The sequence below is a fragment of the Cervus elaphus genome, chromosome 5, assembly GCF_910594005.1.
Source record: "Cervus elaphus chromosome 5, mCerEla1.1, whole genome shotgun sequence".
Taxonomy (NCBI): Eukaryota; Metazoa; Chordata; class Mammalia; order Artiodactyla; family Cervidae; genus Cervus; species Cervus elaphus.
The window spans coordinates 115,474,961-115,615,593 of record NC_057819.1 but is presented as its reverse complement, the minus strand read 5'-3'; the positions used below and the strand labels follow the sequence as shown (position 1 = coordinate 115,615,593).

General features: G+C 49.1%; 3 protein-coding genes, 1 long non-coding RNA gene, 16 other non-coding genes and 4 pseudogenes across 20 annotated transcripts; 10 read left to right on the top strand and 14 right to left on the bottom strand.

Annotated features, from left to right (window-relative positions):
• Positions 1-12,239: 12,239 nt before the first annotated feature.
• On the bottom strand, positions 12,240-12,312 carry TRNAE-UUC. Its single transcript has one exon. It is a non-coding gene; the product is annotated as a tRNA-Glu (tRNA).
• A 24,303-nt stretch (positions 12,313-36,615) lies between these two features.
• On the bottom strand, positions 36,616-38,620 carry ARL4D (ADP ribosylation factor like GTPase 4D). Its single transcript, XM_043904745.1, has 2 exons — positions 38,501-38,620; positions 36,616-37,901 (listed from the first exon to the last, which is right to left on the bottom strand). Exon 2 carries the CDS (start codon positions 37,804-37,806, stop codon positions 37,204-37,206), a length of 603 nt encoding a protein of 200 aa, XP_043760680.1. The 5' UTR covers positions 37,807-37,901; positions 38,501-38,620; the 3' UTR covers positions 36,616-37,203.
• A 6,650-nt stretch (positions 38,621-45,270) lies between these two features.
• Positions 45,271-45,377, bottom strand: LOC122695767. Its single transcript, XR_006341522.1, has one exon. It is a non-coding gene; the product is annotated as a U6 spliceosomal RNA (small nuclear RNA).
• Positions 45,378-47,631: 2,254 nt separating this feature from the next.
• Positions 47,632-47,738, bottom strand: LOC122695771. The gene has a single exon (XR_006341525.1). It is a non-coding gene; the product is annotated as a U6 spliceosomal RNA (small nuclear RNA).
• A 1,129-nt stretch (positions 47,739-48,867) lies between these two features.
• On the top strand, positions 48,868-49,058 carry LOC122695964. Its single transcript, XR_006341687.1, has one exon. It is a non-coding gene; the product is annotated as a U2 spliceosomal RNA (small nuclear RNA).
• A 557-nt stretch (positions 49,059-49,615) lies between these two features.
• On the top strand, positions 49,616-51,295 carry LOC122695179. Its single transcript, XR_006341319.1, has 2 exons — positions 49,616-49,735; positions 50,391-51,295. It is a non-coding gene; the product is annotated as an uncharacterized LOC122695179 (long non-coding RNA).
• LOC122695963 lies at positions 51,111-51,301 on the top strand. Its single transcript, XR_006341686.1, has one exon. It is a non-coding gene; the product is annotated as a U2 spliceosomal RNA (small nuclear RNA).
• Positions 51,302-58,113: 6,812 nt separating this feature from the next.
• LOC122695178 (PRELI domain-containing protein 1, mitochondrial-like) lies at positions 58,114-59,218 on the top strand. The gene has a single exon (XM_043904744.1). It carries the CDS (start codon positions 58,274-58,276, stop codon positions 58,931-58,933), a length of 660 nt encoding a protein of 219 aa, XP_043760679.1. The 5' UTR covers positions 58,114-58,273; the 3' UTR covers positions 58,934-59,218.
• Positions 59,219-59,657: 439 nt separating this feature from the next.
• LOC122695858 lies at positions 59,658-59,750 on the bottom strand. Its single transcript, XR_006341600.1, has one exon. It is a non-coding gene; the product is annotated as a small nucleolar RNA SNORD116 (small nucleolar RNA).
• Positions 59,751-63,277: 3,527 nt separating this feature from the next.
• On the top strand, positions 63,278-63,468 carry LOC122695960. Its single transcript, XR_006341683.1, has one exon. It is a non-coding gene; the product is annotated as a U2 spliceosomal RNA (small nuclear RNA).
• A 12,494-nt stretch (positions 63,469-75,962) lies between these two features.
• Positions 75,963-76,153, top strand: LOC122695959. The gene has a single exon (XR_006341682.1). It is a non-coding gene; the product is annotated as a U2 spliceosomal RNA (small nuclear RNA).
• A 4,256-nt stretch (positions 76,154-80,409) lies between these two features.
• On the top strand, positions 80,410-80,582 carry LOC122695695 (annotated as a pseudogene).
• Positions 80,583-88,924: 8,342 nt separating this feature from the next.
• LOC122695962 lies at positions 88,925-89,115 on the top strand. Its single transcript, XR_006341685.1, has one exon. It is a non-coding gene; the product is annotated as a U2 spliceosomal RNA (small nuclear RNA).
• A 1,646-nt stretch (positions 89,116-90,761) lies between these two features.
• Positions 90,762-90,952, bottom strand: LOC122695955. The gene has a single exon (XR_006341679.1). It is a non-coding gene; the product is annotated as a U2 spliceosomal RNA (small nuclear RNA).
• A 4,359-nt stretch (positions 90,953-95,311) lies between these two features.
• LOC122695904 lies at positions 95,312-95,447 on the bottom strand. The gene has a single exon (XR_006341640.1). It is a non-coding gene; the product is annotated as a small nucleolar RNA SNORA51 (small nucleolar RNA).
• Positions 95,448-97,680: 2,233 nt separating this feature from the next.
• Positions 97,681-100,027, top strand: LOC122693245 (annotated as a pseudogene).
• Positions 100,028-103,718: 3,691 nt separating this feature from the next.
• Positions 103,719-103,909, top strand: LOC122695954. The gene has a single exon (XR_006341678.1). It is a non-coding gene; the product is annotated as a U2 spliceosomal RNA (small nuclear RNA).
• A 1,639-nt stretch (positions 103,910-105,548) lies between these two features.
• Positions 105,549-105,739, bottom strand: LOC122695961. The gene has a single exon (XR_006341684.1). It is a non-coding gene; the product is annotated as a U2 spliceosomal RNA (small nuclear RNA).
• Positions 105,740-114,081: 8,342 nt separating this feature from the next.
• Positions 114,082-114,254, bottom strand: LOC122695693 (annotated as a pseudogene).
• A 4,098-nt stretch (positions 114,255-118,352) lies between these two features.
• On the bottom strand, positions 118,353-123,732 carry LOC122693243 (translation initiation factor IF-2-like). Its single transcript, XM_043900788.1, has 4 exons — positions 123,691-123,732; positions 122,015-122,077; positions 120,336-120,421; positions 118,353-119,482 (listed from the first exon to the last, which is right to left on the bottom strand). The coding sequence occupies exons 1-4, from the start codon at positions 123,730-123,732 to the stop codon at positions 118,825-118,827; spliced, it is 849 nt and encodes a 282-aa protein (XP_043756723.1). The 3' UTR covers positions 118,353-118,824.
• Positions 118,523-118,713, bottom strand: LOC122695953. Its single transcript, XR_006341677.1, has one exon. It is a non-coding gene; the product is annotated as a U2 spliceosomal RNA (small nuclear RNA).
• On the bottom strand, positions 123,498-123,688 carry LOC122695958. Its single transcript, XR_006341681.1, has one exon. It is a non-coding gene; the product is annotated as a U2 spliceosomal RNA (small nuclear RNA).
• A 10,616-nt stretch (positions 123,733-134,348) lies between the features above and the next one.
• On the bottom strand, positions 134,349-134,539 carry LOC122695957. The gene has a single exon (XR_006341680.1). It is a non-coding gene; the product is annotated as a U2 spliceosomal RNA (small nuclear RNA).
• A 5,487-nt stretch (positions 134,540-140,026) lies between these two features.
• On the bottom strand, positions 140,027-140,207 carry LOC122695970 (annotated as a pseudogene).
• Positions 140,208-140,633: the final 426 nt, after the last annotated feature.

Here is a 140,633-nt window from a genome sequence, read left to right as displayed (position 1 = left end):
GTACATGAAAAACTGTTGAATATCATTAGTCATTAGGGAAATGCAAATTTAACCTCTGATGAGATATTACTACACAGGTATTAGAGTGACTAAAATTTAAACTGCTGACAGTCCCAAAATCTGGCCACAATGTAAAACAACTAGAACTCTCATACATTGCTGGTGAGGATGCAAAATGGAACAGTCACTCTGGAAAATATTTCAGCAGTTTCTTAACAAAGCTAAGTATATATACATTTACCCCATGACCCAGTAGTCCCACTCCTGGGCATGTATTCTGGAGAAATGAATATTTATGTCCACACAAAAACCTGCACATATATAACATCTCTGTTCATAATTGCCAAAAACTAGAAATAGCCCCAAATGTCTTTGAATGGATCAAGAAACCAAGTCCATCCAGACAATGAAATATAACTCAGTGATAAAAAGGAACAAACTTTTGGCACAGAAAACCTGGAAGGAGCTCAAAGGGATTTATCCTGAGTGAAAGAAACCAGTCTCTAAAAGTTCCATGCTGTGTGATGCCATTTGTGTGACATTCTCAAATAACAGAACTATAGGGAACAGATAAGTGGTTGCCAAGGTTTAGGTATGGACAAGTGTGGAATAAAGGGATAGCACAGGGAGTTTTTTGGGATGATGGAGCAATCCTGTATCCTGATTATGCGAATGGTGATATAAATCTATACATGTGTCAAAATTCCTATAACTACTCACTAGAATGGCTACAAACAAAAAGACAGGACTTCCCTGGTGGTCCAGTGGTTAAGAATACGCCTGCCAATGCAGGGGACATGGGTTTGATCCCTGGCTGGGGAAGATTCCACATGCCGAGGGGTAACAAGGCCTGAGAGCCACAAAACTGAAGCCCGTGCCTCTAGGGCCCATGCTACGCAACAAGAGATGCTTAACGCAATGAGAAGTCCTCACACCACAACTAGAGTTGCCCCTGCTCACCACAACTAGAGAAAGCCCACGCACCGCAACAAAGACCCATCACAGCCAAAAATTAATTAATTAAGTAAGTAGTTTTAAAAAGACAAATAATAAAAAGTGTTGGTGAGGAGGTGGAGAAACTGGAACCATCATACATTGCTAGTGGGAATGTAAAAGGGGGCAGCCACCCTTGAGAATAGTTTAGCAGTTCCTCAAAAAGTTAAACATCCAATGGGCTTTTAGATATAAGCCCAAGAGAATAAAAGCATATTTCCATAGAAAAATCTGTACACAAATGTTCATAGCAGCATTATTCTTTTTTTTCCCCCCTTTTAGGCAAGCAGCCTGTGGGATCTTTGTTCCCCAATCAGGGATCAAACTCACACCCCCTGCAGTGGAATACCAGAGTCTTAATTACTGGACCTCCAGAGAAGTCCCCCAGCATTATTCTTAATAGCCAAAAACTAGAAGCAACCCAAATGCCCATCAACTGATGAATGGATAATCAAAATGTAGTACATGCAGACAGTGTAATATTATTCAGTGTTAAAAAATGAATAAAGTAGTGATACATTCTACAATATGGATGAATCCTGAAAACATTATGTAAGTAAAATAGGCCTGACACAAAAGGCCATATATTGTATAATTCCATTTATATGAAATGTCAAGAATTATACAAATAGGGATTTCCCTTGATGGTCTAGCTAAGACTCCACACTCCCAATGCAGGGAGTCCAGGTTCAATCCCTGGTCAAGGAACTAGATGCCACATGCTGCAACTAAAGATCCAGCATGCTGCAACAAAGATCAAAGATTCCAAGTGCCACAAGCAAGACCCGGCACAGCCAAATAACTGAATAAATATTAAGGGGGAAATAGACAAATACACAGAGACAGAGAGTAAATCCATGTTTGGCAGGGCTTTGGGGAAGGAATAAATGAGAAATAACTACTAATGGATATGGAGTTTCTTTGGGGAATGATGAAAATTTTCTGAAATTAGTGGTGATGTTGAACAGCTTTGTAGATATACTAAAGGCCACTTAATTATGCACTTTAAAGGGTGAATTTTATGGCATAAGAATTATACTGACAAAAAATTCATAGAACTCTACACCCGCAGGAAAAAAAATAAATTGAAAAAGTCAAATTTAATACAGTTAAGTATTATGCCTAGAGGGTAGGCATAATACTACTTACCTACTGTGTAAAGGTGCCTCACACACTAACCATTTTGGACAGGAGTTCCCAAATTCGACTACACCTTGGAACTTCCTGATGTGGGGGTGGTATTTAAAAATTGTGATGCTTGGCAACCACCCCTAGACATTCTGATTTAATTGGTCTGGGGTGAAATCTGGGTACTGAGCATTTTTAAAGCTTCCCAAGTAATTCTAAAATGCAGCGAAATTTGAGAACCACTGGCTTAGGAAATAATTGATGAACAACCATTCCGGAGAGCCAAAAGCCAGCCCTCCTCCCCTCCTCCATTTCAGAGCGGTCAGATCAGATTTGTCCTTGGCAAACAGAACAGCTCCCATCATTCCTGCTGTTCACTGTGCCAGACAGAAACAAATCTGAACATTCTTTCCAGTTCCTTAAGGGCCACTGCTCTCTCTGGCATGGTTGATGAGACCACCAGCAGTTCTGAAGGAGGGTTTGCTCTGTCATGCTCTGCCCTTCCATCCTCCTCAGACTCTCTCTCTGGCTGCCTGGGTTAGCAGCTGGGGCTGGTGAAGTGGAGGAGTCCACTTAATGAAAGCATGCTCAGCAGGGTGTAGCAGGCTTTCTGAATGACCTTTCCCAGGAACATTCATGTTTTCAAAGCTGACTCCCTGCAAAACACAGGCCTGGAACGCTAAGGATGGAATTTCAGATGCTAGTGGGCATGATTTTATGGCAGAGGGGTCTCTTCCCGGGACTTTTCTGGCACATGTCTAGACAGGTGAAGCAATCACTTGACCTGTCAGTTTTCTTTTCTTATTGATTGGATTGATTCATTGAATGATGTATTTATTTTTGACTGGACTGGGTCTTTGATGCTGTGCACAGGCTTTCTCTAGGTGCAGAGTGTAGGAGCTACTCTCAAGTGGCGGTGAGTTGGCTTCTTATTGCAGTGGCTTCTCCTGTTGTGGAGCACTGGCTTTGTTACCCCACAGCATGTGGAATCCTCCCCAGACCAGGGATCGAACATGTGTCCCCTGCACTGGGAGGTGGATTCTTTTTTTTTTTTTCCATTTATTTTTATTAGTTGGAGGCTAATTACTTCACAATATTGTAGTGGTTTTTGTCATACAATGACATGAATCAGCCATGGATTTACATGTATTCCCCATCCCGATCCCCCCTCCCACCTCCCTCTCCACCGGATTCCTCTGGGTCTTCCCAGTGCCCCAGGCCCGAGCACTTATCTCATGCATCCAGCCTGGGCTGGTGATCTGTTTCACCCTAGATAATATACATGTTTCGGTGCTGTTCTCTCGAAACATCCCACCCTCTCCTGCTCCCACAGAGTCCAAAATTCTGTTCTGTACATCTGTGTCTCTTTTTCTGTTTTACATATAGGGTTATCGTTACCATCTTTCTAAATTCCATATATATGCGTTAGCATACTGTATTGGTGTTTATCTTTCTGGCTTACTTTGTATAATGGGCTCCAGTTTCATCCATCTCATTAGAACTGATTCAAATGTATTCTTTTTAATGGCTGAGTAATATTCCATGGTGTATATGTACCACAGCTTCCTTATCCATTCGTCTGCTGATGGGCATCTAGGTTGCTTCCATGTCCTGGCTATTATAAATAGTGCTGTGATGAACATTGGGGTGCACGTGTCTCACACAGGCAGAAACACACATCTGTGAGTATCTGTGTGTGTGTGTGTGTGTGTGTGTGTGTGAGGTGGATTCTTAACCACTTGGACCACCAGGGAAGTCCCCTGGCCTCTTTTCCTAGAGAGTGAGATCCTAGCTAGCAGCATTCCATTCGCTTCACGACAGTAGTCTGAATTACAATTTCACTCAGCTATGATTAGGTATCATCTGTGGCATCTACAGATGTTCTAAGCCTGTTGATCTCATACTTCATTGAGAGCCCTTTAGTATTATCTGTACTTTGTGTTATTATAATGTTGCTTCACGCAGGCGAGTCTTTTCTCACAGTTTAAGTTGCAGATTACAAAAACCAACTCAGGCAAGCTCAAGCAACAGGGGAGTTTACAATAGAATTACAGGTGGGACCAGGAAAAGGTAAGCCTCAGAGAAAACAGGAATCTGGGCATCTATGGTCGAGATCAGGGAGTAGAACCTGGGCCTCCATCCTAGTGGATAGGGAAGTTAGATCTCAAAGAGTAATAATAATCCAACATTAATTGAATATTTACCACGTGCCAGGCACTGTTCTAAATTCTACATATATTAACTCATTCAATCCTAAGAATAACCCTATGAGGACATTCTTGTTGTAGTAGTTGTTGAGTTGCTAAGTCGTGCCATACTCTTTTGCAACCCAATGGACTGTAGCCCACCAGGCCCCTCTGTCCATGGGATTTCCCAGGCAAGAATACTGGATTGGGTTGCCATTTCCTTCTCCAGGGGATCTTCCTGACCCAGGGATTGAACCCACATCTCCTGCATTGGCAGGCAGATTCTTTACCACTGACCCACCAGGAAAGCCTCTGGAAGAGTATTATCCTCAGATGAGAACCACTGGGATAAACAGACACCCGCAAAGTCGTCTACTTCTCTATTTTGCGAACTTCTTAAAGCTAATACCCATGTGCTTTCTTCTTCTCCTTCTTCAGGATCTGGCCTAAAGGTACCCAGAGCTCTTACTCCAGTTCTTCGTCCCCAGCATTTAGCTGGGCATCCAATCTTACCAACCTGGGATGATAGGAATGAAAATACAAGTCATACATGGTAATTTCCCTTCCAACGAGCTTTCACAAATGTACAACAATCTTCACAGTTTAGGAACTAGTAATTCTTATTATGAAAAAAAAGGTGCCATAGTTAATATTTTTTTAAGTTTACAAGAGAAAAGTACCTATAATCCTAACACCCTGCATAAGTACTCTCAATTTTGCATTTTACTTCCATTCCCTGTTTATACCTGCTCTTACAGTGTACACAGATACAGGCAAAGTGTCTACCATCTGGGTTCTGCTATTTTCACTTAACACTTAGGAATGTTTTCCATGTTGTTATATGGTTTTCATAATGAATGATCTTTTCAAAGTCTACACAGTGTTCCATTGCTCAGATCTACTTTAATTTTAAATGCTCTCCCAAGTGTTAAATGTTTAGCTAATTTCCATGTTTATTGATTTTGGGTTTCTTGCTTTATCAGGAATGCTGCAATACATATGTTTATATACATAACTCTGATTCTGCTTTAATTATTCAAATAATTTCCAGAAACTATTGAGTCAATGAGTGTGGATATCTTCATGGCTCTTGGCACACAGTTCCATATCACTCTCCCAGAGATAGGTACCAATTTACAATGTTTCCTGGCAGTCTATACATGCCCCAATTTTACTACAACTTCACCAGCATTGAGGATTTCATTAAATTAAAAAAAAATCCATCCATATATATATAAAGTGGCTTAAATTTGCAAGTCTGTCATGTCATGCATTTTCCTAGTACTATTTATTATTTGGATTCCTCCTTACATTAATAAATAATACATAGTGTCTAGAAAGGAAATTATTATCATCATTTTACACATCAAAATCCCATCCCAGGACTTCCCAGTGTTTAAGAATCTGCCTGCCAATGCAGGGGACATGGGTTTGATCTCTGGCCCAAGGAAGATTCCACTCGCCACCGGGCAACTAAGCCCACACACCACAACTACTGAAGCCACACACATGCTCTGCAGCAAGAGAAGCCCCCACAATGAGAAGCCCTCATACCGCAGCTAGAGAAAGCCCATGTGCAGCAAGGAAGACCCAGCATGACCAAAAATTAAGTAATTAATTAAAAAAAACCCACCCAGAGAAGTTAGGGAAAGTTGTCCGAGTTCACAGAGTCGGTCAAATTAGAAGGAACATTTTTGATCTACCTAGCCCAGTGCTCTCTGTGCCCCACCCCATAGCTCAGCCTGCCTTAGGCTCAGGGCCGAGATGAGGAGCAAAGGAGGGGCTGGTTCAAAAGACCTCTCTCTGAGGTCTGTAGTTAACTCCCCTCCGACTCCAAGGTTTCAGCCCAGGTCTTAAGAGGTACATGGAAGCAGTCCCCAGAAAGGATGCCTGCTACTGGGTCTCCTGCCTTGCCTCTTCTGTTCTAGGTCCTATGGTATTTCTTTTTCTTCTTCACTTTAAAAAAAAATTTTTTTTTTGGCTCTGCGGGGTCTTTGTTGCCGCACGTGGACTTTTTCTATTTGCGGCAAACGGGGGTACTCTCGTTGCAGTACGTGGGCTTCTCATTTCAGTGGCCTCTCTTGTTGCAGAGCACAGGCTCTAGGGCACTCAGGCTTCCATGAGGGCTCTAGAGTCTGGGCTCAGTAGTTCTGCTGCACAGGCTGAGTTGCCTTGTGGAATGTGGAATCTTCTTCCTGGACCAGGGATCCGGCCTGTGTCCCCTGCAGGCAGGGAATCTGCAGGCAGATTCTCAGCCACTGGACCACCAGGGAAGTCCCAGGTCCTGCAGTATTTCACCTCTGATACATTCCTGAGGGTAGTGAATCCCAGACCTGGCTGCTTCCCGGGATCCCTTGGGAAAACCCTTTCCACTTCCCACGCACATATAGCTGATCTGTGGAGTCAGAATCTTCAGGGTCTGAGGTCTGAGGATCTACAGTTTTTTAACCCCCTCTAGATAATTATGAGGCTTACCTAGGTTTAGAACCCATTGTGTCAGGGCCCATAATCCCAGGAGTGCTTGTTAAAAACTCAGAATCCTGGCTTGCCTTGGGCCTGCTGTAGGGCCATGGATTTTGCATTCCAACAAGCATGCTGTCCACAGACCATACAAAGGGGACCTCTGGGGACTGGGAAAGGGCCTCTGCAGCCACCACTTTCCAATTTAATCAAAATGTAGACGAACCTCAATTCCTTCTTCCCAGAGGAACCAGCTAGTTTTCCTATAAATCCAGTTTGCTCATCTAGCTCCAAAGTGTTAGCATAAAAGCACTGGAGAGTGAAGGAAAAGGAGAACAGCAATCCTGCCCAAGAGAAAAACCTCTCTTCCAAGCAAAGGGGCGGGGGGGGGTGCTTCAGTGGACAGCGTGGCAGGTGGTGTTTATCTGCAATCATGAGCTATTCACCAAACTCCCAAACCGCCTGTAAGATGCAAATTGTCCAACCGGAAACATCCCTTAGCCATTCATCTTGTGAACTGATGGCAGTCACCTTCTTTTTCCCTTTCCCAAATCAAACTCCTAAGAAGCCAGCAAAGCCTGGAAGCCACACAAAGGCAATGCTTCCTGTGTCACAGAGCAGGACATCACCCCAGCCCCTGGAGTTGGGTTTATTTCCTTAGACAAAAATCACAAAGATGTTCTCCTTTTATTGGAGGTGGGGAGAGATGATATTTAACTTCAGACTTGTAGCAGTCTTCCTGTCTCACTCTCCACCAAACACTTACTGAGAGCAGGAATCTGGGGTCCCAACCCAGACCAAGTCATTTGTTTTTCAAAGAGTTTTTACTACAGTTCATCACTTACCAAAAACCAACAGCTTTGGATTTCCCTGGTGGTCCAGTGGTTAAGAATCTGCCTGCCAATGCAGGGGGCATGGGTTTGATCACTGCTCAGGGACGATCCCACATGCCGTGGCGCAACTAAGCTCGTTCGCCACAACCACTGAAGCCTGTGCCCTAGAGCCCATGCTCCGCAACAAGAGAAGTCAAAGCAATGAGAAGCCCACACACCGCAGCTAGAGAATAGTCCCCCTCGCCAAAAGTAGAGAAAGCCTGCATGCAGCAATGGAGACCCAGCATAGCCAAAAATATAAGTAGATAAATAATTTTTTTTAAATACTTACAGCCTTGAACACAAAGGACAGGTAAAAACCCCAATGAATCTGCAAATTTTGGTTTTGAAGTAGCAAAAAAAAAAAAAAAAAAAGAATGAAAAGAAAATTAAATGAAACCCCTTGGGATTATGATCATGGCCAAAAAAAAAAAAAACACAAAACTTTAAAACATCTGTCAAATTGACAAAGATTTAAGAGAAGTTTAATACCCAATTGTGCAAGAAGTGAGTAGCATTCTCTTCTACTGTACTTCCTAGAAGGCAACTGGGCAAAAATTAGGCAAATCCCATGCCCCAACAATCACAGTTCTAGGAATTTATCCCAAGGAAGAAATCCAGGGTACACAGATATTACTTACAGTGATATCTGTAATATTGAAATATTGAAATGATTTAATGTTCAAGGGTAAGAGAATAAAAATTGTAGACATACAGTGGGAACCTAGTAAGCTCTTTAAAAATAATGCTATATAGAACAGGAGTCAGAAAACCACACCCACAGGCCAAAGGGACCTCTCTCTTGCTTTTGTAAATAAAGTTTTATTGGAACACAGCCATGCTCATTGTCTTTGTGCCCTCAACAATTGCTTTCATGCTATATGACGGCAGTAGTTCCAACAGACCTTATTACTTACAGAGGGTGAAATATTTACCATTTTAATCCTTGTGGAGAAACTTTGCCAACCTCTGCTATAGAAGAATATTTACAATGTTTTTGATATATTGCTAAATGAAAATTTAAAAATCAGGCTACCACATGATACCATTTTTGTTATGCATAGGTATAAGATTGAAATAAATTCAAATAATAATGATTCTGTCTAGGTAGTGGGATCATAGGTGGTCAGATATGTCTATATATTTCTGAGAGGCTCTCTTTGTGTTTTTCAGGTCCATACTGAATATGTATTATTTCTATAATTAGTAAGAGGGAAGAGGAAAAAATAAAAGTGGGACTTGCCATCTTCTACTCTCTGCTCTTAACCTCCATCCCAACCCCCAGCTTCATCCCAACCTTCCTCCAAGGCACCTCCTTGCCCCCATCCCTCACCCTAATCTTGTCTTCCTTTGCAAAATCTCTGCTCAGTTGAAAAAAGGAGAAGATACTTTTTGTTCCAGGCAAGGCCCACATCATCATATGCACCTGGGGACAAGGAGGGGCAGGAAGGAGAAGAAACAGAGTTTTGTTTTGTTTTGTTTTTTTAAGCTGGTTTTGCCTCTGACCTAAAAATACAAGCCTTAGTAACATCAGGGCTCTAACTTATTAACATAGTAACATTTAGTAACCTTCAGGGCTCTAGCTTATTCTCCAAACCAAGAATTCCTCAGTGCTGCCATAGTCTAGGACATGGGTAAGGGCTTGTGCTGAGGCTGAAGGCCTGAGTACTGACCAACATTACGACATCAAAAGAGACCTTCATGTACCCACTCAACAAACTGCCCCCAAACACTCATTGGCATGAAACATAGCCCTACCTTAAAAACTGCAAAGACAAGTTTGAAACTTTAAAATAGTCATAATAAATCTTTTTTTTTTTTCTTATGCCATCGTGCACAGTATGCAGAATCTTAGTTCCCCAACCAGAGATGGAACCTGGGTCCACTGCACTGAAAGCACTGAGTCCTAATTACTGGAAACCAAGGATTTTTTTTTTAATAAAGCATCTCCTCATTATATTTGTTTTTATTTTATTCATTTTTGGTTCCACCAGGTTTCCGTAGCCGCGCACAGGCTTTCTCTAGTTGCAGTGTGTGGCTTCTGACTGTAGTTGATGAACACGAGCTCTAGAGTGTGGCTCAGTAGTTGTGGTACCCCAGCTTAATTGCCCTGAGGCATGTGGGCTCTTCCCGGACCAGGGACCTGTGTCCCCTGCATTGGCCAGCAGATTCTTAACCACTGGACCACCAGGGAAGTCCCTCAATAACCTCTTAATTATAAACTCTTACACTTGCACAGAACATTATATTTGTTGGATCTCTTTTACATACTTAGGTCATTTTATTTCTCCATACTCAATGTATCAACAGTCAGATGTTATTAAGCACCACCTCTGCACATGGCCCCTTGGGAAATATGAAACAATATAAGCGTACTACAGAGGTCCTCAATCACGTTGCAAATCAAAATCACCTGGGGAGCTTAAAAAAAAAACAACAGATGTCAGAACTTCCAGGGGTGCAGCCTGGGAATCTGATTTTTAAAGCTCCCCCAGGGAGCTCTCCCACATGCAAGACAATAAGGTCAAATGATTTCAATGGGTGGTTCTGGAATTTAGCTGCACACTCAAATCACCTGGAGGATCTAAAACTCCCAGTGCCCAGTCTGGCACCCAGACCGATTCAATCAGAATGCCCCTGGGCGGACTCCGCCATGAGTATTTTCTAAAATTCACCAGGAAACCCAAGGTGCAGCCAAGTTTGAGAACCACTGAACTGAAGGAATTCAGAGGTGATAAGAGGGCAGGATAGAGTGACCAAAGAATGTTTCTGCGGGAGATGGGAACCAAGCCATGGCTTTGAGAACGAGCAGAAAAGAAAGGAATTTGAGGGTGGAGGACAGCATAAGCAAATATTTGGCTCAGACCAAAGATTCATGATGAGAAATAAGGCCAGTATCTTAGGGTGGGGACAGGTCTTGAGGGGCCAAGAAGGCCAAGTAAGGGGTTTGATTTATACCTAAGAGAGAGTCATAGAAGATCTTAAGCAAGGAAGTGACTGATCTAAGATTTGGGGGAAGATAAATCTGGGAGTAAGTACATAGAGATCAGCTGGAGTCAGGGGGACTGGATAAGAGATTATGAAAGATTTTCTGAAGCCATAATACCTAGCAAGGGAGAGGGTAACAGAGACACACATTCTCTCCTACTGCTGGAATGTGCATAAATTGTCACAACTTTTCTGGAAGGCAGGGCAGCCCCAGCCTTTAGGGTACCTTTGTGAGGATTGGGACGAGATACCCCTACCTCCAAGGAGACACAACCCCCTGCCACAGTGCATGGCGGAGCTGAAGCTGGATTTTTGGTCCTGGCTTGCTCCCCTTGACACAGACCCTCATGTGCAACAAACAACCCTCACAACTGTCTACAGCAGCTCTGCTAGAGGACACGTTCACAAAGCTGCAAGACTGTACATAAACACCTCAGCTATGGGTCACCAAATGTGGAGCCTTTAGGGATTGTTCCTGCGTCAGGGCAGCAAGTTCACCATAGAACCACATGTATGCTAGAAGTGCCCAAGACAGCAGTGAGGGTTCTGGCAGAACTTGGACCAGGGAAGAACACATCAGTGACAAGCATAGAGTATCTATGATCCAGTAGATATTTCCTCTTCTGCCTTGATTCAGAACGCTGCTTTTGTCACACAACGATGTACCCAGCATTAAGGATGACTCAGGATTCATCTAAGTCATTCCTGGTCATTGCTATTCCTTTTGACAGCAACTGTTCCAAGGAAGCATCTAACAGTCCTGTCTACCAACAATAAGAGGATTTGCCTTCCTCCAAAAGAGAGAGGTACATGAAGTGAAAGTTTTTGGCCTTGTTTCCTGTTTGGAAGGCGGTTGTATGAGGATGTGATGTTGGAGTTGTGACAGTTATCTTGCAACCATGAAGAATGTCAGAGATTCTCAGAGCTTCTGAGCCAAGAGAATCTCAGAGATTCTGATTCAGTGCCAGATTCGACAAGTTCCCAGTTCGAATCAGACCTTGCTGAGCTGCTTAACTAATTCTCAAAACTTCATGTTTTGTGAAATAACTAAATGCCTTTACAATTTAAGTCACAATTCTTTAGGTATTGTATTACTTGCAACTGAACACATCTGAACATTTACAAATTAACTTATCCAACAAAAATTTAATGATCTCCTACTTGATTGTTGCTAAGTCATGTCTGACCCTTTTTTAACCCCACAGATTGTAGCCTGCCAGGCTCTTCTGTTCAAGGGATTTCCCAGGCAAGAATACTTGAGTGGGTTGCCATTTCCTTATCCGGGAGATCTTCCTGACCCAGGAATCGAACCGTCTCCTGCATTGACAGGCGGATCTTTTACCACTAAGCCACCAGGGAAGCCTGCTCCTACTTGATACTAGAGATTTAAAGATAGTTAAAACTCCAGCCCTCTGGGATTATACATTGTAGAGAAGACAGAGGGTTAAAACAAATAAACCCATGTGACAAGTGCTCTAGTAGAGGTGTGAATAAACTATTGCAGGATGACAGGAGGCAAAATGACTTCCTCTGAGAATAAGAGGGTACTTATTTATTTTTATTTATTTTTGAATGTGTTTTTGGCCAGGCCGCAGGGCTCGTGGGATCTTAGTTCCCCAGCCAGGGATCAAACCTGGGCTCTCAGCAGTGAAAGTGCAGAGTCCTAACCACTGGACCATCAGGGAATTCCCTGAGAGGATATTTGGATGGGATTTTGTTTTAGACATGAGGTTTGAGGGATATCTAGATGAAGATGTCTATAATGCCGCAGGCAGGTCTGAATTAAATATATATATTTGGGAGGCATTAGCAGAGGGCTGGTAGTTAAAGTCATGGGAGATGTTAGAATCTCCCTACCTGTGGATCAGTGATAATATCAGCAGTTTAAAAATGAGAATAGCAGGCCCAGGCTAAGACTCATGCATTCGCTGGTTTAACTATATCAAAGCTCCAGGGCAGCATCTTATGATTGAACCTGTTGGTCTTCTCCCCAGGCTCACAAGATAGATGCCAGGGCTTCAGGCATCATATTCTCACATTCTGTTTAAAGGCACCAAAGTCTGCTTGTACAACTGTCCCCTGAAGTGCCTCCCACCTAAACTTCTGCTAGTGCCCCACTGACCAGGGCTATGTCATATGTCCACCCTTAAACAAATCACAGGCAAAGATGAATTATTTATTGTGACTTCTTGGACCAATCATGATTTGTCCCTGGCATAGAGGAGAGGTCACCTTCCCTGAACAAGAAGGAAAAAGAATAATTGTTGCATGGGCGACCAGCAGTATCTGCTACTCACTGAGGGAGCCAAGAGATTAGACAAAGGCCTAAGACAGAGAATTGGGAACTTGTCAACATTTTCAGGACAGAAAAGGAAGGTGGAGATGAAAAAGAAATGATCAGAAAAGGAGGAGCAGGAAGTCCCAGGAGAAAAGAAAAGAGAGTTTCCAGAAGGAAGACGAAGCCAACCGCTTCAAACATTATAGGGAAGTCAAATAGAGAAAAACAGTCCTGGAGGCCATTCGTCTTGGTTACTAGGAGTTTACTGTTGACTTTGATAAGAATGTTGCCAAGAACATAAAAACATATTAAAAGGGGTGAGTGGGAGGGGAAGAAGTAAAGTGTTCAGGAAAAGGGAAGAAGCAAAACATGCAGCCACTGGGAGAGGACTTGGAGGGAAAATTGTATTGAACACAGAATCTGCCAGAATCCTCAACTACAGTTAGACTGGATTGGAAAAGCAGGAAGACTGACCAGCTTCCTCTATTGCATATTCATCAGGGACCTTCTTGCCAGCTTGAGAGAGGATGAGACAGAAGAGCCCCTCCCACCCTGGCTCCATGATTAATTTCATCTCTCATGGGGCTGGGCATAAAAGAGGGACTAATCATGCTCTCCCACCATCTGGGCAATTATGGTCTCCCATCAGCTGGTACAAAATGAGGCGTTTGTGACACTTAATGGCAACCCTGCCCCCATCACATCTGGGCCTTAATCTCTTGAATTAGCCGAATCAAGGGAAATTTGGAGTTGTATTGTGATTCAAGTGATGGAATAAATAACCCCTTGGCCAGGCTGCACTCCAAGTCTCCCCGCCTTGGTGATGCTTAATTGGCACAACTGGCAGACACCTTACAGGGGATGCAGGAGTCTGGGCAATAGCGTTGTGGTAGGAATATGCCCAGCTTGGATTCCTCCTGCATGGAGCCTTCCCAGACCTTCCCCATCTGCTGTCCACCCCGGACCCAAGAGCTAGAGCAAAGGGATGTCACAAAGTTGGCTGGGGGATCCCCTGCTAGGCAAGCATCCACCGCTCCACAATTCGAGGCTACTGTGATTCTAGGGTCCCTGTGTGTCCCCTTATCCTGGTGCCTGTATCACACAGCATCAGAATCCTCTGGGACCCTATCCCATTGATGGCTGCTTGAGGGCAAGGGCCAGATCTGCCTTGCTGAGTTTCTTCTATGCCCAGAGCCCAGAATAGGCACTGGCATAGAGCAGAACTCAAGAAGTGTTGGCCACGTGAGCAAGCAAAGAAATAAATGAAAGAATGAGGGGCCGCAGAGAATATATTCTGACCACAAAACACTCCTCAAAGGGCATTTCTTCAAGAACCATCATGTGTTCATAAGGAGACCCTGTGTCCCTGGGCCATGGTTTCTGATAGGAAGGTAATGCTTAGGCTCCTCTTCTGGTTCCCTTTTGATTATGAAGCATCTTCCCATCTAGTATCTCATGACATTCTCAATCACATTGATAGGTTGGAAAAGGAGAGGAAATAACCAAATGAAATTCCAAAACAGATTCAGCAGGGACCTTCTTGCTCCTATCAAGGGTGTGATTAGGGCAGAATCCCCTTCCTATTTGTGATTCATTATTGCTGACAAAGGTCTGTATAGTCAACGCTATGGTTTTTCCAGTAGTCATGTACAGATGTGTGAGTTGGACCATAAAGAAGGCTGAGCGACGAAGAACTGAAGCTCCTCCAGGACCCTGAAGGACACAAGGCCACCTTGACAGTTAACAATAGCTACAAAAAATGTCTCAAAGTTCACCTTTGATCTCAGTATATAACCAAAATTTGCTATTCTGCTTTGACTTCATCCTTTGGAAAACTGAGTTGTTAAGTGTGTTCTTCAATGACATTTCTGAACTTGTATGTGATGGGTAATCATGTGGCCACATATTTTGCCATCATATCTTGTCAGTTATAACATCAGTTACACAAACAAGGCATGTCATACCAATTTATTAGTATATGTGAATATTGTTTTTCCGTGAAGATAAACATTCCCAATGTACCTTGGAGTAAAATTTTCCTGTATGCTCTATGTGTTGAAATTATTGTGTCAAGGTTAAATTTTTCTAAGAATGAATGATGAATGTGAAAACCAATAGTTCTATGTACAAAAATAGTGTACAACTTTCAAATGGTGATACAAAGAAATAGGTGAGCAACTATGTAAATATCAAAGAGTGTGTTGACTAAATCAGTGCTTCTCAAACTATCTAGAAAGTTGGGGCGAGGAGAACTTATTCTCCAGACATCTGATTGGATAGGTCTCTGCACCAGCCCAAGAATTTTCCTTTAGAACAAGTTCCAAGGTGACAATGATGCTGCTGGTCTGAGGACCTACACTGAGTAGCACCAAGTGAGAAAACTTTGCAGAAAATATCATAGTCTTTTTGAACTGTGAAACAATTATGAAAATATAAATGATAATATAAAGCAAAATGATAGTTGTGCTGTGCTTAATCACTCAGTCATGTCCGACTCTTTGTGACCCCATGGACTGCAGCCCACCAGGCTCCTCTGTCCATGGGCATTCTCCAGGCAAGAATACTTGAGTGGCTTGCCATGCCCTCCTCCAGGGGATCTTCCCAACCCAGGGATCAAACCCAGGTCTCCTGCATTGCAGTGGATTCTTTACTGTCTGAGTCTCCAGAGAAGCCCAAGAATACTGGAGTGAGTAGCCTACCCCTTCTCCAGGGGATCTTCCCAACCCAGGAATCAAACCAGGGTCTCCTGCATTACAGGGGTATTCTTTACTGTCTAAGTCACCAGGGAAGCCCAAAACTGAGATATGGAGAGATAAAATAAATTTTCTAATGTCATACAGTAGGTAAGTAGCAGATCTGGAATTGACCCTAAGGCCCCACTCCCTTTTCTACACACACACCTGCAGGGCTATTGGGAAAAAAAGAAGGAAGATGAAAGGAAGGAAAAAAAGGATTTTACAATAGATATTGTCCCAATTTTTCAGCCCATTGTAATATCTCTTTTGGGAGTGCTTCTGGGTAAGATGGAACAGTTCATAGCAAGCCAACACTTTCTCCAGGAAGAGCTAGAAAAGTCAGATAAACTGCAGAACTAACATTTATAAAAGCATTAGATGTGGACAAAATTGTAATTCTAGAAGACACATGCACCTCTACGTTCATAGCATAATTCACAATAGCCAAGACAGGGAAACAACCTAAATGGCATCCACAGATGAATGGATAAAGAAGATGTGGTATATACACATACAATGGAATATTACTCATCCATAAAAAAGAATGAAATAATGCTGTACACTGCAACATAGATGTAGCTAGAGATTATCATACTAAGTGAAGTCAGAAAAAGAAATACCATATGATATAACTTATATGTCAAATCTAAAATACGAAAAAAATAAATAAATAAATAAATAAAAAATAAAATAAAATAAAATAAAATACGACACAAACGAGAACACACTTGTGGTTGCCATGGGGGAGGAGGGTGGGATAAGGAAGTACTGGGAGTTGGGAATTAGCAGAAGCAAACTGTTATATATAAAATGGACGAACAACAAGGTCCTACTCTATAGCACAAGGAACTGCGTTATGGCTTAATTCTTTCAGTATCATGAATTAAACCATAATGGAAAAGAATATAAAAAAAGAATAGTTACATGTTAACACAACACTATAAATTAACTAGACTTCCAAAAGAAAAGCATTAGAGAGCTGCAGAAGTTCTCTAGACAGACTAATGTTCTGGGGGCTAGAGGGGGATTTTATAGAAATGACTGAAAGTCTATAGCTCCTTTTCCCCTGGGAGCATTCATGAATTCTGAGCAGGACCAAACACTGATAATCTGGGCTCATCCTAAACAGAGGGCTTTGTTGCCAAGCAGAAAAACCGTTAGAGCTTCCAACAGTCACATAAGAACCAGAAAATCAAAATGAGAGACTTTAGGGACCTCCCATATGCAGCCAGTTTCTCCTCCAAACCCATGCTGAATTCCAAAGGTATGCAGGGAGGAAAGCTAAAAAGAGACACTGACAAACCTCTGAAAAGCAAAGCAGAAATTCTTATATTTCTCTTGGTGTTGAGGACACAATCTGCCAGGCCTCAGCTGGAAGCTGAGGATGGTCACATTTAAAAATAGGGCAAATCCAAGGTGCGCTGAATCTCATCAAATCTGTAATACAGCCTCACCCCCACAAGACCCGCATTGGATTAATGGGACTGGCCACACTTTGTGTCTTACAGAGCTAGAATAAACTGTCTCTGGTGGAAAACAACCATTTTGTGGAGACTTTACAGTGCCTAGATACATAATTTCTAACACACAATAAAAAATTACTACCTATGTGAAAAGACAGAAATATATGACTGATAATCAAATGAAAAAAATACACAATAGTAAATTCGCAGTAGCATCTACTATGAATTCACAGTAGAAGACAAAGGTTTTTAAATAATTATTTTAACAGGTTTAGAAAATATAAAATATACAAAATAGACGAAAAATGGAGAATTTTAACAGGGAATAGAAAATTTTAAATTAAGTGGTTATTTGATAACAAAAAAATCAAATGGACACTGAAAATAAGAAATCGATGGATGGGTTTACTAGCTATAACAGAGACAGGGTAAATGCACTGACATACAAGTCAATATCTCTTTTGAGAGGAACAAAGGAATTGGAAAAGAATATTCCTAAATACCTCCCTACTTCTCCTCCCAACCCCCACAAACTCATTCCGTTTCCTGCCTTATATATATGTTAGTCACTCAGTCGTGTCCAACTCTTTGCAACCATGTGGACTATAGCCCACCAGGCTCCTCTGTCCATGGAATTCTCCAGGCAAGAATCCTGGAGTGGGTTGCCATTTCCTTCTCCAGGGGATCTTCCCAACCCAGGGATCAAACCTGAGTCTCCCACATTGCAAGCAGCTTCTTTACCATCTGAGTCACCAGGGAAGTTTCAGCTTTATAATTTTAGGTGATATTTTTTAGGAGTAACTGCAACAGATATTGTTGTTGCTGTTACTATTATTTTTATTTTGAAATAATTTTAGATTTACCAAAGAATTGTAAAGATAATAGAAAGAGTCCCTGCAAATCTTCACCCAGTTTCCTCTAGGATATATATATATTTTTTAGCAAGTACTAAACCTTTGGGCAAGTAAAATGATCCTCGGTTTTTATTTCCTCTTATGTCAAATTAAAAGGTTGGACCATATTCTTTAAGATCTCTTCCAACTCTAATAACCTATGATCTAAATTGAAGATATATTTTAAATTCTGCCTAGTGGCCACTAAAAGATAATGAAGATGATGATTAATATTTTATATGCATGAGCTATTATTACTATGTGCCTACACTCTCCATGCATTATCCATCATTTAATCCTCACAAAACTGAACCTATGGGCTAGGTTCTATTATGATGTCCATTTAAGAGATGGAGAAACTATTCACACAGACATTATGAATTGGTGGAAGTCCTACAGCTCTCTATGCTGTGATAAAGGCACTAGATTAACTCAACCAACCCAATTGTAATGAGTATTTACCTGGAGAGGGTGAGGGGAGAAATGAAAGAGTGGAAATAGAAGAAGGAATTGGGATAGTCGTGGTATAAGAGAAATGGTCCTTGGGACTTCCCTGGTGGTCCAGCACTTAAGAATTTGCCTGCCAATGCAAGGAACAGAGGTTCAATCCCTGGTCTGGGAAGATACCACACGACACGGAGCAACTAAGCGCACATGCCACACCTACCTAGCTCGTGCGCCCGGGAGACCACGCTCTCCAACAAGGGAAGCCACCACAACGAGAAGCCCACGCACCGCAACTAGAGAAACCAACAAAGACAGCACAGCCAAAAAACAAATGCAATTAATTAATTTAAATAAAAATTAAAATGAAGGGCTGCATAGTTATGCAAGATATGGACCCTGAGGGAGGCTAAGTGACCTCCCTGATATTTTTAAAAAAGACAGAGAGAAATGGCCTTTGATTTAGAATAAGCAGTCCCATTTTAAGCTCCAGCTCTACCATGTTTTGGCTTTGGGACTTGAAGCAATTCATGTCAAGTGCTCTAAACTTCAGTTTCTACATCCCCCAAATAAGGGAAATTCTATAATAGTAGCTGCTATAGACTAGATGTTTCTATCTGCCCCCCACCAACACACACTCAAAATTTATGTTGAAACCCTAATCCCCAGTGTGATGGTATTTAGAGGTGGGGCCGTTGGGAGGTAATTAAGGCTAATTAGGTCATGAGGGTGGGGCCCCATGATGGGATTAATGCCCTCATTAAAGGGAAGAGACACAAAATCTCTGTCTTGGCCACGTGGGGATGCACAAGAAGGCATCTCTTTGCAACTCACGAAGAACCAAATCAGCCAGCACCTTGATCTTGGACTTGCCAGCCTTCAGATCTGTGAAGAATAATGTTGTGTGTCTAAGCCACCCAGTCTACAGCATCTTTTTTGTAGTACCCTAAGGTGGCTCAGTGGTGGAGAATCCACCTGCCACTGCAGGAGACCTGGGTTCGATCCCTGGGTCGGGAAGATCTCCTGGAGGAGGGCATGGCAACCCACTCCAGTATTCTTGCCTGGAGAATCCCATGGACAGAGGAGCCTGGCAGGCTACAGTCCATGGAGTTGAAAAAGAGTCAGTCCTGATTGAGCAACTGAGCATACGCACAGCCCAAACTGACTATGGGGGCTAACACCTACAGGACATACTGTGCGCCTGGCTTGCTCCAGGTTTCTTCATTCATTGCACAAGTATTTTTTGCAAACTTCTCTGTGTCAGGCACTGTTCTAAATGCTCCAGACACTCAGCAAACAAAACCAGATCCCTCCTTTCTATAGCTTATGGTTTAATTTGGAGAGATGAGCAATAAACAAGTAAACCATTAGTCCTTACAAAAACTATACAGAGTAGGTACTATTATTAGCCTCCTTATTTAAACAAGGAAACGGGCAGAGCAGGTAAGGGGATTTGCTCACTCCCACAGCTGGGAAGTAATAAAAACAGATTCAAATGCAGACTGTTTGGCTCCAGAGGCCACACACTCCACGTCTACACTGTTCTGCCTGTGTGGTAGTGGTTTCACAAGAATCTTGTGAGAATCTAGTGAGAGAAATGTACTAAAACTCTTTGCAGGACTTCCCTGGTGACCCAGTGGCTAAGACTCCACATCCCCAATGCATGGGGCCCAAGTTTGATCCCTAGTCGGGGAACTAGATCCTGCATGCTGCAACTAAGACCCAAGCACAGCCAAATAAATAAAAACAGTTTTTTAAAAAGTCTCCTTGTAAACTGTAAAGCACTGTACACACACTGGAGCCGGCTGGCCAGGACCTGCAGAGGCAATGACTGTGGTGGGAAAGTACCTCCAGTGTACTGCTCACTATGAGGCCCCTTCAATTCCAGAATTCTCTGGGATGCTCCTGACGTGAGTGGTGAGGGGCTGGCAGGCATGCAAAATAATGAATTTGGCTGCCTTCCTGGTGGTTCAGATGCCCCACAGAGACACAGCCTGAAACACTACCTTGATCTTCACTCATCTTATTTTGGGTCACCATCCTGTCAGAAGAGAAGTCCCGTAGGCAGAGTGACTAAGGCTGGTGAGTCATGCACCCTGCCAACCTCCTCCATATACCAGCATCCCTCAGGCGAGGGAAAGAGAGGAGAGCTTGTGCCCACCTGCACCCAGTGTCAAGAGCTGGGGCTAGGGAAGCGAGGACTTCCCTTCAGGCAAGACAGAAGGCTCTCTATAGTCACTCACAGACCCTCACCCACACACAACACACACACACACACACGCATGAAACAGTCTCCTGCCACAAGGAGGTACTTGTCAATCCTTCCTTAGAAAAGGGCCCTCGGACTTCCCTGGTGGTCCCTTGGTTAAGACTCTGTACTTCCACTGTAGAGGGCACAGGTTCGATCCCTTGTTGGGAAAGTTCCACAGGCCACATGATGCAGCCAAAAAAATAAGAAGTCCCAGTAGCTACTGGCTGGCTGAGTGAGTGCATAAGTGGAAGGACAATTAACAGATCACATTTGCAAAGCGATTAACAGCTTACAAACAGATGTCCCATATACTAGTTCATGTAATCTTGAAAAAAGAATGAGGTGGGTATCACCTGAATCCCAAATATATAAATAAAAATACTGATGCTCAGAGAATTACCGTCAACTCTTCAAAGTCTCACAGCTGATTAAGGGCATTTACTGAATGAATGAATGAGTTGGTGAATCAGGATCTGAAACCACGTTGTCTTCTCTGAATTCAGTTACTCTCTTTACCATATATGATGGCACTCTCCTCATGAAGAATTAAACACAGTCTCAGGTGGCTCAGATGGTAAAGAATATGCCTGAAATGTGGGAGACATGGGTTCAATCCCTGGGTCGGGAAGATCCCCTAGAGAAAGGAATGGCAACCCAGTCCAGTATTCTCACCTGGAATTCCATGGACAGAAGAACCTGGCGGGATACCATCCACCAGGGGTCTATAAGAGTCAGACACGACTGAGAGACGAACACTTTTCCTTTTTCCTCTGAGGGAGGGAAGTTGGAGGCAGTAGTGATAATCAGGCAGTTCAGGAAGATGTCCTGCAAACCAGTGTCACCTTCTCAGCTGATGCCTTTCCACAGAGAGAATGACCCACCCTCTGAGTCCACCAAGTTCGTGCTCTGGCAGCCACCCCAGACCATACTGTCATAACATTTTCACTTACAGACTCACCCCATTTAGGCTGTGAGCCCTGAGCTTTGTGCATCTCTGGGTCCCCAGCATCTCTGGCATCAGCCAGGTAATGAATAAATGAATGAAGTATGTGGCAGAACTCCTTATATTCTCCAAAACAGCAGTAATCTGACCCCCAAGATTCCATACAATAGTTTGGTAGCAAGAAGATGTACAGGGCCAGTTCTGAAAATCCAAAATCTGCCTCTTCTCCTTGCCCCCACCCACCTCCCTCTGTCTCCCTTAGAAAGCCCACTAATATTTAGGAGGCTAATATCAACAGAGCAATCTCCACTTTCAGAGAACAAAAGAGGACAAGGACATCCCAACTGCTCCACCCCAGACATCCCAGAGAGCTAAATTCTCTTTCTCCCTCAAAAGGGCCCACATAGCATGCTTCCACCCACGACTTGGCTCTCCCACATACACACATACCCTTTTCTACCTCCCTGCAGACAGCCTGCTGCTGCCACCTTCCCACCCAGTCCTCAGCTATCAGAACTCTGAACACCCAAAAAGGGAAAAGCAATTTGTGCTGAGAGAAGATAGAGCCAGGGAGGAAGGGAAGGGCTGTTTGCTGCCAGCTGACGTCCTGCAGACTGAGCTGCCTGCGTCTGTGCCAAGGGTGTGGCCACCGGCAAAATCTGATCAAGACGGAGACGGAGAGAGAGAAATGTATACTGACTCCTACAGCACTTTCTGAGTTCTAGCTTAAACTGTCCTGAATTGGCCTCACCGAGAGAGAGGGTGATATCAAAGGCTGGGGACTTTCCTGGTGGTCCAGCGGTTAAGAGTGTGTTTCCATTGCAGGGGACGTGGGTTCGATCCCTGGTCGGGGAACTAAGCTCCTGCATGCCACCTGGTGAGGTCAAAAACAAACCAACAAACCAAAGGCTCACTCATGATGAAGGATGGTCGGTCATACATTCATTCAACAAACATTTACTGGGCATACTACATGCCAAGCAGCACAATCAGCACAGGGATGCAGCTGTGAAAGACAGCACACCTGTCCTGGGAAAACTCACACTGGAGCGGGAGAGATAGACAAGTAAACAGGCAACTGTTCTGCAGAGAGATCAGAGGAAAGGAAGAGACACTGGGCACAGTAAGAGGTCAGAGGAGGGGCACCTCACCCAGACTCAGGAGCGAAGAGGTAGTCAGGGAGTCTGCCTGGAGGAGGCCACACCCAACACACTGAGTCAAGAGGAACGAGGAGGAATCAGATCAGTGATCACGGGAGGAGAGGCATTTCTGGGCAGCAGGAACAGCCTGTGCAAAGACCTGGGGCTGACACAGAGAGAACCCTGCTGGCATGGGCCATGATCTGGAGCAGCCCAGTGAGGGGCTAAGCAGAGGAAAGGTCAAAAGAGGAGTGCCTTTGTCGCAGATGTTAAGGAGTTTGGATGTTGTTTTCCAAGACAGCTGGGCTTTCATCAAAAGGCTTAACAGGAAGAGGTGACTGACCCAATCTGCATTTTGGAAAAATGAGTCTGGCAACCAAGTGGGGAAGAGAGTCCCAGGGTTCAATAGGGGGAAGTAAGGGACTTTTCTGGGGGTTCAGTGGTTAAGACTTCACCTTCCAATGCAGGGGGTGCAGGTTCAATCCCTGGTTGGGGAGCTAAGATCCCATGTTTCAGGGCCAAAAATAAAAAAATAAAACAGAAGCAGTATTGTAACAAATTCAATAAAGACTTTTTTAAATGGTCCACATTAAAAAAAAAAAAAAAGATGGGCAAATAAGAGAACACCAAGGAAGCTAGGGTTGTAACCCAGTGAGAAATGATGAGAACTTGAATTTAGGATGATTCTGAGGGCAGGAGGAGGAAGACACAGATCTGAACAGGATCTAAGAATTAGACTTCCTGGACATGGTGACCAGCAAGGGAATTTGGGGGTCAGGGGAGGGAGAGGAAGATGATGCCCAGGTCCTGTTTTTGGTGTTGAGTGAATCAGATGAGCATGCCTTAAATAGAGTTGGGGAATCTGAGCAGAGGAGAAATTTTGGGCTGGAAACAGACAAGTTCAACATGGAGACTCTTGAGTTTAGCAAGATCTCTCTTGCAGACATCCAGATGCAGCATGGGGTGGAGGTAAGGTGTGGGGCTAGAGATGAACACAAGAGCTGATGCATACCTGCTGTGGTTAAAATTCTGGGTGTGGATGAGATCGTTGGAGAAGAATTTGCACATCTGAGAGTGTATAGACTCTGTCTTCCTGCCCCCAGGCAAGATGGGCTGAGATAATGTAAGTGAAAGTGCTTGGCCTGACACATGGGTCAGAATGGATGCTCAGTAAATTGCAGTTGAATGAACAGCAGGTCCAGAATCATGAAGAATCATTTAGTCTAATGTTTTGCTTCCCAGGTGGCGCTAGTGGTAAGGAACCTGCCTGCCAATGCAGGAGACATAAGAGACGAGGGTTCAATCCCTGGCTCAGGAAGATCCCCTGGAGGAGGGCATGGCAATCCACTCCAGAGAATCCCATGGACGTAGGGACCTGGTGGGCTACAATCCATAGGATCACAAAGAGTCGGACACAATTGAAGCAACTTAACTACAATGTTTTGCTTCAGAATACAATCAACATCATTCCCCTCTTTCTTTCAAAACTTTCAGTCCTGTTATCTCTCCTTTTTTTAAAAAATCCTATCATCTCTTGATCCTAATTGAAAAGTTCCACACCTCATACACATTCTTCCTATCAGATTCCAGTCTTTGAGTCCTGATCATCTTGCTCGCTATATTCACCAACTGCTCACCCTCTCTCCCTGCCTCCTACACTCTCCCTTTGCTGATATTTTTAAACTGTTTATTTTCAGATACTCTTCATCACTGCCATCAGCTGCCTATTTGAGATATTTTCATCAAATATTGTATTTGTGTAGTTAAATCGTAACTTTTTGTACAGGAAAGCAATGACACAAGTAATCCAAAAAAAAATGATCAGTTTAAATGACTCTTAATTGGGTTGGGCTTCAGTCGTTGCATCTGAATATGGGTTTATTAGATAATCCAAAAGTCAAATTCGGACAAAATGGCCATATTAGGGAAACTGATCCAAGAGGAACTTGCTTAGAACTTGCCCAATTGTTCCATTCCAAAGCCTTCAACATGGCACCCAGACTTCTACCTATCCATCTTTCTATCCACCTATCCATTCCATCTAACAATCTTCCCATCCATCTATCCTCCAAATCCATCTGTCTGTCCGTCCATCCATCCATCTATCTAAAAACACCTTCTGAATGCCTGCTCTAGTCCAGACACTTCACCAGGCGCTGTTGTTCAGTCGCTGTCATTTCTGACTGCAGCATGCCAGGCTTCCCTGTCCTTCACCATCTCCCAGAATTTGTTCAAATTCATGTCCATTGAGTCTGTGATGCCATCCAACCATTTCATCCCCTGTTATCCCCTGCCTTCAATCTTTCCCAGCATCAAGGTCTTTTCCAAAGAGTCCAGCTTTCCATCAGGTGGAAAGTATTGCACTAGGTGCTGAGGGCTATGAAAATAAATGTAACATGGAACTGAGAGTCTCCCAATCCAAGTGGGAGACTCAAGATTAAATGCTCTAAAAGAAGAATTAGAAGAGAAGGCATAATAACTCTTTCCAGAAGAATCGGGGAAGGCTTCACAAGAAAGGCTCTGATGGAGGAGAAAATTTTGGAAGGGGATAATTGTACCTCTCACAGGGATACAGGACAGAGGGGCAAGATTTACACCCTAGTATACAGGCCACACCTGGGCATGGGGAGTCTAACCACAGGACTTCAAACCATGTCCCCTCTCTTCGCCTCTGTATATTCATCATTATGTCAAAGGGTTTGTAATGCCCTTTTCTAACTATGCTCCACTGAAGGCAGAGTAACCAGCTGTCTCTGTTTGCCCTGGTTTGGGAGATTCCTTGGGATTTGGGAGTTTTGATGCTAAAACAGAACAGATCCAGGATGCTGGTCACTGTAACTGAAGGGTGATCCTCACAGATACCATCGGGAGCTCATAGAGGCAGGAAGCAGAGGAGGCAGGACTCAGGGTGGAGGACGGTCCAGGGTACTCAGATCTCCCACTTCTCCTCTCACCGGATCAGTCATGATGCTTTTTACACATGGAGTTTCTTTGTTAGATTTTGTTGGAAGAAACATTGCTGTTAGTTTTTTAAACAGTTTGAAAACCATTGGACTGAATGGTCTCTAGTGTCCCTACCAGTCTTTTGAAATTAAAATTATGTATCTATGGGAAGTTGATTTTTATCTCTCCTTTCCATCATCCTACCTTGTATTTTTTTCCCCCTTTGTCTAATGAGAGGCACAGTGGCCTATAAGACAGATATAAGTATTTTGGCTCAAAAGTCTTCCTTCCTATAGGACTTTTAGAAGCTCTAAAATAAATGAGAAAATACTAAGCTAAATTAAAATTGAGGGGATTTTGCGTCAAGGTTTCTTTTTTGATATGGACTATTTTTTAAAGTCCTTATCGAATTTGTTACAATATTGCTTCTGTTTTATGTTTTGTTTTGTTTTGTTTTTTTGGCTGTGAGACATGCAGGATCTTAGCTCCCTGACCAGGAGTCAAACCCATACCTCCTACATCAGAAGGAGAAGTCTTAATCACTGGACCACCATGCAAATCCCAAAATTGAGTTTTAAAATCCATACCATTCCAGCCTAAAGGAAGGTATCTTTCGTTTTATATCTTTCTCTCTCTCCACCTAGCACCACTTGTTCTGAAATTATATCTCTGGGGATAAGTTTGGTGATTGGGGGACAATTGTTCAATTGTGTCCAACTCTGCAACCCCATGGACTATAGCATACCAGTTTCCTCTGTCCTCCACTATCTCCCAGAGGAGAGTTTCCATGTCACATTTATTTTCAAATCTCTCAGCACCTGGTGCAATACTTTCCACCTGATGCGAAGAGCCAACTCTTTGGAAAAAACCCTGATGCTGGGAAAGATTGAAGGCAGAGAATGACAGAGGATGAGATGGTTGGATGGCATCACCAACTCAATGGACATGAGTTTGCTCAAATTCATGTCCATTGAGTCGGTGATGCTATCTAACCATCTCATCTCTGCCACTCTGTTCTTTTGCCTTCAATCTTCCCCAGCATCAGGGTCTTTTTCAATGAGTGTGCTCTCCACATTAGGTGGGCAAAGTACTGGAACTTCAGCCTCAGCATCAGTCCTACCAATGAATATGCAGGGTTGATTTCCTTCAGGATTAACTGGCTTCATCTTCTTGCAGTCCAAGGGACTCCCAACAGTCTTCCCCAACACCACAGTTCAAAAGCATCAGAATTCAGTGTTCACCCTTCTTTATGGTCCAGCTCTCACATCCATACAAGACTGCTGGAAAAACCATAGCTTTGACTATACAGACCTTTTTCAGCAAAGTGATGTCTCTGCTTTTTAATACGTAGAGACAAGGGGACAATGAATCACCCTAAAGAATCTCTTCTTTTTCAAACAAACAAACAAAAAAACCCCTCTTGTTTCAGGGTGGGACCACGAGCTGAGAGGGGACCATGAGAAGCAGTTGGAAACAACATCCCAGCTCTCCCTCCCATTTCACCTCCCTCTGGCAGCTCTAATTGAGGCCTGTCACAGGGAGAGAAGCCAGCTGCAAATTGCATTCATCAACGAATTACCGCAATTACAGCCCCAGCCCCAGCCTAATGGGGGTGACACGTCCGGTCAGGCAGTCCCTTCCTCTGATTCAGAGATGCCAAATGCTTTGGACTGCCAGGGTCACTTTCCCCAATCCAGACCCAATGCTTTATCCTGGCCCCACACCCTGCCTTCTGTCAATACAGTAGGAAGGATGAATGCTCCCCCAAACTCCTCCCAGGTGCTTCCATCTATCAACTTTCACTGAAATTCACCCAGCAATCTAGGGCCTAATCCCCTGCTGTTTTTTTTTTTTTTTTTCTTTTTGGCCTTGCCTCACAACATGCAGGATCTTAGCTCCCATGCCCCCTGCAGTGAAAGCTCAGAGTCTTAACCACTGGACCTCCAGGGAAGTCCCTCTGCTGCTGTTTTTTAAGCTGAGTTTCCTCCAGATTTGGTCCTTGGAAGAATTGATTTGCTGACAGTTCAAGGGCCTTTTAAGAATGTTTTCCTTGTTGGCAGAGGGCCAGCCCACCTTCTCCATTCCTCCTGCCCACCCTGACACACAGGGCCAGGTCTAGGGTGAGGCTCAGATGAAACCTGTGGAGGTGTAGTGGAAGTGTCACCTCCCAGAGGGAGAAGTATGTGGCCACCCACATCTGTCCGCAGCTGCTTCCTCACTCCCTTCCCTGGAACCAGCAGTCCTGGTTTCAACAAGAGGGGTGTGTGTGTGTGTGTGTGTGTGTGTGTGACAAACCACAGGAAATCCACATGCTAGAGACAGGAGGGTTATGGAGCGCCTGATACTGCATCCCTCTGTGTGATTTGGGGTATGAAAACACAACCAAATGCCCTCAGAGAATTCTTTCTTTTTCTCTCCCTTGCTTTTTTGATGAGAATTCTGGCATCTCTACAAACAGGGCTGTGCCAGAGAAAAGCGAGGTTCAGAGGTCAGTCCATCCATCCCCCAGCCTCTGACCAGAAACAATCATCTCTTCCTTTCTCCCAGTCTCTGTTTGAATTTGAGAGGGGACAAGGAAAGGAGGTGTCTTTCCAGTGCTGAAGTTTTTAAGGAAGCCAGCCCAGATTCCACCCTTTCCTTCCAGAGAATGTATCCTGTGATGTTTAAGTAGGAGTCAAGCCTTGAGAATGAATTTCTCCTGAAGTGTCCTTGTTCCAAGAAAGGAGGTGGGGATGGGTACACCTAGTAAAGGAAGCATGCAACAGAAGGGATTTGAGTCAAATGTCCCCTGGGACCCCAAAGTTTTCTCTCTAGGGGAACAGTGGGGTTCAACTGACCCATTGACAAGGAAAGAGGTCAACATGGGCAACCCAGTACCCCAACTTCCTGGAGGCTTTCAAAGAAACTCAGCATTTCATTCTGAGTTTCAGAAGAGAAAGGGCAGCTCAGAGGCAGGAACCAAGGATGCTGGGGGTAGGGAGGGACCAAGGAACAGAGAGAGAAACAAGGCGGGACGAAGGCAGATAAGGGCTGAGGTTGAGACCCAGAGGGAGAGTAGAAAGAGGATGGGATTGCCAAACACAGGCAGCAATCAGGGCTCTGGCGTGCCCAGGTCAGCGACTTCTTCTCCTCTCGGTCTACACCCTGAGTGGATGCCTTGATGCCCCGCCCAGGCCCCTCTACTGGCTGTGAGTGCTGGTTCCAATGACTCCAACCATTTGTGGTGGCCTCTTCTCTGGAGACCTGAGCAACCAGCAGCCTATTAACTGACTGATGGGATGGGGGAAGGGTACCAAAGACCAGCTTCCCTCCCTCAGGGGGCTCCTCTCTGTGGTTTCAGGCTCCATCCAGAGCTTCCCTACTGGGTGAAGTCCAAATCAGACTCCAGCTGTGAGAGGGGGCTTTTGCTGAGCCCCTCTCCTGCCCCATCCTGCTTCCCTCTCTCCTCTTCTCCTGAGACTTTGCCCTCAATAAACCTTGTGCCTCTGAATCCCTGTCTCAGGCTCTGAAGCGAGTATCTAGAATCTGTCTCTGAGTACAGATTATACCTTTAGCTCCAGTGCCAAGGAAGGTGTATCTGTGCACAATAAAACTAAACCTTAAGATATTATAGGCGATTTTTTTGAAAGAATGAGTGATTGGATTGATGCTCTGGGTGGGAGACAAGAGGGTGGAGGGTTTTATTGTAGAACTGACCTCTCCCACTACAAATACACACACATTCAGGCCACCTGCTAATGTTTGTGCAAACTCAGGAGCAGATAATCCAGATCCCCCAGCTGGCATCTTCCCCTTCAGTAGCTCCTGCCTGAGCTCTCTTTCTGCTCCAGGGGTTGGGAGAGGGCTGGGCTGAGGAAGGCAGCAAGTGATGGGAAGATGATGAAACTTCAGTCTATCAACACTGTTGCTACTATCTCAGCAGTATGATGAAAGGTCAAAAGCTATTGAGTAAAATCAGGTTAGGAATTTTCTGTGGATTCTAGTTAAGTGGGCCCCATCAGCAAACAGACAGTTAAAGAGATGGTTTATAGCATGAACACACCCTGATTGAAGCTATAAAATCACCTGCAAAGTAATCGGGTTTGAATCAATGAGAATCATAATTTGATAAGGTGTTTTCAATTAAATTGAGGGAATTCCCTGATGGTCCAGTGGTTAGGACTCAGAACGTCCACTGCAGGGGGCACAGGTTCAATTCTTGGTCATGGAACTAGATCCCACATGCCACAACTAAGAAATTTGAATGCTGCAACTAAGACCCAACACTGAATAAATACATAACTTTTAAATAGTAACAATATTTTTAAAAGAAATTGAATATGAACAACATATGTAATTTAAGAATTTCTGGGAGCCACATTTTTTAAAGGTAAAATGAAGCAGATGAAACTAATTTTAATGAAGCATTTTAACTCACTATATTCAAAAACTCAACATATCTATATAAAAAAGTATTTATGAGATGTATACATTCTTTTTTCATACTGAGTCTTCAAAATCTGTTGTATATTTCACACTTACAGGTCTCAGAGCAGTTACATTTCCCCTGCTCAGTGGCCATGTATGGCTGGTGGCTGCCATGTTGGATATCACAAGCCTAGAACTTGGGAGTCCCTTTCCTATCCCCTGCCCTACACTGGGCTCCTCTGGAGTGCCGAGGCAGATAACGGGATCTAGATACAGTTTGACTATCCTGGGGTGACCTTGGGAGGAGCTGGGGGAGGGGAGTGGTGAACAGACTCTAGGCAGCATCCCAGACCAGGTAACCAATTTCTGGAAAGGGAGGAACGAAACTGTCTGTTAAACCTCAACCTCAGGTCTTGCCTCCTGAACAGTAGATAGGACCAAGAAAGTACTTCCAATCCCATGGTCCTCCAAGCCCCTACTTAATCAGAATACTTAATTCCAGTTCTAAATCTGCTTCTTTTCCTCACCTCCTCCAGGAAACCCTCCCAGATAAACTCCCTAACCTTATCTGATAGTGTCTTTCCTGAATGCTATTAGCATTTATAGACTAAAACAGATTCTTCACTGAGGTGACACCCCAACCCTCCAACTCTTGGGTGGGCACCCCGCATTCCACAGATACAAGGTGATCACCTACTACACTTATGAGTGTGCCTGCCACTGTCCTGGGGATACAGTGGTGTGCAAAATGGAGGAAGGCTTTCCTGTTCAGCCTGGAGATGAAGGCAGACAGTAAACAAACTTAAAAACAAAACAAGGTCATTTCAACAAGAGATAAGAGGAAGACAAAGATCATTAAGGAGTTCCCCATGCCCACCTCCTACTCAGGACCAGAGAAAGAAAACCAGAAAAGATAATTATGTATTCAACCCCCTCCCTTTACAGATGGGTAAACTGAGGTCAGGGGACAAGAAATGACTTGGTCAAGGTCACAGAAGTCTTGCTTCGTGGGTTACTTTCTGAGGTGCTGCCTGGTCCAACCGGTGGCTCTGTTCCTCCCCCATTACACTGGGAGAGTTCCAGGGAATGAGCAAGCACTTCTGCCTCCTTCTCTTTCCTGAGGGATAAGAGTCAGCATCTGGAATGGAAAGCAGGGCATGATCTTATAAAAACAAACACAGTCAGAAGCACAAAACCTCACTTTCAGCAATCTTTAAAACCAGCTGTCAGCCCCACCCTACTCCACCAATCTTTTCACCAGATTTATTACAGGGAGATGGGAGGTGCTAAAGAGATAAACCCTCCTTCCTCTCCCTCTTCACCATCACACCACTCTATCCAGGAGGGGCAGAGACCCGGATTAGTGCAGAGACCTGAATGAACTAAATAGAGATGCAGTCCCAAACAGCCCAGGGTAGCTGAGAGATCTGACACTTCACACTTTGGCTTCCGGGTTCTGATTCCGGGAACCCCTGAGTTATAGCGGCTGGTGGGGGGCCCTATAAGATAGTGGGGGGAGGTCCCAGGCCCCAGCTGCCCTCCTTCAAGCTCAAATCTGTTCACATTCCCTTCAGAGCATGTGCTCCTATCTCAGCCTCACTCCCTCCCTGGGCCAAGTCCCAGGGATTTATTTCAGGAACTGTTTCGCCCACTCTGCCTGCCGCCTGTGAGGAGCTGGGTGCTTAGGGTGTCCTCACCATCTGCCCACCTCCATCATCAGCCAAGCACCCCTGGGTGTAGCTCAATCCTCAGGCCTGCAAATCCTCTACCTTCGCTGGTGATTGTATTTCTTACCACCCATAAAGCAAGAGCACTGTGAAGTCTATCCACTTCCACCCTTCCCACTCCTCAACCCCCCAACCCCCACCCCTAATCCCCCACCCCCATCCCTCCACCCCTCCCACCTGCTCAGGCACAGACACACCCTTCAGCTTAAAGAGGCCTTAAAATCTGAGGTTGGAGGACCAGGAGGCTGGTTTAAATTCTCCACCAACACATACACTCAAACACTCTCTAAAGGCACACACACATACTTGGTCACTATCTAGAAAAATTTGAAATAAGTGTACCCTTTGACACAGCAGTTCTAGGAATCATCTTACAGGAAATCTCCAAGTGTACAAAGAAATATATACAAGGAAGTTCATTGCTGGAGACACACTGTGGATTTAATTCATAAATGAAGGTCCATTCATACGATGGAATCTCATGTAGTCATCAAAAAGAATGAGAAAAATCCATATGTCCTGACATTGAATTATGCCCAAGATATAACCTGAACAACAATATGCCTGAGATAATCCCATATGTGTCATATATACATGTGAAAGATTATCTATAAAAATCTGTTCAAAATGTTAAGCTAGCTCTGAAGTTTAGATGATGGCGTGTTCCATTTTCTAAGTTTCCTTCATAACAAAAACCTATAACTTTGGTAATCAAGTGAGGCAGGGAAGAGCAGCAAAAAAAACAACAAACACATTTTTTAAAGGAAGGAGGGATGAACAAACACCCTCCTCTGTCTTAGCTTGGGGAAGAGGTTCCATGACACCCATCTGCAAACTCCCCAGCCAGGTCCTGCAGATGGCCTTGGAAATGATGGGTGGCTACATACAGACTGCCCATCCCTTATAGCCCATTGCTGGCCTGGGCCTTCCTTACTGCCTTTACTCCCTCCCCTTCCCTGGCCTCCATTCAGAAAAGGTCCGTGTTAGAGAACAGGCTGTCCTGTGTACTCCTAGTTCTTCAGTGGAACTCAGTGCTTCCCAGGCCATGGTGGAGGTGTCCATCTCCAGAAAAACTTGGCATGATGCATGGTCAATGTGAAAGGAGGATGGGGACTTCTGGCCAGATTTGAGGCCAGAGCTCTGCTGGGCTTTGAAGATAAAGTCCCCGCTCTTCAGGAAGGGGAGTGGGGGAGCGGAAAGCTGGCCCCTAATCTAATCAAGGCAGGGAGGGAGGGAAAGAGCTCTGAGGTCCTGGACTTGCTCCCTGTCTCCTATCTCCTGCTGTCTGCTGAGAGAATCCAAAAAGACAGTCTGAGAGGAAGGATCTGGACACACCACTAAGTAGCTTTATCCTCTGGCAAGTCACTGCCTGCTTAAGGAATTCTTTCCTCCCTTTTTGCTACTTTTTTCCTTTCCTTGTTTTGGTCTCGCCAAGCAGCATTCAGGGTCTTTCTTAGTTCCCTGACCAGGGATCGAACCCATGTCCTCTGCAGTGGAAGCACAGAGTCCTAACCCCTGGGCCACCAGGGAAGCCCCTCTTTTTGCTACTTTTTCTTTGCCTTGAGCACACGCAGCATGAGGGGACAGGCGGGGGAATGGAAAGGTGAGAGACCACTGCCATCTTTGCCCTCATGAGGGCTTTGGGGAAGCACAGGGCACCCAGGGAAAACGCCCTCCACCTGGATTTTACCATCCAAACTGTGTGAGACGAGGTGGCTGGGGGAGGGGCTTGCAGCTCCGAAGGGAGCCCCAATGCTGGGTCCGCTGATTTCCTTTAATTTCACCTCACATGCAGTCAGTCCCTGACCTCCACTCCTGACCCCTGGACATCCTCGGCCCTGAGGGATCCTCTCCCTCAGTACCTATTCAGGGACTCAAAGAAATTCTCCTGGGCTTCCCTCGTGCTCCAGTGGTTGGGAATCCGCCTGCCAAGGCAGGGGACTCGGGTTCCATCCCTAGTTGGGGAAGATTCCACATGCCTCGGGGCAACTGAGCCCATGCGCCACAATTACTGAAGCCCGCACACCCTAGAGCCCATGCTCCATGACAAGAGACGCCACCGCAATGAGAAGCCTGCATACTGCAACTAGAGAGCAGCCCCTGCTTGCTGTGATGAGAGAAAGCCCGAGCACAGCAAGAAAGGCCCAGCACAGCCAAAAATAATAAATAATTTTTTTAAGGAAGCTTAATAAAGAAGCTAAGACAAATACCGTCAATCCTGATCCCACTCCCATCCCAAGCCAGCTGGCCCAGAGTTCAACACACAGAATCCCTGAGGGGATCACCTCCCTCCCACCTCTCTGTCCCTTTGATGGACTAAGGCAGGAGGATTATTTCAAAGCTCTGGATCCCCACCCAGCCAGAATGTAGCTTTCTAATCAGAATACCCCAGTGCTGCCTTCTCCCTACAACCCCTTCAGGGCCACTGGCTTCTCCACTTCACTGTCACTTGTCGCCAGTATCCTCTCCCTCCACCCCCCAGGTGGTCAGGGCACAGGGCTGTGGGGAAGAGCTGGGACATTCACAGGTCTGGGAACCATGACCCTTCCCCAGGTCTGGAGCATGGTGGGGCAGTGGGGGGAGCAGAAGACAATCTAATAAGATGGGGAGGGAGGATGGTTGGCAGAGCCGTAGAGCTGGCACTGCAGAGGCCTCTCTGCTAGAGATGGGGGAGCACCTCCGAGTTATGTTGCATGCATGCTAAGTCACTCAGTCGTGTCCGGTTCTTTGCAACCCTGTAGACTGTAGCCTGCCAGGTTCCTCTGCCCCTGGGATTCTCCAGGCAAGAATACTGGAGTGGGTTGCCATGCCTTCCTCCAGGACATCTTCCCGACCGAGGGACAGAACCCTTGTCTCTTATGTCTCCTGCATTGGCAAGCGGGTTCTTTAACATAGTCCCCCAAATCCAGAGACCTCAGTCCCCCAGGCGACCAAAAATGGAGAGAGCAGGTCCTTGGAGATTTTAAGACAGAAGAGAGAATTGGGGTGGAATGGGGAAGAAAGATCTCCCAGCAAGAGCTTAGGGTTCTTCCAGCCAGGGCCTCCCCAGCCTGCTCTCGGGCTGCAGGAGAGGACTCTGCCCTGAGGACTGGGACAGATGAATCACAGGTGTGTGTGGACGGGGGCCAGGTAGCACGTGTCCCCAGCAGAACCAGTCCAGCAGCTCTGCCCAGCAGGCCCCAGTGCTGACGCAGACTTGGGCACCCTTCCGGATGGATGCACACCCACCCCCATCCTACCAGGCACCTTGAGGGCTGGGGGAGGGACGGTGCACAAGTTTAGCAAATCTGAACTGGCCCCAACTCAGCGAAATTCCGCTCCTGCCAACTGGCTAGGAAGAAAGGAGTTCCTTAGGAAGGCTCCCCCAGGATGGGGTTGCCAGCACCCCCCCTCTGTCCCCAGATCCTTTCATCTGATTCTGGAGCCAGGACTCTGAAGTGGCTCTTAGGAGCCCTTGTTGGCACAAAGGGTGGCAGCAAGACTGAGGGATTGGAAAGAATTGATGGTGTTTGGCTTTTACTTACAACTCCCACTCAGATTAGGAGGATCTAATTGTCCTCAGACACAGCTGGCCCTCCTGCTGGTGAGGAGGGGGTGGCCTTAAGAGTCTGAGCAGGCCCTCACGACATCAACATTTTATTCTTTCCATCATTGCTAACACTGGTGGCCTACACCAATATCCAGCAGTCCTCACTCCCACCTGGCTCAAACAGCTACTAGATTTCCCCTCTCGTGGGAATAGCTACCATTCCCAGAGCTGGACGACTCAGGGCTTAGTCACAGGTGCCAGGCTGGCTCAATCCAGCACAGGCCTCCCCAGCACCAGTCACTGCCATTGCTGCCAGTGAGCTGCAGTCAGCAGGATTGAGCACATAGAGGTGGCTTCAGACCAGGAGGAAATTACTTTCCATTCTCAGCACATCCCCCAAGGTGTGTGCTGGGTTGGGGGAAGAAATCAGACTAACCACTTGAGTGCTGGGGGTGGGACAGAAGGCCCTTTGAGGACTTACCTATACAGACCTAAGAGGTGGACCCAAGGGCAAGAACATAGGAACACCTGCAAAACTTGAAGTTAAATCTGCAAGGGGACTTTCCTGACAGTCCAGTGGTAAAGAACCTATCTGCCAATGCAGGAGACACAGGTTGGATAGCTGGTCCGGGAAGATTCCACATGCCTTGGGGGAACTAAGCTCATGTACCACAACTACTGTGCCCACACACCCTAGAGCCAGTGCTCCACAAGAGAAACCACAGCAATAAGAAGCCTGTGCACTTCAATGACGAGTAGCCCCCACTCACTGTAACTAGAGAAAGCCCACACACAGCAACAAAGACCCGGCACAGCCAAAAATGATAAGTTTTTTTTTTAATGTCTGCAAGGGGCCAGTTAGTATCAAGTAAGAGCCAGAGGATGAGGGAAGAAAGGGAGAAAGAAGGGACCCCAAAAAGCCCGGCAGAGATCAAGCAATGTGATGTGATGTGTGTGTGTGTGTGTGTGTGTGTGTGTGTGTGTGTATGCGCAACCCCACGAACTGTAGCACACCAGGCTCTTCTATCCACAGATTAGGCAATAACATGGAGTTACTTCAACTCTCTCTAATCCCCACCAGCTGCCCCATGAACACACAATCTAATTTTTTAGAAAAGGGCTTGCTTTGCAAATCCAGCTTCAAGATAAGTCCCTCCTCCCAACCCCTGCCTGCCCATCTGGAAATCTTGGACTATCCCTGAGGCAAGGTAAGGAAAGGAAAATGCCAAAACAAGGTTAGAGCTACAGCATCATCAGTCTTTAATAACTTATAGGCAAACGCTAAAAAATAGTTAATAATTATACAGAGGACATACATGGCTTATAAAAATGGTCGTAAGTCTACAAAGGGGGGATTCTTGGCACTTTCATACAAACACAAAAATATAAACAATTATGACTGGCACCCCTAGAAGAGCAACCTAGGGACACCCCTCAGTTGGGGGTGGAGGGGAGCCAAGAGCTAGTTCTCATTTATTCCAAATGCATCCTCCAAGCAACTTTCCTTTGCCCCTAAACACATCTAATCAAAAAGCCAGAGAAGAAAAACAGGAAACAGGGTCGAGGTAGAGTCAGTTTACATTTAAGCCTCCACAGTCCTGCAGCCTCCACTTCCCCAGAAGTGAGGATGAGGGAGAGATGTGAGAACACATCGCATCTCCCGTCGCCCGTCCCGTGCTGCCCCCAAACAGGACCCCTGTTGTGCTTCTTGGTCCTCCATTGAGGCGGACAGGTCCTGCACCCTGGGGCTGAGTGAGGGGCCACAGGCTCCGCCTGGCTGTCCAAGTGTGCAGACCCCTACTGGTGAGGAGGGGCAGCCTCAGGTCACCGTCGCTTCTTGCCTGCCCGGGCAGCCTTCTTCCTCTTGAGGATCATCTCATACAGGCGCTCCAGGCCTGGCTGCAGGCCCAGTCCGTCCACAGCACTGCAGCCCTGCACGTAGGTGAGTGTGGCAGTAGCCAGCTCCCGGACCGCCAGCCTCTTCTCCACCTCGGCGGCGCTCAGTGCCCCGGGCTGATCCTGCTTGTTGGCCAGGACCAGCACAGGCACCCCCTGGTTGTCCGAGGCCCGGCTGATTCGGTGGAGCTCCACCTTGGCCTCCTCCAGCCGCTCAGCCTCAGCAGCATCCACCACAAACACCAGGCCATCTGTCCGGCGTGTGTAGGAGCGCCACAGCGGTCGAAGCTTCTCCTGCCCCCCGACATCCCACACTTGGAAGGTGATGCCACGGGACCCCCCCAGGGGCACCCGGATCTTCTCTGTGTTGAAGCCTTTGGTGGGGACGCTCTGGACAAACTCTTTGAACTTGAGGCGGTAAAGAAGGGAGGTCTTTCCAGCTGAGTCCAGCCCAATGACCACAACATGCAGGGCCTGGAAGTGGGGCAAGAAGGAGGTGGTGGGCGCCATCTCAGTCAAATGGTTCCCCATGTTGAACTCTAGCTAAGATGCAGGTCTTGGGGCTCACAGAAGAGGCAGGGAGGAGACCTTGAAATTGCAGGCTTTGGGGATCACAGCTGGGTTATCTGAACAGGGAAAGGTCATGGAAGAAAACAGGAGGATCGATGTTAAATAACAAACATGAAATTTACAACTTCTTGATCACGTCCTAAATCAGCAACCCACTTTTTAAAATTCCTTTTTAAAAATTTGTTTTCGTTGTGTGTGTGTGTGTGTTTTTTTAAGCAGCTGCAGGTATAACAGAGGCTCTCCCCCGTGCCCTGGGGGCCATGACAGGGGTGATGAGACTGAGAGAAACCCCTAGGACACTGGGACACTGAGGTTGGAGAGAGAGGCCTGGATGGGGGACAGTCAGCTTCCGCGCTTGTGGTATGGCAGCAGGCACCGCGACCCCAGCTCCCCAGGAGAGAATCCTCGGGGGAACCTGCATCTGGGGGGCAGTGGCCTGAAATTAAGAATCAAGGTGCGGGCGCTGAAATTGGAGAGAAAGGCCCACTCCCACTCGCCTTCCACAACCCCACGGTTGACACGCCCCTCCTTACACTGAGACCCCCCTCCCCACTGCCCCGCAACACTCCGCTGCCCGCCTTCCTCCGATCGCCGACTCCAGCTCCCCCGGCCCCGTACCCAGACCGCCTCGTCTCGGCCTGAGGAGCGCCTTTACCTCCCGTCAGCCGCGCTCTCCCCGCTCCCCTCCGGGCCAGCCCCGCTAGTCTCCACGCTGGTCTCCAGCGCGCGGGCACTGCGGAGCTGACAGGGGCACTCGGCCTTAAAACCCGCGTGTGACGTCACGTGGCGTGGGCCAATCAGCGGCCCTGCGGCAGCGAGGCGGGGCGGAGCGTGGAGATCCGCGGATTGCGCTCGGGTCCCCACTGTAATGCGACTCTGATCAATTGGTGACCGTTTTATTTGATCTTTTCTACCACTGCCTGTATTGGCAATTAAACTCGGGATTAACCCGGGATGGAAGGTGGAAAGGGCGTGGCAGCGTTTGGCTAGGGAGGTGAGGTGAAGAGCACAATACTCCCACATGCCCCTCACACAGGCAGAGATATTCACCCTACGTGTGCGCTTCCTCTGCCAGGGTCTACTCGAGAGATGTTGACAAGTCTTCCTCCTTTATCTTTCCTAATTCAATGTTCTAACCTGTGTGAACCTGGAACCCCATAAAGTAGTCTAAACCTATTACCCCTATTGATCCTCATAACAGCCCAGGAGGTAGGAACTGGTGTGGTCTCGCTACACAGGTGAAGAAAGCTCTGAAGGGCTCAATGACTTGTCTAATGTCGAGCGTGTGTGCTCAGTCAAGTCCAACTCTTTGCCACCCCATGGACTGTGGCCTGCCAGGCTTCTCTGTCTATGGAATTTTCCAGACAAGAATACTGGAGTGAGTTGCCATTTCCTTCTCTAGGGGATATTCTCAACCCAGGGATGGAACCCTCGTCTCCTGAGTCTTCTGCATTGGCAAGCAGATTCTTTACCAGTGGGCCACCTAGAAAGCCCCCAACGCCACACGTAGCTAGTAAATGGCTGAGCAAGGATACGTCTGAATCCAGTGCCTCAGCCCCTCACCACTTACCTATGCAGTCTCTCTAGTCAGGGAGATTATTAGCAGAATTCCCCCAGTTTCTGGTCAGAGTGCCTGCCATAACAGACCCCACCTTGTTCAAATCAATAAAGGCAGAATTCTTCACTTCACAGAGTGTTTACTGACTTCATTCATACAGTTTGCACTGCATGAGCCAAAGAAACTATGAAGACATAGCGAATGTGCAAACCACAAATGTGTGGCTTCAGAGGGCTTCTACTCTAGCAAGGGAGACAAGACTGGTCACTGACAGGGAACACTGGGACTCTGTAAATTGTGAGATAAGCATGTGTGGGACTTCAGACGGAGAAGGCAATGGCACCCCACTCCAGTATTCTTGCCTGGAAAATCCCATGAACAGAGGAGCCTGGTAGGCTGCAGTCCATGACATCGCTAAGAGTTGGACAGGACTGAGCGACTTCACTTTCACTTTTCACTTTCATGCATTGGAGAGGGAAATGGCAACCCACTCCAGTGTTCTTGCCTGGAGAATCCCAGGGACGGGGGAGCCTGGTGGGCTGCCGTCTATGGGGTCGCACAGAGTCGGACACGACTGAAGTGACTTAGCAGCAGCAGGACTTCAGAGGAGGGAGAGAAAGTGTCAACTAGAAGCTCCTGGAAAGGTTTCCAGAAATTAATGAGTCCTGTGTAGGACTGGCTGGGAGGTGGACAGCACTGTGTGACATCTCCCCAGTCACTATAGCCTGATTTAATCTGGGCAGCACTGAAGAGGAGATGTCACAAAGGAGCAGTGTGACCAAGGGCTAACAGTGATTACCTACAGGGAGAAAGGTAAAACTGACTGTGGAGAAGGGGATCAAAGGAGAAGCAAATTTTAACTATACTATTTCCATTTTTACAAGGAAGCCGGATTCCTGCATTTATTATGCATCACAGTATTAACTTTTTAGAAAACTGTCTGTAAGGGTGATTAGAAAAGAGGAGGGTGGGGACTTCCCTGGTGGTCCAGTGGCTAAGACTCTGCCCTCCAACACAGGGTGCCCGGGTTTGATCCCTGGTCATGGCTAGATCCCACATCTTGTGACTTAGAGTTTGCATGCCACAACTAAAAGCTGATGAAGCAAAGATCACAAAAAAAAAAAAAAAAAAAAGAGGAAGAAAGAAAAAGAAAAGGAGAGGGAAGCCATTGCCAGTCCGGAGGGCTTAGCCCTCCCTACCCACCAGCTCCCATCTGTTTAGCACCAGCCTGCCTTGCCACCTCCTCTTCCCCTTCCTGCTACAAACCAGCCACCTGGTTTCCCTTAACTATGCAGGGAGCTTCCCCAAATCCCTTAAGAGATCAAGACCTTAAGTAATTAGCTTGTTACACCCCCCATGTTGGGGGCTGGCAGGATGCAACAGGAGCTAAGGAACAGGGAAGGAACTGAGTTAGCAGAGGGGAAGACAGCACAGACCAGAAGGTTGGGAATGATTGGCCCATTTAAGTAGACACTGTATGCTAAGCTGTGGTCAAGGAACTTTGCATACTTTTCCTTTTATTCTTTCCTTTCTTTTAAAAAAAAAATTATTTTTGGCCTTCAAGCTTGCAAGAACTTAATTCTATGACCAGGGAGGGATAGAACCCTCACCCTCAGCAACGAAAGTGCAGAGTCCTAACCACTGGACAACCAGGGAATCCCCAATACTTCTCCTTTTTAAATATACAACTCATACCATATAGTAAGTATAGTTACTCTTAAAAGAGGACAGCAAGCCACAGAAAGGTGAAGCAACTTGTCCAAGATCACTTAGCTAAAAATTGGCCAAACTTGGCTTGGATAAAATGGTTGTGAAACCAAAAACACAAAGAGAAACAGAGAACCCAGGAAAAGAGAACACATGGAAACTGAAAACAGACACATTGTTTTGTGTTTCTTCCACAATCTTTGAAACTTCTTTGACATTTCTCCTACATCTCCTGGGCCTCACACAGGAGGGAAATTATAACTTGATTATCTGATAAGGGAGTTGAAACTGGCAGTCTCACCCCACCCTTCATCCTTTGCCTTTGCCCAGAAAGGTGTTGATGAACAAATGGGAAGGAGGAGGTGGGGCAAGGTGGGGGTGAAGAAAGGGGCCCAGTTTGTCAGGGCAACACCAGTCTGAGGGTCTATACCAGTCCAGTCTCCTTTAAAATGGGAACTCCAGTTCCCATTTCCACAACCAGCCTGGGGCCCAGGGAGCCTTCCTCCATTAGCCACCATTGTTGATACTGGCAGCCTCAGTTCTTCAGCCCTTTCTCTCCACAAGACCACAGCCCAGGTCCTAGTACATTGGAGGATTCACAATGCTCAAGAACATTCTTACTTTGAGCATTCATGGATGGAGTGCCTGCCAATCTGAAGGCCGCAGTGAAATGGATAAGGACCTGCCCTCATAGAGTGGACATTATAATGAGGAGTAGGGAGAGGCAGACAGTGACTCTAGAGCGTCATTTCAGATAGTGACATAAGCCATCGAGGAAAATAAACAGGGAAATGTGCTGGAGAGTGACTGGGGGGAGAGCTACTTTACACGAAGGAGGGGGCTGCTCATGAAGGCCTCTTCAGTGGTGACATCAGAGGCAAGTTTAAGTGGCCAGGAGACAAGGAAGCATTCCCAACAGAAGGACAGACTAGCTGGGACCTACCTGCTTCCTCCCATTGGCTCCTGACCCAGGTCAGATTCAGCTGCTGAGTGGAGATTCTTCCTCAGAGCTGTCTCCCCACCAGACTAAGCGCTGAGCCCAGAAGCTGGTTCTTCTCAGTCACAGCTCCGCAGCGCCCAGCGCTGTGCCTGCCACACAGTAGGCATTCATGAAACCCTCCATGATTCCTGACTACATGATGGATTGACTAAATGTACTCAAGGGTTTCCTTGAGTGTGGGAACCAAGCACCCGGCCTTAGCTGGGCGTTTCCTGGTCTGGGGTCCCTGAGACCTGGGGCTTGGGAGGGATACCTATAAAACCCTGCACTTACAGGCAAGGTCTGGGTAATCCTGAACCCTCAGGCCTTGGGGAAGAGGGATTTCTTAGAGGAGAAAAACAGAGACCATGTGAGGGATGACACTGGAGGGATAGGGCCCCCCTCAAGGCCTGGTGGGCTGAACCCTGGGCTGAGAGTCATCATGACTCCTGTCCTGACAAGTAGGCTGACTTAGAAAACCACTTTCCCCTAGGAGCGTTGATTTCCTCAGCATGTAATGAGGCGCTTAGAGACTCCAGGTCCCTTTCCTCAGGACAGCTCAGGCTTTGGAGTAGGGGAGGGTACAGGATGGGTGAAGTTAACCTAGGAAGCAGCTGAGGACATCCTTGTGTCCACTGCATCCCAACCGAGTACCTGAGTGCACAACTGAAGGGAGGAGAGGAGTCTGCAGGAGGAGGGATGGGAGGGGAGAGGAGGTCCCGGAGCGGCTTCAGACTGGAAATCACAAAGACACGTATTTCAAATCCCAGCTTTTCTTCCTCAGGAATAACACAAAGAGGGAATTCCCTGGGTGTCCACTGGTTACAACTGTGTTTTCCACTGCACAGAGCACGGTTACATCCCTGGCTGGAGAAAAAAGATTCCATGGCCAAAAAAACAAGAATAAAATGGGGAAAACACAACCTACTACTTAGAATGAGTGTGAAAAGAAAAAAGAAAAACTGAGAGGAAGGGGCCTTTAAAGACCCCTTGCTCCTACCAGGGGCCCATTCAGAAGCAGCTCATCCTAAACCAAGTTCCAGAGCCCAGGCCAGGGCAGAAAAGGCGCAGATGCTGCCCCCTGGTGGATGGGTCTGTCACTGCCTAAACCTGAAGCAGAGGGGCAGAGTAAAGTTGGACAGGTTCCTTTCCTTCCTTCTGGGGTCTTTTTGTTTGTTTCTTTTTCTGGCCGTGCCACCCAGCTCGTGGGATCTTAGATCCACTACCAGGTATTGAACCCTTGCCCTTGGCAGTGAAAGCTTGGAGTCCTAACCACTGAACTAACCACAAGGGAATTCCCCTGGAGTCTTCCTTTCAGACAGTACCTTCACTACAGCTTGAATGTACAGAGGGAGTGGAAAAGCCACCCTTTTCAAGTTGTTTTTGTGGAGGTAAGATCAGATGTAAATGAACATTTTCTGAGCAGGAAATCTGATTTCAGTGACATTTCTTATGCTTTTACTGAGGGCCTAATAGCTGGTGCTGGGAAGGCAGAGGTGGGAGGAGGCTGGAGGGTGGAGAAGGCTGTGAAGAGGCAGGTGCAGCAGGTTGTGGTGTCTTAGGAGACAGATCCACACGGGGACAGATTCCAGATTCCATCTGCACAGGAGACTGGCACTAGGGGAGACCTTGGCCTCAGGAGGGCCTTGGGTGATCAGGAAGCAACAGCAGCCAGAGCCCCAAGAGGGTGACAGTGCCCGGGGAGCAACAGCTGCCAGATGGGAGGAACAAGCTCACCAGAGAGACAGGGAGGTGAGCTGAGGGGAGAGAGCCAGGCTTACGCTGTGTGGGGAACTCGCTGTCGGTCAGTTATCCGAGCTGAGGGACTCTTTAGAGCTTTAACAAAGGGGCTGATCTCCAGAGACCTTATATGTTTGATTCAGCTTTTTAAAACTGTATTTACTTATCTGGCTGTATCCAATCTTAGTTGTGACACACAGGCTCCACAGCACTCAGACTTAGTTGCCTCGTTGCATGGGGGAATCTTAGCTCCACACCAGGGATCGAACTTGTGTCCCCTACATTGGGAGGCGGATACTTAACCACTGGACCACCAGGAAGTGCCTGATTCAGCTTCTTGATGTCATATATTTCTGTCAAGTCACCCATGTTGTTTGGCCCACACAAATGGGTGCACACTTATATTGGGGAGTTTGTCAGAATCATCTGGAGGACTTGATAAACACAGAGCTGGGGCCTCCTTTCAAAATTTCTGATTCAGAAATTTGAAGACTTTGTCAGACCCAGGCTAAGCACAGTATACATTGTCTCATTGGACCCTCATCCCAGTCATTCAACACATATTCATCAAAAATCAAGTACATTCAGAGCACTACCATAGGTGCTGAGAATGGACCAGCAAACGAAAGGTTTCCCATCAAGGTGAAAGTACAGCACTAGTGGCTGTATATTTGTGAATATACCTACATTCTATGTGTCCGTGTCCAAATCTACATGTATATCTATTCCATGTGAGCATCTGGGGTGTCAAAGCCACTTGGCAGCCAGCAAAAATACAAGACCAGGGGGAGGGGGATATGAAACAAGAAGGCTCAGGTTGAGTAGATATAGATAGTTTGCAAGACTGTCAAATGGAATCATTTCTATTTTACAGGCAAGAAATGACTTTCCCTAGGGTGTTCTCATTGAGACTTTCCCATGTGCTTGCATTTCCACGGATAGATTGCTCATCGGAGAGGCATTCTTATCATCCACAGTTAAAATATCAGTACCCCCGGTTTAAAAAAACCTGAGGCCCCAGTGGTTAGCAGGATGCTTGAATGCAAATCCTTACTTCTTTTCACATTAGTCAAGATGCTTAGCCTCTCAGCACTTCCATCTAAAACAGTGCTTTCAAGAAATAAGTGAGTCACACACATAACTTTTTTTTTTACTTTGGCCACTTTGTGGCCTTTGGAATCTCAGTTCTCCAACCAAGGATGGAACCTGGACTCTTGCATGAAAGCACTGATGCCTAACCACTGGACCACCAGGTAGTTCCCTCCTGCAGGTAAATTTAAATATTCTTAGGCATATATAAATAAATAAATAAAGAGAAGTGAAATTAAGTTTATTTTTTTCCATTTATTTTTATTAGTTGGAGGCTAATTACTTTACAATATTGTAGTGGTTTTTGCCATACATTGACATGAATCATCCATGGATTTACATGTGTTCCTTAAAAAATATGGAATGCTTCACAAATTTGCATGTCATCCTTGTGCAGGGGCCATGCTAATCTTTTCTGTATTGTTCCAATTTTAGTATATGTGCTGCCGAAGCAAGCACTGAAATTAAGTTTAATATGTTCTTTAACTCAAGATATTTCAGAAATTCTCTGGTGGTCAGTGGTTAGAGCTCCATGCTTTCAAAGACAAGGCAGGTATTCCATCTCTCCTCAGAGATCTTGTAAATCCTGAGGCACATCTCCCACCCCCTACCAAAAAACCCCAGATGTCTAAAGCATCAATTTTTCGGCGCTCAGCTTTCTTCACAGTCCCAACTCTCACATCCATACATGACCACTGGAAAAACCATAGCCTTGATCAGAAGAACCTTTATTGGCAAAGTAATGTCTCTGCTTTTTAATATGCTGTCTAGGTTGGTCATAACTTTCCTTCCAAGGAGTAAGCGTCTTTTAATTTCATGGCTGCAGTCACCATCTGCAGTGATTTTGGAGCCCCCCAAAATAAAGTCTGACACTGTTTCCACTGTCTCCCCATCTATTTCCCATGAAGTGATGGGACCAGATGCCATGATCTTAGTTTTCTGAATGTTAAGCTTTAAGCCAACTTTTTCACCCTCCTCTTTCACTTTCATCAAGAGGCTTTTTAGTTCCTCTTCACTTTCTGCCATAAGGGTGACGTCATCTGCATATCTGAGGTTATTGATATTTCTCCCGGCAATCTTGATTCCAGCTTGTGCTTCTTCCAGCCCAGTGTTTCTCATGATGTACTATGCATATAAGTTAAATAAGCAGGGTGACAATATACAGCCTTGATGTACTCCTTTTCCTATTTGGGACCAGTCTGTTGTTCCATGTCCAGTTCTAACTGTTGCTTCCTGACCTGCATACAGGTTTCTCAAGAGGCAGGTCAGGTGGTCTGGCATTCCCATCTCTTTCAGAATTTTCCACAGTTTATTGTGATCCACATAGTCGAAGGCTTTGGCGTAGTCAATAGAGCAGAAATAGATGTTTTTCTGGAACTCTCTTGCTTTTTCAATGATCCATCGGGTATTGGCAATTTGATCTCTGGTTCCTCTGCCTTTTCTAAAACCAGCTTGAACATCTGGAAGTTCTTGGTTCATGTATTGCTGAAGCCTGGCTTGGAGAATTTTGAGCATTACTTTACTAGCGTGTGAGATGAGTGCAATTGTGCGGTAGTTTGAGCACTCTTTGGGATTGCCTTTCTTAGGGATTGGCATGAAAACTGACCTTTTCCAGTCCTGTGGCCACTGCTGAGTTTTCCAAATTTGCTGGCATATTGAGTGCAGCACTTTCACAGCATCCTCTTTCAGGATTTGAAATAGCTCAACTGGAATTCCATCACATCTGCCAGCTTTGTTCATAGTGATGCTTTCTAAGGCCCACTTGATTTCACAATCCAGGATGTCTGGCTCTAGGTGAGTGATCACACCATTGTGATTATCTGGGTCGTGAAGATCTTTTTTGTACTGTTCTTCTGTGTATTCTCGCCACCTCTTCTTAATATCTTCTGCTTCTGTTAGGTCCATACCATTTCTGTCCTTTATCGAACCCATCTTTGCCTGAAATGTTCCCTTGGTATCTCTAATTTTCTTGAAGAGATCTCTAGTCTTTCCCATTCTGTTGTTTTCCTCTATTTCTTTGCATTGATCGCTGAGGAAGGCTTTCTTATCTTTCCTGGCTATTCTTTGGAACTCTGCATTCAAATGGGAATATCTTTCCTTTTCTCCTTTGCTTTTCGCTTCTCTTGTTTTCACAGCTATTTGTAAGGCCTCCTCAGACAACGATTTTGCCTTTTTTTTTTTTTTTTAACCATTTTGCCTTTTTGCATTTCTTTTCCATGGGGATGGTCTTGATCCCTGTCCCCTGTACAATGTCATGAACCTCTGTCCATAGTTCATCAGGCTCTCTATCAGATCTAGTCCCTTAAATCTATTTCTCACTTCCACTGTATAGTCATAAGGGATTTGATTTAGGTCATACCTGAATGGTCTAGTGGTTTTCCCTACTTTCTTCAGTTTAAATCTGAATTTGGCAATAAGGAGTTCATGATCTGAGCCACAGTCAGCTCCTGGTCTTGTTCTTGCTGACTGTATAGAGCTTCTCCATCTTTGGCTGCAAATAATATAATCAATCTGATTTTGGTGTTGACCATCTGGTGATGTCCATGTGTAGAGTCTTCTCTTGTGTTGTTGGAAGAGGGTGTTTGCTATCACCAACTCGATTCATGGGGTTGCGATTCATGGGGTCGCAAAGAGTCGGACACGACTGAGCGACTGAACTGAACTGAAAATATCATTTCTTTTTTTTTTTTTTTTTTCTTTTTTTTTTTTGTTTAAAAATATGGAACGCTTCACGAATTTGCGTGTCATCCTTGCGCAGGGGCCATGCTAATCTTCTCTGTATCGCTCCAATTCTAGTATATGTGCTGCCGAAGCGAGCACGAAAATATCATTTCAATATGTAACTAATATCAACATTACAGAGATATTTTACAATTTTTAATACTAAGTCTTTTAAATCCCATGTGTTTTTTCCACTTTCAGTACCTCTGAATTGGGCGGAACCACCTGCCCAGCTCTCCCTGGCTGCATGTGACTAGTGGCAGCGACAGTTCAGATCAACAGAATGTTTCCTGTTGTTTAGTCGCTAAGTAGCCTCCAACTCCTTGGGACCCTGTGACCCGCCAGGTTCCTCTTTGTCCATGGGATTTCCTAGGCAAGAATTCTGTCATGGGTTTCCATTTCCTCCTCTAGGGGATCTTTCCAACCCAGAAATTGAGCCCGTGTTTCCTGTCTTGCAGGCGGATTCTTGACAATCTGAGCCACCAGCGAAGCCCACAGCTGAGGAGGAGGGGCCGGGAAACCAGGTCCTTGGCGGAGGGAGCTTTCGGTAGGAAGCCCGGGATCGGTTTGGTTCCTAGAAGCACCGAAGGACGCGGGCGCTGGAGTTGGAGTGAACCCCTCGCGCGGCCCGGCCCCGCCCTCCGCATCCACACGCCCCCTCTCTTCCCCGCTGTGGGCCATCCGCCTTCCGCCTGGCAGGGAAGCCCCCTCCAGACACCCGACCCTACGAAGCCCCTCTCTCCGCAGGCGGAGGCCTGTGTAACACACTGCAGCCCGGCCGTTTCGAGCGAGTCACTCTTGCGACCTTGTCTTCAGGAAAACTCTCGGCCAACAGCTCCTCTCACAGGTCCCTCTCGCCGCCCACCCCGCACCCGCTCCGGTCGGGTCTCTCCTCTCCCCCAGCACCAAGGACGAGCTCCCCTGCCGCAGCCCCGAGGCCGTCCCCAGGGCGCTGCGGTCCCGCCGGAGCCACGCCTTCCTGGCGACAGAGGGCGGGGCATGCAGATTTGAGATGGCGCTTCTGCCCGAGAACGACAAAGCTACAGCAGATGCGGAATTTCTCTTTCACAGTGTGGAGAATAAAGCCTGCTCAGCGTCTGGTGTGGTGCCGCCATAGCACTGTCAACGAGACAAAGGCAGGGCGCCCTGGAGTGAGCGGGGACCCGGGTCACACTGAGTGCAACATGCTCGAGAGCAGGACGGTGACAGCGACGGGCGGTGCGGCGGCATCGCTTCTCGGCCTTTTGGCTAAGATCAAGTGTAGTATCTGTTCTTATCAGTTTAATATCTGATACGTCCTCTATCCGAGGACAATATATTAAGTGGATTTTTGGAGCAGGGAGTTGGAATAGGAGCTTGCTCCGTCCACTCCACGCATCGACCTGGTATTGCAGTACCTCCAGGAACGGTGCACCCCTTTGGGGACACTTAAGGGAGTATCCAAAAGCAGAAACTAACTCTCTTCTGACTCTGCTAGGTCTGAAAGTTAGCTTCTTAAGTTTTTTTACAATCTACATGTGTATCTATGCCATGTGAGCATCATGGATATCAAAGCCACTTGGCAGTCAACAGAAATACAAGGCCAGGAAGAGGGGGATGTGAACGGAGGAGAGCTCAGAGTGAGTAGGTGTAGATCATTTGCAAGACTTCAAATGGAATCATTTCTATTTTACAGGCAAGAAGTGACTTTCTCCAGGATATACTCATTTAGATGTTCCAATGTGCTGCATTTCCTCATGTAGCTTCACAAGTACCCTCATCAGAGTGGCATTCTTATCATCCCCAGTTAAAATATCAGGACCCCTGATTTTTAAAACCTGAGGCCCCAGTAGTTAGCAGGATGCTTGAATACAAATCCTGACTTCTTTTCACGTTAGGCAGGATACTTAGCCTCTCAGCACTTCCATCTGTAACAATGCTTTCAAGAAATGTGAGTCACACACATAACCAAACTATTTTGTTTTTTGTTTTTTTTTAGTTTGGCCATGCCTGTGGCTTCTGGGATCCCAGTTCTCCAACCAAGGATGGAACCTGGACCCCCATACTGAAAGTGCTGAGGCCTAACCACTGAACCACCAGGGAATTCTCTCATGCAGGTAAATGCAAACATTCTTAGGCACATAAAAAATTAATAAATAAATAAAGAGAAGTGAGTGAAATTAAGTTTAATATATTCTTTAACTCAAGATATCTCAGACATTCTCTGGTGGACAGTGGTTAGAGCTCTATGTTTTCAATGACAAGGCAGGGAAGGTTCCATCCTATCCCTCCTCAGGGTTCTTGCAAACCCTGGGGAACACCCCCCCCACACACACACACACACACACTCACACATGCCTGCCAAAAAAAAAGATATCTAAACTATTTCAATATGTAATTAATATCAACATTGCCGAGATATGTTACAATTTCTAATAGTAAATCTTTGAAATCCCAATGTTTTCCACTTGAAAGTGGAAACCTTTGAATTCTCTGGTGCCTCTGGATTTAGTGGTACCTCTGAATTCGGAGGAATCACCTGCCCAGCGTTCCCTGGCTGCATGTGACTAGTGGCTGTGACAGCTCAGATCAACAGAATGTTTCTTCCTGGTTTTGGTGTGTAAGTAGTGTCTGACTCTTTGGGACCCTGTGACCCGCCAGGATCCTCTGTCCACTGGATTTCCTAGGCAAAAATACCGGAGTGGGTTGCAATTTCCTTCTCCAGGGGATCTTTCCGATCCAGGAATCGAACACATGTTTCCTATATTGCAGGCGGATTCTTGACAATCTGAGCCACCAGCGAAACCCACAGCTGAGGAGGAGGGGCAGGGAAACGAGGTCCTTGGCGGAGGGAGCTTTTGGTAGGAAGCCCGGGATCGGTTTGGTTCCTAGAAGCACGGAAGGACGCGGGCGCTGGAGTTGGAGTGAACCCCTCCGGCGGCCCGGCCAGCCCTCCGCATCCACACGCCCCCTCCCTTCCCCGCTGTGGGCCATCCGCCTTCCGCCTGGCAGGGAAGCTCCAGACACCCGACCCTACGAAGCCCCTCACGGCAGTCCGGGCGTTTCTAGTGAGTCAGTCTTGCGATCTTGTCTTTAGGAAAACTCTCCGCCAACAGCTGGTCGCAAGGGTCCCTCTCGCCGCCCACCCAGTCTCTCCTCTCCCCCAGCACCAAGGACGAGCTCCCCTGCCGCAGCCCCGAGGCCGTCCCCAGGGCGCTGCGGTCCCGCCGGAGCCACGCCTTCCTGGCGACAGAGGGCGGGGCATGCAGATTCGAGACGGAGCTTCTGTCCGAGAACGACAAAGCTACAGCAGATACGGAATTTCTCTTTTACAATGTGGAGGATGAAGCCTGCTCAGAGTGTGGTGGGGTGCCGCCATAGCACTGTCAACGAGGCAAAGGCAGGGCGCCCTGGAGTGAGCGGGGACCCGGGTCACACTGAGTGCAACATGCTCGACAGCAGGACGGTGACAGCGACGGGCGGTGACTCGGTATCGCTTCTCGGCCTTTTGGCTAAGATCAAGTGTAGTATCTGTTCTTATCAGTTTAATATCTGATACGTCCTCTATCCGAGGACAATATATTAAATGGATTTTTGGAGCAGGGAGTTGGAATAGGAGCTTGCTCCGTCCACTCCACGCATCGACCTGGTATTGCAGTACCTCCAGGAACGGTGCATCCCCTCGGGGACTATCACTGAAGTATCTAAAAGCAGAAATTTATTTTTTCAGGGTTTAATCACCTCAAGAAACTCACTTGTTGTGGTTTTCTGACAATGCTTCCAATCCTGAGAATTTCTGGAGAACAATTGCGAGAGTTTCTCCACTTCTCTTTGTGACAAAACATAACTGTGAGATTTGCTCAAACTGATTTGCTCAAGTTTTTTGAAAGACTGCCTTTTGCCCAGCAGTCTTGGGAGATTTCCCCAGATTTTTGCCTGGCCCAAACTACAAAAGGAAAGGGCGGCCAAGCTCCCACTTAATATTCCCAGTTTCTCCTCCAAAGCACTGGCTTGGCTTTTCTGTTTTCTGTCTCTGGATGTCTTCAACATTCCTCAGGTGTTTTCTGATTTCAGGCAGTTCCTGCAGAGAGCCACTAAGATCCACCTGGAGTCTAGGTTAATATGATGGGCTTTAAAGTCAGTGTGTATTGGTTGTACTGGGATTTCATTTATACAGATGACTGACCGACAAGAAGAGGCCACTGAAGAAGTTGTATTATTACTGAGAAGAGAAGAGGGCCTAAAGTAAGACCACTGTGTCTTTTGGATACACAAGGCAGGCTGTTCAGGTCAGCACAAAGTTCAAATCATGTTTAAGCCAGAGTGACTTCCCCATATTATCTCCTTTTGTCCCTTTCCATTGACTTGGGCATTCAATCAAGGCCTAGGTGCTGGGTGCCTGTCTAAGCGCACCAGATGGTGTGGTGGGAAAAGCAGCCGCTGGGGGAATTGGAAAAGACCATGATGGTGCGAAAGACTGAAGGCAGGAGGAGAAGGAAGACAGTGGATAAGATGGTTGGATGGCATCACCAAATCAGTGGACATGAGTTTGAGCAACTCCAGGAGACAGTGAAGGACAAGGAAGTCTGCTGCAGTCCATGGGGTCGCAAAGAGTCAGACAGGACTTAGCAACTGAACACCACCACATCCTCTATCCCAGGACATTTTAGTAAATGGAGTTTTGGAGTAGGGAAGCTGGAGTAGAACTTTACTCTGTCCACTCCACGCATCAATCTGGTATTGTAGTACCTTCAGGAACAGTGCACCCCTTTCAGGGAAAAGAGAAAGTATGAACTCCAGGCTTGTTGCCATCTTTTTTAGTGTCTTCCTCGTTTTGTTCTGGGTACCTGTCTCATATGAAGATTTCTGTGTTGTTTTACCAACATGTGATTTTCTGTTTTCTTGTTGGGGTGGTATACTTAGGAGTACTATTTCTTGTGAGGGTCATATCCGTGGACCAATATTATGCAAATTTTCTTTTATCTTTCAAAACACTGTAATAAGTAGGTGTCCAAATCCTTTAGTAGTTTTCTTTATTTTTAATACTGGATTATTTCTTCTATCCTGTGGACAAGGCACTGCTCCCAACATCCAACACATCTCTGAAACAGTTTAGGTTTCCGGAGTCCCCAGGGAGACTCTCAGCTCTAGGAATGTTTAAAATTCTCGACCCCACCCAAGTGTATTTTCCCTGAAAGAAAAAACTGAAGAACAACAGAAAGGTTAAGTAATTTGTGAAAGTCACACAGCTAGAAATTAGCTGAAGTGGGCTTTGAACAAGATATTGTTTCCTCCACAATCTCTGAAACTTCCTTAGCACTTCTCTTACATCTCCTGGGCCTCTCGCCAGAGAGGGAAGTTGTCACTTGATTAAAGATAAGAGAGCTGAAACTGGCAGTCTCACCCCACCCTTCATCCTTTGCCTTTGCCAGGAAAGGCGTTGATAAACAAATGGGAAGGAGCAGGTGAGGCAAGGTAGGGGTGAAGGAAGGGGCCCAGTTTGTCAGGACAACACTGGGGCCTACCCCAGTCCAGTCTCCTTTAAATGGAAACTCTAGTCCCCACCTCCACATCTAGCCTGGGACCCATGGAGCCTTCCTCCATTAATGACCACTTTGTTTCCTGGCCGCCTCATCTGCAGCTCTTTCTGTCCATGAGATCACAGCCCAGGACAGAGTGGGTTGTTGGTGTATTCCCTAGAGAGAACATTCGAACGTTCTTTGAGGATTCATGGATGGAGTGCCTGCCAGGTTGAAGGCTTCAGTGAAATGGATAAGGACCTGCCCTCATGGAGTGGACATTATAATGAGGAGTAGGGAGAGGCAGACAGTGACTCTGGAGGGTCATTTCAGATAGTGATATAAGCCATCAAGGAAAATAAACAGGGAAATGTGCTGGAGAGTGACTGGGGGGAGAGCTACTTTACATGGAGGAGAAGGTTGCTCATGAAGGCCTCTCCAGTGGTGACATCAGAGGCAAGTTTAAGTGGCCAGGAGACAAGGAAGCGTTCCGGACAGAAGGACAGACTAGCTGGGACAGATTACCTGCTTCTTCCCATTGGCTCCCTAACCCAGGTCAGATTCAGCTGCTGAGTGGAGGTTCTTCCTCAGAGCTGTCTCCCCACCAGACTAAGCGCTGAGCCCAGAAGCTGGTTCTTCTCAGCCGCAGCTCTGCAGTGCCCAGCACTGTGCCAACCACACAGTAGGCAATCAGGAAATCTTCAGTGATTCATGACTACATGATGGATTGACTATATACTCAAGGGTTTCCTTGAGTGTGGGAACCAAGCACCCGGCCTTAGCTGGGAGTTTCCTGGTCTGAGGTCCCTGACACCTTGGGGCTTGGGAGGGATACCTATAAAACCCTGCACTTCCAGGCAAGGTCTGGGTAATCCTGAACCCTCAGGCCTTTACCAGGGAGGAGGGATTTCTTGAAGGAGACAAAGAGAGATCATGGGAGGGATGACACTGGAGAGAGAGGCCCCCCTTCAAGGCCTGGTGGGCTGAACCCTGGGCTGAGAGTCATCACGAGTCCTGTCATGACAAGTAAACTGGCTTGGAAAAGCCACCTCCCTTTGGGAGCCTTGGTTTCCTCGGCATGTAATGAGGGGCTTAGATGATTCCAGGTCCCTTTCCCCAGGACAACCCAGGCTCTGGAGTAGCGGAGGGTGCAGGATGCTTGGAGCTCACCTAAGAAGCCGTTGAGGACATCCTTGTCTCCACTGCATCCCAACCGAGTACCTGAGTGCACAACTGAAGGGAGGAGAGGAGTCTGCAGGAGGAGGGATGGGAGGGGAGAGGAGGTCCAGGAGCAGCTTCCACCAGGGAGTCAGAAACTATTTCAAATCCCTGCTTTGCTTCCTCAAGAATAAAACAAAGCGGGAATTCCCTGGCTGTCTACTTGGTACAACTCTGTTCTCCCATTGCGCATGGCACAGATTACATCCCTGGTTGGGGATTTAAGATCCCAAGACCAAAAAAAAAAAAAAAAAGAATAAAATGGGGAAAACCAAACCTACTACTTAGAATGAGTGTGAATTTAAAAAAAGAAAAACTGAGGCGAAGGGGCCCTTAGAGACCGTTTTCTTCTGCCAGGGGCCCATTCAGAGGCAACTTACCCAAAACCATGTCCCGGAGCCCAGGCCAGGGCAGAGAAGGAGCAGATGCTGCCGCCTGGTGGATGAGGTCTGTTACTGCCTAAAGGGGCAGAGTGAAGTTGGACAGGTTCCTTTCCTTCCTTCTGGGGTCTTTTGTTTGTTTGTTTCTCTGGCCATGCCACCCAGCTTGTGGGATCTTAGTTCCCCTACCGGGTATTGAACCCTTGCCCTTGGCAGTGAAAGCGTGGAGACCTAACCATTGAACTGCCAGGGAATTCCCCTGGAGTCTTCCTTTCAGACAGGGCCTTCACTACAGTTTGAGGTGGGGAATGGAAAAGCCACCCTTTTCAAGTTGTTTTTGTGGAGGTAAGATCAGATGTAAATGAACATTTTCTGAGCAGGAAATCTGATTTCAGTGACATTTCTTATGCTTTTACTGAGGGCCTAATAGCTGGTGCTGGGAAGGCAGAGGCGGGAGGAGGCTGGAGGGTGGAGAAGGCTGTGAAGAGGCAGGTGCAGCAGGTTGTGGTGTCTTAGGAGACAGATCCACACGGGACAGATTCCAGATTCCATCTGCACAGGAGACTGGCACTTGGGGAGACCTTGGGCTCAGGAGGGGCCTTGGGTGATCAGGAAGCAACAGCAGCCAGAGCCCCAAGAGGGTGATGGTGCCCGGGGAGCAACAGCCTGCAGCTGTGAGGGGGGAGGAACAAGCCCACCAGAGAGAGACAGAGAGGTGAGCTGAGGGGAGAGAGCCAGGCTCACGCTGTGCAGCGAACCGGCTGTCGGCCAGTTATCAGAGATGATGGGATCTTTAGAGCTTTCACAACAGGGGCCAATCCCCAGAGAACTTCCATGTTTGATTCATCTTTTTTTTTTTTCTAATAAAGTTTTATTAAAGTATAAAGGAGATAGAGAAAGCTTCTGACATAGGCATCAGAAGGGGGCAAAAGAGTACCCCCTTTGCTAGTATTAGCAATGGAGTTATATACTCTCCAATGTGATTCATCTTTTTTTAAAAGTATTTCTTTATTTGCCTCTCAGCATGGGGGAATCTTAATTCTGGACCAGGGATCGCACTCGTGTCCCCTACGCTGGGAGGCAGATTCTTAACCACTGGACCACCAGAAAGTCCCTGATTCAGCTTCTTGATTTCAGATTTCTGTCAAGTCACCCATGCTGTCTGACCCACATTGGAAGGAGGCATAACTTTGAATGGGCGCATGCTCTGATGAGAGTGGGTCAGAATCATCTGGAAGACTTGGTAAAAACAGATTGCTGGGGCCTCCTTCCAGAATTTCTGATTCAGTGTGTCTCAGGCTCTCAGGTCCAAGGATGTGGACCTTTCTAACAAGTTCTAAGGGGATAGGGATGTTTCTGGACTGGGGACCACTCTAGAGAGACCACTGACATGGAAGATGAGTTGTACTCCCGGCCTGAACACATCCAGAGAAGCCTCTGGGCAGATTACTCATCTCTCTCAGCCTCAACATTTATCTCATAGTGAAAACATTTATCTCATAATGTCATGAGAATTAAAGAAGGTAGAATGTGTGAAGGACTCAGCAAAGGAGTTGGCACAAAGTCCTCTTAGCTATTTAGCTTATCTCCATGAATATAAAAAAACTGGCCCAGGAAGCCAGTTTAATCTTCCTCAGAAAACATACAAAATGACATATGCAAATTGACCACCAACTGCCATTTCTTTTTCAAAGTGTGTGACTTAAAGCATTGCTTTTAACCTTTAATGTTCCCACAAGGGACTTCCCTGGTGATCCAGTGGCTAAGACTACATGCTCCTGTGCAGTGGGGCCAGGTTCCATCCCTGCTCAGGGAGCTAGCTCCCACATGCTGCAACTGCATGTTCACATGCTATAGCTGAAAGATCTCATGTGTTGCCCACATGCGACAATGAAGATCAAAGATCCCTCGAGCCTCATCTAAGACATGGGGCAGCCAAATAAAATTAAATTTAAAAGTGCACATAGGCAATAGAGACACAGACATAGAGAAAGGTCTTGTGGACACAGCAGGGGGAAAGAGAGGGTGGGATAAATTGAAAGAGTAGCACTGAAATATATATATAGTGTGTGCATGGGTGTGTGCTAAGTCACTTCCATCAAGTCCGACTCACAGCGACCCTAGGGACTCTAGTCCCCCAGGCTCCTCTGTCCATGGGATTCTCCAGGCAAGAATACTGGAGTGGGTTACCATGCCCTCCTCCAGGGGCTCTTCCTGACCCAGGGATCAAACCTCTAGTGCCACCTGGAAGCCCCATATATACATTACCAAATGTAAAATAGATAGGCAGTGGATATTTGCTCCATGACCCAGGGAGCTCAACCTAGTGGGGTGGGATGGAAAGGGAGGTAGGAGGGACGTTCAACAGTGAGGGGACATATGTATACCTATGGTCGATTCATGTTGATATCTGGCAGAAACCAACATCGATATGGTAAAGCAATTATCCTCCAATTAAAAATAAATAAAGTACACATGGGTCCCCTGTGGACCCTACTAAATGCAGATTCTGGGTTGGCAGGGATTCTGGATTGGATTGTGCCCCCGAATTTCATACTTGAAGCACTATCTGGAGGTGGGACATCTGGGGGGCAGGACGTGCATTTAGTTTAAGAAGAGGTCATGAGGGTGGGGCCCTCTTATTGGGATTAGTTCCCTTATGAGATAAGACACCAGAGAGCTTATTCTTTCTCTATCTAACACATGAAGACATGGAGAGAAATCTGCCATCTGCAAGCCAAGGAGAGGGCTCTCCTTGCCAGGCTGGACCCTGATCTGAGGGCATCCAGCCTCCAGAACTGTGAGAAAATACATTTCTATTCCTTAAGCCACCAGTCTATGGCATTTTGTTTCAGCAGCCCTGGCAGCCCCTTCAAAAAAAGCCAGAGGTCTGACTTGTGCCTGCATCCTGCATTTCTAACCAGCTCCAAGGTGATGGAGCTATAGCTGTTCACAGACCACACTTTGAGCAGGAAGGGTCTAGAACAGATTTCTAGAGAGTTGCCCACAAGGCTGTTTATTTTCCCTGACAAATAGTACTTTCAATGTTCTCCTGGAAATGGACAACAGAGATGTTATTATCACCCCAAACCCCTAAATGGAGAAGAGCATGGCAACCTACTCCAGTATTCTTCCCTGGAGAATCCCATGAACAGAGGAAACTGGTGGGCTACAGTCCATGGGGTCGCAAAGAGTCGAACACAACTGAAGTGACTTAGCACAATCCCCTAACAGCTCTGTCCCATTAGAGGCACCCAGCAAATCATCGTCAGATGAAAGAATGGATGAGTCAAGGTCTCTGTCTGACAGCTGGCTGCCTGGCCTCATGAGAAGACCTCTGGACTTGGGAGATCTTTAAAAGTATCATGGGTGCCTCATGGCGGCGGGGGTGGTGGAGGCTGGTTGGGTGCGGCGCTGCAGCGACTGATCTGCTGCTAGCCTGGCGGCCGAGCGTCGAGCTCCAGCCCGGCCTCCGCGTGCCCCTCGGGCTCCGCACCCCTGATGCTGCTTGGGCGCTGAGCCCGCCCCGGCCGGGACGATGGTGAAGTATTTCCTGGGCCAGAGCGTGCTACAGAGTTCCTGGGACCAAGTGTTCGCTGCCTTCTGGCAGCGGTACCCGAATCCCTATAGCAAACATGTCTTGACGGAAGACATAGTGCACCGAGAGGTGACCTCTGACCAGAAGCTCCTGTCCCGACGACTCCTGACCAAGACGAACAGGATGCCCCGCTGGGCTGAGCGACTGTTTCCTGCCAATGTTGCTCACTCAGTGTACATCCTGGAGGATTCTATTGTGGACCCACAAAACCAGACCATGACCACCTTCACCTGGAACATCAACCACGCCCGGCTGATGATGGTGGAGGAACGATGTGTTTACCGTGTGAACTCTGATAACAGCGGCTGGACCGAAATCCGCCGGGAAGCCTGGGTCTCCTCTAGCTTATTTGGTGTCTCCAGAGCTGTCCAGGAATTTGGTCTCGCGCGGTTCAAAAGCAACGTGACCAAGACTATGAAGGGTTTTGAATACATCTTGGCCAAGCTGCAAGGTGAGGCCCCTCCCAAAACCCTTGTTGAAACAGCCAAGGAAGCCAAGGAGAAGGCCAAGGAGACGGCACTGGCAGCTACGGAGAAGGCCAAGGACCTTGCCAGCAAGGCAGCCACGAAGAAGCAGCAGCAGCAGCAGCAGTTCATGTAGCCGGCCCAGGCCCCGAGGCAGCAGCCTAGCAGACTACCGGCGCCAGTCCGTGCCCCCGCCTCCTGTACTTTATCATTAAAAGCCAGCTTCTAGCCCTCTCGACTGTCTGGGTGGTGGGCTGAGGGCAGGGGCCCTGTTTGGCATCTCCAGCACAGCCGGCCAGTTCCCTGTGTCTGAGCTGGGCCTCCCTACTCCTGCATCGGGTGGCCGAGGACAGAGGCAGTGACTTGCCCAGGGTCACTGCATCCAGGTGAAGTGGTCGTAAATGCTAGACTGTGAGCTCCATGAGGGCAGGGACCGTTGTTTTATCCTCTGATGTGTCCCAAGTATCTGAAACAAAATCTTGCGTGTAACAGGCACTCAATAAATACTTGTTGAATTCAAAAAAAAAAAAAAAAAGTATCATGGGTGAGTCCAGTGCCTCTCTCCCCTGAGACTTGGTGGGTGGGAACATTTCCCCAGGGAAACGAATGATGTACAATGAGATTATGACCAGGAATGTGCCAAAAGCAGTATCTGGTTCCCCCACAGGGACACTAACAAACCATCAGCGGATAGATCTGAGGCCTGGGAACAGTTTCTTCAGGGACTTTCCTGGCGGTCCAGTGGTTGGGATCCTGTGCTTCCAAAGCAGAGGTTGGCGGTTTGAACCTGGTTGGTGAAGTAACATCCCATGCCACACGGTGTGGCCACAAATTGTTTTTTTTTTTTTTTCCAACTTGCTGGACCTCAGTTTCGATGAGGAGACGGTAGTGAGTTCTCACTCATTTTGTTCAGATTTTCCAAGGAATGCATGAGAGGGTGTCGTCATCGATCCACAAATTGTTTTAATAAAAAAAAAAAATCTAGTTCCTTGACTTCTGGATTGGAACTCCTTGATGCAAGGCTCAGTAAGTCTCCTTACCTGGAAGTTGGCCAGACCGAGTCAAGGTCGGTTGGACCCAGGTAGGAGGATAAGAATGAGTGTAGGGGAGTGGAGCAGGATAAGGGCAGGAAAATTTATATCTCACTGTAGTTTTTACTTAATTTTATATGTCTGCTTAAGAACCACTTTTTTTATTTTCTTTTTTTTTCACTTTTTTATTTTCTATGATGCAGAAAATATTTCTGTGCCTGACTTCACCCATTCTTTTCCTATTGAATGGTTCATCTTTTATACTAAACTCCAGGGGCTGTTTATACATTAGAAAGATAAATCTTCTGTGATTGAGATGGCAAATATTTATTCTTTTTGTATAGTTAATTTTCTCTCAGCACTTCAATTGATGGATTGTTTTTTGGCTGTGCGGCCACTTCTTTGCTGATCTCGGGCTCTCTCGAGTTGGAGCAAGCGGGGGCTGCTCTCTAGTTGCAGTGCACCGGCTTCTCATTTCGGTGGCTTTTCTTGTTGTGGCGCACAGCATACAGGCACGCAGGCTTCAGTCCTTGTGGCTCATGGGCTCTGGAGTACAGGCTCAGTAGTTGTGCCGTGGGGATTTGTTGCCTTGAAACATGTGGGATCTTTCCCAACCAGGGACTGAACCCGTGTCCCCTGCAATAGCAGGCAGATTTTTAACCACTTGACCACCAGGGAAGCCCACAGATATTTTTTTTCTTACTTTACCTATTTTGTCGTTAATCACCTATAAGGGAAGTGACACACCTGGGCAGGTGCTAGGAGTAGAGAGACCCGGTCACAGGACAAGGAGGAAGTCTATGAGACGTGAACAGATGATGGAAGTGTTGGGACCATAGCAACCCCTTCTCAGGGAAACCAAATGAGTGAGCAGATGATGGTCTGAGCACCCAGATCTGAACAGACCTCATGGGATGGGAGGCCTGAAGAGTTATCAGGCTCAGGCTAAGCACATCTTACATTATCTCATTTGTCCCTCATCCATTTAGTCAACACATATTCACAAGAACTAAGCACATTTGGAGCACTGTCATAGGCGCTGACAAAGGCTCAGCAAACAAAAGGTTTCCCATCAAGGTGAAAGATAATACAGCACTATTGGCTGTATATTTGTGAATATACCTACATCCTCTGTGTCTGTGTCCATATCTACATGTATAGCTATGCCATTTGACCATCATGGGTGTAAGTCTGACCTGGCGGCCAGCAGAAATACAAGACCAGGGAAAGTGGGATGTGAAACAGGAAGGCTCAGGGTGAGTAGATGGAGATAGCTCACACACTGTAAAATGGTATCATTCCTATTTTACAGGCAAAATGTGACTTTCCCTGGGGTGTACTCACGAAGGCATTCCCATGTGCTTGCATTTCCACATGTAACTTCACAAGTACTCTAATCAGAGAGGTATTCTTAATCATCCCAATTGAAATATCAGGAGCCAGTCCGTTCAGTCACTCAGTCATGTCCGACTCTTTGTGATCCCATGGACTGCAGCACACTGGGCTTTCCTGTCCATCACCAACTCCTAGAGCTTACTCAAACTCATGTCCATTGAGTCGGTGAGGCCATCCAACCATTTCATCTTCTGTCATCCCCTTCTCCTGCCTTCAATCTTTCCCAGCATCGGGGTCTTTTCCAATGAATAGGTTCTTAGCATCAGGTGGCCAAAGTATTGGAACTTCAGCTTCAGCATCAGTCCTTCCAATGAATATTCAGGACTGATTTCCTTTAGGATAGACTGGTTTGATCTCCTTGCAGTCCAAGAAACTCTCAAGAGTCTTCTCCAACACCACAGTTCAAAAGCATCAATTCTGGACCCCTGGTTAAACCTGAGACCCCAGTTAGCAGGATGAGGTTAGCAGGATGCTTGAACGGGAATCCTGATTTTGTTTCACATTAGGCAATTTCTTAGCCTCTCAGCACTTCTATCTGCACACTGCACACTTTCTATTAGAATTATGTGACTCACACAACATAACTTTTTTCCGCCTTTGGACACGCTGTGTGGCTTTGGGGATCCCAGGTCCCCAACCAAGGATGGAACCTGGGCTCCTGCACTGAAAATGCTGAGGCCTAACCACTGGGCTGCCAGGGAATTCCATCCTGCAGGCAAATTTAAATATTCTTAGGCATATAAACAAAATAAAGAGAAGCAAGTGAAATTAAGTTTAATATGTTCTTCAACTCAGGATATTTCAGAAATGCTCTGGTGGTCCAGTGGATAGAGCTCCATGCCTTCGATGACAAGGGCCTGGGTTCCATCCCTCCTCAGGGTTCTTCCAAACCCTGTGGAGGCTCATCCCCAGGAAAAAAATATATCTAAAATATCATTTCAATATGTAATGAATATCAACATTACAGAGATATAGTACAGTTTTTAATACTAAGTCTTTAAAAGCCCATGTGTGTTTTACACTTTCAGTACCTCTAAATTGGGAGGAACCACCTGCCCGGGCGCTACCTGGCTGCATGTGGCTAGTGGCTGTGACAGCTCAATTAACAGAATGGTGGTGGTTGTTTTTAGTCGCTAAGTCCAGTCTGAGTCTTTTGTGACTCCTGGACAGCAGGCCGCCAGGCTACTCTGTCCGTGGGATTTCCCAGGTAAGAATAGCAGAGTGTGTTGCCATTTCCTTCTCCAGAGGATTTCCCGACCCAGGAATCGAACCCAGGTTTCCTGTCTTGCAGGCGGATTCTTGAAAATCTGAGCCACCAGCGAAACCCACAGCTGAGGAGGAGGGGCAGGGAAACGAGGTCCTAGGCAGAGGGAACTTTCTGTAGGAAGCCCGGGATCGGTGTGGTTCCTAGAAGGACGCGGGCGCTGGAGTTGGAGTGAACCCCTCGCGCGGCCCGGCCCCGCCCTCCGCATCCACACGCCCCCTCCCTTCCCCGCTGTGGGCCATCCGCCTTCCGCCTGGCAGGGAAGCCCCCTCCAGACACCCGACCCTACGAAGCCCCTCTCTCCGCAGGCGGAGGCCTGTGTAACACACGGCAGCCCGGCCGTTTCGAGCGAGTCAGCCTTGCGACCTTGTCTTCAGGAAAACTCTCGGCCAACAGCTCCTCTCACAGGTCCCTCTCGCCGCCCACCCCGCACCCCCTCCGGTCGGGTCTCTCCTCTCCCCCAGCACCAAGGACGAGCTCCCCTGCCGCAGCCCCGAGGCCGTCCCCAGGGCGCTGCGGTCCCGCCGGAGCCACGCCTTCCTGGCGACAGAGGGCGGGGCATGCAGATTCGAGACGGCGCTTCTGCCCGAGAACGACAAAGCTACGGCAGATGCGGAATTTCTCTTTTACAATGTGGAGGATGAAGCCTGCTCGAGAGTCTGGTGTGGTGCCGCCATAGCACTGTCAACGAGGCAAAGGCAGGGCGCCCTGGAGTGAGCGGGGACCCGGGTCACACTGAGTGCAACATGCTCGAGAGCAGGACGGTGACAGCGACGGGCGGTGACTCGGTATCGCTTCTCGGCCTTTTGGCTAAGATCAAGTGTAGTATCTGTTCTTATCAGTTTAATATCTGATACGTCCTCTATCCGAGGACAATATATTAAATGGATTTTTGGAGCAGGGAGTTGGAATAGGAGCTTGCTCCGTCCACTCCACGCATCGACCTGGTATTGCAGTACCTCCAGGAACGGTGCACCCCCTCGGGGACACATATGGAAGTACCCAAAGGCAGAAGCGGACCCTTTCCTGTAAAGAATTGAACTACCTCAGGGAGGTTTTTCAGGTTTGTTTACATGCTTTGCTAGTGATCCTGACGATTGTAGAAGGATGAGTAAGTAACTAAGTTCAATGAGCATAAAATGTTGCCAAAGCTGTAACTTAAGACTCACTTACTTCTCTTCTGAAGCTAGAACCATGTCCAGCTCTTTAAGAGGATCTCTATTTCATAATCTCCTGAGTGCAGCTTTGTAGAATTTGCTCAAACCTTGAGCTCTCAGAAACAGTTCCTTCTTTCTGACATGAGATCTGTCTCTATGCGCCCCTGCCTTCTCTTGATGTCTCTAAGGTTACTTCTGTATTCATGTTTTCTGACTTCAGGCAGTTGCTGCTGAAAGCCACCAAGATCCACCTGGAGTCTAGGTAAAAATGATGGGCTTTCTGCTCAGTGTGTGTCATTTGTACTGGGATTTCATTTATACAGGTGACTGATTGACAAATAGAGATCAGTACCAGTGGAGAAGTTGTGTTATTACTTGGAGTTATTATTACTTAGAAAAGAAAGGGCCTATAGTAAGGGCCACTGTGTCTTTTGGATACACAAGGCAGGCTGCTCAGGTCAGCACAAAGTTCAAATCATGTATAAACCAGAATGACTTCCCCATATTATCTTCTTTCCTCCTTTTCCATTGACTCTGGCATTCGACCAAGATCTAGGCCTAGGTGCTGGGTGCACCAGGAATGGTGCACTCCGTCCGTCGGGGACACTTACTGAAGTACCCAAAGGCAGAAACTGGCTCTTCCCTGGCTTCAGCTAGATCAGGAACGTATTTTCTTAAGTTTTTCTACAGTCTTTGCAAGTGTACTTTCGTGGGATCCGCTTAAACCTCTATTTTTCTGAAAGAACCCCTTTCTGCTTTACAGTCTTCGAACAGAGTCTTCCCGCCCTCATTTCTCACCTGATACAAGCTACAAAAGGAGCTGGTGTCCAAGCTCCCACTTGATATCCCCAGTCCCTCCTGATGCCATCTTCAACATAGAACCAGGACACTAGCTTGAATCTTCTGTTTCTATGTCCCCGCCTTCTCTTGAGGTCTCTAACATTTCTCCTGTGTTCTGTTTTCTATCTTCAAGCAGTTCCTGCTGAAAAACACTGAATTCCACCTGGAGTCTAGGTTAAAATGATGGGCTTTCCACTCAGCATGTCGGTTGTACTGGGATTTCATTTATCCAGGTGACTGATTGATAGGAGAGGACAGTGCCACTGACAGAGTCGTATTATTACTTAGAGTTCTGAAGAGAAGAGGGCCTAAAGTAGGACCAGTATGTCTTTTGGATACACAAGGCAGGCTTTTGAGGTTAGCACAAAGTTCAAATCATGAATAAGCCAGAACAAATGACTTTTGCTGAGGGTGAAGGAGGAGAGTGAAAAAGCTGGCTTAAAATTCAATATCGGACTTCCCTGCTGGCCCAGTTGGTTAAGAATCCCCTTGCCAATCACAAGAGATTGGTTCAATTCCTGGTCCAGGAAGATTCCACATGCCATGGGGCAACTAAGCTCCTTTGACACAACTATTGAGCCTGTACTCTAGAACCCATAAACCACAATAAGAGAGTAGCCCCCGCTGGCAACTAGAGAAGCCTCATGCATCAACAAAGACCCAGTGAAGTCTTTAAATTATTTTAAATAAATAATTAATTTTTAAAAACTCAATATTAAAAACACTAAGGTCATGACATCTGGTCCCACAACTGCATGGGTAATTGAATGGGGGAAATGTGGAAACAGTGACAGATTTCCTCTTCTTGAGCTCTAAAATCACTGAGGATGGAGACTACAACCAGGAAATCAGAAGATGATTGCTTATTGGCAGGAAAGCTATGACAAACCTAGACAGTGTGTTAAAAAGCAAAGACATCACTTTATCGACAATGGTCCCTATAGTCAAGGCTATGGTCTTTCCAGTAGTTAGTTATGTAAGGATGTGAGAGCTGGACTATAAAGATGTCAGAGGCCAAAGAACTTTGGAAGTGTGGTGCTGGAGAAGACTCCCAAGAGTCCCTTGGGAAGCAAGATCAAACCAGGCCATCTTAAAGGAAATCAACCCTGAATTCTCCTTGGAAGGACTGATGCTGAAGCTGAAGCTCCAGTACTTTGGCCACCTGATGGGAAGAACCCATTCACCGGAAAAGACTGTAATGCTGGGACAGATTGAAGGCAGGAGAAGGAAGACAGAGGATGAGATGGTTGGATGGCATCACCACATCAATGGACATGAGTTTGAGCAACTCCAGGAGATACTGAAGGACAGGGAAGTCTGGGCATGATGCAGTCCATGGGGTTGCAAAGAGTCAGACCAGATTTAGCAACTGAACAACACCAAACAACACCACTTCCTCTATGCCAGGACATTTTAGTGCATAGATGTTTGGAGCAGGGAGTTAGAATAGAACCTTGCTCTGTCCACTCCACCCATTGACCTGGTATTGTAATATCTTGAGGAATAGTGCACCCGTCTCAGGGGAAAGAGAAAGTATGGACAGCAGGCTTGTTGCATGTTTCTCAGCGTGCTCCTCGTTTTGCTCTGGGTACCTGTCTCATGGGAAGGTTTCTGTTTTGTTTTACCAACATGTGATTTTCCGTTTTCTTGTAGCGGCGGTATACTTAGGAGTACTGTTTCTTGTGAGGGTCATATCCATGGACCAATATTATGCAGATTTTATTTTAACTTTCAAACCACTGTAAAGGAGGTGTCCGTATCATTTACTAGTTTTCTTTCTTTTTAACACTGGATTATTTCTTCTATCCTGTGCACGAGGCACTGCTCCCAACACCTAACAGATCTCTGAAACAGTGTGGGTTTACTGGAGTCCCCAGGGGAAGACGCTCAGCTCTAGGAATTTTTTAAATTCTCAACTCCACCCAAGTGTGATTTCCCTAAAAGAAGATACTGAAGAACAGAAAGGTTAAGTAACTTATGAAAGTCACCCGGCTGGAAATTAGCTGAAGTGGGCTGTGAACAATATCTGTGAAGCAGATATTGTTTCCTCCACGACCTTTGAAACTTCCTAGCTCCTCTCTTACATCTCCTGGGCCTCTCACCTGAGAGGGAACCAGTCACTTGATTAAAGAGAGCTGAAAGTGGCAGCTTCTCCCCCATCCTTCATCCTTTGCCTTTGCCAGGAAAGGCATTGATAAACAAATGGCAAGGAGGAGGTGGGGCAAAGTGAGGGTGAAGGAGGGGACCCAGTTTGTCAGGGCAACACCGGGGCCTGGCCCAGTCCAGTAGCCTTTAAATGGGAGTTCCAGTCCCCGTCTCCACATCCAGCCTGGAGCCCTGGAGTCTTCCTCCATTAATGACCACTTTGTTTCCTGGCAGCCTCATTTCTTCAGCCCTTGTCCACAAGAACACAGCCCAGGACAGAGTGCATTGAAGGATTCCCTAGAGGGAACATTCAGACATTCTTACTTTGAGCATTCATGGATGGAGTGCCTGCCAGGTTGAATGCCTCAATGAAATGGATAAGGACCTGCCCTCATGGAGTGAACATTATAATGAGAAGTAGGGAGAGGCAGACAGTGACTCTAGAGGGTCATTTCAGATAATGACATAAGCCATTGAGGAAAACAAACAGGGAAATGTACTGGAGAGTGACTGGAGGAGGGGGTTGCTCATGAAGGCCTCTCCAATGGTGACATCAGAGGCAAGTTTAAGTGGCCAGGAGACAAGGAAGCATTCCCAACAGAAGGACAGACTAGCTGGGACCTACCTGCTTCCTCCCATTGGCTCCTGACCCAGGTCAGATTCAGCTGCTGAGTGGAGGTTCTTCCTCAGAGCTGTCTCCCCACCAGACTAAGCGCTGAGCCCAGAAGCTGGTTCTTCTCAGTCACAGCTCCGCAGCGCCCAGCGCTGTGCCTGCCACACAGTAGGCATTCATGAAACCCTCCATGATTCCTGACTACATGATGGATTGACTAAATGTACTCAAGGGTTTCCTTGAGTGTGGGACCAAGCACCCAGCCTTAGCTGGGAGTTTCCTGGTCTGAGGTCCCTGAGACCTTGGGGCTTGGCAGGGATACCTATAAAACCCTGCACTTCCAGGCAAGGTCTGGGTAATGCTGAACCCTCAGGCCTTTTCTGGGGAAGAGGGATTTCTTAGAGGAGAAAAAGAGAGGCCATGGGAGGAATGACACTGGGGAAAGACCCCCTCAAGGCCTGGTGGGCTGAACCCTGGGCTGAGAGTCATCATGAGTTCTGTCCTGACAAGTGAACTGGCTTGGAAAAGCCACCTTCCCCTTTGGAGCCTTGGTTTCTTCAGCATGTAATGAGGGGCTTAGATGATTCCAGGTCCCTTTCCCCAGGACAACCCAGGCTCTGGAGTAAATGAGGGTACAGGATGGGTGAAGCTCACCAAGGGAAGCAGCTGAGGGCATCCTTGTCTCCACTGCATCCCAACGGAATACCTGAGTGCAGAACTGAAGGGAGGAGAGGAGTCTCAGGAGGAGGGATAGGAGGGGAGAGGAGGTCCCAGAGCAGCTTCCGCCAGGGAATCACAAAGACATCTATTTCAAATTCCAGTTTTGCTTTCCCAAGAATGAATTGGAGAGGGAATTCCCCAGTGGTCCAGGGTTACAATTCTGTTCTTCCACTGTACAGGACACAGGTTACATCCCTGGTTTGGGAAATAAGACGCCAAGGCCAAGAAAAGAAAGAATAAAATGGGGAAAACACAACCTACTACCTAAAATGAATGTGAAAAGAAAAACTGTGGGAAAGGGCCCCTTAGAGACCCTTTTCTCCCGCCAGGGGCCCATTCAAAGTCAACTCATCCAAAACCACGTCCCAGAGCCCAAGCCAGGGCTGAAAAGGAGCAGATGCTGCCCCCTGGTGGATCGGTCTGTCACTGCCCAAGTCCGAAGCAAAGTGGTGTGACGTTGGACAGGTTTCTTTCCCTCCTTCTGGGATTTTTTGTTCGTTTCTTTTTCTGGCCATGGCACCGGGCTTGTGGGATCTTAGATCCCTTACCGGGTATTGAACCCTTGCCTTTGGCAGTGAAAGCGTGGAGTCCTAACCTCTGAACTGCCAGGGAAAACCCCTGGAGTCTCCTTTTCGGGCAGGACCTTCAGAACAGTTTGAGGTTGGGAATGGAAAAGTCACCCTTTTCTAGTTGTTTTTGTGGACGTATGATCAGATGTATGATCTCCAAGCCAGGCTTCAGCAATACGTGAACCGTGAACTTCCAGATGTTCAAGCTGGTTTTAGAAAATGCAAAGGAACCAGAGATCAAATTGCCAACATCCGATGGATCATCAAAAAAGCAAGAGGGTTCCAGAAAAACATCTATTCCTGCTTTATTGACTATGCCAAAGCCTTTGACTGTGTGGATCACAATAAACTGTGGAAAATTCTGAAAGAGATGGGAATGCCAGACCACCTGACCTGCCTCTTAAGAAACCTGTATGCAGGTCAGGAAGCAACAGTTAGAACTGGACATGGAACAACAGACTGGTTCCAAATAGGAAAAGGAGTACATCAAGGTTGTATATAGTCACCCTGCTTATTTAACTTGTATGCAGAGCACATCATGAGAAACGCTGGGCTGGAGGAAGCACAAGCTGGAATCAAGATTGCTGGGAGAAATATCAATAACCTCAGATATGCAGATGACACCACCCTAGAGGCAGAAAGTGAAGAAGATCTAAAGAGCCTCTTGATGAAAGTGACAGAGGAGAGTGAAAAAGTTGGCTTAAAACTCAACATTCAGAAAACTAAGATCATGGCATCTGGTCCCATCACTTCATGGCAAATAGATGGGGAAACAGTGGAAACAGTGGCTAACTTTAATTTTCTGCACTCCAAAATCACTGTAGATGGTGACTGCAGCCATGAAATTAAAAGACGCTTACTCCTTGGAAGGCAAGTTATGACCAACCTAGACAGCATATTGAAAAGCAGAGACATTACTTTGCCAACAAAGGTCCGTCTAGTCAAGGCTATGGTTTTTCCAGTGGTCATGTATGGATGTGAGTGTTGGACTATAAAGAAAGCTGATGGCAACCCACTCCAGTACTCTTGCCTAGAAAATTCCATGGATGGAGGAGCCTGGTGGGCCACAGTCCATGGGGTCACAAAGAGTCGGACATGACTGAGCAACTTCACACTAGGCAGAGAAAGTAAGGTCAGATGGTGACACCTAGAGGTGAAGTGTGACATTGCAGCCCAGTCCTATAGTCAAACCACCGATTGGAGAGGCTGAATTTCTGTTACTTAGCCTCAAGCCAGTGTTGCATTCAGTAAGAGCTGTATGTATAACTGATTTTCTAAGACTTGAAAGAAAACTCAACCCCAAAGAACTTTCATTCCAGCAAACCTATGGGGTAGTTAGAAAACTAAGATATTAAAAGCTTTGATGATTTTCCCAAGTGCACAAAATAAGGTAACAGCAAAACAAGGCCTAGATCCTAAATCTTTCTTTCACAGTCTAATTCTGTTTTCATTAGATCATGACAGGAGGGGAAAAGAAAAGGAGTAAAAACAACGCCTAGAGGAAAATCTGACCTGAACGTATCTCTTGGCTGCCTCCACATCCTCCTGGTTGGAGGGGTCTCTAGGCTCAGCCCAGTCGCTGCTGATGGTGATGGAAATGATGCCACCTTGACGGGCACGGTACACATCATTGTACAGATGCCAGACCTCAGCATGAGCCTTTATTAGGTTGTGGCCAACAATGTAGGGGGCAGTGCCAGGCCTAAAGGAGATTCCTGGAAATACAGACATAGACGTCAGTGAAGAATAAATGTGGCCAGGACTTCCCTGGTGGTCCAGTGATTGGGAGTCTGCTTGCCAATGCAGGGGACATGGGTTCAATCCCCAGTCCAGGAAGATCCCACATGCCTCAGAGCAACTAAGCCTGTGTGCCATAACTACTGAGCCCATGCTCTTAGAGCTGTGAGCTACTACAAGAGAAGTCATTGCAATGGAAGGCCCATGTACCACAACTAGAGAGTAGCCCTCAATCTCCAACTAGAGCAAACCTGTGCACAGCAATGAAGACCCAGCACAAGAATAAATGTGGCCAAGAACATCACTTTCTGCCTATAGATGGCCTCTTGGTGTTTGGGAGAAAGACTGTAGATTTTGTCTTGAGGAAGAATGGAATTCAGATCCTGGCTCTACTCCTTCCTGGCTGACCATGTAACTTTGGGTGAGTAATTCAGCCTTTCTGCTTCTTCCTCTGCAAAATGAACAATACAGAGTTCTTGTGAATAGTGTGTGTGTGAAGCACCCAGAAGTACTTGATGTTGGTTTCTATACCCCTCACCCAAAGAGTGGCTCACGTGTCTCGGGCAGAGTGCCTGGAAGAGTGTCTGCCTCAAGGGCTGGCATCCTGACTCTCTTCGGGGACACAGTGAAAGTAAGAGCTGGAGCGTATAGCTGATGGAAGCAGCTGACACAGATTCCTCGAGAGCAAACGTTAGATAGGCAGCCTCTCATGTGTTGGAGGAACAAAAAACCAAAACATCAACCAAGGACCAATGGCTGATGCATCTGATAATGAGTTGAAGCAGATCTCCCCGTGGCTCTTCCCAGCTTGGACACATAATCCCAAGAAATCAGAGAAATGAACACAAATTTACCCTCTAAGGCTCAGAGTCAGAGAAAAGGAAAATCGGAGGGTTCTCAAATGACAAGGACAGGTTCACAATTCCTTATTCAAAATTCTCAGGAATACAATGTTGTAAATCAAATATACATCTGTTAAAAAAAAAACAAAAAAAAAAAAAAAAAGAAAGCTGAGCGCTGAAGAGCTGATGCTTTTGAACTGTGGTGTTGGAGAAGACTCTTGAGAGTCCCTTGGACTGCAAGATCTAACCAGTCTGCCGGGAGCCGGCACACGAGATCCCACCCATGACAAGGTCATGAGGAGAAAACCTGACAGGCAAGGCGGATCAGATTTTCAGGGATTCCGAAAAGCTGCCCCCGGCGCTCACCTTAAAGATGATATCTGTCTTTCTGATGCTTGCTTCAATAGACTACTTCCTAATTTCTATGACACAAGCAGAAGGCCTTCCCTGATCTCTTCCCAAATAAGCATCAATTTAGAACTTTAATCAATAAGTTTCCCAGGTGGTGGTATTTTATGAGATTATCCAGAGTGAAAGGAGTGTTTTAATTTAAATTCCTTTGCTGGTATTTTAGTTTGTTTGGCAAATGCATTTATGCCCTTGGGACTAATATGCATGACTGCTCACAATACCCTAATCATAAAACAGCATAAAGAACCTGATCATATAAAGGCCCTAATAGACATAGAGCCTTTTGGGGGGGGATGAAGGAGTCCTATTAGAAAACATAAGAAAAATTATTCTAAAGGTGGTTATTGGCTTAACATTTGCTTGCTGTGTTCTTGCTCTTTTTTTTTTTTTTTTTTTTACTTCCTGTCTGCCGCCGCCTGTCCCTGCTCATCCCTCCCCTGTGTTCTTGCTCTTAATGTGCTAAGGTTGTGTTATAGAAACGATTGTTAATATAGTTATAGATCTAGAAAAATAAGAGCTTAGCCCTAGTGTGGTAACAATGAGATGGTTGTTAATTGTCAGCCAGGAGTGCTAGGCAGAGGCTGCCTCACCAAAGTCGCAGAGTCAGTGTGGGGTAAACTTCTTAGATAAACTCAACTGACAACTTCTGCAGAGGGTTAATTTTTATGTTAACAAGGTTATACTTCTACTCTGTACTGTTGCCCTATTGGACTGCTACCTTTCAGTTAAGGTCACCATAGAAACGGAAAATAGGTTTACATTCACCTGACCTGCATAAAATGTTAATAGGCCCCAAGGCCAGAAGATAATGTACAAGACCCTCATAAACAAAGAAGTATGCAGAAAACACCCTGGTTTTGTGAAGAACAAGCTGATGTAATGTTAAACTATCTTCCCCTTAGAAATGTACTAAATTAGGGTATAAAAGCTACGGTAAAAAATAAAGCATTGCCAGACCCTGCCAGACCCTGCAAACACCCCCGTCTGGTCACTCTCTCTTTCTCTCTCTCTCCCTTGCAGACTTGGCCCTATCAAGGCTGGTCTCACGTGTCTTCTCTCGCTGACGCCGTTCATCCGGAGGGTACCCCCTGGATCCTGCCGAGGCTGGACCCGGGCACCAGTCCATCCTAAAGGAAATCAGTCCTGACTATTCATTGGAAGGACTGATGCTGAAGCTGAAATTAAAATACTTTGGCCGCCTGATGCAAAGAGCAGATTTATTTGAAAAGACCCTGATGCTGGGAAAGATTGAGGGCAGGAGGAGAAGGGGACAATAGAGGATGAGACGGTTGGATGGCATCACCAACTCAATGGACATGGGTTTGGGTGGACTCCAGGAATTGGTGATGGACAGGGAGGCCTGGCGTGCTGCGGTTCATGGGGTCGCAAAGTCAGACACGACTGAGCGACTGAACTGATACTGATACTGATCAGATGTACATGAATATTTTCTGAGCAGGAAATCTGATTTCAGTGACATTTCTTATGCTTTTACTGAGGGCCTAATAGCTGGTGTTGGGAAGGCAGAGGCGGGAGGAGGCTGGAGGGAGGAGAAGGTTGTGAAGAGGCAGGTGCAGCAGGTTGTGGTGTCTTAGGAGACAGATCCACCCGGGACAGATTCCAGCATCCATCTGCACAGGAGACTGGCACTAGGGGAGACCTTGGCCTCAGGAGGGGCCTTGGGTGATCAGCAAGAAACAGCAGCCAGAGCCCCAAGAGGGTGACAGTCCCAGGGAGCAACAGACAGCAGCTGCGAGGGGGGAGGAACAAGCTCACCAGAGAGACAGAGAGGTGAGCTGAGGGGAGAGAGCCAGGCTCACGCTGTGCGGGGAACTAGTAGTTTGCCAGTTATCAGAGCTGATGGAATCTTTAGAGCTTTCACAACAGGGGCCAATCCCCAGAGACCTTACATGTTTGATTCAGCTCTTTAAAAAATGTATTTACTTTCCGGCTCTTTCGGGTTTTAGTTGTGACACACAGGCTCCAGAGCCACTCAGACTGACTTACCCCCATGCATGGGGGAATCTTAGTTCTGGACCAGGAATCAAACTGTGTCCCCTGCACTGGGACGCGGATACTTAACCACTGGACCACGGGGAAGACCCTGATTCAGCCTCTTGACTTCATGGATTTCTGTCAAGTCACCCATGTTGTTTGGCTCACACAAATAGGTGCATTCTCAAATTTGGGAGTTTGTCAGAATCATCTGGAGGACCTGATATACACAGAGCTGAGGCCTTCTTTCAAAATTTCTGATTCAGAAATTTGAAGACTTTGTCAGACCCAGCCTAAGCACAGTATACATTGTCTCACTGGACCCTCATCCAGTCATTCAACACATATTCATCAAAAATCAAGTACATTCAGAGCACTATCATAGGTGCTGAGAATAGATCAGCAAACAACAGATTTCCCATCAAGGTGAAAGACAATACAGCGCTAACGGCTGTATGTTTGTGAATATACCTACATTCTATGTGTCTGTGTCCATATCTACATGTGTATCTATGCCATGTGAGTATCATGGGTGCCAAAGCCACTTGGCAGTCAACAGAAATACAAGACCAGGGAGAGGGGGATGTGAACTAGGAGGGCTCAGGGTGAGTAGGTGTAGATCGTTCACAAGATTCCAAACGGAATCATTTCTATTTTACAGGCAAGAAGTGACTTTCCCTAGGATATACTCATTAAGACATTCCGATGTGCTGCATTTCCTCGTGTAGCTTCACAAGTACCCTCATCAGAGAGGCATTCTTATCATCCCCAATTAAAATATCAGGACCCCCAGTTTAAAAAACCTGAAGCTCCAGTGGTTAGCAGGATTCTTGAATGCAAATCCTTACTTCTTTTCACATTGGGCAAGATGCTTAGCCTCTCAGCACTTCCATCTGTAACAGTGCTTTCAAGAAATATATGAGGCACACACATAACTGGTTTTGTTTTTTGTTTTTTTTTTTCATTTGGCCACACTGTGTGGCTTTTGGGATCCCAGTCCTCCAACCAAGGATAGAACCTGGACTCCCACACTGAAAACACTGAGGCCTAACCACTGATCCACCAGGGAATTCCTTCCTGCAGGTAAATGCAAACATTCTTAGGCAGATAAAAAAATAAACAGAAGTGGGTGAAATTAAGTTTAATATGTTCTTTAATTCAAGTTATTTCAAAATTCTTCAGTGGTCAGTGGTTAGAGCTCTATCCTTTCAATGACAAGGCAGGGAGAGTTCCATCCCATCCCTCCTCAGTGTTCTTTCAAACCCTGGGGCACATCGCCCACCCCATACAAAATCAGATATCTAAAATATTATTTCAATATGTAATTAATATCAACATTACAGAGATATGTTACAATTTTTTTTATGTTACAATTTTTAATAGTAAGTCTTTGAAATCCCATGTGTCTTTTCCACTTTCAGTACCTCTGAATTGGGAGGAACCACCAGCTCAGAGTTCCCTGGCTGCATGTATCTAGTGGCTGTGACAACACAGATCAACAGAATATTTCCTGTTGTTTACTCGCTAAGCAGTGTCCGACAGTTTGGGACCCTGTGACCCGCCAGGTTCCTGCGTCCATGGGATTTCCTAGGCAAGAACACAGTCATGGGTTTCCATTTCCTCCTCTAGGGGATCTTTCCGACCCAGGAATCGAACCCATGTTTCCTGTATTGCAGGCGGATTCTTGACAATCTGAGCCACCAGCGAAACCCACAGCTGAGGAGGAGGCGCAGGGAAACGAGGTCCTAGGCGGAGGGAGCTTTCGGTAGGAAGCCCGGGATCGGTTTGGTTCCTAAAGCACCGAAGGACGCGGGCGCTGGAGTTGGAGTGAACCCCTCCCGCGGCCCGGCCCCGCCCTCCGCATCCACACGCCCCCTCCCTTCCCCGCTGTGGGCCATCCGCCTTCCGCCTGGCAGGGAAGCCCCCTCCAGACACCCGACCCTACGAAGCCCCTCTCTCCGCAGGCGGAGGCCTGTGTAACACACGGCAGCCCGGCCGTTTCGAGCGAGTCAGTCTTGCGACCTTGTCTTCAGGAAAACTCTCGGCCAACAGCTCCTCTCACAGGTCCCTCTCGCCGCCCACCCCGCACCCCCTCCGGTCGGGTCTCTCCTCTCCCCCAGCACCAAGGAGGAGCTCCCCAGCCGCAGCCCCGAGGCCGTCCCCAGGGCGCTGCGGTCCCGCCGGAGCCACGCCTTCCTGGCGACAGAGGGCGGGGCATGCAGATTCGAGACGGCGCTTCTGCCCGAGAACGACGAAGCTACAGCAGATGCGGAATTTCTCTTTTACAATGTGGAGGATGAAGCCTGCTCGAGAGTCTGGTGTAGTGGCGCCATAGCACTGTCAACGAGGCAAAGGCAGGGCGCCCTGGAGTGAGCGGAGACCCGGGTCACACTGAGTGCAACATGCTCGACAGCAGGACGGTGACAGCGACGGGCGGTGCGGCGGTATCGCTTCTCGGCCTTTTGGCTAAGATCAAGTGTAGTATCTGTTCTTATCAGTTTAATATCTGATACGTCCTCTATCCGAGGACAATATATTAAATGGATTTTTGGAGCAGGGAGTTGGAATAGGAGCTTGCTCCGTCCACTCCACGCATCGACCTGGTATTGCAGTACCTCCAGGAACGGTGCACCCCCTCGGGGGAACCTACAGAAGTGCCCAAAGTCAGAAACTAGCTCTTTCTTGTTCTTTCTTGGTGTGTTACCTCTTTTTTTTTTTTTTTTCCAGTTTGCTTACATGCTTAGCAAGTTATCCTGATAATTGCAGGGGGAAGAATAAGTAAGTTCAGTGGGGTAAAATATCAAAGCCCAGACTTAAAACTCACTTACTTTTGTTATTTTCTTTTCCACATTCTTTCATTTTTCTGAAACTTAAGCCATATCCAATTCTTTAAGAAGTTCTTTATTTCATAACCTCACCTTAAGTGCAGATCTGTGGGATTCTCTCAAACCTCAAGCTCTCTGAAGTCAGTTCTTTCTACTCTGCATTCTCAGTCAGGAATGAGATGTTATGTCTCTACCGACTGCCTTCCTTTGCTGCCTCTAACATTTCTTCTGTGTACATGTTTTCTGAACTTCAGGCAGTTTCCAGTGAAAGCCACTGAGATCTACCTGGAGTCTACGTTAAAATGATGGGCTTTAAATGCAGTCTGTGTGTTGGTTGTATTGGGATTTCATTTATACAGGTGGCTGACTGATGAGGTCTGTGCCACTGAAGAAGTTGTATTATTACTTGGAGGTTTTATTACGTAGAAGAGAAGAGGGCCTAAAGTAAGAACCACTGTGTCTTTTGGATACACAAGATAGGCTGTTCAGGTCATCACAAAGTTCAAATCATGTATGAACCAGAACGACTTCCCCACCTTACCTTCTTTCGTCCATTTCCGTTGATTCCTGCATTCGACCAAGATCTAGCTGGGGTGCTGGTCTAAGTGCACCAGACAGTGTGGTGGTAAAAGCAGCCGCTGTGGCAATCTCCCCAGGTACCACCAGACAATTGCACTCATCTCCTGAACTAGCAAGGTTATGCTCAAAATCCTCCAAGCTGGTTCTCGGTGAACCGAGAACGTCCAGATGTCCAAACTGAGTTTAGAAAAGACAGAGGAAACAGAGATCAAATTGCCAGCATTCGCTGGATCCTAGAGAAAGCAAGGGAAATCCAGAAAAACCTCTACCTCTGTTTCGTTGAGTCGGCTAAAGCCTTTGTGTGGATCATAACAAACTGTGGAAAACTCAAAGAGATGGGAATACCAGACCATCTTACCTGTATCCTGGGAAACCTGCATGCGGGTCAAGAAGCAACAGTCAGAACCTTCTATGGAACAACTGACTGGGTCAAAATTGAGAAAGGAGTACGACAGGCTGTTTCTTGTACCCTGTCTGTTTAACTGTTTCGCAAGCACATCATGCGAAATGCCGGGCCGGGTGAGCTACAAGCGGGAACCAGGATTGCCAGGAGAAACATCGACAGCCTCAGATCTGCGGCTGATACCACTCTAGTGGCAGAAGGGGAAGAGAAACTAAAGAGCCTCTTGCTGAGGGTGAAGGAGGAGAGTGAAAGAGCCGGCTTAAAACTCAACATTGGACTTCCTGGTGGCCCGGTGGTTAAGAACCTGCTTGCCAATGCAGGGGACATTTGTTCAATCCCTGGTCCAGGAAGATGCCACAGGCCCTGGGGCAACTAAGCCCCTGTGACACAACTACTGAGCCCGCACTCTAGAGCCCATAAGCCACAAGTAGAGAGTAGCCCACGCTCCCGACTAGAGAGAGCCTACATGTGTCAACAAGGACCCAGCGCAGCCAAGAATAAATACATAAGCGATTTTGAAGAAAAACACCTCAATATTCAGAAGGAAAAAAAAAACAACAACACTAAGATCATGACATCTGGTTCCATCACTTCCTGGCAAATAGAGGGGGGAAAGGTGGAAGCAGTGACAGATTTCCTCCTCTTGGACTCTAAAATCACTGAGGAGGGTGACTGCAGCCAGGAAATCAGAGGACGGTTACTTCTTGGCAGGAAAGCTATGACAAACCTAGACAGTGTGTTAAAAAGCAAAGACATCCCTTTGTCAACAGAGGTGCATATGGTCCAGGCTACAGTCCTTCCAGGAGTCATGTACGGTGGTGAGAGCTGGACCATAAAGAAGGCAGAGGCCGAAGAACTGATGCTTTGGAACTGTGGTGCAGGAGAAGACTCCTGAGAGTCCCTTGGACTGCGAGGGGATCAAACCAGTCCATCTTGAAGGAAATCCACCCCGAATTCTCCTCGGAAGGACTGGTGCTGAAGCTGAAGCTCCAATACTATGGCCACCTGATGCGAAGAGCTGACTCCTTGGAAGAGACCCTGATGCTGGGAGAGATTGAAGGCAGAAGGAGTAGAGGGTGACAGAGGATGAGAGGGTTGGGTGGCATCACCGATTCACTGGACATGACCTTGGAAACTTTCTGGGAGATGGTGAGGGACAGAGAACCCTGGTGTGCTGCAGTCCATGGGGTCAAGGAAGAGTCGCACATGACTTGGTGACTGAACAACAGGACCAGTTTCGGGGGTGCGGGGTGTGCCAGGAGGCTTGGGGGAGGGGCCGGAGAGGGATAAGGCCTGGAGCAAGTGGGGTTGTGGGTAAGTGGAGTTAAAAAAAGCATGTCCATATTTCTATATATGTGTGTGTGTGTGTGTATTTGTATATGACATGTCTGTCTGGTGCTAGATACTCACAAACTCACACCCATCTTGGGGCACAGAGGGGCGGGCACCTCTAGTGGCAGAAGAGAGGGGGATGGCTGAAAACGGGCCCACGTTAGGTTTTCTTAGAACCGAGCTTCCCACCAGGAGATGACGGCTCAGAGAAGTGTCTGGCAAAGTCACTGTTTCTCCCTAGTGTTTGCTAGTTGAGGGCTGACTCCTGCCGGGCATGTCCAGAGGGGGCCTCAGAGCTAATGTGGCCGGCAGGTTATTAGGGTTCCCTGAGAAGGTGTGAAACAGATCACCACCCCCACCCTTTCCCTCCCACAGGAGAGAGGGAAAACCCAGGGCAGCATGGAGTCACGGAGCCAGGAGCCGAGGCAGGGTCAGGTGAGGCCGTGACCCCAGGTGCCACCCACCCTTATAGAAACCCTGGTGCTGTGGGCCGGGCGCCAGCAAACTGGCTTGTGTGTCACCAGCAGCCCCGCGCCCCTCCAAAGTCGCCTTCTTCTGCTGGCCTCCCCCTCGGAGGCGCCATCAGTGAGCGGGGCCTGTGCTCCAGAAGCGGGCGAGGTCTTGGGACACCGTGGTCCACCCCGCAGGTCAGCTGCCCGCTAGCTGTGTGACCAGGGCAAGCTTCTTAGCCTCTCTGGTCTCATGGATCACGACAGTGACACGAGGATGATGACAGCGCCGATCCTCTCTAGGGTGTCCAGTATCCAGGTGGGTGTGATCACAGCAAAGAACGCAGGGCAGCGACTGCCAGGCGGCTGTCCCGTGGGGCCATCCCCGGGGGGCGGGTGGGGGTCTTTCCCCTCAGGGTTGACAGAACTAGGGGACAGAACTAGGACAGAACTAGGTTGACAGAACTAGGGGAGGGCCGACTCTGCTAGTCTCACAGACCCTGCAGCTCTCTAGCGGCTGTGCAGAGAACTGAGAAAAGACAAGTGCGCCCGCCCGGCCATGTGAAAGTCGCTCAGTCGTGTCCGACTCTTGGCGACCCCATGCACTGGACCCCATGGAGTCCACCAGGCTCCTCTGTCCGTGGAATTCTCCAGGCCAGAATCCTGGATCGGGTAGCCGTTCTCTTCTGCAGGGGATCTTTCCAACCCAGGGATGGACCCCAGGTCTCCCACAGATCCCTTGCAGGCAGATGTTGCCACCACGGAAGCCCAAGAATACTGGAGTGGGTAGTCTGTCCCTTCTCCGGAGGAGGTTCCCGACCCAGGAATCGAATCGGGGTCTCCTGCTGGTGGATTCTTTACCAGCTGAGCTACCATCCCAGGGTACCAGTTAAGGAGCCCGGCCAGGACCCTGGGAAGGAGTCAGGTGTCTGGCAGCCTCGGGCTCACGCGGCTCCCCCGGATGCACAGCCACGGCCCCGGGGCTCACTTCAGGCTTCGCGGACCGTTCTGGTCCTGCAGCTCCCGCACCCCAAGCGCACTCCCCCCGCCTTCGGACCAGAGCTGGCACCTGTGACGCCTGAGCGGAGCCTGAGGATGCTGGTCACGCCCTCAGGGTGGAGGAGGGCGGTTCATGGGAGCAGGCCAGGGAGCCAAAAGAGATGTGAGAATCGACCAGAATGTGGAGAACAAGTTCAGTGTCACTGGTCTGGAGAGGACACGGGCTAGAGAGCCTTGGCTAGGTCGCTCAGGGTGAGCCGAATGGAGAGGAGGGGAGGATGGTGACCACCTGCCCGAGAAAGCACCACTGCTTTTCCACCTTTAGGCTAAGATCAAGTGTAGTATCTGTTCTTTACCAACGTAATGCCGGATACCTCCTCCCTCTGGGAACAATACCAGTTAAGTGAGTTTTTGGAGCAAGGAGTTGGCATCGGAGCCTGCAGTGTGTCGCAGCACTTCCCAGGAACGGTGCACTCCCTCCGAGAACAAAACTGGCACCCCCAAATGGTAGACTTGTTCCTTTCCTGGTTTTCCTCCTCGGGAGATTTCTCTTTTGTGTTTTTCACTTGGGCTTCGGTGGGGTCTGTGCAGCTTTTTCCCTGTCTTAGTTTTGTTTTCTTCTAGGCTGATTTTGATTCTTTCAGTTTGATCCAATTGCTTAGTCCTGCTTTTCCCTGTCCATTTCCTGTGGTGACCCAAGGCGGGAAGCGCAGGTAAGACCTAGGAGGGTCTTTTTGGAATGCAGGAACAGAAAGCAAGACCCTTATCGCCGTTTCCTTCCCCCATGCTGTAACCATTAATGGATTTCAGGTCCTTGTGAGCAGTATAACCTGTCTCCCCTCCTACGCCATAGGGAGAAGATATTTGCCTTGGTCTTCCCTCCAACCCACTATATGTGCCTCATCCAATCAGCAAATGACCCCCAAGACCCCTATCCCACTCCGTGTACCCTGGGTATAAATGTGAACAAAGGACCCACGTTCAACGTCGGCTCTCTCTTGAGCTGGCCCGCTGTTCCAACAGTGTCTCCCATTTTAATAAACTTTATTTCCCTCTCGTTCTGTCTCATGTCTGGAAATTCTTTTCCAACCTGGGCGCCCGGACCATGACATTTCCCTGTTCGTCACTAACTCCCAGAGCTTGCTCAGACTCATATGGGTGATGCCGTCCGACTATCTCTCTCATCTTCTATCCTCCCTCTCTCCTCCTGCCTTTGGTCTTTCCCAGCATCAGGTCTTTTCTAAGGAGTCAATCTTTTGATTCTTTAACCTTTAGGTTTTGTTTGGAAGATCCCCCCACACCCGCCCCGTGTTGTTGTTGTTTTTATCTGCGGACTGGTTTCTGGAACGGTCTTTTCTATTGTGCCAGAGGATTGAGTCGTTCCTGTCTGAACTTTTGGTCTTCTCCTGTGTGCTTTGTACAGAAGGCGCTGTGCTAAACTCGCAGCCAACAGAGATTTTGGAAGCCCCGACACTCAGGTCTGAATCTATCAGGGTGAGTCTCATCAGGCTCCATCCTCCTCTCTCGTGCCTCGCCCCCATCTCTTCTGTCTCCCAAGCGCCTCCACATCTCCTGAAACTCGGTCATCTGCCAAATCTCCCATATATCTGCTGCCGTTTGTTTCTGGTACAGACTCTAATTAGTCCCAGAGAGGATGGCAGACTCATGCCTCAAAATAGCCATCTTATTGGGGTCTAGAGGCCAGGTTCTTTCATGGAACCAGAGAGAGGGAAGCGGTGAGGAAGCAACGTACAAAAAAGGCCGAGGAGAGAGGGAGAGGCGGTGAGGAATAAACTAAAAGGGGCCATCAGTCCTGCAAAAACATCTCTTGGAATGGCCAGCCTTGGGGAGGGGATGTGCAGATCTCATCTCTCTTGGAGTCGTGCACACAGGTGGGTAGGGTCAGATCAGCCCTCCTGGGAGCCGACCGAAGACACTTTAACAGACGGGCAGAGAGGCAGGGTTCTCTGGGGGCAGGCCATTGTGTATCACGATAATAACAAAAGCAACAGAAACCCAAGGTTGAAGTCCAAGAAACAGATCCAACACGGAGTCAGAATTGGTTCTACCCTGGACGGTTTCCTAGATGTGCCTGGTTCACTCACTCGCCCTCCGCCCCTCACGTCGACCCCAGCCGACGGTTAGTTGGACGGTGACCATCCTCTGGTAGAAATACCACCCAACGTGGCCACGTAAGAGAATAGCTTGGACACCCCCTCCGATGTAGGCGATTGAAGTCAGGTTCCTACAGGTAGCCCTAAGGCTGGCTGGGCCCGACCAAACAAATGACAGGCCAGTGACGTCCTACCCGCAAAGGTCTTTCCTCACAGGGGAGGAAAGTTTTCCCTTCTAGACCTCCTGTGGGCGGGGGTGTGGGGGTGGGGGTGGGGTGGTGTCCAGGGCTCTCGTCGCAGTCGTACTTGGGTCCCGGGCACCAGGCACCACCGTCCGGCCGTGGTGAGGCAGGAGGTACCTGCCGCTCCCCACCTCCACCCCGGGGTAAAGCAGTTGTTTCAGATGTGTTCTCTATTGACCAAAAGGTCCAAGAGGAGAAGGGCAGGGCAATGAGGGCGAGCGGGCTGGGCCCCGCCCAGACCACACATTTCTCTTTCTGGAAGTCGGGACACCTCCCTGACCACACAGGTACAGAACGGCTCCTCGGAGGTCAAAGGGGAGTGATGCGAACGAATGCCAGGCTACCCACAGGCCGGTAGAATCCACTTTGGCTAAGAGATGCATGCACACCTGTAGAAGGACCCTGAGATATACCAAATATGGCCTGTGAACCAGGCAGATCCAAATGATCGGCCAACGGAAACCTGGAGAAATGCCTCACAAAAGCAATTCAAGGGACTTCCCTGGTGGTCCAGTGGTGAAGACTTTGCCTTCCAACACAGAGGGTGAGGGTTTCATCCCTGGTGGGGGAGCTACGATTCCCACACGCCTTGTGGCCGAAAGATCTAAAAAGTAAACTAAAAAAGTAATTCAAGCCACCACAAGGGCGCGACTCAGGGACTCTCCCTCTGCGTCTGCCCGCGTGCCTATCCACACATAGCGTACTCTTTTCCTCTCAATAAGTGCCCCACTTGTTTCACCACTTTCCGTCTCCGTGGGGATTCCTTTCCGCAGAGCCGAAGGGCCAGGGGTCCTTGTCACTGACCACGGGTCTAGAGGCTAGGACCCGGTGCTTTCACCGCTGCGACCCAGCCCCAACCTCCGGCTGGGAACCCAAGCCACTGCAGGCCTAGGTCTCCCGAGATCAATCGGACCAGACTCTCAGGCGGGGCCCAAGTCTCGCTGTACTTCCAAGCTCCACAGGTGTTTCCGAAACAGAAGGGAAGGGGGCAGGGCATAGCTTTTGAAAGAATGGCACAGCCCGAGGACACAACAAACACTCATTAGAATCACATGGGTCTAAGATGGGCTTCCCTGGTGGCTCAGATGGTAAAAGGAATCTGCCTGCAGTGCAGGAGACCGGGTTCGATGCCTGGGTCAGGATGATCCCCTGGAGAAGGGAATGGCTGCCCCCTCCAGTATTCTTGCCTCGAGAATCCCATGGACAGAGGAGCCTGGCGGGCTACAGTCCATGGGGTCTAAGCTGGCAGAGAACTCAACTTCAAGCGGACCTTGATTCTCAAGCAGCAAGCTAAAGGACATACCCAGAGGCGCCATGAGAGTTCCAAGGCACTGTCAAAAGACCAAAAAGTGGGCAGTGGCCCAATTCCTGGAAACCTCCACCCCTTTCCCCTAATAGTTGGAATGATCCTCCCACTCACCGTCGGTGCCCAGTCGCTGGGTCAGCCCGACTCTTTGGGACCACGGACTGCAGCTCGCCAGGCTTCCCTGTCCTTCACCATCTCCCAGAGCTGGCTCAAACTCACGTCCTTTGTGTCGAGGCCGCCACCCAACCGTCTCATCCTCTGTGGTCCCCGTCTCCTTCCGCCTTCAATCTTTCCCAGCATCAGGGGCTTTTCCAGTGAGTCAGCTCTTCGCCTCAGGTGGCCAAAGCATTGGAGCTTCAGCTTCAGCCTCAGCCCTTCCAATGAATATTCAGGGTTGATTAGCCTAGCAGCTGATCAGCTCATTAGCCTAGGAGATTACCCGGCCCATGAAAGCTAACCACGCCACGTTTGGAGGCCGCCACACTCGCCCTCTGGGATGGCCCACACTCTGCCTATGGAGTGTGTTTCTCTCGGAATCAATCCACTTCTTACCTATCACTTTGTCTCTCACTGAATTCTTTCTGCGATAGGACGTGGAGAACCTGAGCTTCATCGGGTCTTGAAACCAGGTACGATGGGCTCTGGCTGGGTCGGAGGCCCAGCCGCGTGGATTGGTGTCCCAGCCTGCGCTTGTCCGGGTTCGAGTCCCGGTCTGAGGTCAAGGGCTTCGCTCCCGCTGCCCGGCGTGCATCCGGAAGCCCTGCCAAGACGCCCTCGTGTTCTGACACACGGACTTCTCCGAGACAGGGAAAGGGTCCGATGCACTCCTGCCGATGCCGGTCGAAATCGGCGTGGGACAGCACCAGACCGGTTTTGGGTATAACCCGCCACAGGCACTCTGGTGGACAGTGGACGGGTGAGGAAACACCGAATTCGAGGGTTGTGTCACGGACGGGAGTCCGCCCAGTCCGGTGGGGAGGCCTGTGGATCCGTCCTGGAAAACGTTGAGCGCAAGCCCCATAGATTCCGGGTCGCATCTCCCCATCCCCCTACCCCCAAATTTGTCCTGCGTGCGGAGACCGGTGACCCCCCCCACCCCCACCCACCCGCCCCCGCCGCCAGATTCCCCCCGAAGAGATTGACAAGTCCCATGAGGAGGCTTCCCAGGGAGAGCGGGGTGGCTCTCCGCGGCAGACCAAGAGCCAGGAAAGGAGGCCAGGTCGGTGTTCCGATGGTGGTGAGCAGTGGAACACTTCCCTCCACATCAGTAAACGAGGACGTCACAGTCACCAGCGACTGCGGCCGTCACGGGAAGGTGAGCCGGTGAGCCCCGCGGGCGCTCAGGACTGAGAGAATACCTGCCGTCTAGCGGCCATCCCACCACAGCCACTGCCTCCAGGTGAGCCCCGAGGAAGCCCAGGATGTGAAAACCACAGGACGGTGGCCCCAGAGAGCCGAGATGCGTGTCAAAGGAGTGATTTCCGTGAGCCCAGACTCGAGCATCTCCCCAGGTATAGAAAAGCGCTAAGGTCCTTACACCCGGGATGCCTGGTTTTCTTCCATGTACAGAACAGGAGACACCCCTTGACGTTCAGACCGCCCGCCCTTTGTTTGTGGCAAACCTTGGGTGTCACCTGGCTCCTCCCCCCACCGCCCACCTCCTCCTGGCGGTTCTCTCAGGGTCGCTTCAGACGCTGACTGCGGGGCTTGAGGTCCTACATATTCCCGCCGAATAAAACACAAGTCTCGACTTTTAGGTTGTGGATTTTTTTTCTTTCTTTCTTTTTTTAAGTGGATAGTGCTGAGCAGAGGGGCGGCCGTCGTGAGGCTTTTCTCATCAGCTTGCCGGGGTCCGGCGTGAGAGGGGACGAGGGAAGGGCGAGGCTTAGCAGCTCTCGGGCAGACCCTCAAGGCAGAGTCAGACCCTCTGTTTCACACCGCCAGCTGCTTTCTCCTCGGTGAAGCTCGGGTGGAGAGCCGCCTGGACACGGGCACCGTACAGAGGGGTCACAGAAGCGCCTTGATCTGAGCTAGGAGGGCTCCGGCCTGGGTAAAGGTGGGGCACAGCAGGGCCGTGCTGGTTCCCCCCCCAGAGAAGCTGAACCCAGCCGGCCCAGTCTGGGATACGGAAGGAGCCTGTGAGGGGAGAGACGTGGGGTTGGGGGATGAGGAGTGTAAGAGAGAGCCCACTCGCAGCAGGCGTTCCCCGGAGCAGCCGTGAGGCCCAGCTCACACCCTCGCAGCGTCTCGGCGGGTCGGCGGGGTGCAGGCCACGGCCCTCCTTCGCCCAGCGCGCCCCCTGGCTTTGCACCTCTGCGTTCCGGCCGACGCTCGTGCCAAGCGCCTCCCGGAGGCTCTTGCCCCCAGGTTCCCCCCTTCTGTCAATGTGACCGGCCCGCGCACCGCCAGCGCCCCCAGCGAAACTCTAACCTGTCCTGGAGGCCGTCTCCCGGGTCAGGAAGGCCTTCCTGACTGGGCTGGCTTCCTGTCTGTCCTTCGCACCTGGTCACTCATTGGGTGTGTCCGGGTAGGGATCCCGAGCCACCCGGGAGAGGCCTGGAGCCCTGAGGAGGTCCCACCAGGTGGGAGCCGCACCGAGTCGTCCACCCTCTCAGCAGGTCCCTCAAGAGCTTCCCAGGTGGCGCGGTGGCAAAGAATCCGCCTGCCAGGGCGGGAGACGCAGGAGACGGGGGTTCGATCCCTGGGTCGGGAGGATCCCCTGGAGTAGGAAATGGCAACGCGCTCCAGTTACTCGCCTGGAAAAGTCCATGGACAGAGGAGCCCGGCAGGCTACCGTCCATGGGGGTCGCAACGAGTCGGACGGGACCGAGCGACTGAGCGCACACAGGGTCCCCTCCTCATCACGCCGGGGGTCCTGGCCATTCGGCTCCCGGGCGGGACAAGTCCGGGCAACAGGAGCGGTGTCTGGCCCTGGGTCCCAGCACAGGCCCTGGTGGGTCGAGTCTCGGGTGGTGAGTGACCGGTCGTCTGTTTGTCAGAACCGGGGGTGAAGGCGGGCAGCCCGGACCCCAGCTCCGACACTCACAGCTGTGTCCTGTCAGGCAAACCCACGTCCCAGGGGTAAAGGCAGGAGCCTTCTCACTCGGACTCCTGGTCGGGCAGAGGGCCGGTCCCCTCCACATTGCCCGTCGCTGCCGGAGCCGGCATCCGTTCTCCGGAGAAGGGTCATTCGTGTAAGGGATTCCTACTTGGCCTTGAAGGGTCACCTCTCAGCGTCGGGCTCTGTCTGACTGGGTGTACCACCCACCGTCTGCACGGACGGGAGAGGTCAACCCGGGGCCTCGGCGTATCAAAGGTGGTTAGGTCCGTGAGTTCTGCTACATTTTAAAGGCACGTCCAGGCCTATGACTCCAAAATGCACATGGGATGCCGCTGAGGCTTACAGGCGGCATCTCAAACAGGTGGTATGAAGGGGAAATTTGCTCATTCACACCGTGCTCCAGAGGAAGGTGGGGCAGTGGTCAAGAATCCGCCTGCAGATGCGGGAGACGCAAGAGGCGCGGGTTCCATCCGTGCGTGGGGAAGATGCCCTGGAGGAGGAACAGGAAATGGCAACCCGCTCCAGGATTCTTGCCTGGAAAATTCCATGGACAGAGGAGCTTGGCAGGCCTACAGTCCACGGGGTCGCGAAGAGTCGGGCGCGACTGACCACCACCACCCAAGCCCGGGAAAGCACCTCCCGGCTGGACGATGTAGATGTTGAGGGAGAAGAAGACGACGACCTAGAGGAAGATTTAGGAAATTATTTCATAAGCCCTTTCGGCTCAAAATGGAAACGATATCTTCTTTAAATGGATAAATAGGACGATATAAAAACGGAACCTTTAAACAATGCAATCGTCATCACCTTAAGCAAAGCCCAACTGAAAAGCCAGCAGGAATAGGGAAGAGGGTCGAAGACCACCGACAGGGAGGTTATTAATAGCTCACAGAGAGAAAATGTAAAGGCTTCTCTGGAACAGGAGGGGACCCTCAACTTTATTTACCCACGAGAGAAAACCGCACATCCGAGCCAGGCTGGAGCACCGTTTGCACCTAAGAAATCCACCCCTCGCGCTCCCCCCCTACCCACTCCCGCCACCGAAAAAGCAGTCCCAAGTCTGAGGCCACGCGGGGTTGTTGGCGAGGCTGGGGGACGAGGCGCTGCCGGAGAACGCCTGCCCTGCTCTTCCAGTCGCCGTCCCCGATCTCCCGAGCTTCAAGGCTCCGTTGCGGCGAGGGTGGCCGGGACCGCCACGGCCCCGCACCGCCTTGAGGGCACAAGGGGCACCCGAGCGGCCTCCGCAGGGCGCGGTGCCCCGGAGCCGGACGCGCTTCGCAGACCCTTCAGTCCGTGCACCCGGATTGGAGCAAATTCCACGGGAGCGCATCACGCAGTGAGAAACGGAGCTGCCAAGTGATCGCGACGGGCAGGGTTCCATTCCAACGACTGTCCCCCAGGACATCGCTTCTCAGGACGAGTCCCCCCCCACCCCCACCCCGCCGCACCAGGGGGCCCGAACTGTCGGGCAGAAGACCGGCGGGTGAACACGGACGCGAGCAGAGCGGCCCGGAGCAAGGAGGGGCGAGGGGGTGTGGTGCTGGCCGTTAGAGCCGCGGACACCGTGACGGGCGTCGGGCACTAGCTCAGCGTGTAGGAGGCAACGGTTGCGAGTGCAGCGCGAGCCGGGGAACGAGCGACAAAAGCGAGCTCTTGGTTTCCGGGGCTCGATCCGTGAGAGCTGCTTCCGTGTCAGCGCTTCCCTCGCCGTCTCCGGCAGCCGCCCCTGGGTGGGGTCTGCCGCAGGAAGCGCACGGGGCCAGGAGGCCGGGAGGCGGGCTCCGGGTCTGGTGTGGGCTCGGGGAGCGAGGAGGCGGTCCGGAGGGTGGAGTCCGCCCGCGGTAGCCGCGCCCCCTCGGGCGGCAGAAGGCGGAGCATGCAGATTAGAAATGGCTGTTCGGCGCGGGAATGACGGAACAGTTAAGGACATAGAACTTGTCCTCACAAAGGTAGAGGACAAAAAAGTCTGCACAGGAGTCCGATGAAAGCACTGTCGACGACGCAAAAGGAATCAGACAAGGAGTGTGGTTGAGGGTGCTCACCGTGGGTTGAATGGGGATGGAGCGAGGGCGGCTGCGGCCAGGCGGAGCTAATGGGTATCGCTTCTCGGCCTTTTGGCTAAGATCAAGTGTAGTATCTGTTCTTATCAGTTTAATATCTGATACGTCCTCTATCCGAGGACAATATATTAAATGGATTTTTGGAGCTGGGAGTTGGAATAGGAGCTTGCTCCGTCCACTCCACGCATCGACCTGGTATTGCAGTACTTCCAGGAACGGTGCACCCCCCTCGGGGGAAACTAATACTGGTACAACAAAAACAGACGTGTTTAGAGGTGGCTTGCAAAGCCTGCACGTGTCGAGATAAGAAATGATCAGAGTACCGTAGGTCTTCCGAAGTCGGTGTTTTCTTTCCTCACTTCTTAGTTCCCAGCGCTTGCGGAGGAGCTTTTTGATCTCATTGCGTTCTTCACGGGTTTAGATGAAGCAAGCATTCTGTATTCTTCGCAGGTATAGATGATCCAGGCTTTTTTTTTTTTTTTTTTTTTCTTTTTTAAATCTCTGAGAGGGGAGATTGCTCGCTGGGAGGCTTTCTACCGAGAGTTTGCTTCGTTTTAGAGGTATGGGTTTCCATTTCTAGCCGCAGAAGCTTCCCGCCCCCCCCCCCCCCCCCCCCTTTTTTTTTTGCTTAAAGGCGCCCGCGTTCGGTAACTTGTTCTTACTACGTGTAGTTTTGAAAGGGGCCGCAGTTTAGTGACACTCCATTAAGACGTTTGGAGGAGGGGGAGGTTAAGGTTCAGCTAGCTGAGGCCCTGAGGCGGAGACCCTCCAGCGGGCCTCAGGGGCACAAAAGTGGCTCTAAGTGCAAGCACGGGCATACTTTGAAGCAACTCAAAAGGATTTACACGTAATGCCCGAAAGCAAGCAGTAGTTGGTAGACATTTAGTGAGGGAGAGAGCTTTCTCCCACTGCTGCTCAGATGGCGGAAGCTAGTCGAATTCCTCAGTATGAAAAGGAATACACGGAAGGTATTAATTAGCGAATGAGGGGGAAATGAAAGCACTACACCAAGTGCTGAGCTGGAACAAGGATTCCAAGGAGGAGGCTTAAATGCTAGTGGGATTACGTGAAATGTTCGTGTTCCTGAGAGAACTGTTGTAGCAGGAAATAATGAAGACGTTCCATTTTCAAGGCCAACCGGTCTTGACCTTATACAGTCAAAACCTCTGGCTCTAAAAATACCACCATCGTGTGCTTTCCGCTAAGTGATAGACGGCTAGATTTTCTGGATTTAGAAAAACTCCAACCCCTCAAAATGAGGAAATCTGTGCAGCTGACAGGCTAAAAGGAGCGCGCTCGCTCTTCACCAAAATGGAGCAGCCGGTCAGAACTGACTCCAGGTATGAGTCCTGGGCGGCGGCGGCCATCCTCTCCTGCCTTCTTTCAACGTGATGAAGGCTCCCCGAGCGTTGGAAACTGTGAACGACGCACCCCGCACGCGATTCCATTTGGCTGCGGCTAGGGAGGACCCTGACCCCAGTTGGCCCGAGGATCAAGCATCAAGGCCGCTTTCACCCAGCGCCAGTATCAGCACTTGCTTGAGTCTCGCAGAAAAGCAAAAAGATTCAACGGGGAACAGCCTGTACGAGACGTTGAAAGAAACGAAGAAAACCCAGGCAAAGAAAACCTTCCCCTGCTTGTCCAGGGGCGAGTAGCTATGCGCCGTGCCCGTGCCCGAGCCCGACACATGTACCAGGCTCTCAAAGTCAGTGCCCTACAACGACTCGGCGGCCAGTGGCTGCTAAGAAAAGCCAGCAACAGTAACTGCAATGGCAACTGAGAACCAACAGCAAGTTTCGCTAAACTACCACTGTTGAACCCGCCCAGCCCACCTCGCAGTCAGTCTGCTTTTGATACACACAGATTATTCCCCGAAGGGGGTGCACCGTTCCTGGAAGTACTGCAATACCAGGTCGATGCGTGGAGTGGACGGAGCAAGCTCCTATTCCAACTCCCAGCTCCAAAAATCCATTTAATATATTGTCCTCGGATAGAGGACGTATCAGATATTAAACTGATAAGAACAGATACTACACTTGATCTTAGCCAAAAGGCCGAGAAGCGATACCACCGTCTTGGCCTTGGCCGCTACCACCCTCTCCTCACCTCCATTAAGCTCACGGTGAGCAAAGTCAGCCTCAAACGAAGGCCCGCCCTCTCCCCTAGACTGCACGGTGTCCTAGTGCCACAACTTCTAAGACGTCCATCGTTCGTCGGATCGTTTCGCTTGTTGGGCGCCTTTAGGCTTTCTGTTCTCCCACGGCACCCCCGCACCAGCAGACAGACGATAAATTTGCATGCCCCGCCCACACGCACGCCTTCTTCCTGCTCCCCGTGTGCGCCGTCTTGCGGTGGAACCGAAACAAGCGCGTGGCCCAACGCTCCCGGAAACGCCCAGACCGAGAAAGACGCAAACCGTTCCAAGCGGGTTTTTCTTTCCGGCATTTCTTTTTCTTCTTAAGATTTTTTTCCCCCGAACACATAGCTACGTACCCACCCACCACTCATCATCTTACTGTTATTTATTGTGTACACAGACACAGATGAGTCGGCTGTGTTGAAGTTCTCTTTTTACTTTCTAGATTTTAATTCGTCGTGATTTACTATGGCTTTCTTTCCATGGTCTCTTTTCTTTTTCTTTTTGGCTACCCGGGCTCTTCTACGGCTCATGTGGGAACTCAGTTCCTCCAGTACCGATAGAACCCGCGGCCTAGCTTACATTGGGAGCGCAGGGTCTTAACCACTGTACTGCCAGAGAAGTCCCTGCAGTCACTCTTTTCCGTCTCCCTCAGACTCTCTCGGTATTTTTATTTGGCATTGCTGGACAGGGGGCCAAGATATTCGCGACACAATTTGGCTGCTCTTCCGCCAGCTGCTCGCCAAGAAGGCTTCCACGTAGGCCTCCTCGGCTTGATGGGAAGCTCCGGGAGAGAGAGTGGGAGGATTTCTCCCAGTCCAGATTGCTGCGGACTCCTTGCCATAAGGCCGTGCCCCATCACAGCTGACCTGCCTTCTTGGCCGCTCAACTGCAAGCCTGCTGTGATCCCATGGACTGTAGTCCCAGCATGCTCATCTGTGCCTGGTATTCTCGCTGCAAGAATACTGCATTGCTTTCTCCAGGGTTCTTCCCGACCCAGGGATCAAACCTGCCTTACAGGCAGATTCTCCTGCATTGTAGGCAGATTGATTACTGTCTGACCCACTAGGGAGCCCCCAAACTATATAATCATAATATAATTATCTGGCTCCAGGGGAGTGATCACACCATCCTGGTCATCTAGGTCATGATCTCTTTTGAATAGTTCTTTTGTGTATTCTTGCCACCCCTCCCCCCCCCCCTTTTTTTTTTAGTTCTACCACTTTGTTGCTACCAACCCATCTCCCTCCACCCTCGGGCACACATGCTCAGTTATGTAATCCCATGGCCTTCAGCCCGCCAGACTCCTCTGTCATGGACTTTTCCAGGCAAGAATACTGGAGTGGGCTGCCGTTTCCTTCTCCACTGCCACCCCTTCTTTTATCTTCTGCTTTTGTTAGGCCCATACCATTTCTATTATTTATTTTGCCCATCTTTGCAGGAAATGTTTCCTTTGTTTCTCTAACTTTCTTGAAGAGGTCTCTAGTCTTTCCCATTCTAGTGTTTTCCTCTATTTTTTTTTGCACTTATCACTGAGGAAAATTTTCTTATCTCTCCTTGCTAGTCTTTGGAAATCTGAATTCAAACGGGTATATTTTTCCTTTTCTCCTTTGCCCTTAGTTTCTCTTCTTTTCTCAGCTATTTGTAAGGCCTCCTCAGACAACCACTTTGCCTTTTTGCATTTCTTTTTCTTGGGGATGGTCTTGATCCCTGCCTCCTGTACAATGTCATAAACGTCCATCCATGGTTCCTCAGGCACTCTATCAGGTCTGAATCCTTGAATATATTTGTCACTTCCACTGTATAATCATAAGGAATTTGATTTAGGTCATACCTGAATGGTCTAGTGGTTTTCCCTACTTTCTTCAATTTAAGTCTGAATTTGGCAATAAGGAGTTCATGGTCTGAGCCACAGGCAGCTGCCAGTCTTGTTTATGTTGACTGTATACAGCTTCTCCATCTTTGGCTGCAAAGAATATAATCAATCTGATTTCGGTATTGACCATCTGGTGATGTCCATGTGTAGAGTCTTCTCTTGTGTTGTTGGAAGAGGGTGTTTGCTATGACCAGTGTGTTCTCTTGGCAAAACTCTATTAGCCATTGCCCTGCTTCATTCTGTACTCCAAGGCCAAATTTGCCAGGTATTTGTTGACTTCATACTTTTGCATTCCAGTCCCCTATAATGAAAAGGACATCTTATTTGGGTGTTAGTTCTAGAAGGTCTTGTAGGTCTTCAGGGAACTTTTCAACTTCAGCTTCTTCAGCATTACCGGTTGGGGCATAGACAGACTTGAATTAGTGTGATATTGAATGCTTTGCTTTGGAAAGGAACAGAGATCATTCTGTCATTTTTGGGATTGCACCCAAGTACTGCATTTCGGACTCTTTTTTTGACTATGAGGTGATTCTTGCCCACAGTAGTAGATATAATGGTCATCTGAATTAAATTCGCCCATTCCAGTCCATTTTAGTTCACTGATTCCTAAAATGTCGATGTTCACTCTTGCCATCTCCTATTTGACTACTTCTAATTTACCTTGATTCATGGACCTAACATTCCAGGTTTCTGGATACTGCTCTTTTCAGCATCGGACTTTACCTCCCTCACCAGTCACATCCACAACTGGGCGTTGTTTTCGCTTTGGCTCCATCCCTTTATTCTTTCTGGAGTTATTTTGAAGAAGGAATTCATAGGGCCAGGACTCCATCTCAGGCCTATCTGTGAGGATTATGCTCTGCTGACTCTCCAGTGGACTCTGAACTCTCTGCTTAGTGCCTGTGGGAATGACAATGGAAGGATAAGACCCCCTCCAGACAGGGGAATCTTGAAGATCACATCCAGGTTACTCATCGCCTAAGAGGAAACATACCGTAATCACCCCTGTCTCCGGACAGGTCATAAACTTTTTCCGTATCTATCAGGATGTAATCACAGGCTTATCGATTTTTAACTGGTTGGAACGTGACCACAAGCTTATTGATTATTAACTGTTTGGAATGTAACTGCGGGCTTATTGATTATTGACTGTTTGGACACATAACACGTGAATGATGGGGTTATTGTAGTTGTATTTACCCTTCCTTTGTTTATGTAAGTCTCAAGGGAATTGGGGTGGTGGGTTTGGACACGTACACATGGGGTATAAAAGATTTTCACAAATGCTGGTCGGGGTCCTTGGTTAAGAGGAAACTCTGCCTTGGGCCTGCCGCTGTAATAAACTGCACTCCACTATCTGCATTGTCCTTCTGAGTGAGTTTGCTTCCCGAAATGCGTGGCTATAACAATTTCTCCACTCTTCTCAAGTAGCATATTGGGCACCTATGGACCTGGGGAGTTCATCTTTCAGAGTCATATTTTTTTGCCTTTTCATAGTGTTCATTAGGTTCTCAAGGCAAAAATATTGAAGTGGCTTGCCATTCCCTTCTCCAGTGGACCATGTTTTGTCAGAACTCTCTGCCATAACCCCGTGGCCCTACACTGCATGGCTCACAGTTTTGTTGTAGCCACGCGTTCCGGGAAACAAACTACTCAGAAGGACAATGCAGATTGTGGAGTGCAGTTTATTACACCAGCAGGCCCAAGGAAGAGTCTCCTCTTAGCCAAGGACCCCGACTGACTTTGTGAAAACCTTATATACCTTAAGTGTACTGCTCAAGCCCACATCCCAAAATTCCTTAAACCTAGCCTGCAGAGTGTTAAAGGGAGATACAGTCACGTTATAGCCATGATTCATAATCAGAAGGGTCAGCTGGTTACACATTGTAGCCTACACCAATCAGTGCCATAAAGATTACAAAGGTGATACTACATGGGGGATTATTACATTCTTTTTGGAGATGGGAAACCTTGATAGGGAATCTGGTGTTTATCAGTCCAGGAGGCCAGTTCAGGCATAGGTATGTTATCCCCATGGCTAACAGGCACATAGTCCAAAGCTCACCAAAAGTGTAGGATGGACTTTCCTTCTTTTTCAAAATGGAGTCAGCTCGGCCTGTTTCTTTCCTCCCTCAGTTTCATTGAGTTAGACAGGCTGTGGTCCATGTGATCAGTTTGCATAGTTTTCTGTGATTGTGGTCTTCATTCTGTCTGCCCTCTGATGGATAAGGATAAGAGGCTTATGGAAGCTTCATGAGGGGAGAGACTGACTGTGGGGGGAACTGGGTCTGTTCTGATGGGCATGGCCATGCTCAGTAAATCTTTAATCCAAATAAGCAATTAATCCAATCCAAAGTATTTAATCCAATTAAACTAATTTTCCAAAAATTATTATTATTATTATTATTTTTTCCATGTCTCCCCATTCACAATACAGACCAGGTAAAGGGCCTGCCTGGGCTGAGGTGAATATGGGGTGGATTTACTCTGCCTCCTCTTTCTATACAGTCAGTGTAAGAACACAGCCTGTGGTAAGCATCGGGAGGCCCAAAAATTATTATTAACATATTTACTTTTGGTTGCACTGGATCCTCTTTTCTGCGCACAGGCTTTCTCTAGTTGCTGCCAGTTGGGGACTACTCTTCTCTGTGTGCAGGCTCTAAACCCATTGCCTTCAGTAGTTGTAGCACAAATGTTAGGGGAAGCACACTGATTGAAACCACCCACCCTGGCCAGGCACCATAGTAACCATTTGCATGAGTTGTTTTATGACAGGAGATCCTGATAAGGAATACGGAACTAATAACCCACCAGCAGCCGGAAGAGTTTGGGAAAGGTCGAGAGGAGACACTGCCTGTCTGTCCACTTCCCAGAATCCCTCTTGCTAGCATCCATCTTGGCTGAGCCACGTGTGCGCCACCAGGAAAGACTGAATTAGAATTGTCATGTGAGTGTATGTTCCTCGGCTCTTTGTCTTGTCACAACAAAAATTTGGAGTGACGGACATTAAAGCCCCTTGGCGGGTCACAGCTCTCGGAGAACAGACTGTGTTATAGCTCTCAGGTCTCGAACAGACCGTGTTATAGCTCTTAAATAAACCAGTGTTACAGCTCAGTGTTACAGCTCTATTTATTTAGATAATAGTGTGAGGCGAGCAGAAGTAACACAGCTTAGATTAGGAGTAGGCCTTCCTACTTGGTAAGATTATCAGGCCACCTGGATACAACCAATTACCTTTCGCTTAACACTGACCGCTGTTTGCCAATTAGGACCAATTAGCTTTCACTTAATACTGACCGCTGTTTGCCAATTAGGAAATTAGGAACGGGGCGGAAACCCCCAGGAAAGTCCCGCCCGCGTGAAAGTTTTGACCAATGAAATTGCTTTGCAAACTTGTAACCAATCCGCTTAAAACCAACTACCAACTGGCCTGTGCTCACCCTATAAATTTGTGTAACAGCTTGGGCTCGGGGCTCTCTGACCTGCACCACTGCGTTGGATGCGGCAGAGGGCCCTGGCTCGAGTCAGTAATAAACTTCCCCTTTTTGCCAGTTGCATCGTCTTGGAGGCCTTCTCTCTTCCCGCTCGGGGATTCGGACATTGGGCATAACATTTGGGGGCTCATCCGGGATCCCTTGACCGGGGGAAGAGAACACTTCCAGGACAGAGGGGAAGGATAGATAATAGCACTGGTGCTCAGGAAAACTCAGGGGGCCCAAAAACCCAGCGCTGTGTTGTCGGCCGACGTTTGTCTGTCCGTGTGTTTGTCTTTGGCTCTCCGTGTTTGTGTGTGTGCCGGCATTGTCTCAGGCAGGACAGGAAAGTCCAGTGTAAATCTGAGGCCCTGCTGTGAAGCAGGAAGGTATCTGGCACAGGAAGTCCAGTGTAAATCCGAGGCCCTGCTGTGAAGCAGGAAGGTATCTGGCACAGGAAGTCCAGTGTAAATCCGAGGCCCTGCTGTGAAGCAGGAAGGTATCTGGCACAGGAGAAAGCTTTCTGTGTTGTCGGCCGACGTTTGTCTGTCCGTGTGTTTGTCTTCGGCTCTCCGTGTTTGTGTGTGTGCTGGCATTGTCTCTGGTCTCGTTCCTACTCTTTTCAGGAGTTTCAGTGAACAGGCGAATGGTTGTGGGGGCAATTGATGAGTCCCGGCCAGGGCTACACTCTGGCGGACTCTGAAGGCCCTACAATAAGTGAGCCTCAGTAACTAGAGCCCGACCAGGTGAAACTCTCCTTTCACTACAATTGTCAGCAGCTGTTGCAGGTGCTCTTCACCACAGAAGAATGGGAGCGAATTCTGGCAGAAGTGCGGGAATGGGTCCCAGGGGCCGACGGGAGGCCAGCCGCCCAGCCTCATCTCGTGGACGAGGGGTTTCCTCTGTTGTGGCCTAACTGGGATTTTGAGCGAGCGGAAGGTAGGGAGCGTCTCTGAGTGTACCGCCAGACTCTGATGACTGGCCTGCGGGCCGCAGCAAGGAAACAGACAAATTTGGCAAAGGTAAATTTAGTAAGGCAAGAGCCCACTGAGAGCCCGGCAGCCTTCCTAGAGAGGCTGATGGAAGCTTTCAGGCAATATACACCTATGGACTCCCAGGCTGAGGAGTCACGCGCTGCAGTTCTGTTAGCGTTTGTAAATCAGGAGGAAATTACAAAAGATAGAGGGATTGGGAGAATCTGGGGACCCACCAGGAGTCCCATTCGTTTTTGGTGATACCAGAATGCCCAGCCCCTCTACTTGGAAGAGACTTGTTGACTAAAGTTAATGCTCAGATTCATTTTGGCCGATGGCATTCCCTGTGGATATGTTGGATAATTGCAGTCATGAGGAACTGGAAAATTCTGCTGAAGATTACATGTTAGATCTGAGGTGTGGGGACCCTGAAAATCCGGAATGTTTTCCTATTAGCCTGTCAAATGTAGGCTTTGTACCTCTGTATGGTGGAGATCAGACCCAGAAAGTTCTTGCTCTTTTTGCACCTGAGGACTCACTCACAGCTGTGGCACTTTACCTTGCTGATCAGTGGTGGGCTATTGATGATATTGTGAAAACATCTGTCCCTTCTAGAGAGGGGCTTAAGCAAGTGAGAACTCTTGGGGAGAGAGTGGTTAAAGCAGGAAATGGAGAGAAATGAGATCCCATTCCTGTGTCATAGCAGTACTGATTATGCTAAGATTCTGTGGAAGAAAGGAGAGGCCATTGGGTTTTCCTACAGAGCTGGGAGAATGACAGTCATGGATGGACTTGGACAGCTGATACATGTCTTATCCCTAGCCTTAAGGGATGAATAAATACCCGTTGGCCTGGGCTGAAACGGCAGGGATGGGACTGGCCAAACAGAGACATCCGGTCGTCATCGAGCTAAAGGCCGGGGCAACTCCTGTGAGGGTGAGACAGTACCCCATGAGCCAGGAAGCTCGGTGGAGGATCACTCCCCACATTCGACGTCTCATGGGTGCCGGAATTCTCAAGCGGTGCCAATCCCCTTGGAACACACTCTTACTGCCAGTGAAGAAGTCAGGGGGGACAGATTCGAGAAGTCAACAAACGGGTGAGTGATATACACCCCACTGTCCCTAACCCGTATACCCTCCTGAGCAGTTTGCTGCCTGAGTACACTTGGTACACTGTGTTGGACTTGAAAGATGCCTTTTTCAGCCTACCCCTGGCGGCCCAGAGCCAGGAGATATTTGCCTTTGAGTGGACCGAGGGGGAAGGCCAACCGGTACCCGCCTCCCACAGGGGTTCAAGAACTCCCCTACCTTGTTTAATGAGGCTTTGAGTGAGGACCTCTACGAATATCAGACTTGCCACCCAGAGGTCCTTCTGCTACACAAATAGCCTGGCAAGAGGTCACCTATTTGGGGTATAAAATCAGGCAGGGGCAAAGGTGGCTAACCCAGGCCATGAAGGAAACAATATTGCAGATACCAGAGCCCAAGACCCCCCGCCAGGTGAGAGAGTTTCTGGGGACTGTTGGATATTGCAGACTGTGGATCATGGGGTTTGCTGAGAAGGCCAGGCCCTTGTATGAGGGAAGTAAAGAGACCCCAAACTGGACTTGGACTGAGCCAATGAAACAGGCTTTCCAGACACTCAGACGGGCCCTACTAGAAGCCCCAGCCCTTGCCCTGCCTAACCCAAATAAGCCATTCCAGCTATTTGTAGCTTCATGATTGCAGCGAGATACTGGCGGAGGCCCTGACGGCACGAAAAGACTTAACTGATGTACCCCTAGACAACAGTGAGCTAGTATGGTTCACCGATGGGAGCAGCTATGTAAAAGACGGGCAAAGGAAAGCTGGAGCCGCCGCGGTAGAAGAGTACAGTTGTGAATATGGCTCCGTGAAGTTTTATGCACTGTGTGGCTTTGGTGGGGTCTTAAGTTGTGGTCTGACACACACTGCTGTTGTTCCTCTGGATTTAGTGAAATGCCGCATGCAGGTGGACCCACAGAAGTACAAGGGCATTTTTAATAGATTTTCAGTTACACTCAAAGAGGATGGTTTCCATGGTTTGGCCAAAGGATGGGCCCCGACCTTCATTGGCTACTCCCTGCAGGGGCTCTGCAAGTTTGGCTTTTATGAAGTCTTCAAGGTTTTGTACAGCAACATGCTTGTAGAGGAGAATGCCTATCTGTGGCGCACATCACTGTATTTGGCTGCCTCTGCCAGTGCTGAATTCTTTGCTGACATTGCTCTTCCTCCTATGGAAACTGCTAAGGTTCGAATTCAAACCCAGCCAGGTTATGCTAACACTCTGAGGGATGCAGCTCCCAAAATGTATAAGGAAGAAGGCTTAAAGGCGTTCTACAAGGGGGTTGCTCCTCTTTGGATGAGACAGATACCATACACCATGATGAAGTTTGCCTGCTTTGAACGTACTGTTGCTGATTCCGTGGTGTCTGTGTTGAATAAAGAGAAGGGTAGCAGTGCCTCTCAGGTCCTCAAGAGACTTGGATTTAGAGGTGTATGGAAGGGACTCTTTGCCCGCATCATCATGATCAGCACTCTGACTGCACTACAGTAGTTTATCTATGATTCTGTGACGGTCTACTTCAGGCTCCCTCGCCCTCCTCCCCCTGAGATGCCAGAGTCTCTGAAGAAGAAGCTTGGGTACACTCAGTAGATAAATGAAAGCAAAAAATATGGACTGAATCTGCATGTTGATCAGTGTTTGAGGAAAATGCAACTGGACAAGAGATAATCCAGGCTTGCAAAGCGTGCCAGCTGATGAGGACAGGGAAAAGGCAGCACACGGGAACGAGGTACCAAGGGGAAGAGCCAGGGCAACACTGGGAGATAAATTTCACTGAGGTAAGACCAGGCAAGTACAGGTATCGCTATCTGTTGGTTCTGGTAGATACTTCTCAGGGTGGGTGGAAGCCTTCCCCACTAAGGGAGAGACAGCAATAGTGGTTACTAAAAAGATCTTAGAGGAGATAGTGCCTAGGTACGGGCTGCCAGTGACTATGGGCTCTGATAACGGACCTGCCTTTGTGAGTCAGATTGTACAAGGGCTGGCCCAAGCTCTGGGGACGAATATAATCCCCAGAGCTCAGGACAGGTTGAGAGAATGACAAAGTTGGCAATAGAGACTGGCGGGGACTGGGTGACCCTCCTTCCCTTCGCACTCTTTCGGGCGCGTAACACCCCTTATAAGCTGAATCTTACTCCTTTTGAGATTCTGTATGGAAGACCCCCTCCTGTGTATTAGAACCTAGATGGAAAGGCCCTTATGTTGTTCTCCTTACCACTCCTACTGCTGTCAAGGTCGACGGGATTGGACCCTGTGTTCACTGCAATCACGTGCAGCAAGCCACACCGGAAGAGCAGAAAAAAGCACGAGCAGAATGGAAGGCAAGTCCTCACCCGTCAAATCCTTTGAAACTGAAACTCGTCCACCGCCGGGAGGTCTCCTAATTCTTCTGCTGATTGCAGGAGCTGGAGCTGTGTAACCTCTTGTGATGGGCCCCGGGAATGGGACATAGGAAACAGAGATTTGGTAGCCCCGAGTGTGGCGCAATCTGCAGGGCCAAGTACCTCAGATATGGGTGCAATTTAACCAAGGTTCACTATCTCTGCAAGGCCAAGGGCTTTCCTCCCTACGAGCTGCTGTAGATGACTTGATTTTTCTCCAACAGGGTAGGGTCTGCGAGGTTCTATGCAGACCATACAAGAGTGGTAAGAGAATCAGTCAGTCACTTAGAGAAGTCTTTGACTTCCTTGTCTGAGGTGGTCTTGCAGAATAAGAGAGGATTAGAGAGAACGGGAAGCCCAGCAGAGATGGTTTGAGTCTTGGTTTCAACACTCCCCCTGGCTGACTCCACCCTCCTGGGTCCACTTATAGTGTCAGTGGCCCAAGATGGAAAAGAGGAAGACTCCTCTACTTGAACAACAGACAGGGGGGAATGTGAGGTGAGCAGAAGTAACGCAGCTTAGATTAGGAGTAGGCCTTCCTACTTGGTAAGATTATCAGGCCACCTGGATACAACCAATTACCTTTCGCTTAACACTGACCGCTGTTTGCCAATTAGGACCAATTAGCTTTCACTTAATACTGACCGCTGTTTGCCAATTAGGAAATTAGGAACGGGGCGGAAACCCCCAGGAAAGTCCCGCCCGCGTGAAAGTTTTGACCAATGAAATTGCTTTGCAAACTTGTAACCAATCCGCTTAAAACCAACTACCAACTGGCCTGTGCTCACCCTATAAATTTGTGTAACAGCTTGGGCTCGGGGCTCTCTGACCTGCACCACTGCGTTGGATGCGGCAGAGGGCCCTGGCTCGAGTCAGTAATAAACTTCCCCTTTTTGCCAGTTGCATCGTCTTGGAGGCCTTCTCTCTTCCTGCTGTGGGGGAGAGGGAGGGAGCAAAAAAAGGGGGAGAAGAGGGCTTTGGCTCCTCTTTTATATGTTTCTCTGTCCCTGGGCCTGCCTTATGTAAATTGGGCTTAGGCTGGAGCGTTGTTTGTTTTACCTGAGGTTCTCACTCTGGTCCTCGGACCTTCCTTTGTTCTATTTTTGCGGGCTTTCCCTTCCAGGTCATTTAGCCACCGCCATTTTGGACTCTTTTTCCCTATTCTAACTACCTAACAGAATGATTGGCCAAAGACCACCCGGAAACTAATCCCATCACCATAAAACCCAAGACTGCAAGCCACGCGGCAGAGCAGTTCTCCTGGGTTCCCTTACCCTCCTGCTCTCCACCCAGGTGCCCTTCCCAATAAAATCTCTTGCTTTGTCAGCACAAGTATCTCCTCGGACAATTCATTTCCGAGTGTTAGACAAGAGCCCAGTTTTGGGCCCTGGAAGGGGTCCCCCTTCCTGCAACACAAAGACTCAGTAGTTGCTGCTGGAGGGCACTAGAGCACGGTAATTTATAACTTAAATACTGTGCTCTACATCAAGCTTTTTCCTAGGCATAGTTATGTTCTCTCAGGGTCAGAATTTTGAGAAGTTAGCTTTGTCTAATTGTCCAGGGCAAGGAGAATCCCAGAATTGGGAGGAAGCTCATTACTTTCAGGGTAAAAGTGGTAGAACTAAAAAAAAAAGGGGGGGGGGAGGGGTGGCAAGAATACACAAAAGAACTATTCAAAAGAGATCATGACCTAGATGACCAGGATGGTGTGATCACTCCCCTGGAGCCAGATAATTATATTATGATTATATAGTTTGGGGGCTCCCTAGTGGGTCAGACAGTAATCAATCTGCCTACAATGCAGGAGAATCTGCCTGTAAGGCAGGTTTGATCCCTGGGTCGGGAAGAACCCTGGAGAAAGCAATGCAGTATTCTTGCAGCGAGAATACCAGGCACAGATGAGCATGCTGGGACTACAGTCCATGGGATCACAGCAGGCTTGCAGTTGAGCGGCCAAGAAGGCAGGTCAGCTGTGATGGGGCACGGCCTTATGGCAAGGAGTCCGCAGCAATCTGGACTGGGAGAAATCCTCCCACTCTCTCTCCCGGAGCTTCCCATCAAGCCGAGGAGGCCTACGTGGAAGCCTTCTTGGCGAGCAGCTGGCGGAAGAGCAGCCAAATTGTGTCGCGAATATCTTGGCCCCCTGTCCAGCAATGCCAAATAAAAATACCGAGAGAGTCTGAGGGAGACGGAAAAGAGTGACTGCAGGGACTTCTCTGGCAGTACAGTGGTTAAGACCCTGCGCTCCCAATGTAAGCTAGGCCGCGGGTTCTATCGGTACTGGAGGAACTGAGTTCCCACATGAGCCGTAGAAGAGCCCGGGTAGCCAAAAAGAAAAAGAAAAGAGACCATGGAAAGAAAGCCATAGTAAATCACGACGAATTAAAATCTAGAAAGTAAAAAGAGAACTTCAACACAGCCGACTCATCTGTGTCTGTGTACACAATAAATAACAGTAAGATGATGAGTGGTGGGTGGGTACGTAGCTATGTGTTCGGGGGAAAAAAATCTTAAGAAGAAAAAGAAATGCCGGAAAGAAAAACCCGCTTGGAACGGTTTGCGTCTTTCTCGGTCTGGGCGTTTCCGGGAGCGTTGGGCCACGCGCTTGTTTCGGTTCCACCGCAAGACGGCGCACACGGGGAGCAGGAAGAAGGCGTGCGTGTGGGCGGGGCATGCAAATTTATCGTCTGTCTGCTGGTGCGGGGGTGCCGTGGGAGAACAGAAAGCCTAAAGGCGCCCAACAAGCGAAACGATCCGACGAACGATGGACGTCTTAGAAGTTGTGGCACTAGGACACCGTGCAGTCTAGGGGAGAGGGCGGGCCTTCGTTTGAGGCTGACTTTGCTCACCGTGAGCTTAATGGAGGTGAGGAGAGGGTGGTAGCGGCCAAGGCCAAGACGGTGGTATCGCTTCTCGGCCTTTTGGCTAAGATCAAGTGTAGTATCTGTTCTTATCAGTTTAATATCTGATACGTCCTCTATCCGAGGACAATATATTAAATGGATTTTTGGAGCTGGGAGTTGGAATAGGAGCTTGCTCCGTCCACTCCACGCATCGACCTGGTATTGCAGTACTTCCAGGAACGGTGCACCCCCTTCGGGGAATAATCTGTGTCTATCAAAAGCAGACTGACTGCGAGGTGGGCTGGGCGGGTTCAACAGTGGTAGTTTAGCGAAACTTGCTGTTGGTTCTCAGTTTCCATTGCAGTTACTGTTGCTGGCTTTTCTTAGCAGCCACTGGCCGCCGAGTCGTTGTAGGGCACTGACTTTGAGAGCCTGGTACATGTGTCGGGCTCGGGCACGGGCACGGCGCATAGCTACTCGCCCCTGGACAAGCAGGGGAAGGTTTTCTTTGCCTGGGTTTTCTTCGTTTCTTTCAACGTCTCGTACAGGCTGTTCCCCGTTGAATCTTTTTGCTTTTCTGCGAGACTCAAGCAAGTGCTGATACTGGCGCTGGGTGAAAGCGGCCTTGATGCTTGATCCTCGGGCCAACTGGGGTCAGGGTCCTCCCTAGCCGCAGCCAAATGGAATCGCGTGCGGGGTGCGTCGTTCACAGTTTCCAACGCTCGGGGAGCCTTCATCACGTTGAAAGAAGGCAGGAGAGGATGGCCGCCGCCGCCCAGGACTCATACCTGGAGTCAGTTCTGACCGGCTGCTCCATTTTGGTGAAGAGCGAGCGCGCTCCTTTTAGCCTGTCAGCTGCACAGATTTCCTCATTTTGAGGGGTTGGAGTTTTTCTAAATCCAGAAAATCTAGCCGTCTATCACTTAGCGGAAAGCACACGATGGTGGTATTTTTAGAGCCAGAGGTTTTGACTGTATAAGGTCAAGACCGGTTGGCCTTGAAAATGGAACGTCTTCATTATTTCCTGCTACAACAGTTCTCTCAGGAACACGAACATTTCACGTAATCCCACTAGCATTTAAGCCTCCTCCTTGGAATCCTTGTTCCAGCTCAGCACTTGGTGTAGTGCTTTCATTTCCCCCTCATTCGCTAATTAATACCTTCCGTGTATTCCTTTTCATACTGAGGAATTCGACTAGCTTCCGCCATCTGAGCAGCAGTGGGAGAAAGCTCTCTCCCTCACTAAATGTCTACCAACTACTGCTTGCTTTCGGGCATTACGTGTAAATCCTTTTGAGTTGCTTCAAAGTATGCCCGTGCTTGCACTTAGAGCCACTTTTGTGCCCCTGAGGCCCGCTGGAGGGTCTCCGCCTCAGGGCCTCAGCTAGCTGAACCTTAACCTCCCCCTCCTCCAAACGTCTTAATGGAGTGTCACTAAACTGCGGCCCCTTTCAAAACTACACGTAGTAAGAACAAGTTACCGAACGCGGGCGCCTTTAAGCAAAAAAAAAAGGGGGGGGGGGGAGGGGGGCGGGAAGCTTCTGCGGCTAGAAATGGAAACCCATACCTCTAAAACGAAGCAAACTCTCGGTAGAAAGCCTCCCAGCGAGCAATCTCCCCTCTCAGAGATTTAAAAAAGAAAAAAAAAAAAAAAGCCTGGATCATCTATACCTGCGAAGAATACAGAATGCTTGCTTCATCTAAACCCGTGAAGAACGCAATGAGATCAAAAAGCTCCTCCGCAAGCGCTGGGAACTAAGAAGTGAGGAAAGAAAACACCGACTTCGGAAGACCTACGGTACTCTGATCATTTCTTATCTCGACACGTGCAGGCTTTGCAAGCCACCTCTAAACACGTCTGTTTTTGTTGTACCAGTATTAGTTTCCCCCGAGGGGGGTGCACCGTTCCTGGAAGTACTGCAATACCAGGTCGATGCGTGGAGTGGACGGAGCAAGCTCCTATTCCAACTCCCAGCTCCAAAAATCCATTTAATATATTGTCCTCGGATAGAGGACGTATCAGATATTAAACTGATAAGAACAGATACTACACTTGATCTTAGCCAAAAGGCCGAGAAGCGATACCCGTTAGCTCCGCCTGGCCGCAGCCGCCCTCGCTCCATCCCCATTCAACCCACGGTGAGCACCCTCAACCACACTCCTTGTCTGATTCCTTTTGCGTCGTCGACAGTGCTTTCATCGGACTCCTGTGCAGACTTTTTTGTCCTCTACCTTTGTGAGGACAAGTTCTATGTCCTTAACTGTTCCGTCATTCCCGCGCCGAACAGCCATTTCTAATCTGCATGCTCCGCCTTCTGCCGCCCGAGGGGGCGCGGCTACCGCGGGCGGACTCCACCCTCCGGACCGCCTCCTCGCTCCCCGAGCCCACACCAGACCCGGAGCCCGCCTCCCGGCCTCCTGGCCCCGTGCGCTTCCTGCGGCAGACCCCACCCAGGGGCGGCTGCCGGAGACGGCGAGGGAAGCGCTGACACGGAAGCAGCTCTCACGGATCGAGCCCCGGAAACCAAGAGCTCGCTTTTGTCGCTCGTTCCCCGGCTCGCGCTGCACTCGCAACCGTTGCCTCCTACACGCTGAGCTAGTGCCCGACGCCCGTCACGGTGTCCGCGGCTCTAACGGCCAGCACCACACCCCCTCGCCCCTCCTTGCTCCGGGCCGCTCTGCTCGCGTCCGTGTTCACCCGCCGGTCTTCTGCCCGACAGTTCGGGCCCCCTGGTGCGGCGGGGTGGGGGTGGGGGGGGACTCGTCCTGAGAAGCGATGTCCTGGGGGACAGTCGTTGGAATGGAACCCTGCCCGTCGCGATCACTTGGCAGCTCCGTTTCTCACTGCGTGATGCGCTCCCGTGGAATTTGCTCCAATCCGGGTGCACGGACTGAAGGGTCTGCGAAGCGCGTCCGGCTCCGGGGCACCGCGCCCTGCGGAGGCCGCTCGGGTGCCCCTTGTGCCCTCAAGGCGGTGCGGGGCCGTGGCGGTCCCGGCCACCCTCGCCGCAACGGAGCCTTGAAGCTCGGGAGATCGGGGACGGCGACTGGAAGAGCAGGGCAGGCGTTCTCCGGCAGCGCCTCGTCCCCCAGCCTCGCCAACAACCCCGCGTGGCCTCAGACTTGGGACTGCTTTTTCGGTGGCGGGAGTGGGTAGGGGGGGAGCGCGAGGGGTGGATTTCTTAGGTGCAAACGGTGCTCCAGCCTGGCTCGGATGTGCGGTTTTCTCTCGTGGGTAAATAAAGTTGAGGGTCCCCTCCTGTTCCAGAGAAGCCTTTACATTTTCTCTCTGTGAGCTATTAATAACCTCCCTGTCGGTGGTCTTCGACCCTCTTCCCTATTCCTGCTGGCTTTTCAGTTGGGCTTTGCTTAAGGTGATGACGATTGCATTGTTTAAAGGTTCCGTTTTTATATCGTCCTATTTATCCATTTAAAGAAGATATCGTTTCCATTTTGAGCCGAAAGGGCTTATGAAATAATTTCCTAAATCTTCCTCTAGGTCGTCGTCTTCTTCTCCCTCAACATCTACATCGTCCAGCCGGGAGGTGCTTTCCCGGGCTTGGGTGGTGGTGGTCAGTCGCGCCCGACTCTTCGCGACCCCGTGGACTGTAGGCCTGCCAAGCTCCTCTGTCCATGGAATTTTCCAGGCAAGAATCCTGGAGCGGGTTGCCATTTCCTGTTCCTCCTCCAGGGCATCTTCCCCACGCACGGATGGAACCCGCGCCTCTTGCGTCTCCCGCATCTGCAGGCGGATTCTTGACCACTGCCCCACCTTCCTCTGGAGCACGGTGTGAATGAGCAAATTTCCCCTTCATACCACCTGTTTGAGATGCCGCCTGTAAGCCTCAGCGGCATCCCATGTGCATTTTGGAGTCATAGGCCTGGACGTGCCTTTAAAATGTAGCAGAACTCACGGACCTAACCACCTTTGATACGCCGAGGCCCCGGGTTGACCTCTCCCGTCCGTGCAGACGGTGGGTGGTACACCCAGTCAGACAGAGCCCGACGCTGAGAGGTGACCCTTCAAGGCCAAGTAGGAATCCCTTACACGAATGACCCTTCTCCGGAGAACGGATGCCGGCTCCGGCAGCGACGGGCAATGTGGAGGGGACCGGCCCTCTGCCCGACCAGGAGTCCGAGTGAGAAGGCTCCTGCCTTTACCCCTGGGACGTGGGTTTGCCTGACAGGACACAGCTGTGAGTGTCGGAGCTGGGGTCCGGGCTGCCCGCCTTCACCCCCGGTTCTGACAAACAGACGACCGGTCACTCACCACCCGAGACTCGACCCACCAGGGCCTGTGCTGGGACCCAGGGCCAGACACCGCTCCTGTTGCCCGGACTTGTCCCGCCCGGGAGCCGAATGGCCAGGACCCCCGGCGTGATGAGGAGGGGACCCTGTGTGCGCTCAGTCGCTCGGTCCCGTCCGACTCGTTGCGACCCCCATGGACGGTAGCCTGCCGGGCTCCTCTGTCCATGGACTTTTCCAGGCGAGTAACTGGAGCGCGTTGCCATTTCCTACTCCAGGGGATCCTCCCGACCCAGGGATCGAACCCCCGTCTCCTGCGTCTCCCGCCCTGGCAGGCGGATTCTTTGCCACCGCGCCACCTGGGAAGCTCTTGAGGGACCTGCTGAGAGGGTGGACGACTCGGTGCGGCTCCCACCTGGTGGGACCTCCTCAGGGCTCCAGGCCTCTCCCGGGTGGCTCGGGATCCCTACCCGGACACACCCAATGAGTGACCAGGTGCGAAGGACAGACAGGAAGCCAGCCCAGTCAGGAAGGCCTTCCTGACCCGGGAGACGGCCTCCAGGACAGGTTAGAGTTTCGCTGGGGGCGCTGGCGGTGCGCGGGCCGGTCACATTGACAGAAGGGGGGAACCTGGGGGCAAGAGCCTCCGGGAGGCGCTTGGCACGAGCGTCGGCCGGAACGCAGAGGTGCAAAGCCAGGGGGCGCGCTGGGCGAAGGAGGGCCGTGGCCTGCACCCCGCCGACCCGCCGAGACGCTGCGAGGGTGTGAGCTGGGCCTCACGGCTGCTCCGGGGAACGCCTGCTGCGAGTGGGCTCTCTCTTACACTCCTCATCCCCCAACCCCACGTCTCTCCCCTCACAGGCTCCTTCCGTATCCCAGACTGGGCCGGCTGGGTTCAGCTTCTCTGGGGGGGGAACCAGCACGGCCCTGCTGTGCCCCACCTTTACCCAGGCCGGAGCCCTCCTAGCTCAGATCAAGGCGCTTCTGTGACCCCTCTGTACGGTGCCCGTGTCCAGGCGGCTCTCCACCCGAGCTTCACCGAGGAGAAAGCAGCTGGCGGTGTGAAACAGAGGGTCTGACTCTGCCTTGAGGGTCTGCCCGAGAGCTGCTAAGCCTCGCCCTTCCCTCGTCCCCTCTCACGCCGGACCCCGGCAAGCTGATGAGAAAAGCCTCACGACGGCCGCCCCTCTGCTCAGCACTATCCACTTAAAAAAAGAAAGAAAGAAAAAAAATCCACAACCTAAAAGTCGAGACTTGTGTTTTATTCGGCGGGAATATGTAGGACCTCAAGCCCCGCAGTCAGCGTCTGAAGCGACCCTGAGAGAACCGCCAGGAGGAGGTGGGCGGTGGGGGGAGGAGCCAGGTGACACCCAAGGTTTGCCACAAACAAAGGGCGGGCGGTCTGAACGTCAAGGGGTGTCTCCTGTTCTGTACATGGAAGAAAACCAGGCATCCCGGGTGTAAGGACCTTAGCGCTTTTCTATACCTGGGGAGATGCTCGAGTCTGGGCTCACGGAAATCACTCCTTTGACACGCATCTCGGCTCTCTGGGGCCACCGTCCTGTGGTTTTCACATCCTGGGCTTCCTCGGGGCTCACCTGGAGGCAGTGGCTGTGGTGGGATGGCCGCTAGACGGCAGGTATTCTCTCAGTCCTGAGCGCCCGCGGGGCTCACCGGCTCACCTTCCCGTGACGGCCGCAGTCGCTGGTGACTGTGACGTCCTCGTTTACTGATGTGGAGGGAAGTGTTCCACTGCTCACCACCATCGGAACACCGACCTGGCCTCCTTTCCTGGCTCTTGGTCTGCCGCGGAGAGCCACCCCGCTCTCCCTGGGAAGCCTCCTCATGGGACTTGTCAATCTCTTCGGGGGGAATCTGGCGGCGGGGGCGGGTGGGTGGGGGTGGGGGGGGTCACCGGTCTCCGCACGCAGGACAAATTTGGGGGTAGGGGGATGGGGAGATGCGACCCGGAATCTATGGGGCTTGCGCTCAACGTTTTCCAGGACGGATCCACAGGCCTCCCCACCGGACTGGGCGGACTCCCGTCCGTGACACAACCCTCGAATTCGGTGTTTCCTCACCCGTCCACTGTCCACCAGAGTGCCTGTGGCGGGTTATACCCAAAACCGGTCTGGTGCTGTCCCACGCCGATTTCGACCGGCATCGGCAGGAGTGCATCGGACCCTTTCCCTGTCTCGGAGAAGTCCGTGTGTCAGAACACGAGGGCGTCTTGGCAGGGCTTCCGGATGCACGCCGGGCAGCGGGAGCGAAGCCCTTGACCTCAGACCGGGACTCGAACCCGGACAAGCGCAGGCTGGGACACCAATCCACGCGGCTGGGCCTCCGACCCAGCCAGAGCCCATCGTACCTGGTTTCAAGACCCGATGAAGCTCAGGTTCTCCACGTCCTATCGCAGAAAGAATTCAGTGAGAGACAAAGTGATAGGTAAGAAGTGGATTGATTCCGAGAGAAACACACTCCATAGGCAGAGTGTGGGCCATCCCAGAGGGCGAGTGTGGCGGCCTCCAAACGTGGCGTGGTTAGCTTTCATGGGCCGGGTAATCTCCTAGGCTAATGAGCTGATCAGCTGCTAGGCTAATCAACCCTGAATATTCATTGGAAGGGCTGAGGCTGAAGCTGAAGCTCCAATGCTTTGGCCACCTGAGGCGAAGAGCTGACTCACTGGAAAAGCCCCTGATGCTGGGAAAGATTGAAGGCGGAAGGAGACGGGGACCACAGAGGATGAGACGGTTGGGTGGCGGCCTCGACACAAAGGACGTGAGTTTGAGCCAGCTCTGGGAGATGGTGAAGGACAGGGAAGCCTGGCGAGCTGCAGTCCGTGGTCCCAAAGAGTCGGGCTGACCCAGCGACTGGGCACCGACGGTGAGTGGGAGGATCATTCCAACTATTAGGGGAAAGGGGTGGAGGTTTCCAGGAATTGGGCCACTGCCCACTTTTTGGTCTTTTGACAGTGCCTTGGAACTCTCATGGCGCCTCTGGGTATGTCCTTTAGCTTGCTGCTTGAGAATCAAGGTCCGCTTGAAGTTGAGTTCTCTGCCAGCTTAGACCCCATGGACTGTAGCCCGCCAGGCTCCTCTGTCCATGGGATTCTCGAGGCAAGAATACTGGAGGGGGCAGCCATTCCCTTCTCCAGGGGATCATCCTGACCCAGGCATCGAACCCGGTCTCCTGCACTGCAGGCAGATTCCTTTTACCATCTGAGCCACCAGGGAAGCCCATCTTAGACCCATGTGATTCTAATGAGTGTTTGTTGTGTCCTCGGGCTGTGCCATTCTTTCAAAAGCTATGCCCTGCCCCCTTCCCTTCTGTTTCGGAAACACCTGTGGAGCTTGGAAGTACAGCGAGACTTGGGCCCCGCCTGAGAGTCTGGTCCGATTGATCTCGGGAGACCTAGGCCTGCAGTGGCTTGGGTTCCCAGCCGGAGGTTGGGGCTGGGTCGCAGCGGTGAAAGCACCGGGTCCTAGCCTCTAGACCCGTGGTCAGTGACAAGGACCCCTGGCCCTTCGGCTCTGCGGAAAGGAATCCCCACGGAGACGGAAAGTGGTGAAACAAGTGGGGCACTTATTGAGAGGAAAAGAGTACGCTATGTGTGGATAGGCACGCGGGCAGACGCAGAGGGAGAGTCCCTGAGTCGCGCCCTTGTGGTGGCTTGAATTACTTTTTTAGTTTACTTTTTAGATCTTTCGGCCACAAGGCGTGTGGGAATCGTAGCTCCCCCACCAGGGATGAAACCCTCACCCTCTGTGTTGGAAGGCAAAGTCTTCACCACTGGACCACCAGGGAAGTCCCTTGAATTGCTTTTGTGAGGCATTTCTCCAGGTTTCCGTTGGCCGATCATTTGGATCTGCCTGGTTCACAGGCCATATTTGGTATATCTCAGGGTCCTTCTACAGGTGTGCATGCATCTCTTAGCCAAAGTGGATTCTACCGGCCTGTGGGTAGCCTGGCATTCGTTCGCATCACTCCCCTTTGACCTCCGAGGAGCCGTTCTGTACCTGTGTGGTCAGGGAGGTGTCCCGACTTCCAGAAAGAGAAATGTGTGGTCTGGGCGGGGCCCAGCCCGCTCGCCCTCATTGCCCTGCCCTTCTCCTCTTGGACCTTTTGGTCAATAGAGAACACATCTGAAACAACTGCTTTACCCCGGGGTGGAGGTGGGGAGCGGCAGGTACCTCCTGCCTCACCACGGCCGGACGGTGGTGCCTGGTGCCCGGGACCCAAGTACGACTGCGACGAGAGCCCTGGACACCACCCCACCCCCACCCCCACACCCCCGCCCACAGGAGGTCTAGAAGGGAAAACTTTCCTCCCCTGTGAGGAAAGACCTTTGCGGGTAGGACGTCACTGGCCTGTCATTTGTTTGGTCGGGCCCAGCCAGCCTTAGGGCTACCTGTAGGAACCTGACTTCAATCGCCTACATCGGAGGGGGTGTCCAAGCTATTCTCTTACGTGGCCACGTTGGGTGGTATTTCTACCAGAGGATGGTCACCGTCCAACTAACCGTCGGCTGGGGTCGACGTGAGGGGCGGAGGGCGAGTGAGTGAACCAGGCACATCTAGGAAACCGTCCAGGGTAGAACCAATTCTGACTCCGTGTTGGATCTGTTTCTTGGACTTCAACCTTGGGTTTCTGTTGCTTTTGTTATTATCGTGATACACAATGGCCTGCCCCCAGAGAACCCTGCCTCTCTGCCCGTCTGTTAAAGTGTCTTCGGTCGGCTCCCAGGAGGGCTGATCTGACCCTACCCACCTGTGTGCACGACTCCAAGAGAGATGAGATCTGCACATCCCCTCCCCAAGGCTGGCCATTCCAAGAGATGTTTTTGCAGGACTGATGGCCCCTTTTAGTTTATTCCTCACCGCCTCTCCCTCTCTCCTCGGCCTTTTTTGTACGTTGCTTCCTCACCGCTTCCCTCTCTCTGGTTCCATGAAAGAACCTGGCCTCTAGACCCCAATAAGATGGCTATTTTGAGGCATGAGTCTGCCATCCTCTCTGGGACTAATTAGAGTCTGTACCAGAAACAAACGGCAGCAGATATATGGGAGATTTGGCAGATGACCGAGTTTCAGGAGATGTGGAGGCGCTTGGGAGACAGAAGAGATGGGGGCGAGGCACGAGAGAGGAGGATGGAGCCTGATGAGACTCACCCTGATAGATTCAGACCTGAGTGTCGGGGCTTCCAAAATCTCTGTTGGCTGCGAGTTTAGCACAGCGCCTTCTGTACAAAGCACACAGGAGAAGACCAAAAGTTCAGACAGGAACGACTCAATCCTCTGGCACAATAGAAAAGACCGTTCCAGAAACCAGTCCGCAGATAAAAACAACAACAACACGGGGCGGGTGTGGGGGGATCTTCCAAACAAAACCTAAAGGTTAAAGAATCAAAAGATTGACTCCTTAGAAAAGACCTGATGCTGGGAAAGACCAAAGGCAGGAGGAGAGAGGGAGGATAGAAGATGAGAGAGATAGTCGGACGGCATCACCCATATGAGTCTGAGCAAGCTCTGGGAGTTAGTGACGAACAGGGAAATGTCATGGTCCGGGCGCCCAGGTTGGAAAAGAATTTCCAGACATGAGACAGAACGAGAGGGAAATAAAGTTTATTAAAATGGGAGACACTGTTGGAACAGCGGGCCAGCTCAAGAGAGAGCCGACGTTGAACGTGGGTCCTTTGTTCACATTTATACCCAGGGTACACGGAGTGGGATAGGGGTCTTGGGGGTCATTTGCTGATTGGATGAGGCACATATAGTGGGTTGGAGGGAAGACCAAGGCAAATATCTTCTCCCTATGGCGTAGGAGGGGAGACAGGTTATACTGCTCACAAGGACCTGAAATCCATTAATGGTTACAGCATGGGGGAAGGAAACGGCGATAAGGGTCTTGCTTTCTGTTCCTGCATTCCAAAAAGACCCTCCTAGGTCTTACCTGCGCTTCCCGCCTTGGGTCACCACAGGAAATGGACAGGGAAAAGCAGGACTAAGCAATTGGATCAAACTGAAAGAATCAAAATCAGCCTAGAAGAAAACAAAACTAAGACAGGGAAAAAGCTGCACAGACCCCACCGAAGCCCAAGTGAAAAACACAAAAGAGAAATCTCCCGAGGAGGAAAACCAGGAAAGGAACAAGTCTACCATTTGGGGGTGCCAGTTTTGTTCTCGGAGGGAGTGCACCGTTCCTGGGAAGTGCTGCGACACACTGCAGGCTCCGATGCCAACTCCTTGCTCCAAAAACTCACTTAACTGGTATTGTTCCCAGAGGGAGGAGGTATCCGGCATTACGTTGGTAAAGAACAGATACTACACTTGATCTTAGCCTAAAGGTGGAAAAGCAGTGGTGCTTTCTCGGGCAGGTGGTCACCATCCTCCCCTCCTCTCCATTCGGCTCACCCTGAGCGACCTAGCCAAGGCTCTCTAGCCCGTGTCCTCTCCAGACCAGTGACACTGAACTTGTTCTCCACATTCTGGTCGATTCTCACATCTCTTTTGGCTCCCTGGCCTGCTCCCATGAACCGCCCTCCTCCACCCTGAGGGCGTGACCAGCATCCTCAGGCTCCGCTCAGGCGTCACAGGTGCCAGCTCTGGTCCGAAGGCGGGGGGAGTGCGCTTGGGGTGCGGGAGCTGCAGGACCAGAACGGTCCGCGAAGCCTGAAGTGAGCCCCGGGGCCGTGGCTGTGCATCCGGGGGAGCCGCGTGAGCCCGAGGCTGCCAGACACCTGACTCCTTCCCAGGGTCCTGGCCGGGCTCCTTAACTGGTACCCTGGGATGGTAGCTCAGCTGGTAAAGAATCCACCAGCAGGAGACCCCGATTCGATTCCTGGGTCGGGAACCTCCTCCGGAGAAGGGACAGACTACCCACTCCAGTATTCTTGGGCTTCCGTGGTGGCAACATCTGCCTGCAAGGGATCTGTGGGAGACCTGGGGTCCATCCCTGGGTTGGAAAGATCCCCTGCAGAAGAGAACGGCTACCCGATCCAGGATTCTGGCCTGGAGAATTCCACGGACAGAGGAGCCTGGTGGACTCCATGGGGTCCAGTGCATGGGGTCGCCAAGAGTCGGACACGACTGAGCGACTTTCACATGGCCGGGCGGGCGCACTTGTCTTTTCTCAGTTCTCTGCACAGCCGCTAGAGAGCTGCAGGGTCTGTGAGACTAGCAGAGTCGGCCCTCCCCTAGTTCTGTCAACCTAGTTCTGTCCTAGTTCTGTCCCCTAGTTCTGTCAACCCTGAGGGGAAAGACCCCCACCCGCCCCCCGGGGATGGCCCCACGGGACAGCCGCCTGGCAGTCGCTGCCCTGCGTTCTTTGCTGTGATCACACCCACCTGGATACTGGACACCCTAGAGAGGATCGGCGCTGTCATCATCCTCGTGTCACTGTCGTGATCCATGAGACCAGAGAGGCTAAGAAGCTTGCCCTGGTCACACAGCTAGCGGGCAGCTGACCTGCGGGGTGGACCACGGTGTCCCAAGACCTCGCCCGCTTCTGGAGCACAGGCCCCGCTCACTGATGGCGCCTCCGAGGGGGAGGCCAGCAGAAGAAGGCGACTTTGGAGGGGCGCGGGGCTGCTGGTGACACACAAGCCAGTTTGCTGGCGCCCGGCCCACAGCACCAGGGTTTCTATAAGGGTGGGTGGCACCTGGGGTCACGGCCTCACCTGACCCTGCCTCGGCTCCTGGCTCCGTGACTCCATGCTGCCCTGGGTTTTCCCTCTCTCCTGTGGGAGGGAAAGGGTGGGGGTGGTGATCTGTTTCACACCTTCTCAGGGAACCCTAATAACCTGCCGGCCACATTAGCTCTGAGGCCCCCTCTGGACATGCCCGGCAGGAGTCAGCCCTCAACTAGCAAACACTAGGGAGAAACAGTGACTTTGCCAGACACTTCTCTGAGCCGTCATCTCCTGGTGGGAAGCTCGGTTCTAAGAAAACCTAACGTGGGCCCGTTTTCAGCCATCCCCCTCTCTTCTGCCACTAGAGGTGCCCGCCCCTCTGTGCCCCAAGATGGGTGTGAGTTTGTGAGTATCTAGCACCAGACAGACATGTCATATACAAATACACACACACACACACACACACACACACATATATAGAAATATGGACATGCTTTTTTTAACTCCACTTACCCACAACCCCACTTGCTCCAGGCCTTATCCCTCTCCGGCCCCTCCCCCAAGCCTCCTGGCACACCCCGCACCCCCGAAACTGGTCCTGTTGTTCAGTCACCAAGTCATGTGCGACTCTTCCTTGACCCCATGGACTGCAGCACACCAGGGTTCTCTGTCCCTCACCATCTCCCAGAAAGTTTCCAAGGTCATGTCCAGTGAATCGGTGATGCCACCCAACCCTCTCATCCTCTGTCACCCTCTACTCCTTCTGCCTTCAATCTCTCCCAGCATCAGGGTCTCTTCCAAGGAGTCAGCTCTTCGCATCAGGTGGCCATAGTATTGGAGCTTCAGCTTCAGCACCAGTCCTTCCGAGGAGAATTCGGGGTGGATTTCCTTCAAGATGGACTGGTTTGATCCCCTCGCAGTCCAAGGGACTCTCAGGAGTCTTCTCCTGCACCACAGTTCCAAAGCATCAGTTCTTCGGCCTCTGCCTTCTTTATGGTCCAGCTCTCACCACCGTACATGACTCCTGGAAGGACTGTAGCCTGGACCATATGCACCTCTGTTGACAAAGGGATGTCTTTGCTTTTTAACACACTGTCTAGGTTTGTCATAGCTTTCCTGCCAAGAAGTAACCGTCCTCTGATTTCCTGGCTGCAGTCACCCTCCTCAGTGATTTTAGAGTCCAAGAGGAGGAAATCTGTCACTGCTTCCACCTTTCCCCCCTCTATTTGCCAGGAAGTGATGGAACCAGATGTCATGATCTTAGTGTTGTTGTTTTTTTTTTCCTTCTGAATATTGAGGTGTTTTTCTTCAAAATCGCTTATGTATTTATTCTTGGCTGCGCTGGGTCCTTGTTGACACATGTAGGCTCTCTCTAGTCGGGAGCGTGGGCTACTCTCTACTTGTGGCTTATGGGCTCTAGAGTGCGGGCTCAGTAGTTGTGTCACAGGGGCTTAGTTGCCCCAGGGCCTGTGGCATCTTCCTGGACCAGGGATTGAACAAATGTCCCCTGCATTGGCAAGCAGGTTCTTAACCACCGGGCCACCAGGAAGTCCAATGTTGAGTTTTAAGCCGGCTCTTTCACTCTCCTCCTTCACCCTCAGCAAGAGGCTCTTTAGTTTCTCTTCCCCTTCTGCCACTAGAGTGGTATCAGCCGCAGATCTGAGGCTGTCGATGTTTCTCCTGGCAATCCTGGTTCCCGCTTGTAGCTCACCCGGCCCGGCATTTCGCATGATGTGCTTGCGAAACAGTTAAACAGACAGGGTACAAGAAACAGCCTGTCGTACTCCTTTCTCAATTTTGACCCAGTCAGTTGTTCCATAGAAGGTTCTGACTGTTGCTTCTTGACCCGCATGCAGGTTTCCCAGGATACAGGTAAGATGGTCTGGTATTCCCATCTCTTTGAGTTTTCCACAGTTTGTTATGATCCACACAAAGGCTTTAGCCGACTCAACGAAACAGAGGTAGAGGTTTTTCTGGATTTCCCTTGCTTTCTCTAGGATCCAGCGAATGCTGGCAATTTGATCTCTGTTTCCTCTGTCTTTTCTAAACTCAGTTTGGACATCTGGACGTTCTCGGTTCACCGAGAACCAGCTTGGAGGATTTTGAGCATAACCTTGCTAGTTCAGGAGATGAGTGCAATTGTCTGGTGGTACCTGGGGAGATTGCCACAGCGGCTGCTTTTACCACCACACTGTCTGGTGCACTTAGACCAGCACCCCAGCTAGATCTTGGTCGAATGCAGGAATCAACGGAAATGGACGAAAGAAGGTAAGGTGGGGAAGTCGTTCTGGTTCATACATGATTTGAACTTTGTGATGACCTGAACAGCCTATCTTGTGTATCCAAAAGACACAGTGGTTCTTACTTTAGGCCCTCTTCTCTTCTACGTAATAAAACCTCCAAGTAATAATACAACTTCTTCAGTGGCACAGACCTCATCAGTCAGCCACCTGTATAAATGAAATCCCAATACAACCAACACACAGACTGCATTTAAAGCCCATCATTTTAACGTAGACTCCAGGTAGATCTCAGTGGCTTTCACTGGAAACTGCCTGAAGTTCAGAAAACATGTACACAGAAGAAATGTTAGAGGCAGCAAAGGAAGGCAGTCGGTAGAGACATAACATCTCATTCCTGACTGAGAATGCAGAGTAGAAAGAACTGACTTCAGAGAGCTTGAGGTTTGAGAGAATCCCACAGATCTGCACTTAAGGTGAGGTTATGAAATAAAGAACTTCTTAAAGAATTGGATATGGCTTAAGTTTCAGAAAAATGAAAGAATGTGGAAAAGAAAATAACAAAAGTAAGTGAGTTTTAAGTCTGGGCTTTGATATTTTACCCCACTGAACTTACTTATTCTTCCCCCTGCAATTATCAGGATAACTTGCTAAGCATGTAAGCAAACTGGAAAAAAAAAAAAAAAAGAGGTAACACACCAAGAAAGAACAAGAAAGAGCTAGTTTCTGACTTTGGGCACTTCTGTAGGTTCCCCCGAGGGGGTGCACCGTTCCTGGAGGTACTGCAATACCAGGTCGATGCGTGGAGTGGATGGAGCAAGCTCCTATTCCAACTCCCTGCTCCAAAAATCCATTTAATATATTGTCCTCGGATAGAGGACGTATCAGATATTAAACTGATAAGAACAGATACTACACTTGATCTTAGCCAAAAGGCCGAGAAGCGATACCGCGGCACCGCCCGTCGCTGTCACCGTCCTGCTGTCGAGCATGTTGCACTCAGTGTGACCCGGGTCCCCGCTCACTCCAGGGCGCCCTGCCTTTGCCTCGTTGACAGTGCTATGGCGCCACTACACCAGACTCTCGAGCAGGCTTCATCCTCCACATTGTAAAAGAGAAATTCCGCATCTGCTGTAGCTTCGTCGTTCTCGGGCAGAAGCGCCGTCTCGAATCTGCATGCCCCGCCCTCTGTCGCCAGGAAGGCGTGGCTCCGGCGGGACCGCAGCGCCCTGGGGACGGCCTCGGGGCTGCGGCAGGGGAGCTCGTCCTTGGTGCTGGGGGAGAGGAGAGACCCGACCGGAGGGGGTGCGGGGTGGGCGGCGAGAGGGACCTGTGAGAGGAGCTGTTGGCCGAGAGTTTTCCTGAAGACAAGGTCGCAAGGCTGACTCGCTCGAAACGGCCGGACTGCAGTGTGTTACACAGGCCTCCGCCTGCGGAGAGAGGGGCTTCGTAGGGTCGGGTGTCTGGAGGGGGCTTCCCTGCCAGGCGGAAGGCGGATGGTCCACAGCGGGGAAGGGAGGGGGCGTGTGGATGCGGAGGGCTGGCCGGGCCGCCGGAGGGGTTCACTTCAATTCCAGCGCCCGCGTCCTTCGGTGCTTTAGGAACCAAACCGATCCCGGGCTTCCTACCGAAAGGTCCCTCCGCCAAGGACCTCGTTTCCCTGCGCCTCCTCCTCAGCTGTGGGTTTCGCTGCTGGCTCGGATTGTCAAGAATCCGCCTGCAAGACAGGAAACCTGGGTTCGATTCCTGGGTCGGAAGATCCCCTGGAGGAGGAAATTGCAACCCACTCCGGTATTTTTGCCTAGGAAATCCAGTGGACAGAGGATCCTGGCGGGTCACTGGGTCCCAAAGAGTCGGAGACTACTTCGATACTAAAAACAAGAAGAAACATTCTGTTGATCTGAGCGGTCACAGGCACTAGCCACATGCAGCCAGGGAACTCTGGGCTGGTGGCTCCTCCGAATTCAGAGGTACCACTGAATCCAGAGGTACCCGGAATTCAACAGTTTCCACTTTCAAGTGGAAAACACACATGAGATCTCAAAGACTTAGTTTTAAAAATTGTAAAATAAATAAATAAAATTGTAACATATCTCTGTAATGTTGATATTAATTACATATCGAAATATTTTAGATTTCTGGTTTGTGTCTGGGGTGGGGGAGGGTGTGTGCCCCAGGGTTTGCAAGAACCCTGAGGAGGGATGGGATGGAACTCTCCCTGCCTTGTCATTGAAAGCATTGAGCTCTAACCACTGACCACCAGAGAATTTCTGAGATATCTTTTTTTTTCCCCATTTATTTTTATTAGTTGGAGGCTAATTACTTTACAATATTGTAGTGGTTTTAGCGATACATTGACATGAATCAGCCATGGATTTACATGTGTTCCCCATCCGGAACCCCCCTCCCACCTCCCTCCCCATGCCATCCCTCTGGGTTGTCCCAGTGTACCAGCCCCAAGCACTTGTCTCATGCATCAATTTCTGAGATATTTTGAGTTAAAGAGCATATTAAACTTATTTTCACTCACTTGTTTATTTTTTGATATGCCTAGGAATATTTGTATTTACCTGAAGGAGGGAACACCCTGGTGGTTCAGTGGATAGGCCTTGGCGCTTTCAGTGTGGGAGACTGCATTCCATCCTTGGTTGGAGAACTGGGATCCCAAAAGCCACACAGTGTGGCCAAATGAAAAAAAAAAAAAAAAACAGTTATGTGTGTGCCTCACATATTTCTTGAAAGCACTGTTACAGATGGAAGTGCTGAGAGGCTAAGCATCTTGCCCAATGTGAAAAGAAATAAGGATTTGCATTCAAGCATCCTGTGAACCACTGGGGCCTTGGAGTTTCAAGATGGGAGTCCTGATATTTTAATTGGGGATGATAAGAATGCATCTCTGATGAGGGTACTTGTTAAGCTACATGAGGAAATGCAGCACATCAGAATGTCTTAATGAATATATCCTAGGAAAAGTGACTTCCTGCCTGAAAATTAGAAATGATTCCATTTGAAGTCTTGCATACTATCTACACCTACTCACCTTGAGCCTATTTCACATCCCCCTCTCACTGGTCTTATATTTCTGTTGACTGCCAAGTGGCTTTGGCACCCATGATGCTCACATGGCATAGATACACATGTAGATATGGACACAGACACATAGAATGTAGGTATATTCACAAACATACAGCCTTTATTGCTGTGTTGTCTTTCACCTTGACGAGAAGCCTTTTGTTTGCGGGTCTATTCTCAGCACCTATGGTAGTGCTCTGAATATACTTGATTTTTTATATATATATTTTTAAATATTTTTTTTAAACTTGATTTTTGATGAATATGTGTTGAATGACAGAATGAGGGTCCAATGAGACAATGTATAATGTGCTTAGCCTAGGTCTAACAAAGTCTTCAAATTTCTGAATCAGAAATTTTGAAAGGAGGCCCCAGCGCTGTGTATATCATGTCCTCCAGATGATTTTGACAAAATCCCTAATTTGAGCACCCATTTGTGTGGGTCAAACAACATGGGTGACTTGACAGAAATCTGTGACATCAAGAAGCTGAATCAGGGACTTCCTGGTGGTCCAGTGGTTAAGTATCCACCTCCGGGTGCAGGGGACACAGTTTGATTCCTGGTCAAGAACTAAGATTCCCACAATGCTCAAGGCAACTACGAGTGAGTGCTCTGGAGCCTGTGTGTCACATCTAAGACCCAAAACAGCCAGGAAGTAAATACAGTTTTAAAAAGTTGAATCAAACATGTAAGGTCTCTGGGGATTGTCCCCGTTGTGAAAGCTCTAAAGAGTCCCTCAGCTAGGATAACTAGCCGACAGTGAGGTCCATGCACAGTGTGAGCCTGGCTCTGTCCCCTCAGCTCACCTCTCTGTCTCTCTCTGGTGGGCTTGTTCCTCCCATCTGGCAGCTGTTAGCTGTTGCTCCCCGGGCACTGTGACCCTCTTGGGGCTCTGGCTGCTGTTGCTTCCTGATCACCCAAGGCCCCTCCTGAGGCCAAGGTCTCCCTAAGTGCCAGTGTCCTGTGCAGATGGAATCTGGAATCTGTCCCGTGTGGATCTGTCTCCTAAGACACCACAACCTGCTGCACCTGCCTCTTCACAGCCTTCTCCGCCCTCCAGCCTCCTCCCGCCTCTGCCTTCCCAACACCAGCTATTAGGCCCTCAGTAAAAGCATAAGAAATGTCACTGAAATCAAATTTCTTGCTCAGAAAATATTCTTTTACATCTCATCTTACCTCTACAAAAAATACTTGAAAAGGGTGGCTTTTCCATTCCCAACTCAAACCGTAGTGAATGTCCTGTCTGAAAAGAAGACTCCAGGGGAATTCTCTGGCAGTTCAGTGGTTAGGTCTCCATTCTTTCACTGCCCAAGGGAAGGGTTCAATATCCAGTAGGGGATCTAAGATGTCACAAGCTGGGCCGCATGGCCAGAAAAAGAAACCACAAAACCTCAGAAGGAGGGAAAAGAAACTGTCCAACACAACACCGCTTTGCTTCAGAATTAGGCAGTGACAGACTCAGACTCATCCACCAGGGGGCAGCATCTTCCCCCTCACCCCCACCCCTGGCCTGCGCTCTGGGAACTCGGTTTTGGATGAGATGCCTCTGAATTGGGCCCCTGGCGGGAGAAAAGGGTATCTAAGGGGCCCTTACCCTCCCCTCAGTTTTTCTTTTCACATTTATTCTAAGTAGTAGGTTGTGTTTTCCCCATTTTATTCTTTCTTTTCTTGGCCTTGGCATCTTATTTCCCAAACCAGGGATGTAACCTGTGTCCTGTACAGTGGAAGAACAGAATTGTAACCCTGGACCACTGGGGAATTCCCTCTCCAATTCATTCTTGGGGAAGCAAAACTGGAATTTGAAATAGATGTCTTTGTGATTCCCTGGCGGAAGCTGCCCAGGGACCTCCTCTCCCCTCCCATCCCTCCTCCTGAGACTCCCCTCCTCCCTTCAGTTGTGCACTCGGGTACTTGGGATGCAGTGGAAACAAGGATGCCCTCAGCTGCTTCCTAGGTGAGCTTCACCCATCCTTTACTCCAGAGCCTGGGTTGTCCTGGGGAATCATCTAAGCCCCTCATTACATGCTGAGGAAACCAAGGCTCCAAAGGGGGAGGTGGCTTTTCCAAGCCAGTTCACTTGTCAGGACAGGACTCATGATGACTCTCAGCCAGGGTTCAGCCCACCAGGCCTTGAGGGGGTCTTTCCCCAGTGTCATCCCTCCCATGGCCTCTGTTTTTCTCCTCTAAGAAATCCCTCATCCCCAGTAAAGGCCTGAGGGTTCAGGATTACTCAGACCTTGCCTAGAAGTACAGGGTTTTATAGGCATCCCTCCCAAGCCCCAAGGCCCAAGACCCAAGACCCAAGGCCCAAGACCCAAGGCCCAAGGCACAAGGTCCAAGGTCTCAGAGACCAGACCCCAGACCAGGAAACTCCCAGCTAAGGGCACCCCTTGAGTACATTTAGTCAATCCATCATGTAGTCAGGAATCATAGAGCAAAGCATATAAAGAAAGTGAAATTGCTCAGTCCTGTCACGTCTGACTGTTTGCAACCCAATGGACAGGAACCCACTAGGCTCCTTGTCCTTGGGGTTTTCCAGGCAAGAGTACTGGAGTGGATTGCCAGAGAAACCCTACAGAAAAGTAACTCACTGAGATAATCCAATCCTTGATGATAAAGGGCCAGTTTCTACTTTTGGGTACTTCTGTAAGTGTCCCCGAGGGGGTGCACCGTTCCTGGAGGTACTGCAATACCAGGTCGATGCGTGGAGTGGACGGAGCAAGCTCCTATTCCAACTCCCTGCTCCAAAAATCCATTTAATATATTGTCCTCGGATAGAGGACGTATCAGATATTAAACTGATAAGAACAGATACTACACTTGATCTTAGCCAAAAGGCCGAGAAGCGATACCGCGGCACCGCCCGTCGCTGTCACCGTCCTGCTGTCGGGCATGTTGCACTCAGTGTGACCCGGGTCCCCGCTCACTCCAGGGCGCCCTGCCTTTGCCTCGTTGACAGTGCTATGGCGCCACTACACCAGACTCTCGAGCAGGCTTCATCCTCCACATTGTAAAAGAGAAATTCCGCATCTGCTGTAGCTTCGTCGTTCTCGGGCAGAAGCGCCATCTCGAATCTGCATGCCCCGCCCTCTGTCGCCAGGAAGGCGTGGCTCCGGCGGGACCGCAGCGCCCTGGGGACGGCCTCGGGGCTGCGGCAGGGGAGCTCGTCCTTGGTGCTGGGGGAGAGGAGAGACCCGACCGGAGGGGGTGCGGGGTGGGCGGCGAGAGGGACCTGTGAGAGGAGCTGTTGGCCGAGAGTTTTCCTGAAGACAAGGTCGCAAGGCTGACTCGCTCGAAACGGCCGGACTGACGTGTGTTACACAGGCCTCCGCCTGCGGAGAGAGGGGCTTCGTAGGGTCGGGTGTCTGGAGGGGGCTTCCCTGCCAGGCGGAAGGCGGATGGCCCACAGCGGGGAAGGGAGGGGGCGTGTGGATGCGGAGGGCGGGGCCGGGCCGCCGGAGGGGTTCACTCCAACTCCAGCGCCCGCGTCCTTCGGTGCTTTAGGAACCAAACCGATCCCGGGCTTCCTACCGAAAGGTCCCTCCGCCTAGGACCTCGTTTCCCTGCGCCTCCTCCTCAGCTGTGGGTTTCGCTGGTGGCTCAGATTGTCAAGAATCCGCCTGCAAGACAGGAAACCTGGGTTCGATTCCTGGGTCGGAAAGATCCCCTAGAGGAGGAAATGGAAACCCATGACTGTGTTCTTGCCTAGGAAATCCCATGGACGCAGGAACCTGGCGGGTCACAGGGTCCCAAACTGTCGGACACTGCTTAGCGAGTAAACAACAGGAAATATTCTGTTGATCTGTGTTGTCACAGCCACTAGATACATGCAGCCAGGGAACTCTGGGCTGGTGGTTCCTCCCAATTCAGAGGTACTGAAAGTGGAAAAGACACATGGGATTTCAAAGACTTACTATTAAAAATTGTAACATAAAAAAAATTGTAACATATCTCTGTAATGTTGATATTAATTACATATTGAAATAATATTTTAGATATCTGATTTTGTATGGGGTGGGCGATGTGCCCCAGGGTTTGAAAGAACACTGAGGAGGGATGGGATGGAACTCTCCCTGCCTTGTCATTGAAAGGATAGAGCTCTAACCACTGACCACTGAAGAATTTTGAAATAACTTGAATTAAAGAACATATTAAACTTAATTTCACCCACTTCTGTTTATTTTTTTATCTGCCTAAGAATGTTTGCATTTACCTGCAGGAAGGAATTCCCTGGTGGATCAGTGGTTAGGCCTCAGTGTTTTCAGTGTGGGAGTCCAGGTTCTATCCTTGGTTGGAGGACTGGGATCCCAAAAGCCACACAGTGTGGCCAAATGAAAAAAAAAAACAACAAAAAAACCAGTTATGTGTGTGCCTCATATATTTCTTGAAAGCACTGTTACAGATGGAAGTGCTGAGAGGCTAAGCATCTTGCCCAATGTGAAAAGAAGTAAGGATTTGCATTCAAGAATCCTGCTAACCACTGGAGCTTCAGGTTTTTTAAACTGGGGGTCCTGATATTTTAATTGGGGATGATAAGAATGCCTCTCTGATGAGGGTACTTGTGAAGCTACACGAGGAAATGCAGCACATCGGAATGTCTTAATGAGTATATCCTAGGGAAAGTCACTTCTTGCCTGTAAAATAGAAATGATTCCGTTTGGAATCTTGTGAACGATCTACACCTACTCACCCTGAGCCCTCCTAGTTCACATCCCCCTCTCCCTGGTCTTGTATTTCTGTTGACTGCCAAGTGGCTTTGGCACCCATGATACTCACATGGCATAGATACACATGTAGATGGACACAGACACAAACACACAGCCGTTAGCGCTGTATTGTCTTTCACCTTGATGGGAAATCTGTTGTTTGCCGATCTATTCTCAGCACCTATGATAGTGCTCTGAATGTACTTGATTTTTGATGAATATGTGTTGAATGACTGGATGAGGGTCCAGTGAGACAATGTATACTGTGCTTAGGCTGGGTCTGACAAAGTCTTCAAATTTCTGAATCAGAAATTTTGAAAGAAGGCCTCAGCTCTGTGTATATCAGGTCCTCCAGATGATTCTGGCAAACTCCCAAATTTGAGCATGCACCTATTTGTGTGAGCCAAACAACATGGGTGACTTGACAGAAATCCATGAAATCAAGAGGCTGAATCAGGGTCTTCCCCGTGGTCCAGTGGATAAGTATCCGCCTCCCAGTGCAGGGGACACAGTTTGATTCCTGGTCCAGAACTAAGATTCCCCCATGCATGGGGGTAAGTCAGTCTGAGTGGCTCTGGAGCCTGTGTGTCACAACTAAAACCCGAAAGAGCCAGAAAGTGAATACATTTTTTAAAAAGCTGAATCAAACATGTAAGGCCTCTGGGGATTGGCCCCTGTTGTGAAAGCTCTAAAGATTCCATCAGCTCTGATAACTGGCAAACTACTAGTTCCCCGCACAGCGTGAGCCTGGCTCTCTCCCCTCAGCTCACCTCTCTGTCTCTCTGGTGAGCTTGTTCCTCCCCCCTCGCAGCTGCTGTCTGTTGCTCCCTGGGACTGTCACCCTCCTGGGGCTCTGGCTGCTGTTTCTTGCTGATCACCCAAGGCCCCTCCTGAGGCCAAGGTCTCCCCTAGTGCCAGTCTCCTGTGCAGATGGATGCTGGAATCTGTCCCGGGTGGATCTGTCTCCTAAGACACCACAACCTGCTGCACCTGCCTCTTCACAACCTTCTCCTCCCTCCAGCCTCCTCCCGCCTCTGCCTTCCCAGCACCAGCTATTAGGCTCTCAGTAAAAGCATAAGAAATGTCACTGAAATCAGATTTCCTGCTCAGAAAATATTTATTTACATCTGATCAGTATCAGTATCAGTTCAGTCGCTCAGTCGTGTCTGACTTTGAGACCCCATGAACTGCAGCACGCCAGGCCTCCCTGTCCATCACCAATTCCTGGAGTCCACCCAAACCCATGTCCATTGAGTTGGTGATGCCATCCAACCATCTCATCCTCTATTGTCCCCTTCTCCTCCTGCCCTCAATCTTTCCCAGCATCAGGGTCTTTTCAAATAAATCTGCTCTTTGCATCAGGCAGCCAAAGTATTTTAATTTCAGCTTCAGCATCAGTCCTTCCAATGAATAGTCAGGACTGATTTCCTTTAGGATGGACTGGTGCCGGGGTCCAGCCTCAGCAGGATCCAGGGGGTACCCACCAGATGAATGGCATCGGTGAGAGAAGACATGTGAGACCAGCCTTGATAGGGCCAAGTCTGCAAGGGAGAGAGAGAGAAAGAGAGAGAGAGAGAGACCAGACGGGGGTGTTTGCAGGGTCTGGCAGGGTCTGGCAATGCTTTATTTTTTACCGTAGCTTTTATACCCTAAGTTAGTACATTTCTAAGGGGAAGATAGTTTAACATTACATTAGCTTGTTCTTCACAAAACCAGGGTGTTTTCTGCCTACTTCTTTGTTTATGAGGGTCTTGTACATTATCTTCTGGCCTTGGGGCCTATTAACATTTTATGCAGGTCAGGTGAATGTAAACCTATTTTCCGTTTCTATGGTGACCTTGACTGAAAGGTAGCAGTCTCATAGGGCAACAGTACAGAGTAGAAGTATAACCTTGTTAACATAAAAATTAACCCTTCTGCAGAAGTTGTCAGTTGAGTTTATCTAAGAAGTTTACCCCACACTGACTCTGCGACTTTGGTGAGGCAGCCTCTGCCTAGCACTCCTGGTTGACAATTAACAACCATCTCATTGTTACCACACTAGGGCTAAGCTCTTATTTTTCTAGATCTATAACTATATTAACAATCGTTTCTATAACACAACCTTAGCACATTAAGAGCAAAAACACAGCAAGCAAATGTTAAGCCAATAACCACCTTTAGAATAATTTTTCTTAGGTTTTCTAATAGGACTCCTTCACCTCCCCCCCAAATAGGCTCTATGTCTATTAGGGCCTTTATATGATCAGGTTCTTTATGCTGTTTTATGATTAGGGTATTGTGAGCAGTCATGCATATTAGTCCCAAGGGCATAAATGCATTTGCCAAACAAACTAAAATACCAGCAAATGAGTTTAAATTAAAACACTCCTTTCACTCTGGATAATCTCATAAAATACCACCACCTGGGAAACTTATTGATTAAAGTTCTAAATTGATGCTTATTTGGGAAGAGATTGGGGAAGGCCTTCTGCCTGAGTCACAGAAATTAGGAAGTAGTCTATTGAAGCAAGCATCAGAAAGACAGATATCATCTTTAAGGTGAGCGCCGGGGGCAGCTTTTCGGAATCCCTGAAAATCTGATCCGCCTTGCCTGTCAGGTTTTCTCCTCATGACCTTGTCATGGGTGGGATCTCGTGTGCCGGCTCCAGCAGACTGGTTAGATCTTGCAGTCCAAGGGACTCTCAAGAGTCTTCTCCAACACCACAGTTCAAAAGCATCAGCTCTTTGGCGCTCAGCTTTCTTTATAGTCCAACACTCACATCCATACATGACCACTGGAAAAACCATAGCCTTGACTAAACGGACCTTTGTTGGCAAAGTAATGTCTCTGCTTTTCAATATGCTGTCTAGGTTGGTCATAACTTGCCTTCCAAGGAGTAAGCGTCTTTTAATTTCATGGCTGCAGTCACCATCTACAGTGATTTTGGAGTGCAGAAAAATAAAGTTAGCCGCTGTTTCCACTGTTTCCCCATCTATTTGCCATGAAGTGATGGGACCAGATGCCATGATCTTAGTTTTCTGAATGTTGAGTTTTAAGCCAACTTTTTCACTCTCCTCTGTCACTTTCATCAAGAGGCTCTTTAGATCTTCTTCACTTTCTGCCATAAGGGTGGTGTCATCTGCATATCTGAGGTTATTGATATTTCTCCCAGCAATCTTGATTCCAGCTTGTGCTTCCTCCAGCCCAGCGTTTCTCATGATGTGCTCTGCATACAAGTTAAATAAGCAGGGTGACTATATACAACCTTGACGTACTCCTTTTTCCTATTTGGAACCAGTCTGTTGTTCTATGTCCAGTTCTAACTGTTGCTTCCTGACCTGCATACAGGTTTCTTAAGAGGCAGGTCAGCTGGTCTGGTATTCCCATCTCTTTCAGAATTTTCCACAGTTTATTGTGATCCACACAGTCAAAGGCTTTGGCATAGTCAATAAAGCAGGAATAGATGTTTTTCTGGAAACCCTCTTGCTTTTTTGATGATCCATCGGATGTTGGCAATTTGATCTCTGGTTCCTCTGCCTTTTCTAAAACCAGCTTGAACATCTGGAAGTTCACGGTTCACGTATTGCTGAAGCCTGGCTTGGAGATCATACATCTGATCATACCTCCACAAAAACAACTAGAAAAGGGTGACTTTTCCATTCCCAACCTCAAACTGTTCTGAAGGTCCTGCCCGAAAAGGAGACTCCAGGGGTTTTCCCTGGCAGTTCAGAGGTTAGGACTCCACGCTTTCACTGCCAAAGGCAAGGGTTCAATACCCGGTAAGGGGTGTAAGATCCCACAGGTAGGTGGCATGGCCAGAAAAAGAAACGAACAAAAAATCCCAGAAGGAGGGAAAGAAACCTGTCCCAACGTCACACCACTTTGCTTCAGACTTGGGCAGTGACAGACCGATCCACCAGGGGGCAGCATCTGCTCCTTTTCCGCCCTGGCTTGGGCTCTGGGACGTGGTTTTGGATGAGTTGCCTCTGAATGGGCCCCTGGCGGGAGAAAAGGATATCCAAGGGGCCCTCTCCCACAGTTTTTCTTTTCACATTCATTTTAGGTAGTAGGTTGTGTTTTCCCCATTTTATTCTTTCTTTTCTTGGCCTTGGCATCTTATTTCCCAAACCAGGGATGTAACCTGTGTCCTGTACAGTGGAAGAACAGAATTGTAACCCTGGACCACTGGGGAATTCCCTCTCCAATTCATTCTTGGGGAAGCAAAACTGGAATTTGAAATAGATGTCTTTGTGATTCCCTGGCGGAAGCTGCCCAGGGACCTCCTCTCCCCTCCCACCCCTCCTCCTGAGACTCCTCTCCTCCCTTCAGTTGTGCACTCAGATAGGTACTCGGTTGGGATGCAGTGGAAACAAGGATGCCCTCAGCTACTTCCCTTGGTGAGCTTCACCCATCCTGTACCCTCCTTTACTCCAGAGCCTGGGTTGTCCTGGGGAATCATCTAAGCCCCTCATTACATGCTGAGGAAACCAAGGCTCCAAAGGGGGAGGTGGCTTTTCCAAGCCATTTCACTTGTCAGGACAGAACTCATGATGACTCTCAGCCCAGGGTTCAGCCCACCAGGCCTTGAGGGGGGCCTCTCTCCCCAGTGTCATTCCTCCCATGGCCTCTGTTTTTCTCCTCTAAGAAATCCCTCATCCCCAGTAAAGGCCTGAGGGTTCAGGATTACCCAGACCTTGCCTGGAAGTGCAGGGTTTTATAGGTATCCTTCCCAAGCTCCAAGGAGTCAGGGACCCCAGACCAGGAAACTCCCAGCTAAGGCCGGGTGCTTGGTTCCCACACTCAAGGAAACCCTTGAGTACATTTAGTCAATCCATCATGTAGTCAGGTTCATGGAGGGTTTCATGAATGCCTACTGTGTGGCAGGCACAGCGCTGGGCACTGCGGAGCTGTGGCTGTGAAGAACCAGCTTCTGGGCTCAGCGCTTAGTCTGGTGGGGAGACAGCTCTGAGGAAGAACCTCCACTCAGCAGCTGAATCTGACTTGGGTCAGGAGCCAATGGGAGGAAGCAGGTAGGTCCCAGCTAGTCTGTCCTTCTGTCGGGAATGCTTCCTTGCCTCCTGGCCACTTAAACTTGCCTCTGATGTCACCGTTGGAGAGGCCTTCATGAGCAGCCCCCTCCTCCAGTCACTCTCCAGCACATTTCCCTGTTTGTTTTCCTCGATGGCTTATGTCATTATCTGAAATGACGCTCTAGAGTCACTGTCTGCCTCTCCCTACTTCTCATTATAATGTTATGATAATGTTCACTCTATGAGGACAGGTCCTTATCCATTTCACTGAGCCCTTCAACCTGGCAGGCACTCCATCCATGAAGGCTCAAAGTAAGAATGTCTGAATGTTCCCTCTAGGGAATCCTTCAATGCACTCTGTCCTGGGCTGTGATCTTGTGGACAAGGGCTGCAGAAATGAGGCTGCCAGGAAACAAAGTGGTCATTAATGGAGGAAGGCTCCAGGGCTCCAGGCTGGATGTGGAGACGGGGACTGGAATTCCCATTTAAAGGAGACTGGACTGGGCCAGGCCCCGGTGTTGCCCTGACAAACTGGGTCCCCTCCTTCACCCCCACTTTGCCCCACCTCCTCCTTGCCATTTGTTTATCAATGCCTTTCCTGGCAAAGGCAAAGGATGAAGGATGGGGGAGAGATTGCCAGTTTCAGCTCTCTTATCTTTAATCAAGTGACTGGTTCCCTCTCAGGTGAGAGGCCCAGGAGATGTAAGAGAGGAGCTAGGAAGTTTCAAAGGTTGTGGAGGAAACAATATCTGCTTCACAGATATTGTTCACAGCCCAGTTCAGCTAATTTCCAGCCGGGTGACTTTCACAAGTTACTTAACCTTTCTGTTCTTCAGTATCTTCTTTTAGGGAAATCACACTTGGGTGGAGTCGAGAATTTAAAAAATTCCTAGAGCTGAGCGTCTTCCCCTGGGGACTCCAGTAAACCCACACTGTTTCAGAGATCTGTTAGGTGTTGGGAGCAGTGCCTCGTGCACAGGATAGAAGAAATAATCCAGTGTTAAAAAGAAAGAAAACTAGTAAATGATACGGACACCTCCTTTACAGTGGTTTGAAAGTTAAAATAAAATCTGCATAATATTGGTCCATGGATATGACCCTCACAAGAAACAGTACTCCTAAGTATACCGCCGCTACAAAAAAACGGAAAATCACATGTTGGTAAAACAAAACAGAAACCTTCCCATGAGACAGGTACCCAGAGCAAAACGAGGAGCACATTGAGAAAGATGTAACAAGTCTGTTGTTCATATTTTCTCTTTCCCCTGAGACGGGTGCACTATTCCTCAAGGTATTACAATACCAGGTCAACGGGTGGAGTGGACAGGGCAAGGTTCTATTCTAACTCCCTGCTCCAAACATCTATGTACTAAAATGTCCTGGCAAAGAGGAAGTGGTGTTGTTTGGTGTTGTTCAGTTGCTAAATCCGATCTGACTCTTTGCAACCCCACGGACTGCATCATGCCCAGACTTCCCTGTCCTTCAGTATCTCCTGGAGTTGCTCAAACTCATGTCCATTGATGTGGTGATGCCATCCAACCATCTCATCCTCTGTCTTCCTTCTCCTGCCTTCAATCTGTCCCAGCATCACAGTCTTTTCCGGTGAATGGGTTCTTCCCATCAGGTGGCCAAAGTACTGGAGCTTCAGCTTCAGCATCAGTCCTTCCAAGGAGAATTCAGGGTTGATTTCCTTTAAGATGGCCTGGTTTGATCTTGCTTTCCAAGGGACTCTTGGGAGTCTTCTCCAGCACCACACTTCCAAAGTTCTTTGGCCTCTGACATCTTTATAGTCCAGCTCTCACATCCTTACATAACTAACTACTGGAAAGACCATAGCCTTGACTACAGGGACCATTGTTGATAAGTGATGTCTTTGCTTTTTAACACACTGTCTAGGTTTGTCATAGCTTTCCTGCCAAGTAGCAACTGTCTTCTGATTTCCTGGCTGCAGTCACTATCCTCAGTGATTTTAGAACCCAAGAAGAGGAAATCTGTCACTGTTTCCACATTTCCCCCGTTCAATTAGCAATGCAGTGATGGGACCAGATATCATGGCCTCAGTGTTTTTAATGCTGAGTTTTTTCAAAAAATTATTTATTTTTGACTGCACTGGGTCTTCGTTGATGCATGAGGCTTCTCTAGTTGCCAGCGGGGGCTACTCTCTAATTGTGGTTTATGGGCTCTAGAGTACAGGCTCAGTAGTTGTGTCAAAGGAGCTTAGTTGCCCCAGGCATGTGGAATCTTCCTGGATCAGGAATTGAACCAATCTCTTGTGATTGGCAAGGGGATTCTTAATCACTGGGCCAGCAGGGAAGTCTGATATTAATAGAGTTTTAAGCCAGCTTTTTCACTCTCCTCCTTCACTCTCAGCAAGAGTCGTTTGTTCTGGCTTATTCATGATTTGAACTTTGTGCTAACCTCAAAAGCCTGCCTTGTGTATCCAAAAGACATGCTGGTCTTACTTTAGGCCCTCTTCTCTTCGGAACTCTAAGTAATAATACGACTCTGTCAGTGGCACTGTCCTCTCCTATGAGTCAGTCACCTGGATAAATGAAATCCCAGTACAACCGACACACTGAGTGGAAAGCCCATCATTTTAACCTAGACTCCAGGTGGAATTCGGTGTTTTTCAGCAGGAACTGCTTGAAGATAGAAAACAGAACACAGGAGAAATGTTAGAGACCTCAAGAGAAGGCGGGGGCATAGAAACAGAAGGTTCAAGCTAGTGTCCTGGTTCTGTGTTGAAGATGGCATCAGGAGGGACTGGGGATATCAAGTGGGAGCTTGGACACCAGCTCCTTTTGTAGCTTGTATCAAGTGAGAAATGAGGGCGGGAAGACTCTGTTCGAAGACCATAAAGCAGAAGGGGGTTCTTTCAGAAAAATAGAGATTTAAGCAGATCCCACGAAAGTACACTTGCAAAGACTGTAGAAAAACTTAAGAAAATACATTCCTGATCTAGCTGAATCCAGGGAAGAGCCAGTTTCTGCCTTTGGGTACTTCAGTAAGTGTCCCCGACGGACGGAGTGCACCATTCCTGGTGCACCCAGCACCTAGGCCTAGATCTTGGTCGAATGCCAGAGTCAATGGAAAAGGAGGAAAGAAGATAATATGGGGAAGTCATTCTGGTTTATACATGATTTGAACTTTGTGCTGACCTGAGCAGCCTGCCTTGTGTATCCAAAAGACACAGTGGCTCTTACTTTAGGCCCTTTCTTTTCTAAGTAATAATAACTCCAAGTAATAACACAACTTCTCCACTGGTACTGATCTCTCTTTGTCAGTCAGTCACCTGTATAAATGAAATCCCAGTATAAACAACACACACTGAGCAGAAAGCCCATCGTTTTTACCTAGACTCCAGGTGGATCTTGGTGGCTTTCAGCAGCAAGCAACTGCCTGAAGTCAGAAAACATGAATACAGAAGTAACCTTAGAGACATCAAGAAAAGGCAGAGGTAGGGAGAGACAGAAGATCTCATGTCAGGCAGAAGGAACTGTCTGAAAGCTTGAGGTTTGAGTGAATTCCACAAGGTTGCACTCAAGAGACCATAAAATAGAGAACCTCTTAAAGAGCTAGACATGGTTTTAGCTTTAGAAAAGAAGCAAGTGAGCTTTAAATAAGTTGCAGCCTTGGCATTTTACCCTCATTGACCTTACTCGCTCATCCTTCTGCAATTGTCAGGATCACTAGCGAAGCAGAGAAACCAACCTGAAAAACTCTCTGAAATAGGTCAATCCTTAACAAGAAAGAACCAGTTTCTGCCTTTGGGTACTTCATATGTGTCCCCGAGGGGGTGCACCGTTCCTGGAGGTACTGCAATACCAGGTCGATGCGTGGAGTGGACGGAGCAAGCTCCTATTCCAACTCCCTGCTCCAAAAATCCATTTAATATATTGTCCTCGGATAGAGGACGTATCAGATATTAAACTGATAAGAACAGATACTACACTTGATCTTAGCCAAAAGGCCGAGAAGCGATGCCGCGGCCCCGCCCGTCGCTGTCACCGTCCTGCTGTCGAGCATGTTGCACTCAGTGTGACCCGGGTCCCCGCTCACTCCAGGGCGCCCTGCCTTTGTCTCGTTGACAGTGCTATGGCGGCACCACACCAGACTCTCGAGCAGGCTTCATCCTCCACATTGTAAAAGAGAAATTCCGCATCTGCTGTAGCTTTGTCGTTCTCGGGCAGAAGCGCCATCTCAAATCTGCATGCCCCGCCCTCTGTCGCCAGGAAGGCGTGGCTCCGGCGGGACCGCAGCGCCCTGGGGACGGCCTCGGGGCTGCGGCTGGGGAGCTCGTCCTTGGTGCTGGGGGAGAGGAGAGACCCGACCGGAGGGGGTGCGGGGTGGGCGGCGAGAGGGACCTGTGAGAGGAGCTGTTGGCCGAGAGTTTTCCTGAAGACAAGGTCGCAAGGCTGACTCGCTCGAAACGGCCGGACTGCAGTGTGTTACACAGGCCTCCGCCTGCGGAGAGAGGGGCTTCGTAGGGTCGGGTGTCTGGAGGGGGCTTCCCTGCCAGGCGGAAGGCGGATGGCCCACAGCGGGGAAGGGAGGGGGCGTGTGGATGCGGAGGGCTGGCCGGGCCGCCGGAGGGGTTCACTCCAACTCCAGCGCACGCGTCCTTCGGTGCTTTAGGAACCAAACCGATCCCGGGCTTCCTACCGAAAGCTCCCTCCGCCAAGGACCTCGTTTCCCTGCGCCTCCTCCTCAGCTGTGGGTTTCGCTGGTGGCTCGGATTGTCAAGAATCCGCCTGCAATACAGGAAACACAGGCTCGATTCCTGGGTCGGAAAGATCCCCTAGAGGAGGAACCTGTGAAAGTGGAAAAAACACATGGGATTTCAAAGACATAGTATTAAAAATTGTAAGAAATCTCTGTAATGATGATATTAATTACATATTGAAATGATATTTTAGATATTGGGTTTTGTTTATGGGGGTTTTGCAAGGGTTTGCCAGAACCCTGAAGAGGCATGGAACCCTACCCTTGTCATTGGAAAGCATGGAGTTCTAACCATTGGACCACCAGAGAATTTGAGATATCTTGAGTAAAGAACATATTAAACTTAATTTCACTCACTTCTCTTTATTTTTTTATATGCCTAAGAATATTTAAATTTACCTGGGCAAGGGAATTCCTTGGTGGTCCAGTGGTCAGGCTTCAATATTTTCAGTGCAGGAGCCCAGGTTCCATCCTTGGTTGGAGAACTGGGATCCCAAAAGTCACACAGCGTGGCCTAAGGGGAAAAAAGTTATGTTTGTGACATATATTTCTTGAAAGCATTGTTACAGATGGAAGTGCTGAGAGGCTAAGAAACTTGCCTAATGTGAAAAGAAATCAGGCTTTGCATTCAAGCATCCTGCTAACCACTGGGGCTTCAGGTTTTTTAAACCAGGAGTCCTGATATTCTAACTGGGGATGATAAGAATGCCTCTTTGATGAGGGTACTAGTGAATCTACCCTTGGAAATGAAAGCACAGGGGGATGTCTTGATGAGTACACCCTAGGGAAAGCTACTTCTTGCCTGTAAAATAGGTATTTGATTCCAATTTACAGTCTTGCGAACTATCTCTACCTACTTACCCTGAGGATTCCTGTTTCATATCCCACTTTCCCTGGTCTTATGTTTCTGCTGGGCTGCCAAGTTGCTTTGACACCCATGATGCTCACATGGCATAGATATACATGTAGATATGGACACAGACACATAGAATGTAGGTATATTCACAAATATACAGCCATTAGTGCTGCATTGTCTTTAACCTTGATGTAAATATTTTGTTTGCAGGTGTATTATCAGCACCTATGGTAGTCCTCTGAATGTACTTGACTCTTGATGAATAAGTGTTGAATGAATGGTTGAGGGTCCAATGAGACAATGTATATGTGCTTAGCTTGGGCCTGACAAATTCTTCAAATTTCTTGATCAGAAATTCTGGAAGGAGGCCCCAGCTCTGTTTTTTATCAAGTCCTCTACATGATACTGGCAAATTCCCAAATTTGAGCATGCATCCATTCAAAGCTATGCCCCCTCCCAATGTGGGTCAAACAACATGGATGACTTGACAGAAATCTATGAAATCAAGAAGCTGAATCAGGGACTTTCTGGTGGTCCAGTGGTTAAGTATTCGCCTCCCTATGCTGGGGAAACAGTTTGATTCCTGGTCCAGAACTAAGATTCCCCTATGCTTTGAGGCAACTAACTGTGAGTGCTCAGGAGCCTGTGTGCCACAACTAAAACCCAAAACAGCCAGAAAGTAAATTCTCTTTTTTTAATCAAAACTATAAAGTCTCTGGGGATTGGCACCTGTTGTGAAAGCTCTAAAGAGTCCCTCAGCTCGGATAACTGGCCGACAGTGAGGTCCCTGCACAGACTGAGCCTGGCTCTCTCCCCTCAGCTCACCTCTCTGTCTCTCTGGTGGGCTTGTTCCTCCCCCCTCGCAGCTGCAGGCTGTTGCTCCCATGACACTGTCACCCTTTTGGGGTTCTGGCTGTTTCTTGCTTGTTACCCAAGGCCCCTCCTGAGGCCAGGGTCTCCCCAAGTGCCAGTCTCCTGTGCAGATGGAATCTGGAATCTGTCCCGTGTGGATCTGTCTCCTAAGACACCACAACCTGCTGCACCTGCCTCTTCACAACCTTCGCCCTCCAGCCTCCTCCCGCCTCTGCCTTCCCAGCACCAGCTATTAGGCCCTCAGTAAAAGCATCAGAAATGTCACTGAAATCAGATTTCCTGCTCAGAAAATGTTCATTTACATCGGATCTTACCTCCACAAAAACAACTTTAAAAGGGTGGCTTTTCCATTCCCCACCTCAAACTGTAGTGAAGGCCCTGTCTGAAAGGAAGACTCCAGGGGAATTCCCTGGCAGTTCAGTTGTTAGGTCTCCACGCTTTCACTGCCAAGGGCAAGGGCTCAATACCTGGTAGGGTTTTTTTGTTTTGTTTTGTTTTGTTTTTTTTGGTAGGGGTTTTAAAATCCCACAAACTGGGTGGCATGGCCAGAAAAAGAAACAAACAAAAACCGCAGAAGGAAGGAAAGGAACCGGTGTAACTTGGCTCCTCCCGTTTTCTTCAGACTGAGGCAGTGACAGACTCATCCACCAGGGGGCAGCATCTGCTGCTTCTCCGCCCTGGCCTGGGCTCTGGGACTTGGTTTTGGATGAGTTGCCTCTCAATGGGCCCCTGGCGAGAGAAAAGGGTCTCTAAGAGCCCCTTCCCACAGTTTTTCTTTCTCTGTTTCTTTTTCACACTCATTCTATGTAGTAAGTTGTGTTTTCTCCATTTTATTTTATTTTTTTTGGCCTTGGGATGTTAGATCCCCAACCAGGGATGTAACCTCTTCCCTGTTCTGTGGAAGAAGAGAGTTGTAACCAGTGGAAAACCAGGGAATTCCCTCTTTGTTTTATTCTTGAGGAAGCCTTAGCTGGGATTTGAAATATGGGTCTTTGTGATTTCCAGTCTGAAGCTGCTCCGGGACCTCCTCTCCCCTCCCATCCCTCCTCCTGCAGACTCCTCCTCCCTTCAGTTGTGCACACAGGTACTCCGTTGGGAGGCAGTGGAGACAAGAATGCCCTCAGCTGCTTCCTAGGTGAGCTCCACCCATCCTGTACTTTCCCCTACTCCAGAGCCTGGGCTGTTTTGGGGAAAGGGACCTGGAATCACCTAAGCCCCTCATTACATGCTTAGGAAACCAAGGCTCCCAGGGCGAGGTGGCTTTTCCAAGGTAGTTTACTTGACAGGACAGGACTCATGATGACTCTCAGCCCAGGGTTCAGCCCACCAGGCTTTGGGCGGGGGGACAGCCTCTCTCTCCAGTGCCATCCTTCCCATGGCCTCTGATTTTCTCCTCCAAGAACTCTCTCCTCTCCAGTAAAGTCCTGAGGGTTCAGTACCACCCAGACCTTGCCTGGAAGTGCAGGGTTTTATAGGTATCCCTCCCAAGCCCCAAGGTGTCAGGGACCCCAGACCAGGAAACTCCCAGCTAAGGCCGGGTGCTTGGTTCCCACACTCAAGGAAACCCTTGAGTACATTTAGTCAATCCATCATGTAGTCATGAGCCATGGAAGATTTCCTGATTGCCTACTGTGTGGCCAGCACAGTGCTGGGCATTGCAGAGCTGTGGCTGTGAAGAACCAGCTTCTGGGCTCAGTGCTTAGTCTGGTGGGGAGACAGCTCTGAGGAAGAACATCACTCAGCAACTGGAATCTGACCCAGGACAGGGAGCCAATGGGAGGAACTAGATAAGTCCCAGCTAGTCTGTCCTTCTGTCTGGAATGCTTCCTTATCTCCTGGCCACTTAAACTTGCCTCTGATGTCACCATTGGAGAGGCCTTCATGAGCACCCCTCCCCCATGTAAAATAGCTCTCTCCCCAGTCACTCTCCAGCACACTTCCCTGTTTTCCTTCATGGCTTGTATCACTATCTGAAATGAGCCTCCTGAGTCATCGTGTGTCTCTCCCTCTTCCTCTTTATAATGTCCATTCCATGAGGGCAGGCACTGAGACCTTCAACCTGGCAGGCGCTCCATCTGTGAATGCTCAAAGTAAGAATGTTCAAATATTCTCTGTAATGTATCCTCCAATGCACTCTGTCCTGGGCTGTGATCTTGTGGACAGAAAGGGCTGCAGAGGTGAGGCTGCCAGGAAATAAATGGTCACTAATGGAGGAAGTCTCCCTGGGCCCCAGGCTGGGTTTGGATGTGGGGACTGGCGTTCCCAGTTAAAGGATACTGGACTTGGGTAGGCCCACAATCTGGTGTTGTCCTGACAAACTGGGCCCCTTCCTTCACCCCCAACTTACCCCACTACCTCCTTCCCATTTGTTCATCAACTCCTTTCCTGGCAAAGGCAAAGGATGAAAGGTGGGGTGAGATTGCCAGTTTCAGCGCCCTTATCAGATAATCAAATAACAGTTTCCTTCTTGGGTATGAGGCCCAGGAAATGTAGATGTTTTCTGTTGTACAATGATCGTTCACAGCTCACTTCTGCTAATTTCTATCTGGGTGACTTTGGACAAGCTTCTTAACCTTTCTGTTCTTCGGTTTCTTCTTTTAGGAAAAGCACACTTGTGTGGAATCCTGAATTTTAAAAATTCCTAGAGCTGAGAGTCTTCCCTTGGGGACTCCAGCAACCCTGAACTGTTTCAAAATTCTGTTAGGTGTTGAGAGCAGTGCCTTGTCACAGGATAGAAGAAATAATCCAGTGCTAAAGACAAACAAAACTACTAAGGGAGCTGGACACAGCCTTATTACAGTGCTTCCAAAGATAAAAGAGAAATTTAACATAAAATTGGTGCATGGATATAACCTTTACAAGAATTAGTACTCCTAAGTAAACTACCCAAACAAGAAAATAGAAAAACACACATTGGCAAAACAAAACAGAAACCCTCGTATGTACTCAGTAACAAAAAGAAGAGGAAGACACTGAAAGAGATGTAACAAGTCTATTCATACTTTCTCTTTTCCCTGAGAGGGGTGCACTGTTCCTGTAAGTACTGCAGACAAGGTCTGTCCGTGGAATGAATGAAGCAAGCTCCTATTCCCACTCCCTGCTCCAAAAACCCACTTCATATATTGTCCTCGGATAGAGGGCATATCACACATAAGAACAGATACTACACTTGATCTAAGTCAAGAGGCGGAGAAGCGATACCACATGCTCTGTCCTAGCTGTCATCGTCCTCCCTTCAGCTCCAACCCTCAGTGGACATTTCTGGCTTACCCTCCTGTGTCTGCTCCAGAACAGTGAAACTGCACTTGTTCTCTATAACATTCACATCCCTTTTTGCACCCCTGCCCATCTTTCCGCAGAAGAGGCCCCTAATTTACATGCCCCGCCCCGCCCCGCCATCAGGGGCGTGGCCACCACCGTCAAGCTGAGCCCTCGGCACCAGACTTCCTCCTGGCCCCAGCCGCTCTGTAGAAGCTGCTGTGGCGCTGGAGGTCGCTGCGCTCGCCGCACACTTTCCAGCTCCGGAGAGAACGCAGGGGTTTTGCAGTTGGCCGCCTCAGGGTGTCGATGGAGGGAGCTGCAGGACGAGACCGGCTCACAAAGCAAATCCTGGGTCATAATGACT

Excerpts from the sequence above, each read along its gene's own strand:
- ARL4D (XM_043904745.1), bottom strand. The coding sequence starts at position 37,806 with ATGGGGAACCATTTGACTGAGATGGCGCCCACCACCTCCTTCTTGCCC.
- LOC122695178 (XM_043904744.1), top strand. The coding sequence starts at position 58,274 with ATGGTGAAGTATTTCCTGGGCCAGAGCGTGCTACAGAGTTCCTGGGAC.
- LOC122693243 (XM_043900788.1), bottom strand. The coding sequence starts at position 123,732 with ATGCCCGACAGCAGGACGGTGACAGCGACGGGCGGTGCCGCG. Across the intron at positions 122,078-123,690 it reads CAGCGACGGGCGGTGCCGCG|GACATTCACTACGGTTTGAG; the intron begins GTATCGCTTCTC and ends CTTTTCAGACAG. Across the intron at positions 120,422-122,014 it reads TTCAAGTATTTTTTGTAGAG|TTCTCCAACCAAGGATGGAA; the intron begins GTAAGATGAGAT and ends TTGGGATCCCAG.